General features: G+C 40.7%; 6 protein-coding genes, 2 long non-coding RNA genes and 2 other non-coding genes across 15 annotated transcripts; 5 read left to right on the top strand and 5 right to left on the bottom strand.

Moving 5' to 3' along the window:
• The first annotated feature begins 55,613 nt into the window (after positions 1–55,613).
• LOC120552505 lies at positions 55,614–56,566 on the top strand. Its single transcript, XR_005638019.1, has 3 exons — positions 55,614–55,682; positions 56,255–56,390; positions 56,468–56,566. It is a non-coding gene; the product is annotated as an uncharacterized LOC120552505 (long non-coding RNA).
• A 10,165-nt stretch (positions 56,567–66,731) lies between these two features.
• armc1 (armadillo repeat containing 1) lies at positions 66,732–77,168 on the bottom strand. Of its 3 annotated transcripts, none has more exons than XM_039790320.1 (7): positions 76,884–77,168; positions 75,693–75,900; positions 74,934–75,025; positions 72,207–72,399; positions 71,562–71,678; positions 69,591–69,680; positions 66,732–68,951 (listed from the first exon to the last, which is right to left on the bottom strand). In XM_039790320.1, the coding sequence occupies exons 2-7, from the start codon at positions 75,852–75,854 to the stop codon at positions 68,760–68,762; spliced, it is 846 nt and encodes a 281-aa protein (XP_039646254.1). In that variant the 5' UTR covers positions 75,855–75,900; positions 76,884–77,168; the 3' UTR covers positions 66,732–68,759. The 3 variants fall into 3 exon arrangements, with proteins under 3 accessions (XP_039646254.1, XP_039646253.1, XP_039646255.1); XM_039790319.1 differs by having other exon boundaries at positions 75,693–75,903; positions 76,884–77,167; XM_039790321.1 differs by having other exon boundaries at positions 69,591–69,665; positions 75,693–75,903; positions 76,884–77,157.
• Positions 77,169–77,596: 428 nt separating this feature from the next.
• mtfr1 (mitochondrial fission regulator 1) lies at positions 77,597–82,231 on the top strand. The gene is made up of 8 exons (XM_039790846.1): positions 77,597–77,721; positions 78,366–78,475; positions 78,769–78,867; positions 79,528–79,655; positions 79,781–80,016; positions 80,184–80,427; positions 80,788–80,968; positions 81,077–82,231. The coding sequence occupies exons 2-8, from the start codon at positions 78,440–78,442 to the stop codon at positions 81,122–81,124; spliced, it is 972 nt and encodes a 323-aa protein (XP_039646780.1). The 5' UTR covers positions 77,597–77,721; positions 78,366–78,439; the 3' UTR covers positions 81,125–82,231.
• A 1,027-nt stretch (positions 82,232–83,258) lies between these two features.
• Positions 83,259–108,370, bottom strand: pde7a (phosphodiesterase 7A). 4 transcript variants are annotated; one of them, XM_039790400.1, is made up of 12 exons: positions 107,915–108,370; positions 91,712–91,772; positions 88,611–88,700; positions 87,715–87,878; positions 87,535–87,598; positions 86,543–86,739; positions 86,276–86,407; positions 86,063–86,154; positions 85,700–85,844; positions 85,512–85,608; positions 85,243–85,323; positions 83,259–85,139 (listed from the first exon to the last, which is right to left on the bottom strand). In XM_039790400.1, the coding sequence occupies exons 2-12, from the start codon at positions 91,716–91,718 to the stop codon at positions 84,853–84,855; spliced, it is 1,356 nt and encodes a 451-aa protein (XP_039646334.1). In that variant the 5' UTR covers positions 91,719–91,772; positions 107,915–108,370; the 3' UTR covers positions 83,259–84,852. The 4 variants fall into 4 exon arrangements, with proteins under 4 accessions (XP_039646334.1, XP_039646335.1, XP_039646332.1 ...); XM_039790401.1 differs by having other exon boundaries at positions 88,611–88,697; positions 107,915–107,991; XM_039790398.1 differs by lacking the exon at positions 107,915–108,370 and adding an exon at positions 102,825–103,925.
• Positions 108,371–109,420: 1,050 nt separating this feature from the next.
• LOC120552378 lies at positions 109,421–113,706 on the bottom strand. The gene is made up of 4 exons (XR_005637991.1): positions 113,486–113,706; positions 112,013–112,176; positions 111,602–111,742; positions 109,421–109,970 (listed from the first exon to the last, which is right to left on the bottom strand). It is a non-coding gene; the product is annotated as an uncharacterized LOC120552378 (long non-coding RNA).
• On the bottom strand, positions 112,735–112,820 carry trnay-gua. The gene is given in 2 exon segments: positions 112,735–112,770; positions 112,784–112,820. It is a non-coding gene; the product is annotated as a tRNA-Tyr (tRNA).
• On the top strand, positions 113,055–113,127 carry trnaa-agc. The gene has a single exon. It is a non-coding gene; the product is annotated as a tRNA-Ala (tRNA).
• Positions 113,707–114,555: 849 nt separating the features above from the next.
• Positions 114,556–121,635, top strand: trim55b (tripartite motif containing 55b). The gene is made up of 8 exons (XM_039789533.1): positions 114,556–114,684; positions 115,298–115,467; positions 116,191–116,368; positions 116,590–116,685; positions 119,821–120,054; positions 120,158–120,180; positions 120,638–120,762; positions 120,849–121,635. The coding sequence occupies exons 1-8, from the start codon at positions 114,556–114,558 to the stop codon at positions 121,019–121,021; spliced, it is 1,128 nt and encodes a 375-aa protein (XP_039645467.1). The 3' UTR covers positions 121,022–121,635.
• A 1,107-nt stretch (positions 121,636–122,742) lies between these two features.
• Positions 122,743–124,273, bottom strand: crhb (corticotropin releasing hormone b). The gene is made up of 2 exons (XM_039790554.1): positions 124,065–124,273; positions 122,743–123,655 (listed from the first exon to the last, which is right to left on the bottom strand). The coding sequence occupies exon 2, from the start codon at positions 123,633–123,635 to the stop codon at positions 123,126–123,128; it is 510 nt and encodes a 169-aa protein (XP_039646488.1). The 5' UTR covers positions 123,636–123,655; positions 124,065–124,273; the 3' UTR covers positions 122,743–123,125.
• A 17,058-nt stretch (positions 124,274–141,331) lies between these two features.
• rrs1 (ribosome biogenesis regulator 1 homolog) lies at positions 141,332–143,555 on the top strand. Its single transcript, XM_039790553.1, has 2 exons — positions 141,332–141,981; positions 142,215–143,555. Exons 1-2 carry the CDS (start codon positions 141,388–141,390, stop codon positions 142,704–142,706), a joined length of 1,086 nt encoding a protein of 361 aa, XP_039646487.1. The 5' UTR covers positions 141,332–141,387; the 3' UTR covers positions 142,707–143,555.
• Positions 143,556–144,179: the final 624 nt, after the last annotated feature.

The following is a 144,179-nucleotide window of genomic DNA, read 5'->3' as shown; positions in this document are numbered from 1 at the left end:
ATCACACCCTGGCGTCTTTGTCTGTACTGCCAAAGCTGTGCCAAAATGTCTGCCCTGGATACCTGGCATAGAAACAGCACTTTACTGTACACAAAGGTGTATGAATACTAGGCTGGCTCATCCTTTACTTTATGACGGGCAGATAAAATAGATCTTGGCATCCGCGTTTTTAAGATATTACACTTATAATGGGAACACTATAATTGAATAATCTATACATAGAATTTTGATGCTGTAACCTCTGCAAGCTTGTTTAAAAAAAAAAAAAAAAAAAAAACCTGCTCACCCTGCTACTGTTGCAGTAAACATGCTCTAATAAGACCTGCAGCTTTGCTCGCCACCACCACTGACTCTGATAAGTAGTCAAAGTGACACCCAGAAAAACCATGCATCAGACCAGACCAAAATGGCCGTCCAGTGCCAAACCACGCCTTGGCTTTCACTTCATATCACACCAAAGAGCCTGGCTGGGGACTGAAAGATTTACAGGGCATTTAGAGAAAAACTCACAGCCCTCCATTTACATCGGTTACTAACAGGTATATAGCTATAAGCTTTTTATGTTCTTCCACAGCACTTCAACCTTATTACCGCACACATACTTTAAAAAAAACAGAATTATTCCATCTCAGACGTATAAATTTGTGTTTTAAGATATTTGTTTGATCAAAGTTCACCGAGTGGAGTCAAATCCACTCAGTGATCCAGTTTGCTTTTCAACTACAAGAACTTCAAGGTCTCCTCACCCCTCATGTAACATACCTGGCAGGCTCAGAAAAAGTCCTTGTTCTATTAGCCTTTGAGTCTTCCAGCCAAGAACATCCTAGAATAAAAAGAAGAAAATAAGTGCAAAAGGGGATAATATTCTGAGTTATTACATTGATTAGATTTCCAGAATGCTAATTAAAAGATGTTAGGACATGGGCCCAGCCAGGGATCAGTGGGCACTAATGAGGACCAATAGGCCCCTGTAATCTGTGCTGTAATGAGAGTGGTTTAAATGTTACGTTTGCAGGGAGAAGAATGGGGAGGTAGATGAACGGACAGAGCTTAGTTAGAGTAGCAATCCTGGAAAACCAATCCCATACTGTCATTATAACCAGTAATGGCGATGCTTCACAGCCTCAGCAAAAAGAGAGAAATAAAAATAAGATGAGTGAAATTCAATTATACTAAAGGGTTTTTGCACAATAAAAACATTTTATTATTAGACAATTAACAGGATGGTTTAATGGCTGAAGGTCACATACCCCCTTGTCTTGTATTACTATTAGGGCATGTAAAGTTACAGGGCAGGATCTGTTAATGGGAAACCCACCCTGCTACTACTCCTCCTGCTGTTCCCTCAGGATTTATGAGTTCCACACTTTCTATGTTCCGTATAAAAGGGTAAAATTGTGCTCAAATATGTGTCAGATGTACAGTATGTTTTCACTGTGCTCAAAATTGTTTGAATCTGGATACAGAATATTTAAATAGGGCTCTAATTTATGATTTTAATTATTAACCATTGTGAAAAAAATGACCTATCATAAGTTTCCAGAGCCCAAGGTGACATAATCAAATTGCGATATCTGACTAACTGTCCAAAACTTAAAAATATACAGTTTATTCACATATATTACAAAGCAAAACATAAATTCCTCACATTTGCTTTAAAAAAATTAGGCTCAATCAATTATCATAATAGTTGTGTATTCATTTTCTGTCAAATAATCAATTAGTCGACTACAGTAATAGTTTCAGCTGTATTCGCCTGACAACCATCTAAATTTAAAAGGGATGAATGACAATAAACAAGGATTGAAAGGAGGCATCAATCTGCAGCAAAAGGAAATTGCAGAATAATACAAACCAGACAGTTAAGAAGTCAACTGAAATCAGAAAGGTCGTTACTTATTCAGTGGATGGTCGTTATTTGTAAATGAGTCTTACTGACAGGTGCACCCCAGTCATTTACAAATTAGAGCATATCACTATAATCAGCCTGCTAATTTATCAGAAATAATGAGTTGTGTTGAAAACAGGCTGGTAAATACTCAAGGAGAATATCACCCTAATGGGTCTCCGTGTTTATGGCTTCTGGTGTGCATGTTGGAGTGGGTTCAAATAAACATGATTTTATTATATGCAACATCACACAGTTATGGACAAATCCCAAGAATGTATTACTTTTTTGGCTTCATTGCCTCATGCTAACAAAACTAAGTCTGCAGCCACGCTAGCAGCTCTTTGAGGCTGGACTTCGGCACAGTGGTTCTTTGAGCTCAATGCTAGCTCAGCATCTATAGATTAAAAGTTAAGCGATCAAAGTCAAGATTCCATTGCCATCACTAAAATTATGACAATAAACATATGGTACTAATAAAGGTTCTCATGGTTAGAGCTTCAGCATGTCAACATTATTTACAGGCGATGATGACACACGGCATCATGAGGTAGCGGGTATGAGAGAGCTGTGTGTTTAACCAAGCTTAGGGCCTAACATCCAACACGCGTTATGGTGCAGAAAAAAAAGGAGGCTGAAATTACAGCAGAGGTATGACAATGCTGATAGGCTATAAAACCATGTCATTTAATGTCCCCTCTCACCCCCCTTCAGCGTTGCTCTCTGGTCTACTCACCATTAAGCCAATTCATCAACTCTTCAGAGAAGGCCATGAGACAGATCCAGTCTATCAGTCACTCTCTTTCGGATGTGGCTACTATTCTGATGATCAAAGATTTCTGCCATATTAAACATGGATGTGAGCGCTAAGGCCATCTAAACAATGGCTTTAGAGAGCTGCTCAAAACAAAACAGCTCTTTATTGAAAATGTGAGTTTGAAAAGCCATGGTAATAATATCAGGAATTAAGATATGAAAGCACTGATGTAGCAATAATGTAAGATTTTGTCTTCCACTTGAAGCCAGTTGTTTGATATGTCACTTTTCTAACAACCTCCCGAGAGAGGACCCCGGATTTGCATTTCTAGTCCCTGCTCCTGTAATGGAAAAAGGTACAGCGGAGCATATTTCACTGGGCCTGTCAAACCCACTCACGCCCCTCTGCAAAGCACTCAAGAACTTCATTCCATCGCCGTCCGTTCTCACGGCCGCGCTATAAAATTGACAATGACAAAATTAGCAAACCTAGACTGTTTGGACACATTCCCAATATAGTGGGTTTCTCTTTTTTTTCAAAATGCAATCAAGCTCTGGAACATCAAACATGAAGTCTCCTTGAAAGTTGTTCAGTCTCTTTGGTGCAATATCTAGAGCGGCTGTAGATTTATGTAATCACGAGCTTGTTAGGGAGATTTCTCAAGCCTATTGACAGTGACGTGCACTTGGGTTTGGCAGAGGTGACATCTGGGAAGCACAATTCTGCTGCACCACCACACAAAAGCAATTAGAGATCTATAATCCTGGACAGGTCCGGACTTTGTTTTATGGTGGAGGGATACGTGTGGTTTGGTGTCTTTATTAACATGACATGCGTGTCCCTTACACCATCTTCAAATGACAGTCAAAGGGTCATCATGAAAAGGGGGACAGCAATCAGCTAAATCATGCTCTGCGGACAAGAATGTGTTGACGTTGAAGTCGGGACATCAGAATACATTTTCCAAGTGAACTGTTCTTGGGATAAAAAAGTGTCTCTGAAGATATAGCAAACATCACACAGGAGTCCTTTAACAAACAGAAAGTAACTGAAATAACACCAGTTGTCAGACAATGTTACAGCTACTGTAAGCTAGCAGAGCAGGATAGTTAATTAGAAAGAGTTCAGTTTCAGTTGGACACGCTCTGCACACACACACACACACACACACACACACACACACACACACACACACACACACACACACACACACACACACACACACACACACACACACACACACACACACACACACCACACACACACACACACACACACACACACACACACACACCTTCAGAATTAAATGAATCTCTACTGGCTAAAGTAATTAGTTCAGTCTATTAATTACTATAATCACCCATTATCATGTTGGCCTTCATTTTAACATGTTTCATGATGTAACAAGCCTGTAGCAAAGCTGTTTCTAGGGGATATTCTGTTTGAGTGCTAATTATTTTGTAATTAAAAGGATAAGCCTGGCATGGAGTCTATATTTCTTATTGTCAACAAATCCCATAAAAAAAGACCAAAGCCAACAATGTGCAAGTCCGTCTCGCAACACTTTTAAAACTTCCCTACCCTTCCTATAGCCCTCAAGCACAAATAGAATATCACCAGCCTTTTTGCTTTAAGACAGAAAACCTTTTCTTTACATTTATCCTTTACATAAATGTGTAACAAATTAAGACGGAGGGAGACACTATCAAATCAGGCAATTATTTTGCAAAAATCTGCTACAGCATCTAATTTACAATGTAAACCATGTCCACAGCATTGGGTTTTGCATGATCCTCATATGTTGGCCCTCTGTGAGCTGTGAGGAAATAAGGATGGGGTCTGAGGAGATGGAGGTGAAGTGTGGTAAACAAGACGGCCCTGCTCCCCAGCTGTGAAGGTGACACAGGGACGCTACGCGCAGAACAAGCCATTTTGATTAATCACAGGATATTTACTAGCTCAGATCTAATCAAGGACTGCAGCATCACAGGCTACATCATACACGGCCCAGGAATTTACACAGCAGAGTTAACCTGTCACCTGCCACTGTCCTCTTCCTTACATCTATAAACAGCGTGTGTATAGGTGGGCCAGCAGATACACACCACAGGCAGGCGCACAGAAACCGCTCCAGAAGTGATTGTTTTATTTCTGCTGAAACAATATAACCTGCGGTCAGATACTCAACACATGTCGTTTGATATAAAACCTTATGGCAGAGGGGAGAAAGAGCCATTTATCTCAAGGTGGTCGTGGTTATGGGATAAAAGAACGTGAGCCGTTTTCTCACAAAGTAAACTACAGCATTGTGTGCAGTAGCCCGTCCTGCCTGCATGTAGCGGTGGGGTAGTTATTTCATGAGGAGGACATACAAGCCAAGGACTAAACCAAGATTACAAGCAAGAAGGGACTAAGCAATTGTTATCTCTGATGACTTATAATATGACTTTTGTAATTGATTCAGCACTCAGAAGAATGTTAGTTTTCAGGGAGCTCAGCTGGCAATTTTATTTCCAAGAGTAAACCGGCATTTTTATGTCTCTGTGTGCAGATTGAAGGTATACTGAAAGAGTTTTTAATACTTAGTAATCCTTAGCGTTTTTTCTAAACAAATGTTTTCACAAGCACATACATTCTTTTTTTCATTTTGATAATTCACTGAGGAGTTAGTGAGATCAAAAATTAAACTCAAAAGAGAGTGAATATTGAACATACATTCACCAGGTGGCCATAAACAGGACTCTACTAAATCAAATGTTGTTCAAAGGTTAAAATGTTGTGTTAGGTTTACAGTTTGTTGCCACCCCCAAGGTGGCCAAAATGAATTATTGCAGGTTTCATAATAAAAGTTGCAACTCTATAAACATTACAATGCTTTGTTTAGTTTGCCCATGCATCTGTGCATCCTTGCAGACAATAAAAACCTACTGTATATTTACCTATGTTTGAGCAAAGCTACAATTGCCACCATCAGCATCCAGTAATTAAGCTTGGATGGATTGGAAGACGCAAAATCAACTGCATGCAGAGGCATGAAAATGCATAAATTAGTCAAACTTTAATTACGTAGGGAACAAAGCTAAATTCATTAAAACCCTACTGTGCCTTTAGTAATGGCTGACTGGTAGGATTCCTGTTATTCAATTAGTTAGCCAGCATTTACCATTTATTATACTGTACATATTCATTTGTAAAAAGCATTTATCTGAAACTGCATAAAATGGATGAAGACATAACCTTTAGTGTGACCTGTGTGCTGTCTTTTGTTGTTAGTACGTCTACAGAAAGAGACAGAGGCAGCGGTCGAAGTGTTTATGAAAGGGTCGGGATAAAGTGTGGCTATTGTGTCACCTGGAAAATGTCACCCCACAGGGGGGCTTGTCTCAGTTCAAACAGATTTAAAGAACACCCTGACAACCACTGACACATATCAGGAAATGTGTTAAAAGGACAAATAATGAGGCCCATACAAGAATCTATTGTATTTCTACTTTATGCTTCTCTGATTGTTTTAAATTGCTATTGTTCCTTGCTTTCATACAAATGTGATAAGGCCCTCAGCGACAATTTGAGATACAACACTTGTTTGTGTTGAATCACAAGTGATCTGTGGTGTTTAAGCAATTGATCACTTAGCACTATTGAGACAGAGCTCCACCACATGAGCCCTGAACAAATAGTTAGTCTATTAGATGAGAGCGGTTTTGTCAGAGTCCTCGTCTCCCAGATATTTCCTCAGAGTGACGAGTCACATTAGACGCCAGGATAGTAATTTCTGTGTCAGATCCCTTTAGCCCGATTGCTGACAATTGCCAAGAAGAACGCGTTCTCACTAAAAATTAATAACATTTGCCTTTTTAATGGCATCTCTCAACTCTCTGCCAAGAATTCACAATCATCTTTCTGCTATTGTGTTGCTCCAGCAGCTTGGCATCTCTGGTGGTGACAAAGTGATTTCAAGGAGTGTATCAATACTTACATCACCCCTCTGGCCCTCACTCTTCAGTGTTGACACTGCAGCACTCGGAGCCAGGCCTAACTGGCAGAAAGCCATCCACTTTAGAGAAAAACAGACAGATATGCAGAGGTGAATTTAAGTCTTTTTTAAGATAATAAATTGTTTAAAAGAAGTGCATTTACCAGTTGCCAGTGGGCAATAAGCTACCTCAGTCCCCAGCAAGATGATTTAGTCTGTTTTTGACACTTGCACTACGGTCTGTTAAAAATAAATGAAAAGAAACGTATCCTTATGCATTTGGTTTTTTTTCGCTGTACTTTACCGAACCATCACTTGTGTAGAGTTACACCTGAACAACCGATATATTATAATATTATGATACACATACCGTCACAGATTTTATTTATATCACACACTCCTAGTTCAAACTACAGCAAAGAGGACAAAATGGATTGATTTTTGCAAAACAAAATTTGAATACATAAAGTTTGAACATTACATGGGATCAGTAAAATACAGATCCACCACATTATTTCACTGGAATCATTTTAGAACAGTTGGACTCTGGGTAAAAATAGCTTTTTTCAATAAGAAAACCTTGAACTGTCTTAGTGAAGCCTCCTTCTCTTAGTAAAGACAAACGGTTTCTGCTTCCATCAAATATTCAGACAGATTCCTTGCGGGTGAGAAGCTGTGTAAAAATGACTGGGAAACAAAACACTCGTGGTAAAACAATGTTCTGAGGACATTCTGTCAGATTCCTCTCTTTTTTACAGATTTGATCACTGAGCTGCTGTGGCGTAAATGCTTTAAAACACTTTGACATAACATGCTGCGTCCAGAGACCCACTGCTCCTGAATAATGAATCTACAGTATGTTCCGAACAGATGTCTTCTTCCTAGAACTTTTTTACGGGTTTTGGTCACATCTCTCAAGTCCTTTTTGAGAAACCAGCATACCTTAAGATAATTCACCTGGTTCCTGTCACAGCAACCGATGACCAGTCAGTGGTGCTTTAACTTGCGACAAAGCACTGCGATTGGCCAAGAAGCAGAGACAAAGTCACCAGCATTCTCTATTCCTGCTGCCCCCGCTCTTCATATTTAATTCAGAAGTTGGGTATTTCTTTAAGATTGCAACATCTGTTTGCTCCCAGTGCCAGCTCCCTCAGTCAGCCACCCTCTGTTCAATAATTCCTGCCCTGACCCCTAAGAGCCCCTGACATCACAGCACCGGCTGCTGCTCAAACTTCACTGAGACCAGACACAAAGGCACAGGTGACTCCTACAAAATCACCTGGCTTACTTCTACTTGTAGTTGTTGGGGACTATTTTCAGCTGTGGATTAATACACATTTGGTGCAATAGTGAGTATTTCTGGCAGCAGGATGCTGTATGTGAGATTAAGTCAAAATAAACTACAGTGTGTTCTTCATAATGAAGTAACACTGCAACAGTGTGAATTATTTGTGTTTTTCATAATATCTGGACAAAAATGGAGCTATAATAATGAGAATATTAATTACATTGCCTTATCATTTTATAATGCTATTTACCTGATAGGGAAGTTTGATGATGTTTGTGATTATTGTTATTTGTACCATTAGAGAAAACAATGGCTCTAACTTCTAGACCATGTGTAGAGGTATAATACTGACTGTGGCAGGTTAACATCAGATTTACAGCTTGGTAACACTTATGACCGATCAAAGCATTTTGTCTGGTTTTCTCAGCGTGATCCTAGTCGTCCGAGACATTAAAAGTGGCGGGGTCTATAAACAGATGCTACCCACTGACCATAGAAAACATGGTGGAGGGGCCAGATGTTTGGATGACCTCACAACCTTGGGACCAGCTGATGTGGCAGTGATGGAGATGGGTACTGGCAGAAGAAACTGATCTAGTGGCATCAAAGGTTCACATTTTTCCCGCTTTTTCTGTGTTGGTCTTAACCCCCCAAACTGGGCAATCCTGGAAGGCAGGGAAAGATGGAGGATAGACAAAGAGAAATATGTAAATGCAGAAGAGAAAGAGAGACGGAGAGAGGGAGGACTGGTCAGTGGTGCTGACGGTTGTCACAGATGTTGAGTTCAGCACAAAACTCTGCCAGAAGCCATCATGTCAAAGCTAAGTTAGCTGAATGAACAAGAACAACTCCAGGCCCTGCCACTTTAAATCTCATTCAAAACTCAACAGCTGTTTCTTGAACGAATGCAGATGCAAAATAATGATAATAATGCCTACTTACAGCTCCTGCTTAGAAGTAAACTATCCTTCTTGACCACACCCTGTACACATGGCGTCTCATTAGCTCTGCATTGCTGTAGCTCTTTTTAAGATTTACTTTTAGAGGCAGCAAGGGGTTTTGGCAGGCATTGTCATAGGGAAAAAACAAACAATTTGAGAAACAGCTTGTGCTCTAACAGCATTGTTATGGAGATAAATAAGCAACAATTAGGCTTTTATTCTTAACATTATTTCCTTTTCAAAGCCATAACAAAACCAACTAGTGAGGTCACATCATTTTCAGAAACAAGCAAAGCATCATTGTAATATGCATCTACAGTTGCTTCAACATCATTTCTCCTCAAATCAACGCCTGCGCGTGTCTATTTTGGCATCTGAAATTCTTAACATTTTGACTGGGTGCATCTTGGCTCCAAGCATTTTCACTCGGCTCAGAGAACGTCTTTGTGCCAAGGCCACAGCCTGTGGCGGTTTTCCTAGTGACAGATGAGCATGTCAACATGTTTGTGTGTGTGTGTGTGTGCGCGTGTGTGTGGTGAAACAATAGGCCTTGTAAGCTGTGAACTGTGCTATTATGGACAGAACTGTCAGGTTATCCAGTAACCAATACACCGACAAATTGATCAGACATGGCAGCATGCATGTAGGCACACAGAAAACAGAATTAGTGTAGTGACTTCAGAAACATTGCTTTGACTTTGGTCCACACAGATGTACTGATAACGCTCACTTATTACTTGCTGAAAAACAGTTATTTAAACATTGTGACAATTCGTAGGTCCCAAGACACATTCATGAGCAAATATACAAGCGAGAATATCCTTATTTGTCCTTTAGAATAACTATAACCGCATCAACACACAAAACATTAAATGGTGAGCTGCACCATAAGAGAACTGCGACTGTGGATCTAAATCTGTCTGTCCTATCTCCAGGCCTGTTGGCAAAGGGCAGCTCAGCTGTAGCAGGCAGATTGTGTGAACAGCGGACTACGAACATCACTCCACAGGCCATACCAAGGTGTCTAATCCGGAAACACTGTGAACATACACCCTGTGGGCTCCCAGAGTGCACTGCATCGCCTATATTCCAGTACACACGGAAACAAATCTTCCATCTTAACAAGCCAGTCCATCTATTGTTGAGTCATAAAACCTTAAATTCTTAAAATGCCTAAACAATATGCTAACAGGATAAGATTATTTCATTCGTTTCTTATACAATCAGTTTGTGTCAAGACTTTGTGAAGTTTGAATCTCAGAACAAATTACTTGTTAATGTGGGTGATATTGGCCCAAATAAAAGATAAATAGCAAAAACCTAAAGATTGATTTCACTTTGTTCTTTGACAAAACTTAAAACAAAGACAAAATAGTTGGTGAGATTTGGCTCCGTTAATTTAAATGCAAATATTCACAAATAACCATTGTCAATGAATCTACAAAATCCAATACCAGCGATTACTTACATACGTTTACATCTTTTTACTTTGAAAGTATTTCTGTACATCTAGTACAGAGGTCTATGTTTGTTATATTTTTGTGGAGATTTATAAAAAACAAAACAAATCTACTGTGTTAAATTTATAGATTTTTATTTACACATTTTGGGCACTTTACCTGAAGAAATATAGCCAGCTCGCCTAGCAGTGCGTCTGCTGTCCAGCACCTGTCATATCGGCTGAGTGTCACCCACGTCACAGGGTGTTGCGAAATGACAGCTCCCAATGTCTGCAAAGATGAAGCCTCAGGAGAAAAAAAAAAAAAAAAAAAAAAAAAAAAACAGGACGGATCGAAATTTCATACTACAAAGTATATCAAAGTGACTCCTGTCAACATTGCATCAAAGCGGAGAAACAGGAACTGTTCATTTTTACAGCTGAGAGTTGGACTGCGGATGGGGTTTTTCTGGGGAAACAGGCCGGGAAGGTGAGCGGCGTAAATTATGTTGGATGACTTACAGGAAAAATGATGACAATGAAAAACACCTTGTCAGCCATCACCTATTTGGATTTATGACAGCGGAGTCAAAAAGGCTGTGAAGAAGGGTGAAGGTGAAGGGAGACTTTTGAGACAAAGAGTCAGTCATTTTCAGCGATCTAGTTTCCTTACATCAACGTCCATGTGAACCTCATGTGACAGCAGTCTTGCCTGCATGGCGCAACACAGTGGTAACCTGTGATTTCATCTTACATCTTTTGAGGAAATCTAATTCATCATTTGCCTTTTTTGCTGGACGCAGCCAACACTGGTAAAAAGTGTGAAATTCACTCATCAAACTTGAATGTCTTCATGACAAAAATCTAATGGGTATAGAGACACTGCTGCAAATGTGTGCACTGCAAATTAAACAAGAAAAAAAGAATGACACCCAATTTGTGGTAAAGAAAACAAGTACGGCAAGCAAAAACATGATCAAAGCATAACACAAAATAACACTGACAGTTTCCATGGGGCAAGCCGTTTTACCTAAAGTCTGGATAAAAAAGTGTGCGTCTTTGTTTGTACAGGCCTATAGTGCTACAAGATCCAGAGATACAACTTGTACAGCAGTGACAAATATTAGAGGCTTGAGGCTAAAAGAATCCAAGGCAACCAAAAATCTGTTTTTGTCCCAGGGCCAAACTCTGCACTGCGGCCCACTTCTGATTTCAGCACTAGCCGGTGTAACGCAACCAGCCATGCATTAGCATTGGCCCTCCAGTTAGAGCAGGCTCTTAGGATCCTGTCACCCGAACTTACCATACACTCACACACATTCACACGGCCAAACACACACCCATGCAAACATGAAAAAAGCAGCTTGTTTGCTGCAGCAAGTACGCACAGACCTTTATCGGACACATAGATATCTTTCCATCTCTGTTTCCTATTCTCTGAGAAAAACACAAATACACTAATGCTACTCACTCACACAAAACCATAATTCAACAGACCACTGAAACCTCTCCAGAATCTCCACTGGTCAAACACACAGTGGCTGTTAACACTGGCAGCAGGAACGTCCCTCTACACAACATAAAAGACTGGATCTCCCCGTTAAAGCAGCCGGCCCGTCCCCCTCACCACTTAGAGGGGGGCCCAAGCTAGCATACAAAGTTCAACAACTGTGAAGAAGGAACTATTAAAGAGGACACACAAAGCAGTGACCTTGACTGACAAGTGCTCTTCATTCTGGCCATAAACAGCAGTGGGGCCTGATAAGTGTTCATCGGTGCGGGGAGTAATGACCTATCCGTCAGCAGCGGTTGGGCTGTGTGAGGTAGTATAAATGGAACATACATAATGTACAGCAATAATACCAGCACGCTCACAGCCTAATGTATTATCATTATTCTTGGGGACCAGGGTTTTTCCCCCCTCCCCTAGCCCCGTGTAGTGTGCCTCAGCACGGCGGGTAAATGCCTGCCGGCCACGATAATTTCATTTTAATCTTTGTTCCATATTATAATTTTCATGGTCAGAAATACACCAGGAAGCAACGCCACATTTCTATCAAGGTCTAAATAGAACACAGGCCATAACTGGAGATTTTATGTGACTGTATAACCCCGGTTCTTAGTGCATCACTCAATTTATGATAAAAAAGGGAAAGCTGTAAATTTATGTGTGATGGCCCATCTCAAACAACATCATTACAGGTCGACCTAGCCTCTGATAGGACCGCTGTATCTACAGTATACTAGACACTCAGAACATGTTTAAAGAGGATATCAGAAAATTTGATATTCATAACATTAAAAAACTATTACATTTTACTACAAAATTAAACAGTTAGTTAAAAATGATACCTAGCATCTAATTAAAAAACACTTCAACCCAAAACAAAATTACATAGAACTTACATAGACCATGTTTGTTGTAATGTAGTAACTCTGGTCGATTTATGAGGACTATGGTTGAGCTTTTCTCAGACCTCTGCAGGGTAAATCCAGACAGCTAGCTAGACTATCTGTCCAATCTGAGTTTTCTGTTGCACAACTAAAACAACTTTTGAACGTACATGTTCCACCAAAACGAGGCTATTTTGAAGCGGCACATCTGCTTTTCCCGGTGCCTAGCACCGCCCAAGACGATTGTGATTGGTTTAAAGAAATGCCAATAAACTAGAGCATGTTTTCCTCCCATCCTGGAATGCTGTGTGGACTAGCCAGACCCTCCTCCGTATGCAAGTGTAATTTTACAGTAGTGTGTATGAAAGCATTTCAGTAGAAAGTGTGAGAGCATTTTACTTGTATGTGTGTGAGGTAATTGTGAATAATGTCCCAGATGGCCTCTCGTATTTATTAGAATCCTAACCCTTTCAAAAACAAACAATGATCTATAACAAACTAAATTACAAGAATTAACTTTGGATTGCCTTAGGCAATGTTCACACTTAGCGTCTTTTTAAGCTGCCAGTGTTTTACATTATAATCCTATGGAGTACACCGTGTTTCCAAAAAGTCCTGATAGACTTGTGCTAGTGTCGGAGCACAGCGAGTTATGATAAGAGCAGTTGCTGCCTGTTCAGGGAATGACTGTTGGGGGAAACTCGCTTTGTTTTATGTAACATTAGCAGTAGCACCGCTCCCTGTCTCTGTTCATTCTCTAGCTCGCTTGACCGCTTTGTTTTATCACGGATAGCTCCACATAGCACTCTTGGATACTGTAGCAGTTCTTTTAGCAACAAAACGCTACCTCTGTTTTTTTGTGACACTACAAAAAGCACCCTAGTCAACTTTTTCTTGTCAAAAAAGTCAAACTGTGTGATGATGTGTAATATGATTTAACAGGGGCTAAATATTTCCGTTTCTAGAAATCCTCCAAGAACAGCACTGCTCTGTAAGATGATTTTGGTTTAGTGGCCACAGTTGGCATTGCAGGATCACGTAACCCAAACTGTCCCAAAAAATATTTTTTCCCCATACACAATCATTACAAAAGGAAAGTTTCATTTTCTATATATATATATATATATATATATATATATATATATATAGTGTTTATGGATTAGTCTTGTCAATACCTGATCCGATTAGAGTCACTATTCGAGGTGAAAGCGATCCGGTGAACAGAGCATCCTAGAATTTTAGCTCATGTTAAAAAGCATAAACCCGCCAGTCAAATAAAGACACCCTTATTGGAAACTTACCCAGCATCCTACTGACGATACACAATACTAAAATATTGATCTAAAAAAAAAAAAGAAAGAAAAACATCACATCCTGAAATACTACCTAGTAAAAGCTAATTCAGTCTGGAACCTACACTGGTTGTGCTGAGAGTTATCATGTAACACCATTAATTAACAGGCATTTCTGAGGCCTCCCACACACATACTGCATCAAATTCACAGCCAGTGTCCTTATCCAAAACTCTTTCTGCTCTAGAGAAACAAAAGGATATGCAGTGCTACTACATAACCCAAGATTCCTGTAACACATACTGCATATTTAAAAGAAACGTATTCTTGGAATTTAAATAAACTCCATTAAGAATACATGAATAGTAGTGCTGCATTTCCTTGAAAACTGTGGATTTGCTAGTCAGACACTAAAAAACTAATCTCTGCTCGCTATTATAACAGTGTAGTAGCTAATGTTGACAATATTTTATGATAAATTAATATTTTAGGGAATTCAGACCTGATCTGAATGTTGTAAATATTGCGTGCATGCCGGTGTCGTTTCTCCCAGGTTTCCCTACAGAGCAGAGAAAAAAAATGAAGGATGCCTCCAAAGCTTGGAGACAGTAATCTCCCCTGTGGAGGTCAAATCTAACATGGCAGGTTAGTGTCTGTGGAGATTGACAGCCTGGAGAAATACTGCTGCCAGGCACCCACAACGCACAGTGACAGTAAACACCTCCCAGGAAAAAGGCTGGTTACCAAGCCTTATAGAGCGACTGTCAGAGGGCGCCAGTCATCAGAGCTGCTGCCGACTCCGCACTGACACACCCTGTCAACCTATCTCTATCACGGCGAAACCATCTCAATAATGTGAACATCAAACTCATCCAGGAAGTATACACATCCAACCTGTACACATCTTCATCAGAAACATTTGTAGCCAATCAAATATATATAATTGTGACAACTACATGTATATTATACACACTGTGTTCTCTAGCAAAGTGATGGATTTTTTATTATTTTTTTGCGATTTGCTGTCATTCTATAGAGCAAACCTTTCAATTAAGCTAGAAATCAGTACATTAAAACGAAAAAAAAAAAGTTGTTGCAGTTGCAGCCATAATAGGAAAGATTATTGTTGTGTCAACATGTTTATACAGTTTTGTTTAATGCTGGCGGGGGTAATTGATGCATAATAGAATGTCATTGAAAGTCAAGCAGAACAAAATTACTTAAACTCTTCGTTGTAGCATTACATTAAGAAATGGATGAATACATGAAGCTGAAAAATACGTACACTTAAAACTATGTTGTTTACTGTGACATTGTAATGCAGTACAGCAGACCACTAATTGCATGAAATATGTTATCTTACAGGCTTGTGCTGTCTGCCTTTCATAAACAAAGGCTGACAGATCATGCCCTTAACCAGTGACCCTGCTGTGAGCATATGCACTAATGCAAGGTCACACTGGAGACTGGCCACATGAGGAGAAAACAGCCATCCAATTTGCCTTGTGAGCCCAACACAGACACAAACTACTGATGTAGTCATCATGCCCTACAATAAAATGTCAGTGTGTTAAACGGGGCCCTTTTTTTCATTAGCAGCTCTAATAAAACGGCGCTTCTATAAAATAGAGGATTCCCTTTTATGTCTCTGAGAGGAGAAAATGATAAAGGGATATCACTGCCAACAGTCTGTTGTACACAATGTCAAGGAGGCTTCGTTGGCTTCCACAGTGCTCAGCTGTGGGCACAAGCATAGCAGCCCTCATTTTCATAATGGCAGGTGGTCATCTTTAAATCAGAGATCTAAATACAGTACTAGCCATAAACCTCAGACGCTGGCAAATTACCATACAGTCCAAATACTAACAAAAATCAAGTTAAATAGTTAAGAGTAACTAGCCGTGGCATGGTATTTGACGCAAGGAAGTCATAGGGCTCCGATTGGTCCGATTATGAGGGTGGGTGGAGGGTGAGTGTTGATGGGAGCGTGCTACGAGAGAATGACGGAGGTTATGGGGGGGTCGTGGGTGGAGGATGCAGAAAAGACAGACAGACAGACGCCGTTCCCCCTCATCCCCTGCTTGCCCTTTGTCATGCACCCTCCTCACCTCCAGAGCTGTCACTAGCTTGTCAGAACCAATCACAGGATGCCATGCTGTCTGCCAGCCATGTACCAGTTTGGACAGGATGACATCAAATTTCTGGTGCTATGTGTCAAGGACCATATGAAAACAGATGTCCTCATTACTGGGTCGCCCATGCTTTAGAAATACTACATGCTCACCTTTTCACAGATCAGTGGATTAAGAAACATCACAGGGTTTCATTTTTCAGTTTAATCTCATTTATGGTGTAAATAAATTAATTTACTGATTAAGAAAAATAAATCAGACCGTTTATTACAAAACATGAATTTCTTTAAACAAATAATGCCATGTAAATGCAGAAATGCACACTTTCCAAAAACCTAAGAAAACCAGCAAACTAAAACCCAGTCAAAGCCTTGGTCACAGTGTGATAAAACAGTGACATGCCCAAGCCTGGTGTTATGCATATATGAGGCCCTCTGAGATTCAGCATGACAAAAGTAACTTTATTGAATGGGACAGATCGCTGCTTGTCTGACTGACTTAATCTGTTTGATTGAGCAACGGGGACGCCTTCGGCTTCACAAGTCCTTCAAAGGCAGCAGATTCTGCAAGTGTGAAAAAAAAGGGAGGAAAAAAGGATAAGAGAAAAATCCCCCCACACCCCTTCTACTGCAACAGACACTCACAAACGCACACGTCCAATAGCAGCTTTTGGAGGGTTTATTTATTAGCTTTAAACATCTTATTCATTACCCTACCACCCAAGCCCTTTCAGGTCACCAGCCTCTAACAAAGACCGCAAGCCTGGAAAATCTGTCAACTGTCAGGGTCATTGATTAGGAGCAGAACTCTGGGCAGATGAGGCTTCATTGAAGCAAGCCATTGCAAGAGTAATAAAGGGCAGAGTTTGAAGAGTTTATCCCTAACAATAACACTGCTGCTGCAATTTTCCTCTACACTCAAAAGCATGCCCCATTACAGAGTCATACATTAATTTGCTCATGCTCCATGATCTTATTATGGGGATCTAACTTTCCACTCCACCCACTTTTTTTCACCATGTCGTCCAAACACAAAGCAGACCTCAGCTATCATTGTGCTTGATCTGAATTTTATTTAGAGCTCCATATGTTTTCTCCAGCCTACTCTCAAAACCTGGTGTTGATGCTTGGCCTCTCTTGGCCCGTTAACCATTAAAAGAGGGGCCATTCTGTCACCACACTGCCTATTGTGGGCCTTTGAGGTTAAGAGACAAAAGTGTGAGATCATGAATGAGTGCTTGGCAGTCTATTGGAGGTTTCCATCCACACAATTGAACTGAGAATTTGCACCTGATGCAATTCAAGCATCTATTTTCAAAGAGAATGGGGGGGGGTACTTTGTTTGCTGTAGTGGCCTTATTAAATTAAAAAGGGGTACGTTTCAATTTTCAAGTGATTGGCACACTGATTTTCAAAATCTCTGCAAAGGACAGAGACCCATCATGATGGTGGTTTCTCTCCTACGGTCTTACAGAAAATGCAGCTAAAGACCAAACCAGACACCCTGGCTGCTATGAGTACCCAGACATACAGTTAGCTACACATGAGACCACAGAGGAGCTGGTTGAAACCCCAGAGATATTCCACACCTCACAGCAATGAGCAGGCAACAGAATTACCCTTCTAAGGTCTCTGGGGGCCTCCTCTGAACATGCATTTCCCCTACACTTTTCCCCTCGAAGTAGCCAAAGCTGTGTCTCTCAGTCTCCAGGTCCCCCCTTAGTGACAATTTGTCCACATCAGAGAGCCGTCATCCCTAACGAGATCTGACTTGTGACACACAGATGGGGAGGGGCCGGGCCTGGCAGTGCTAGCGTTGGGTGCCTGCCTGCCCCGGGGCTACAGAAAAACGCCATGCTCAGACTGTCGTGTGAGAGAACACAACTGCTTTCTGCTAAGCTTTGCTTTACCAACACAAGCTCTACCAGCCCACAGCCCACATCACTGGGCCATTACAAGGGAATAGGGTGCAATGAGAGCAATAAAGGATTGTTGTTAATTATATTTATATACACACACATACACACAACCAACTGAAATGCAAAATACAGCTCAACAGTGCAGACATTCCAATGCATATGGAGTTTCTTAAACTGTTTAAAACCCATAAATTAAAAACGGATAAGTACTACATTGTTTGCCACACCCAAAAAACGTCCTTACCATCTTACTCACCATCTGCTGTTACTGATCTTACGGAGTTCTACAAATAATAATAAACTGCAAAGAATAATGCATGCCACTTCATTAAACCATTCACAGCAAGAAAAGACACTTTCTTAGCACACAGACACAATAAGTCTGTGACTAAACAGCAAACCATGTGAAATAAGCTTTGCATTGTGACACAAAGAACAGACCCTTTCAGCTCCTCTTCCATTCAGCTGTAAAACAGCACATAAGAGCTGGGAAACATTTTCTTTGGCGCCTTCAGGCCATTTCTGTCAGTAACTCTCATTGATAATGGCTGGAAGTTTCACAAGTCTGGGAGAATATTCTAAAGATTGCCAAACGCAACGCGACTTAATGATTGTGATTGCAACTTCTATTTATTTATTTATTTATTTTTTTTTACACAAAACCTTCATGATAATGGTATTATATTGTTGACATATGTTGGCCTAGTGTCAGGTGATATAAGACACACACACTGCACATCCTCTACCCCACCCACACACAGGTTGACCCTGTATCCTAAAAATCACAGCCTCTCTGTTCCGGTCAAGTGCATAAGCCAGGAAAATGTATGCAATTAGGTCATGCTGGCCAGTGTGACCCACACGGGGGAACAGTCAGTATGTTAGTAAAAGTAAAATCATATCAGGGCACAGGGGGGTACACAATTGTCTGAGGGAATCACCTTAATTAATAAGACAACAGAAAAATAAAGCAGAGGGAGCAGGAGTACCCTGTGCTTGATAAGAATTAAATTACCCTCCAATATGTGTGCTTACCCAGTGCTGGCCTTTAATTTGAAAATATAAAAGGGCATACTGTGGCCAGGAAATTATGCTTTAAAATGTGTAATAACCTGGAGGCCCCCTTTGAATACTGGCCACTGGCAACAACCACCCCCTTTTAAAACACAATTTTCCATTTTATTTTCTTATCATAGCAACTCTGTCTTAAAGTTTCAGAATTTCTCCAGACATTGCCATGAAACCAAAATAAATCGAGAAAAAAAAAGACAATTTTTTACTTTTGTTTCCCCATCTCTTTTCGCATTCTTTTTTTCATGCTTCCACTCTCCTCAGACCTGCTGGCTGCTCTCACCTTTCTCTCCTGGCCCTCTGGCCCTCATCCTTGGCTCTGGCTCCTGACAACCTCACCCACTAAGCTACAGATTGGCCAGCACACAATGCCCCAGATCCTCATTCACCAACACAATGCACTCACCAGCCATACACCTTCCCTTCTCTTTAACTCCTCACCACATCCCTTCTGTCCATTCCATTATTTTTCTTTCCCTCTCATTCATTCTTTTCGTTCATGGGTTTCCTCAAGCTCTCTCCAACTATCTCTCGCTTCTATGACTCTGTCTATCTGGCAACTTGGTGGGGACTGGTGGGCCGACAACAGAAACCATCTCCCGCCTTATTCCGGCACAGGGCAGCATGAGCGGGTTGAGCCAGAGCTCACAAAGCCACTGCCGAGCGAAACAAAGGTTGTGTGCTCCATCATTCAGACCGGGGCCACTCCGACAGCTGCCTCCGCCACGCTCACACTGACAAACGGCCAGAAAAACAGATGGTTTGTGCATTCATGACCAGTTTAGTGGAAGCCCAGGAGTCACCCCCATTCAAGGGGAGGGTTTTTGTCAGCTATTCCATAATAAAGCTTTTCAGTCTGGTAGAAAATTAGAAATGCATTTTAAAATTGTCGCTTAATTATTGAGGTCATCCCAGCTCCATGGAGAAGGAAAGAGCCGCGGCTCTGGATTTGTGACACATCACTGATCTGAAAAGATGGGCTGCCTCATTTCACTTTTTAAATCCTGCCAACACATTAACATACATTTGTCAGTTGCTTCTGAAAAGCAGATGCATTGAATTTTGAAAGCCAACTATCTTCCAAGGAGAGAAAGTTTATAATCTCAACATCTGATCAATATTGGCATTCCACTGTATCACCTCACTGGAAATTAATCAAATAAAGATATAGTGCATCAATATACTGTACTTCACTAATAAAATCAATAACTCAATTATGAGATGTATTACAAGTACACATCCTACAATTGGAATGCATTTGTTCATGCATTTGCACTCATGCACATGCATTTACAAGCTAAACCATGCTGTACTGTTGTTGGGACTCTCACATCATGTCAAGTGCCACACACATACAGGCACATCTGCACCATAATCGATAGCAGATGCGTGTGTCCAACCCTCTGAATCTTTTATCACCTCTTCTCTTTCAGACCCATATGGTTTAACCATGGCCCAGAGCAAGCTTGGCTCTTCTGCCCAGGGTCTCGCTCTCACGTAAAGCTCTGTTTCACAGTCCTGAAGCCCTTTGTTTAAAATTAGAAAATCTACGGACTGAAAACTGCTGTTGATATGCATTTTAGGCCACACAGGAGAAGGTCAATGAAATAAATCATGAGAATCGTTTAATATTTGGAGTTTTCACAACTTTATTTTTTGTTAATGTATAAATATTGTCAGTAAGAAGTACTTAAATAAGGTATATACACAAGTAGCTATATGAGACTAAGTCAAGCACACTAATGGTGTATGTCATATAATTAAAAAGAGCTTAGCGGTTGCTTTAAAGCAGTGAAGCATGAACCATACTGGACTTCTGAGCATCACCATCAAGCTCCTGGCAGCACACCCCAAAAAGTCATTTCCAATTGTAAGAGAAAGCATTCACCATGTTGCACTATATCATACACAATACTGTTCACACAAATTAGCTGCAGTGCCAGCCAAAGTGACACTGACTAAACTTAGTTTGTTTGTTTCCACATATTAAATTAGTTGCACATCTTCCAGTGCCCAGAGACAGGGCCTAACAATGCAGGGAGAACGGCTGAGCAGATATGAATTAAAGATAACGCCAAGCCACCGCACGTCTGTCTCTGCTTGGAAACCATCTGGACGTTCAATATTACATCCTTGTCTACACTTTTCACACTGATCAGGATCAAAGTTTTTTGACAGGTCTTCATGATGCATCACACCCAGATGTGGTAACTGGCTGAATGCATTTGTTGAGGTCTCACTCTCATTCTGAGCAGTCATGCAATGGCCTTAAAAGTCCTCCCCAAGAGAAGTCACAGCTGGAGCAGAGCTAAAAGCCACTTACTTCTTACCTTAAATGTGACAGAGACATCATGTCAAGCTCTAATTTTACCAGAGGTAAACTTTGCTTTAACATTGGAAAATATCTAAACCAAGATTTTAATTTTAAACACAAGGAATTGTCCATCTATTTCAATACATTTGTGAAAACAACTAAAATACTACTCTAGTTGATATTGAAATAGTAACAATAATACAATAGAATGAGTATTTCTAAAAAAGGCATTACGTTTTTTGTGTCGCAGACAATTCATATAAAGACCGCAAGCATATCTTAACAATCATGGGATCTAACATGTTGGGATCCTATTAATAATCATGTAGGCTCAGCATCATTGCACTGGACTGGTAAAGTCAAATTAACATAATCACTGTCATCATTAGCATAATTTCTGTGCTAGTTTGTCCGTGTTACTTACTGTAATGTATAGCACAATAGAGACACCCAAAAGCATGTTACACACTGGATAATAGCAAACCACACATTATGATTGACCTCTGAGAGACCCACACAGCCAACAGAATATAAACAAGGATACACACGACACCTTTGCTTACACACACACACACACACACACACACACACACACACACACACACACACACACACACACACACACACACACACACACACACACACACACACACACACACACACACACACACACACACACACACACACACACACACACACACACACACACACACACACACACACACACACACACACACACACACACTGAAGCTGACTGTACCCTGACAGCTTCGGCTTTGTTTCAACATAAGCACTGCCCTCCTCTGACTGTCCAAGGAAGTGCATACAATCAATATGGCCAAAAAAAAAAAAAGAACTCCACACCACTGACAAGTTATTACAATCTCCAAAAGAAAAGGTGACTTCAAAATTGGTTTTATTATTTGTCAAGAGTCGGTAGATGAGAGAGCCCTCCCCATCACACTCTAGCCCCCTATCCAGTGCCATTTGTTGTTGGACTGTACCCCCTTGGCAGCGGATAGGAATCACTTCCTCAGAACATGATGTGGGAGGTGTTCAAAGATAGACGCTGACAGAAATCTGCTGCCACTGCCAAAAGTGCTGGCATTTCTACGACACAAGCAGTGACTCTGAGACGGATGTAATTTGATCAAATAATGTGACAAATGTGCGAATATGGACAAAAAATACCAATCGCATTAAATAAATACAAGCTAGAGGTGGGTATAAACAACTTGGAAAATAAGTCACAGTATGTTGCTATGTTACAAACAAAATTATCTTTCAACAGCAAAAATATATTCTTGGTGCCAGCATAGCCGTTTGGTTCAGTTTTTATTGGTGTTGTTATAATTCTAAGCTCAACCAGCTGGTAACTACATGATACTCAAAGTTGTTTTCTATCCAAAAAAAGAAACATTTTCCATCTTTTTCAGAGACTGTACAAACCGCTCCTGTGAGATTTCAAAACCATAAACCACAACAGCATCTAAGCAGAAAGCAATTAAACCTTCAGCAGACACTAATCAGCATTCATGAATGGCATCAGCTCCTACTATGATATACAGTACAGGCCCCATCAAGGTGATTTCTCACTGCTCACCAGCTCCTCCAACAACTCCCACCATGGACGGGGACACACACGGATAGACAGACACACACAGACACACAACCATGACCTGCAGAAGGCAGCCCCGACCTGTCGTCCCAGAGCTTCTCAGTGGAGCCACCCCCCCAGCACGTGGCTCTCTCTCTGTCTGTCTTCTCCCCCCACCCTCCCCTGAACAAGGACAAGAGCTCGCTTGGGATGAATAATATAATCCCTGCCACAATATGTTAAAAATATGGTAAAGTGTGAGTTTGTGTGTGAAAACATCAGTGTTTTGTTTGTTTTAATAAAATACATTGTTACACATAACGGATATACATTATTGTATAATAGAAAAATAAACATCAGATGAAAATATGGATTGAATGTCAAGTCACTGTTAAAGCAACACCTTTAAAAAAAAAATAAAAAAAAAAAAAAAGTGTCACACTTGCATCACTTAGCCTACATTTTGTCTAGTTAAATCATGTTTTTCACTGCACACACTGAAAAGAAGCTGTTGTGGAAGCCGTGAAGGATCGGACAGCGGCTGGACCACAGAGCAAAGCCGGAAGTGAAAAGACTCAAAGCCAAAGAGACAATAATGGACCTTGTCTGCACAGTCACCAAATGGCTACTGCTTGGTTAGCTGTAAGCTCCATTTTGGGACCTTTGGTTCCCATATTTAATTAAAAACCCATTATCACCTCTCAGCATAGTGAGCAGCACTTTAGCCCATACTATCTAGACCGCCACTCTTAATTGGTCTTAAATGGCTAAATTTCTTTTCATGTAATCAGTCTTCCAGTTCTCTAAAGAGGAAAGGAAAGTAGTTTAGAGTCTTGTTAAAAAATGATCCCGCCAACGCCCCTCTGCATAGTAGTAACCAGTGTTACAACAAACTATTCTCAAACAGAGTGTACACACGCACAAACACACACCCTTCCCCAGACCTTGTGGCAGACCTTGCAGGGAAACTGTTGTTTAGGTGGTGCATTAATATTCAAAAGGTGATGCTGCCAAAGCACCTTGAGCAGATGCACACTGGCACACATTGATGGCCTGAGTGAGAAGCTGCAGAGAAAACAGTACAAGAGAAAGCAAAGGGTTTACACGAAAATAAATAAGAGGGAGAAGACAAAATAAAAAGATTGAGGTAAGAAAGAAAAATTAGAGCTACAGGTAAAGTAAAGAATGAATAAAAGAGGAAAAAGTTAGATAAGCTCTCCTTCATTGTTACCTCGACGAGTGCAGCCAGGCCCCAGCTCCCCTGGCAGAAACTAAGTGGCTTGCTGGCATATGGTGTAACCTCCATTTGAGTGCTAAAAGCTGGATATTGTTTTTGTGGAGCAGATGTTGGCGGGCATGGCAAAAGGCACAGCTGACAGGGCTGCACAGCTGGGAACGATGTGTGTGACCCACATACAGGGGGAGCAGTAGTCAACTGAGAGCCACAACCTTAATGGACAATGGGGAGACACGATATGAAGTTTGTCCCTCTATTGTCTTTACACGCATTAAGTCAAAATTAAGTCTGTTTAGCTTGTTTTGTATTCTGCCTTTTCCACTGATAGGACATTTTCCAAGTGGCTCTATGACCACCCCAACATTAATCTAGTGATCAAGGAATCAGATTTTAATCTAATGCCTCACTCATGATGTTGTGTGTCAGAGAGAAGGCTTGGTCAGGACACACAGCCCCGAAATATTAAGTACAATCAGACTCAGATTGTCGGGCTTTATTTCTATGACCGTTCTAATTTGGGGAGTTTTATTCGGGCTAATCACAGTAGGATGGAAAACAACCTCAGCTCTTTGTGTGCCTCTGAAAAACACAGAACCATCATGTTTTAAATTGGAATCAAATGAGCTTTCATGCCTAGATTTGAGCTAATGAAAAGAAAACGAGGACACTTAAGAGTCCTGACCGATTTCCCAAACCCAGAAGTGTCCCGATGCCAAAAGCGGACAAATGAAGATTATGCTGAGATTATAATAAGGATGCCAAAGCCATTATCCAGTCTACTTTGACAAATGTTGTGCCTTTCTGTGAGCAGATGGGACCGAGAGTTTGGGTGGGGTATCAGGCAGAGTATCCTTCACCCAGTTGGCTAGAAAAGACCAGGATAAACGGCAAGCAGGGACACTGTCAAGACTCCCAAATATTGCATGTAATTATTGTTTGAGTGCTTATCTCCGTCAAATACATTAATTTTGTTGTGCTTAACGAAAACTGACCCATTAACACAACAAATATTACTATAATATTATTCAGTTATTTAATCCACATTTTTCACCATTTTGAGTCTGTTCGTGGCGGTTTCAATATTTTTTATGTGTACATTATAAAAATATAATAATGTTTATAATGTTAGCAGGAACTCAACTGTCTCTCTGCTCATCTGTCAATCAGCAGCAGCCTATGGTCTCAGATTGGGCAGAACACTTTGGCTTCAGCTACTTAATTATGAGAGTGTTAAATGCCGTATGATGTGGGCTGGGGCAAAACCAACTGACCAGAGGCTGCAAAGGCGGTATCCCCTGGTGTAAAAGGATTAGAATAGCCTGTCACTCAGTGGGGTCATGCAGAGCAGAGGCACTACTTAAAAAGTCATTTAGAGAATTAAGATGCCCCCAGTTGGGCCTGCGATCAGGAGAAAACAACATGCTAAATAAAACTACAAATAAATACTTGAGCACAGCCTTGAGGCGACAACTGTTGACCACCATTTCCTTTTGAATTCCTGAATCTGCAAGGCTTTGGCACGATGAATGCCAATCTCTCATGGAGGTCTCATTAATTAACGAGTGGTTGTCTTGCCTGCAAACTGATTAAATTCCTCCCACAGAGGGAAAGGTAAAATGTGGGCAGCACCTTTATGAGCACTTCACCAGTGGGAATCAACCTTCCTGTGGCAAGGTTTAGCTAAATGTTCCAACAGGCTGCTGCTGACCTTAGAAAAGAGCTGAAAAATCACCTGCAGCAATCTGTGATGACAGGGACAAGATGAAAACAAGCTTCTCACAAAGTGATCCAGGGACTCTGCTGTAATTTCCACAATTGCGTACCTTTAATTAATGCTGTATTTAGTTTCTTCTGCATACAATATATTATTGTTTCACCAGGATCTGTCGAGACAAAATGCTTTAAAAAAAAAAAATCTCGAGAACCAGTAAAATTGCTTCTAGTCACTCGTTTTAACTCATAATATTGCCCACTGTTTCCTCTACCAACAGTACAAGCTCTACCTGTTAGAGTGAAACAATCCATAATTCATAAATTGAATGAATCAGATGAGGGAGGGTCCGAGGTTAGTTCTACAGCTTCAGGGGTTTAGCGTGAATCAGAACCTTTGAGGTTGCCTGACAGCGTTTTAGGTCAAGCAGTAACACTCAAATGGTATACCTCTGTATCTGTCCACGAAGCCGCATAATCTGAGCATGTTATAGAGATTATATGCAGGTTACTGAGCAGTGCTGCTGCTCTTCACAGAGGCTGGGACTGACAGGCGCTGCTTTGACAGAAGTTATGAATACAGATCGGACCTCATAACTGACAGGCCTTACTGATGGAAGCTCGGGGCATCTGGGACTGAGCAGATGATTTGACAGGCAGATATAGAGACCTGCTACTACAGAATAGGTGGACAGCGGACAGGTGAGCACCAGCTGAAGAGTGTGTCTGTGCAGTATGTATGTATGTATGTATGTATGTATGTTCCTATGATGGTTATCATTATCATCTCAAAATAAGCTCATCATGAGTTTAAGTTAAACTGAAATTTAAAAGAAATCCACAGCTTTAGCTCATACAACCATTAACTGTCTAAGTGACCAATTAAAATGTCAAAAAGGTCTACAATTTATATCAACATCTTACTTTTATGGAAAATCAGTGTAAACTCAAACATATATCACATTTAACAAGATATGATTTCTCTCCATAGAAGACCAAATGCTCTCTGGAATAGGTACAGTAGCGTTTATTTCAGGTTTTATGTGTTTGTATGTGTCATTTACTTTTTTAGGATTTTAGGGGTGTTTCAATGTCTTTGTAGTGTCATGTTTATGAATGAGTTTTATGATATTCTTTAATGTTTAGAGATGTTTAGTAGATCTTTCGAGTAAATGGACATGCATTATCATATTGTATCACACTAAATACTATATTTTGCACCTTAACTAATATCCTTTATGTGCAACACTAAACACTGTTTCTTTAAATGATAAAATCATCAAATTAGAGAAGATGCACTAAAAGGCTAGTTTATTGTGGTTTTAGTTACATCTACCCTTGCAGATCTGCATGTGGCAAATCTTTTATTGAAGACTAATATTGTTCCTGCTCATCACTTGATATTATTACATATTGTATTTGAATGTGATCCAGAAGTTTCTCCATAGAGTCAGTGTTGATGCAGTGTGGCAGTGTGCTGTGTTGAGAGTGACATGCTGATTCCTGAGCTTCTGTATGAGTCAGTCCCACCCTTCCATCTCGCGAGCAGGCCTCAGCTCTCACGCCTCACATCAGCCTGACTTTGATGGACACATGCTCCCTCTGTACTTGGCAGGACGGTCTTTTGAGGAAACTCAACTAAAATGGCAACAGTGATTGGGTCGACACACACAGAGGGCCCCAGACCCCAACTCTCCAAAATCACAGACATGCACTTATATGGTCAAACACGTACATACAAGCACAAACCTTTATTTTTTGCCAGTGGATGTTCTTCATGTTGTCTAGATGAGCTCTGGAAAAACATGTGCATTACGAAGCTTATTCACCTTAAAACTTGCGATGAAGCCAGATCGTTTGTGGATATCTGACAAAGAAAGCAGAATGGGAGTAAGTTTTCTGAGTTTCTTGGACAGTTGTATGGTTAAGTTATCTTAGGAGAGGCAACAACTGGTCAACTGTTGAGAGACAGTGAATGACCAGACTATAAACACTTGACATCATAGGACTGAACATTATTTGGATCAATCATGTGCTCAGGATAATAATGCCAGCCCATCACCCACAGTGCTACAACTCTTTAGACTCGTTTTACAGCATGGCGGCACACTTGACTAAAGCAAGGTCTACTCCTTCGCCCACAGACAAAGGGAGTCCTGCACTACGTCTGTGTCAGTCTGCTCATCCCATTATATCCACTCTGCTGCTTCCAGTCATCAGCTATGACGAGCCTTCACCTGAGTTGACAGGTGACTGTCCTGAGGCAGCGCAGCACCCAACAGGGGAGCCTTAACCTGCCAACTATCTGTCAGTCCCCCAAAACCAGCTCTGTCATGTCATCTCCTCCATGCCAATCATGGTGACACATCAAGTTTGTGTCAGGAAACAGTGTTGGAGATTACAACCTAATAAAATATTGCCCTGAGCAAATGGGAAGAACCAGGCAATTATTATGAGACATAGATGATAATGTAAATGTTGGCAGGCCACATGCAAATAATTACAAATACAATGTTTTTTTCTAAAGCTTTAACTTTTGGTATAATTGCTCATGCAATAAAAAGGAGGGGTAAGGACTCAAGAGGGCACATTTCTGAGAAGATGATAGTCTAGAACAAGATAAAAAAAATAATTCCTTAAGTATCATGTAAGGTTGTCCATTCATCCCCTTAGTGACAAAGGGAACTTTGCAATGGTCGTCAAATCTATTCTCTAATTTTAAGTTGTTAAACTAAGGCTTCTTACGACCAAAAACAAACTCTTAACAAATAACATTTAAAACAAACCAACTTTAAAGTCTCTGTAATCACTATCCTTATAAAAATGGATCAAATTAGTTTTTGTGTGTAAAATAGGTTGCGCATGGTGCCAAACCCACATAGAATTATCACCGGACTCTGCAATCCCACTATGGACCATTTTAGTGTCTTTCAGTTCATTGTTTTGGTTCACGCTCGTCATTTTCAGATTCAGCAGTTCAGCAAAAAAAAACTAAACACTACCTACTCCACACCAAAGAAAAAACAGACAAAGTGAGTGATAAACTGATGGACATAGTGGAGCATTTAGCAGCTAAAGAACCAAATATTTCTTGGTTGTTGCTCTGTATCTGCTCAATGCATAAATAGGCAACTGTCTTCAAACAAGTTGGCATATGAGCCTCAAAGATGCAGATGTTTCAATGTTTCCGCTGCCACCAAGTTGCCAAAAAAAAAAAATCTGTTATTGCACGTTTAAAGTACTTAAAAATGGAAATTTGAAAATCTTTAATTCCATGACAACTGAGTAAACTCCTATTGATGAAGTTCATGCGATTATGATTGAAAGCGCTTAAATTAATCTTGAGGTGAGATTATTTTGTTAACTGCCGTTTCCAAGATCAAGAATGATCTTCAATCCCAAAATTTAGGCCTTAAAGTTCTCAGAAAAATGGAAGTTTCAAGATGTACTTAAAACTTAAATTCCATCTGCTGATGAAGATAGTGTGATATGATCGAAAGCTCTAGAAATGCCACTAATTGTGACCAGAGGCCTATACTATGAAGCAAGATTTGGGGTTACCAAGGTAATTTCAGGTTCGACCCAGGGTTTTGTCTATCACAACAGTGGGTCACTTGTTACCGGGTTACATCGTCATGGTAATTTATGCTGAACACATAACCTGCTCAGGAGCATGTGTTATGTTCAAGTTTAGAGACCAACCGCCTACTGACCAATCAATACTCAATTGATAATGGCGTCACCATTCTTAGAAGATATGGTGGAGCTGAGTGCACGGATAGTGAGAGGTGCGCTCAGAAAAGTTAGAACATTTAGAGACCAACAAAACCCGTTGACATTCCCTGATGATTATCTTTATTAAAAGATACAGATTTTCAGCGGAGGGAATCTGTATCTTTGTCAGATTCTTGAGCCGTATATGTTGCCATCGGTTTAAATTATGTTTTTATATAATTTTTTTATTTGCTCCCACGATCGCTTACCACTGCCAGGGTTGCAACTGAAAGAATAGGCTACAGCAATGAAAGTTTATGAATGCACGTATAATTATGGTCAGATCTTGTTGTGCCTGACTGAGGGGCAGTGATATAAAAAAAAGCCTTGTAATTTACGCATTTACAGCATCTGCAGTTTTTTGCCTGCTTTCCTTCCTGGATTAAGCAGCAGCGACTGTAGCTTTTTGCCTGTATTACGGGTCTGTGTTTTTTCATATTTCTGTAGGATTATCGTTTGCTCTTCTTGTGTAAAATATGCGGCTGCGGTAGACTTGCCCATATTTGCGATTGGTCATATGATGCAAACACTGCCCCTTTCATGTGAACGCGCTCGTCCCTAGATTGGGAAACTCTGGGTTGATTGAACGAGTTGATGACCACCGTTGTGTCACACTGTGTGCGGGACTGCGGATGTTAGGTTTGTTGAAGCTGGGTAATGGAAAGAAATCCAGGGCATGTTGATCTTCCTTTGTAGTATAGGCCTCTTCATGATATTGTTTTGGGATGTCCTGTTAAACTGAGGCCTCTTACCGAGAACAATAAGCAATCTTAATTTTTTATAAAATATAAAAAGAAATATAATTCGGTCCTCTTAATCTTAACACACATCCGGACAGTGCACAGAGTCTAAGTTGTATTCATATTGTCCACTGTTTCATTGTGAATGCAGCTTTAAGTATATATATATATTATTTGTTGTTCTTCCCTTCTGAGTAGACCGAGATTCATTTGTGCAATGGTAAAGGTTGCGCTGACCTAGCCTGTAATCGCACATTTTTGAATGTTAGGAGGGGGGGGAAGCAGCCTGTGCCATATGGCTAACGATCACAATAATAAATCAATTTTAGGCACCCAGTCATAATTTATCCGAGGAATTATGAATTTTTCCATTCAGTTGTTTCCAGTTAGTTGTCGTGGCATTCCAGGACCTCATTGGAAAAGTGGCAATGAGTCAAGCAGGCAGAGTTTTAACCAACTGCTGGGATTTTACATGGGACTAATCATGAAGCACTGATTGATTGAAGCTCTGTTATCAGTGGACGCTGCCACCCCCCACCCCCTCACCCCCATATGTAAATGAGTAACCTTTAGGAGGGCTCCGAGTGGCAGCAGTGGCAGATGGGCAGTAACAGTAATGGGGTGGAGGTTGGCTTGAATAAATATCCCATGGTCTGGAACTTACCTAGTCCCTACAACGAGCTCACCACAAAACAAAGACTCCAGGAATCAAACTCACGGAGAGTACAGCTGAAATGAGTCATCAATTAATCGTTCAATCGATTGACAAAAAAAAAAAAAAAACTTTTACTCAACAAAACCTAAATTCAAAACATAACTGCATTAATAATCACAACCTTAAGCCATGCCCGGAAGCCAATAGTGATCATTCCAGAAAATTTCCCGTTCATGCTTAAAAAGTGGTTGGTGAATTTTTGCACGGAAATTGTTTGCGATTATGCATTCAAATTTAATAAGTTTTGTCAAAACCATTGAGAATTTTGGAAGTCTGTGTATTTGGGTGTACCATTCACTTCACTTGCAGACACTTGAAAGTAAAATGCTGCAGCAGTGAGGCCTTTAGTTTGTCTAGCCCAACTACAGGGAATATACACAGACAAAGGCATCAGTGTTGTCTAATTGAAATCCTTTAGAGAGAGTGAAGAGGGAGGAGAGAGATTGAATGAGAGAGGAAAATCAAACAGACAGTGGGGATGTTGGAACAGAAAACAGTTAGGTCACACTGTTTTTGATCTAGGAAAGTGGCAGCACAGAGCAAATGAAAACAAGGCAGCACAGACTCAGGCCCTACTGTGAGGCAGAGGTGGAAATGTCCATTTCCCCCCCAGCCTTAAATTAACATGACAGCCAGTAGCTTCTTGCTACCGCAAAAGTGCGTGATTAGTATTATCGTTTAAATTGTAATTTAGCAGTTAATTAAAGTGACCTTGGTTTCTATTGCTGCATCTGTAAACGGGCAACTAGAGTGCTGTTCCGTCTCTCAACCGTCTGTGAGGCCGCTGTCACAGGGGCCCGTTACAGGATTAAGTCACCCCGGTGACAAAACCAAATTAAGCAGCTGTCACCGCCTACCTGCAGCTCAGAGCTTAAGATGATCAACTTATGACCGGTCGGGGAGCAAAGCCTTTTTTCCCTCTCCCTCCTCCCATTATCATTTAGTAATTTATGATTAGTTTTAATGTTTTTTTTCAGACCGTCATTAAAAGCGAGATGTTGAGAGCGAACTGCATGAAATCATCAGTACCATGCGTTAATGTTTGATGAGAAGTCTGTGACAGCATCTTTAAAATCCAGTGGAGTGTGTTTAACAATTAGTTGTATAGTCCTGACTGTGAAACATTGTTCGCTGCATTCTCTGACTCAGATTAAAGCATGCAAAATTAATAATTTAACAGAAATGCTAATGTTCGAGATTCCCAGTGTATAACATTCTCTAAACATTGTAATCCTGAGGGAGAAATCAGATGTGAGGGAGGTAAACTGAGGTAACATCTATAAGCATTCTTGAGTAGCTGCAAAACATTGACAGGCTCTCTGAATGGTATTCCTGTAGCTTGTATCTGCTAAAGCTAAATAAAAAATGAAAAAAAAAAAAAAAAAAGAAAAGAAAAAACTGTGCTCGGTCAACACCAGGATATTATGATACATATTTCATACTGTTGTACAGCATATAAACAAAAAATACACATAAATTTGATATAAATTATACACGCATGCTCATCATCCTAAGAGAAAAACTGCAAACAACTCCTGCATCCCATACATACAATTTATTGGTGCTGAGCATACGGGACGAGGAACAACTGGATATACTTTCTCATCTCATTCATTTAAAATGCATATTTGATGCTTTCATATGTCAACACTTTCACTAACATTAGGCTGGAGACCAAATTTACCTGTTGGGCCACAGACAAAAGAAAAGACACAACCCAAACTAGCAGCCAGTCCGACCGGCAGTGAGATTTCGCTGTTCGTAACATTAGATTTAGTTTATCAAAGATGCTAGCAAAGCAACACAGTACAGAAAATAAGCACAGCAGAAATGTCACATACGTCAGACCTCTATGTTTAACTATATACAGTATCTTTGAATGTTACAGTTACGACTTAAAATGACAACAGAAATAAACAAGTTTGTCAATTTCACGTCTCCGCAATTCAAATCCACTGCCATTTGTCTACCCGGAAGTGATTTTTGTGTGCCACTTCACAGTGATTGGGTCTAATAATACAGTAACCTCACTTCTTCCTTTGCTCCCTGCATAATTACTATGGCAGCTACAGGGCTTTGTAGTTTGAACGTAAATATATGTAGTTTTAGGTAATTTGCTGAAATGACTGATGCAATCATTCTTCTTGGGAGGACAGTCTTGATTTCTTATATTCTCTATGAGAATATGTCTTCAGTTGCAGCATTCAGTAGGTCTACATGTTGGCCATGCCATTTAATTAAAGCCAAATATGTAATGTGGCCACATGGTGTTTTAAAATGCAGTCAGAATACTGTATAATACATCTTTGTTGGTTTTGTTGTTAAGCACTTGAATTTCACATGAAACGATCTCTATGGAGGTTTAATTGCTGACTCTCTGGTATTTGAGGGTGTTTACATCTACATCAGATGAACAGTGCCCAACTATATACTTATAATTATCCTAAATGTTTTTTATGCTTTTCCTACTATGACAAGTTAAAGTCTGCTGTGAAAAAAGTCACAATTCACAGCATAGCTCCACCCACATTCAACCTGAGCACAGGTCTAGTCAGCTGATTAACTGGAAACACCCAATTAAGTGTGCAGGGCCTTTAAAATACTCTTACAATTTACATAATTACCCTATAATCTCTGCATTGTTCTTCAAGTACTTGCTCACTCTTCCTCTGTCCTCACAGAGGCACAAATCAGAGCTGTTTTCTTTCAACACAAAAGTAAGACAGTGTCTAATAGAAGAAGAAATAAACTGACCTTAGACAAACTTCACCATGGACTCATAACCCAAAATAATGCAGCTCACAAACTCATATCACTTTTCAACATCTTAGCTGATGTTGAAACAGGTGGCACAAGATGTGAAGGGAGGGTGTGTGTCAGGCTTCAGTGGTGGGGGGGCATCACAACAAGCACTCATGGTAAAACAGGCCCATACAGACTGACAGCAGGTAAATTGTAGGTCAGCAAGGTCTGCATTTCAATCCTTGCATATTTTCAATAGGCACCATTGAAAAGCCTCCCTGCATCTTTGCCTGCAAACAGACTGATTTAGTGCTAACTGTTTTTGATTAAAACGTCAGTAAGGCTGTGGGCTCCTTTCATCTCTTGGGCCCCAAGCTGTCTGTCTCCTCGCCCCCATCTACCCCCCCACGAGTGGGGTCCGGCTTGTGACATGGAGGACCATTTATCTACTCTGAGGATCATGTCATGTAATAAGCCCTGTCTCCAGAGAGCATTTAGCCTGATAGGAAAAGCTGATTGGGACAAAAGGCTACTGAATCTCATTCTAGCTCTCGCAGTGGCAGGTGACTGCCGAGGTAAACACATTTCTCTGGGGAGAGAGAGGGAGGCGCGAGGAGAGACAGAGTAAAAGATAGACCATGGAGGTAAGTGTGTGTTTCATCACCATCATGACAGCTTATGCTAAAGTTCTGCTCCACTTTAGAATGCCCAGGAGTGCCGTTTGTTACCATCATTACCAGAGGATACACTGGTGGAAACTTCAATCTGCCACACTATTTTGTTCCACAAATAAAAACAAAAAAGGAGAGACTTTCCACAGAGGAACATCATAAAAGAATTAGATGGATGTGGCTCTCTACTGCTCGCAAAAACAAAAAGACATTAACTGGTGTCAAACAACTGGGCCTGTAGATTATAACACTTACCCAAAACAGGCACATGAGGCTGCTGTCTTGTTTGGTTTTGTTTGTTTGAGCCTGAGAAAAAGAGAGAAGGCAGGATGGTCAGAGCGAGCGGCAGCTGTATCCACAGATGCTCATGTAAAAACATCCTTATTCACATGTTCCCCACCATTTGTTTGTTTCCTGGTAATTTAGCCCTTCAGCACAAGAAAAAAAAACTGCTTTGTTTTCATACTAACAAGGCAATTAGCAATCATTACACATTTCTACTCTGGGTTGCCTACAGGTGGATAGTGGTAATGATTTTACTAACTACTAATAATGCTTGCTTGAGTCCGTGCGGGCGTGCGTGCGTGCGTCTGTGTTTAAAAGAGAGCATGACTCACATAAACAGTTACCAGTGTATCATTCTGCCAACATTCACTCTGACCCATCTTCCCCTATGTATAATAGATGTGCACGTCCTGAGTAGGGACAAGTGCGGGAGATACACTAGTGAGGTGGAAATTGGAGCAGACAGGAGGCATTGACACCAAAAGACTTGTAAACGGTGCTCCTGGCTCCCCAAGGACGGTCTGTCACGCTGTGATCACCAGTAATGCCGCCAGGAGAGTGAGAGCAGAGGAGGGGGAGAGAAGGGTAAATGAGCAAAAATAAATAAAAAGGAAGATAACATGACTATGCCTAAAACACCTCAGGGAGTAAGATCCAAGGTGTGGGCATGGTGTGGACACAGCATTAAGTTGCAGTCACACAAAAATAGCAGAAGAGGACAGGAAATGTGTGGGATGTAAACAGATTGCATGCACTTGTATGACTAGTAGCTAACAACAGCAGTCCACCAAAGTTGTTAATTATACAGCTTTAAACACTTCACTGTCATTAACCTCTGCCACTTTCCTTGCACTCAATGTATCTGAGCAGCATCCCTTTTTCTCCGCTACTTTAATTATTTTGCCATACAGCTAGAAAACAAGAACATAAACAAATAATATTTCCTGAAGAGGTCAATCCCTCCCCTATCAAACTGGCTGGACATTGGAAAGGCTGCACAAAGCGCAAAAGTCGGGTCAAGTCATGTTACTTCGTTCCACACAAAAATGAGTCATTAACTGACTAACCTTTATAAATTTGCAAAGTCAGTGGATCTGCAGGTTCCCACTGTAAATTTGCATTTGAAGGTTTTATGATAACCTCAATGTTCTGAGTCAGACTTTCGGTCACACCTACTTTTGCCTAAATCACTATTTTTGCAACAAGTACGCATTTTTAAGATTTAAATTACCTTGCCGACATCATTATAAACTACAATGCACTTGTGAACTATCATGGCTGCTAAATTTTATAAAAGTTATTTTCTTACCTCTTTAGGAAAAAATGTTCCTATTCACCGGAGTAGTTTATAAGAACAAAATAAGAATGTTTCAAAATATATAGAGGTTTACTCCTCGACGCAGCGGGCCCAGGTTCGACTCCGACCTGCTGCCCTTTGCTGCATGTCACTCCCCCTCTCTCTCTCCCCTTTCATGTCTTCAGCTGTCAAAAAATTATAATTAAAAATATACATTAATAGTTTTAAATCACATCCGTCTTGCAGTGGCACAATCATAGTTTTAAAAAGATAGGTCTGGCAATGGTAAGAATTAACTAAAATCCCCCTTTTCTAACTAGCATACAACAGATGTACATCCTCTACTGTCCTCCATGTTCATGGTCCCCAGCTCTCTGTGGCCTCATTTCATATGCAGGTTCATCTGGCTCGGGACAGCGTGGCCCTCACTGCAGAGTGGCCCAACAGAGTCCCCAGGGCCAGGCCCTCTGTTCAAGGTCCCGAGGGGCCAACCCCCTACCCTTCTTACCTGCTTCAGTTCATTTGGGCAGCTATGGCCGACATATGTGAAGCTGTAGGAAAGCAGATGCTGCTTTTCCATTTGTGAAATCAAGTTTTTGGAAAGCAGTCAGCATTTTGATGGCCAGAGTTGAGTTGAGTCAGTCAGTGAATGTAAAGGGCAGAGGGCAGTGAGGAGGCTCAGTTGTACAGGGTTGTATGCTAACACTGCAAAATCTGATAATCACTGTGAGAATATGCTGATCTCGCAAAAATGGTAGCATGGCATTATCTCATGTGTTAACACTTGCATAAGCCATTCACATACATACAGTACAAAGACACACACGCAGTCTTGATGTGGACATGTCCGTAGCTGAGCAGTTCCTTTGTCAGTCATCTGCTGATGCTGATCGACAATACGGGGGTGAGGGTGCGTGTCAGAAAGAGAAATGCCTGAATGAAATGACAGACTCTCTCGCCGTTCCTGTCCTCCACCGCCTCCATCTCACCCACAGCAGCCTGGGAAGAAATGACAAGCCTGACACCTGTCAGTCATACACTCACAGACAGGACAGAGAGGACAGCAGCATACACAGCTCCACATGCTACTGCAGCACAGCACTGAACTCACTTTGCCACTCATCCACACACACAGCAGGTATAGAAGTGTTACTGCATGCTGACACTGCTGATGTGACCCAAATTGTTTTTTTCATCAATGCTTGTTTAACATTTACAGCAACATAGGAGACAATATTAATGATAATTAAATAATAGTTTATCAACAGTCTGAGCAATAATCCATAAAGACACTGACTGCATTATGTTTGGATGGGGGGGAATAATAATAATATTACAATTAAAGTAGTGCTGACTTGAAGTTTGAAAGGTTAGATTTTACACAATTATGTGTCAAGGTGCTGAACGACTGCAGCCACCGACTCCCTCCTGGCGACAAATTTCATTAACAAACCTGATGTATACAGCACACGCAGACACAGTTCAAATGGAGGACATAAATTTCAGCCTGTGGGGTACTGCGGTCACATTACAACTAATCAACCGCTCTCCTTATACCCTTCTGGAAAACTCTTCTTCTGTTCAGATGGGTGGGGGGAGATAAAGGAAAGTATGATGCTTTATTTCTAATCAGCATAAATTACCAGCATCCATCAGGTGAGGCTCAAATTAAAATCCTCATCTGACAAAGCAATGGGAACTGTGTGAGCTCACTCATGAATCAGTGTGATTTAATCCAATCATATAAGACCCCAAAGCCAAAATTTCCACTCAGGATCTACGCAATTGCCCTTCTTCACATTTTCTTCATTAGGTCTTTAAGGGAACATTTGGTTCTGAGGGTCAACCGGGTCTAAACTTGCCATCACATTTGTTCTCTTCAGAACAGTGTGACCAACTAGAGCATTATAACAAGGCCAAACAAACCAAACATTGCATCATGTCATTGTCATCCTACCCAAACATCTTGTCTAGATCACTTTCACATGTGGAAATTGTAAAATGTACCTATCTAACCTGCAATAAAAAGAAAACCCCTATGCTATGCCATTAAGTAAATACTACTAGTTAGTGCATATAAGCTGCATTACTTCAAGATTCTGCACACACAGGGGTGACATGCAGCTTGTTCTTACTAGTGCAATGTTTCAAGGAAGAACTAACTGAAAAAGTTGTTTTCCCCAAAACCATTTACAGAACACACCGATGGCCTTACTATTTTATTCTCTGGAAAGTGTGTCTGTGATTACCATGGTCCCAAATGAACAATACCACCATCAGGCTATTCAGTTAGAATGAAACTCCACTCAAACGCTCCGATAAGATAGTTGAAACTAATAGGTGAGTGGGTTAGGTTATGTAAACCACCAAGTATCTCCATTGGTGCAGACATTGATCTTAAAATGCTTGGTAACAAAACAAGGGCTTTCTTTTTTATATGGTGGGAAAAGACAATTTAAAAACTAATATACATAAGATAAGATAAGATATACTAAATTATCCCCGAAGGGAAATTTGTTTTGGACTCGGTCCATTCTGCAGCGTCACAAGGACAACACACAATACAAAAAAATAAATAAATACAGAAAAGACAGCAAATACAAATATCTCTCAACACATATTCTCTTGCAATACAAACATGCTTCCATATACATATAATAAGCATATTAACTACTCCTTTCATTGTCACTTCCCATTAAACAAGTATCTGAAACTACAGTATTTTTGATTAATTCATTTGATTAAAAAACATCTGTGAGTGGATTGTGATGATTTGCGGTTTTTGCGGTTTCATATAATTGGAAATGGATGTTTATCTAAATATCTCACATTGGGTGAAAAGCGATGGCTATTTTTCAATGTTTTTAAACTAATTAAGAATGCATCAGATTAATACAACCAATAATGAATAGTTGCATGTATAGCTGATAGAACATATTGGAGAAGTAAGCCACTGGCCTATTTAATACATTTACATCCGTCTAGCATCAACAATGCTGATTCTCCCAGGTCCACTATATCTTCTGCGAGAGAGCTGAAAATGTGCTCTTGAAATCAGGAGCAAACAGGTTCACTACATAAGATGACTCTAAACTAACTGTCTCTGCAGCACTTTTGCAAACTGTTAAAACTCCACACTTTTTTCTTACATCGTTCAAGGTTGCAGTAACATGTCAGGTAATCTGCTTTTATCTGTTTTCAGTATTGTGAACATAGGGGTGTGTTTACAATGGAGGTTAGAAAGGCAGACAGGACAGTTGGTTGTTGTACGCTTACCTGAAGTTGGAGTTTGTACCAGTCGGTGTAATGTCTGAGACTGCTCCTTTATATTGAAATAGGTCGGTATCAAGCCGAACACTTCCAAGGACAGAAGGGCAGCGGCTCCAAAATTCAATCCAAACAGCAGTTCAAAATGTCCTGCAAACATCGCTATGCGTTAGCACACCTGAGAGTTAATTGACAAGCCCCGCCCACTACCAGCCATTAAGAATGAGAAGAAGAAGAAAATCCTGCAAAAATGAGCTGCTGTGCTCCTATTCCTTTTGTTGTTGTATCAATTATATATTGGAATAGTATCTAGGAATTTGTAGTTTAATTTAACACATTCGTTTAGGAATATGCACCATAAAAGCATAGTGTTAGCTGAAATACTGATGGCCTTAAAACTACATTTTGTTTTCAAGACAGGGTTTCATTATTGGGTGATAAAGAATGACCCACCACAGTATCAGTTTATATTTTGCTTCAGTATTACATATTCCCAAACAAAGCCAACCAATTAAAACAAACCAAATGCAACACAATAAATCTGGGGACTTGCATTAATGACAAGGACATATGTGGGTTCTTTTTTATATTTAAATGTCTTTACTATTTAGGTTAAAACTACGCCTTACTACTGAGATATGACAGCTACAATATGTGAAAGCAACATTGGAGTCACAATGTTTCTTTTTAGTAGGTCATTTTTCCTATGATTTGTACTTCAAATATGGAGATCAAAGGATGCAGATCAATTAGTTTCATTATTGATCCAAAATATTAGACACTTGCTATGAACACTTAAAGTGTCAAGTTAAGGCACTTTTTAGATACATGTATTTGGAAAATGATTGCCAAACCACAACTACATGATTCAATTTGTATATTTCACGAGACAAATACACACTAACAGTAACTCAATTACATTGAGTACAAATTACAAAAATGAAATTACTTTATTTTCTATATTTAGAAGTCCAAACGACGCCTAAACTGAAAAAAAGAAAACTGTTTTCTTTCTACAATTTTCGACGTATGAAGTATCGCTGAATAACACCAACAGTGCTTTAACAACAGTGTTGTTGAGCAAGCACTCTAATAAACAGTGTGTATGAATATATATATTAAAAAGCCTAACTAATGGTTTTTAAAAGCCCTCATGAGATTCAGTTCAAGTGCAGTTGTCTTACAGCTCATATATTTCTAGGCAAAATAAAACCAATTCAATTTGGGTGAATTTTTAAGTACTATTATTTTAACCTTAAGTGGGATGGCCAGAGCCCTGATGTCCTTGCAGTACATTTCGGCAGCCGCTGGTCACAGATTTAAGACTGGAGTGCAAAAGACAGCACACTATGGATATAAAACCTAAAAGCCACTTTACTGTTTTCAATTCAACTTATGATACTAATTAGTGTAATTGATCCAATTATTAGTTAAAGTGCACATATTTAACATTTGTAAAAATGTTTAAAAGTGGATGATTAAGAGTACTCCAGGACACCTCTATAAAACATGGGAGGTAAAGAGAGAGTACAATGGAACTTGTCCAATTAATCAAACAAGTGTGGCAATTAACTAAGTGAGTGTTTTAAGGGCTGCAGCAGAAGAGAGGACAATTGATTTTCTCTGAAAGTACTTACCACCTCATTTCATTAGAACTAAAGAGTGAAGATGGTCAAGAGTCTGAATTCAGATATACAGTGTACAATAAAAGTGCCTGCAGCTGAATTAATAACATAGAGAAACTGTGGGCATAGAAGAGTGTTACAAATAATCAAAAAAATAGGAAATATACAAAACTAATTATTTAGAACTTGTGGACAGACTTTGATTGGGCTTTTTTTTGCCTAACATCAATTTTTTTTGCAAATGACAATATACTGGTTTGATTCTGAACCTCACGGCAGGGAGTTCAAAGACAAGAAACATATCCAATCAGGACAGCCTTGGAAGCGGCTCTCCCTGCCTAGATTAGTTTTATTGATCAGATGGCGTTTCAATTTTGAACTTTTGCACTGGTGCAAAAAAAAGCTTGGAGAGTCAGGCTGTTTTTCTCACATCACTGACAGAAGCTGCGCATCAGATGAAGGGGATGTGTGAAATAGCATTCCCAAGCATTTCTATCTCCATGCTCAGGACACAAACACTCAGATACAGACACAGTGCGGAGGCTGGACCATGCTGCTCCATCAGATGTTAAAACAAAAAAATATTAAAGGATAGAAAACCATAATAAGCTCCCAGAATGTACAGCTATTCTATAGTGATATTGTCGATAGTATATAGTCGTATTATCTACTGTATAATGATGTTCGGTTTTGTGTGGCTGCATGTGTGTGTGTGTAAATGTGTGATTAATTAAACAAAAAGAGGCAAATCATGGGGGTCCTGTCATATCAAAAATAGAGTACCAGTCTGTTATTTAATGTCTCCCTGCTACCATCCGCTCCTATTGCCCCACATTAGCAGCATCATGTTCTCAATTTTCCCCCAGTAGCATTGCTAGTCCTGGCAGCCAGCTCGCCCACGCCGGCACGAGTCGAGAGGACAACTGGAGAAAGATCACAGTTCAGACTCAGTCAGACGGAAAATATGGAAATCAGGCGGTGGACGGACGGACCGCTGTGTGTTCCCCCTGTTTCAGCAAGCTGCCACAGTTTGACTGACAAACTGACTTTTTGAGGGGCCTGTGCCCATTCCAGTCAGAGTTTATTGAAGGTGATTTTGATCTCCTCCATGAGGCCACAGTAGTGGTGCTGCCATCTGTCACCTTGATTGCATGGCGGCCTCTCTAGGGGGAGCGCCATGGCTCCTGATCGTTTACAGATTGCGCTGCTTTCGCCTCCATAAGGGCCACATGCACAGGGCCAGATGGTGAGCATACACGCTTATTATGAGTCTTTATCTCTGTGCAGGAAGGAGTGGAACCATTAGGCCTCCCTCAGGATCTCCACTCCTCTCTGCAGCCATGCTGTTCTTCCACAAATACAGTCCTCTTCTTCAGCTGTCACTGGCCTAGGACAACACACACATAGCACACAGGACCACTTGTCAAAAAAACAAACACAGATCTACTCAGGGCATGTGATGGTTGTGTTAATACATCTGCATACACACACAGACACACATTAACACCTGTTTCTAATCCTGAATAATGGGGAAATATGGCATGTGGCAAAATGTTAGGTGGGGATGGGTGTTGTCTCGGTAACACACTGTCATGTACAAGACATTGTGATTTGATGTGTGACTTCTAGGATTATTGAAATACTCTGAATGTCACACCTTTACATTATATGTTGACAGTATCCTGCAGGATCATGGCAAAGGCTGTGTGACCACATGGGCCAATTGATCAACACTAATAACTGCTTCTAAAGAGGCATCAGTGTGTGTGTGTGTGTGTGTGTGTGTGTGTGTGTGTGTGTGTGTGTGTGTGTGTGTGTGTGTGTGTGTGTGTGTGTGTGTGTGTGTGTGTGTGTGTGTTTGTAATAATAATAATAAAGTCATAATAAAATAATCAGAGCAGTACGCTGTGCAACAGAGTCTGTGTGCACAAATGTCCATTCATGCATGAGTCTGATTCTAACAGATTCAGCCTGGTATGAGACATTGGCAGGAGGCTGTTGTCCCTATCCTTGACATATGTACTGTATGACCAGGAGGGTGAAGAGTATGTTCAGGATTAAAAACTGACATGTGTAACGTCACTACACATTTGTCATGCTTCTTTAGAATCCTAAAGTTCATTCCCTTTAATGCCGCTTACTGTTTGGTAAACTGTGAGATTTTATGGGGAGGCGAAATGGAATTCATAATTATTCAGGCATTTACGGTGTAATGCCTTAATGAGCATTTACTAAACTCTTCATGAGAGGTAATATCCCACTTGATCAGAGATTAACAAAGAGCATTTCAGTGCACGCTTTAATGCAAAAGGCTTAACTGCTTGAAGCATGGCTTCATTTCTCTCAATTACATCTAATCTAATGTTTGGATTCCCTCAGCAAAGATGCACTATTCAAGCGCATAGCTGACCTAATGAGTGAAGAAACACTCCTTTGCATAAATAATCTCTCAGAATCTCCATTGTAGCATATCCATTGAAAAAAAATTACATAATTCCTTTGTGTGAGTCCTCGAAACACACTTGCTTGTTTGTTGAAAGAGTGATTTTATATCAGTAGAACATGCAGCATGCACTCTATTGTCCTTTGCTGTCCCTGATTTTTTGTCCTGGGGCGATACGGCAATGTGCTGCACTTTTAGGACAACAGCCGGTTATCTGCGAGGGTGAGCCCCCTCGTCAGTCTCCAGCACAGTGCACAAACTGACATACTCTATACTAGCCTGTGGTCACATTTCAGCTCAGGGCAAAGCGGAAACGCTTCATGACCACAGCCTGCTGCATCACCTTTGTCAAACTAAGGCAAGGCACCATGAAAAACTACTGTAAAGCATCTTAATATCCATTAATGTAAAAACAATGTCGTGTTTAAACTAATAATGTCTATAGAACCATAAGTATTACTCCTCAATCTATCTCCATGTTATCTGTTGCAATTTAATATGAAGAGTCAGTAAACAAATACTGCTACCATTACCTGCCACAAGCCCATCACAGAGACAGAGTGTCTGACTAGCTAAATGACCATCAACACCGTAATGTCACCACACTAAACATGAAAATAATCGCTCATGAAAGAAGGTCAAGGGGGCCTTCGGGGGGTGTGAGCAGCACCTGAACTGGACCCAAGTACAGATCGGTGGGGTATCATGGAAAGTGCCACAAGCACCCAGCTCTCACAGGCCTGTCACAGACTGAAGGTGTCACCCAGAAAACAGCAGTTGAATTAACCTCGGTGGGCTCCAACCAAAAACAGCCTGCAGCATGCCAGCACAGTCCAACCAAGCCCTTTTCATTCTCTGCCCATTCCACTAAAGCCTTTGGTGAAGCAATGCTTGGATGATATTAGTAGACTGAAGTGAGTAGGATATATCAATCAGGAAATATCTTAATTGATCACATTGTTTGCAGCCAAATGCATTTAGAGAAGGCTGTATACTGATAAGTATTTGGTCATGCTTATGGTCTTCTGTTTTCATATTCAGCACAGTTAATGCATGTATATGAGACAAACATACCGCAGCAGCATTGCTGAAGTAGTATTAGTTACTGCGTTGCTGAAGAGAACTTACACAGGCTGCTGCAGAGGTCACCATCCAATAACCTCGAGGCCCCAATGAGCTGACATAAAACATCCGATAACAGCCTATGTCAGATGAATGAGATCCGATCAATGGGAAAATTATCAAATTTACATTCCTCACAATGCATCAACTATCTGTTTTAGATGGGATTTGGTGGCCAAACTTCCATATAATTGAAGAGGCTATGCCAGACCCCACTGGAGACATACCATAGGAGCACACCAGAGCTGAGTTACTTAGAGAAAGCTTCCTCTTGTTTGCCTTGGAATTAGCTCTGAGAGCACATACACACATACACGCCCATTTTAGCACACACATACACTCACTGTCAGCCTTTTCACCCTTCTGCATCAATCTGTTCCCAAGCTGTTCCCACATTTTGGTGAATTTCCCAGGCTTATTCCTTGGCACAAGTGGATACTGGGGCTGATTACTTTAGCGTGAACCCATCAAGTCTGTCCAGTGCCTGCAAAGCGTGCACGCTCAAAAAACGACTACCTTCCTCTTCTTGCAGTAAGTGAATCTAAATGTTATGAGTGCAAGGCTGCAGGTACAACATTAACATTAGTTCAGTGAACATTTACATAAACTGCACACACACACACATAATCAGTATGGTCTCTTCCCAGATGCATCAAGACACCACAGCATCCACATCGATCTTTGATAAGAAACAACCAGCAGCAACAAATCCAAACCTCATTAAAGAATATAAATTCAAAATCTATTCTGGCACTCAATCCAATGCAGATTGTCTTCCTCTTTCTGTCTCATAAATTACAGTTCTGGTGCACTGTGCAAATATTACCAAGCTGTAAGACAGCTGTGCCCCATTAAAATGTGTTATGGTTGCTGATTTCCTACAGCACATGGTCATCTTGCCAAATCTACAGCCAGTAATTAGCGGAGATGAAATGTTTAATTGTGCTTTAATTTTGATAAAATTTATCTGTCACCCATCCTATAATCAGGCATTATGCTCACAAATCAACGTCAGCAGATTTAGGCAGGGAGACATCCACTAACCTGACAGACATGTTGAGATGTCACTGCCCTGCTCTCCCTGCTTAGAGCCCAGGAAACAGGACGATATGTTAATACTGATGAGAGCACTGAGATGGGAAGACAGAGGGTTTGATAGTACTGTCACAGATATTACAGAGCTGCATAGACTACACATAATACAGCTTGGTTATGTATGTATATGTGTGTGCAAATATGTGAAAGAATTATGATTTTCAGTTTACTACACGTGTAGCAAGCAATGTCTGTGTGTGTAGTTTGTCTCCCTGTGAATGGACAACATGATGGACCATGTGGGTGATCTTGTCAGAATCACAGGACAACAGGAAGAAAGCGTTCTCTGACAGATGGATGACAGGAGCACAGGAGTGGGAGAAGGTCAAGATGGGAGAGACACAAAGCCTTCCACACTGACTGGAAGAGAGTGTGCGATTTCTCAGGGTGCTAAACCGTGTAGTCCTGCCAAAGCACGGCACAGGCCGGCTGAGAGGGGCTGCTTGTGGCTCTCCTGGTGGGATATCGAGACTCAAGATGAGGCAATGGAGAGGGCCACTTATTATACTGATGGATTATTGGGTAAATGTTAAACTGCTCAACCAAGTAAACATTCTTATTTGATAGCTCTGTTTAGTCTTGTACATCCTTGTGTAAGATTTTCTGATTTCGAGAAATACAAAATTTGGTGTCAAATTCATAAAGTTCTATAAATGATTATATCTTTTCAACTAACATATTTTTAAGTATACAGTCAGAGCCACCCTGAACTGAAACAAAGCGTGCATGTGAAATAGCATGCAGTAAGGACAGCAGCCGTTTTGCATATTTATGACTAATGTTGTCCCTGAGAGAGGCCACCCCCTCCCTAGGGGCATTATGGGTGATTATTGTCATCTCAGTGCAGCCAGTTATCCACCAACAAGCACCGCATAAAACACATCATTGCAAAGGGCCACGACAGGAAATGAGACGTGGGGCAGGGCTCCAGGAGCAGCCCTTTCTAATCACAATGGCCAACTGTCACGCTCTGCATCCGCTCGTCTGCCACAGCTTTAAGCAGTGTGGAAGGATTTCACTGCAAACTTTTGAGTGGATCTGCAGTGGTAGGACATCCTGCATAACATGTGGCACCCATGATAATTACGGCAGAATTAACACAGGCGGGTTTATGGCCCTTCTGCCGCCAGGAGATGGCTGCCAGATAGACACAGGCCTCATGTTTGAGCAGCATACTTGGGTCCAGACGCCCACCCGTCTCTAACACTTCTCACTACAACAACTGTTCTGGAGGAGAGGACCACTTTCAGCAGAGCTGCCTGTCACAAACCCTCTCATCCTCACAGCAGAGTCTGAATAAATTGAGGACAATTCTAGGAAACTGGCAAATTACAAACACAGAGTAGCCAAATTAATATTGTCAGTGCTAGACTTATAGTCTACATTTCAACTCGACATTGAACCATAAAGGCAATGAGGAGGCAATCATATTTAATGTTTTGTCCTATGATTTAAAAAAACAAAAAAAACTTACATATTCAATTTTAGACAAATGTTACATAAAATAATCCGGAAGTAATCCTTATTCTCTGCACAATGAACAGAGGGGTTTCTGCAACAGATGAGATAGCATCATCATGTATATATGGTGACTGAACTTGATAACTAGATCCATCAAAGCTTTTGTGTCCCCCCATACGGAAACTCCATCTATGAAGTGCCACTACAAGGGAGGGGACATCAATAAAGAAAAGCCAGCCACCCTCTCGTCCTTGATTTCTTGGGTTTTTGTTCTTGGATTAAAGAAGAACGTTTGTGATTTGCATTTTAAAACATCATGATCAAAAACAATTACCCTCCTCCTGCTGTATTTTTCTCACAACAAATGATTCACATTACAGGCCTTGGTGAGCACCGGCTTCTTATGGCCTTGTTGCTCTGACAATATTTGAAGTTTCCTGCAGTAACTTCATTAGGCGTATTTTGTCCAGAATTAGTGGAGCGTGCTGAAAATTGCTAATGACAGATGTTTCTCCACACTGTCACACTCCTTGTATCATTTGATTTGGAAAGCAACATACGGTGTTCTGCTCCATCAGTATGTCACAGACTGTCTGCAAACAGCTGGTCATAACTCAGTTCAGTGAAAACCATTACTTTCCAATGAAGTGCTGGACACGTTCCAAATTGGGTTTTGGCATGGCCTCAGCTGCACCCATGATGCAGTGCAGCCCAGTGTTGCAGGTACACATGGAGGAGAGGAGGAGGGGTGAAGGGAGCAGGTGAAGAGGTTTTCTATGAGCCCTCTGTCTCACTGCTCTCCAGCCGGGCAGAGCACTCGGATAGCATGATGAACACTGGGAGAGCAGATACAGTGCACTAACAAAGAGGAGACTAAAGCTTAATTATAAGCTTAATGCTGTGAGGTTATAACATCCTGTGCAAACAGCATGTGACTAGTTTGGTAGCAATAAGGCAAAAGTGATATTTTGATTAAAAAATTGATTGAACTTATAAAGTTGGTTAAATAAGCATAACATATGTTATTATTAGCAAACTAAATCAAATCCAAATAATATGTAGTCACGTCAAAATTGCTCAAATGGCACGACCACTTCATGTCTGAGCACACTCTGAAAGTTTGATAAGAAGACCAATACCACTCTGTAAGGTAAATATGAAGGTACCACCAGCAGCCGGTTAGCTTATATAGTGTGTTACCAGTGTGTTACCTCTTGACAGAGCCAGGCTAGCTATTTCCCTTTGTTTCAAGTCTTTATGCAAGGCTAAACTAACTGTCTCTAGCTTTATATTTAACAGACAAAGATGTGAGCGGTATCTAACTTTTCTTTCTGCAATAAAGCAAATACTTTCCAACATGTTGACCAATTCAGCCATGATGTACAGAGCTTTGTTACTAAACTCTCAATAATTTATGACTTGATATAAAACCCATTGTCCTGTCAGAACTGGAGCAAAATGTGTAGGCTCTATAAGTAATGAATATTCCTGTAATTAAAAGGTAAAGATTCAGCCACAAAGCTCTGGCCAGGAAGACTGTGCTGTGTGCCAGTACATATCACAGCTCAGCTGCTGCCTGCATGCAGCAGAAGTGTCATTGACACCTCGTTCCATCTCTAAAGATAAGGCAGTAATGACGTTCTGTATTCCTGGGCCTGTCGAGTTTGGGTGTTAGTCACTTTTTGGCCCGGGTGGTAAAGATCTCAACAGCAAAATAGCATGCTGACAACATATGCTGAATTAATCTAAAATCATTTATTTCAGACTCTTCTTTCTGTTTTTTAAAACCACAGTTTGAAGGTCAAGAGAGAAATAGATGGATGATTAAGCCTACTAGGACCATGTGTCAAAAAATATAAAACATTTTCACTATTTGGTGTTCTAAATCAATTCCTTCAGCGATCAATCAATGTGTAATTCATTACATTAAATGTCACTATCATCACAATCTTAGTGTTAACAGGGTCAAAAACACCAGCACCTGAGGGACCTTCTTAGCTAACAAGACGGACTGCAACATGAAGCACTCCTATTTACTGTATCAATTCTGTGACCTCTGGAAATATCTGGTCCCTTTATCTCTCCACTGACTGTATAACTGTGTAAGTGTTTGATAGCAAAACCTGACAAAACAGAACAGAATTGGATTAATGAAGACAAATGTGTGAACGCGGTTGTATGAATGTGGCCTTTCTCGTCCCTTTGGATGGTGTTTTTGCTGCCAAGGCCTGTTCTTCAATCATTGTAATAAGGCTGATTCGAGTCAGAGCTTTGACAGCCCAGAGACGAGGCTGCCCTCGTTCTACACAGCGCTCGGTTCAGCACAAGAGGAGATAACATGGACTGGACTAACAAACACAGATAGGCAGTTACCAATGAATGCACCACTGACTGTATGCAAGCGGTTTTGTGCATTTAATTTGATTTCAGGTACAGTGAAAATTATTAGGCAGCCATTAGTAGCATGAGTAATGTCATGAATCTGAATATACAGATAAAAATTGTGGGATTTAAAGTAAAAAATGTTTGACTTATATTTTTGAATAATTTGTTGAGATAAAAAAAAAAAGAATACAAATAATTTTCATTAGTGATGTTATGGAGGACAGTGTGTATTGTTTCCCTCATCAGAAACACACATCATTCATATAGTTTCAGGGATGAGAAGCCACCTTGATGCACATAGCAGTGTAATCTCATTATCACCATGACCATAAGCAGTACACTGGAAGTACACACAAAGCATCTTTAAGGAACGTTGTCCCATTAGGCTGCTCAGATGTCTTCCACAAGGATAAAACCTTTTATTTTGTGTATTAACGTTGGCTTCTGTGGAGTGCAGTAATGTGTTGATGTTGTTGTTTAGCCATGAAGAAGTGAAAAATAAAAGATCATTTGTGTTTTCACAGTGGCGTAAGCATTGAGCACACTATCTACAGACAATGTTACGTCCCTGCTTTTAATGGGATGTTGTTTATTGGAATTGTAAGGAGACATGTCTAATCGAGCTTTACTTCACATTACACTGTGTGTGGTGCAGAGATACGGTAGTTCTATTGTTTTATAGGCTCTGTGTTAATGCAAATGTGACAGCACTAACATAACTAATTACCTTTAATAAACGAGATATTTTACCTCTTTAGTAAGTCGATTCTTGTCTTTTACTCCCTGACCCAAAACTGACAATTGTGTTAACTGGATCTGATGAGGTTAGTTGACACAAATTTACATTTAACTACATTAAAGTGAAAGGAAGAAGACATCGCCCTCAGAGTCATCAACTCAATCAACGCTAATGACTCTAATGCTTCTTTGAATTTAATACTCATCACACACTTAATTGAGGCTCAGAAAAGCAAAGGTGAAGCAGCAGCTCTGTATGAACATGTTCTCTTCTGCTGTTTTCTCCATCCTTTTACATTTTTTGTGTTTGAGACAGCTTTAGAACAAAATAAAAAAAATCTAGAAAGCATTTCATGGTAAGTAGAAAAAGAAAAGAGAGTTTTTATGATTTTTAGAAGAAGAGGTTATTTTTTCTCCTTTCCTCTCTTTCCTCTGTCTGTGCATCTCTTGACTTTCACACTGTCTGCTGTTGTCTCTTATGTTCTTTTAGTGATCACATATCCATGTATCTCATCTCTCCAGTCACTCAGCACACTCTGAGGCTCTCCTCTGATTTCACCACAAGGATCTTCCACAAAACAAAAAGTCACATTTATCTCTGTAATTGGCATCAGCATTTAAGTGGATAATGTGGTTATTACTGCATTCTTTGTTTCATTTCTTCCCCTCCACCGCTCCTTCCTTTCTTTCAACTATTCTTTTTTTTTTTTTTACGAAACTGTTGAGCTGGTAAGTTCATTGCAGAGGCACGTATGCACTCTGGAAAGGTAATCTAGAAGCCAGTTGAGCCATGACAAATAGGGACAGCTGGCCTAATTGAATCATTTGAGCTAAGACAGCTCAACTTGGTTATCCCCTCTGCAGCCCACACTGATATTAGTGCGGGAATCATTAGCCATGAAATCATGTCTGCTCTCTCTGACTGCATCCTTTATGACATGACAGCCAGCCCAGTCTGTCTCTTTCACTCTCACACCAAAAAGAGCCCTTCATCATAAACAGGCAGAGGTGGAGGCAACCAGGACTGAGTGGGATGTCTTTTTATCTTTTCTGGATGCTTGTTCTTAATCAAATGCCATGTACAGAGTTTTGCAGTTACATGAAGGCATAACTGTTAAATCACAAACATGTACAGTAGTTTCATCCTATTCTGCTTCAGCAGATTTGTTATTCTGTTTCTAAAAATAGACTTTGTTTTATGTCTGTCTTTATAGCTGGCCATGGCTCCAGAATATACTGCATATGTTGCTTTTGAAGAAATTTTCCTTTTGCTGAAACTAAAACGTTTTCAATCGCGTCCTGTCACACTTCACAGCCCTTAATGAGACACAATTACATTCATTCCTGAGGACCATTTGCAAATAATGCAATCATATCAGGTGGTCATGATGGGCTCCATTGAAAGATTGGGGGGCCCTCTTGGTGGAGGAAGAGAGGGGTGCCACATGTTATGAGACCCCTTCTGCCTCGCAGCCTGTTTTCTGTGGTTCCTCTCTGCAGGACACCCCGCCATGCCAGACAGAGCCGAGAGACATCTTCACTGAATGAAATATTGGTTTAGTAAGGGAGGATAAAGCATTTAAGTCTTAGAGCATAATTTGTGCTAAATATCTTTAATTGCACAATGGTTTGTGTTTCATTTGTTTTAATATGCCAAAAAGTGAAAAAACACACTCCTTATGGGATCTATAGGCTCATTATCTTCTCTAGCCGTAGTGTAGTGATGTAGGACATGAAGCACAGTAACTATGAGCTCAATGGATGGTCTTTGTGCTCTGCGTAATAATGGACATCCATCCCAGAATGAGGATGCCTAGCTTAATGGAGCTCAGACTGAGGATACTGTGCAATGTTCAGGCCCATTTCCTTTTGACTCACATTCCACTGGGGTGGCATGACCCCAATGAGACGCCTGCTTTCCCCAGGTGGCAGTGAGCGATGCTCCTCCACAGTGTCGGGGCAGGGGAGCGAGAAGACCCCTCTTTGCCCAATGGGCTGAGCTGGAAAAACAGACCATACAGACTCTTACACATCTCTTACGCACACATACACTCAGTTGCACCCTTCACACCCTCAGGGTCCCCAGCCCACTTTCAAGGAAATTTTGACATGAGCAATTATTGAGGGTTAGGGAGTGACAGGTCTATTCCAGGTTTCAACATGCGCACAGTAGAGAAGCGGACTGACAATCGTCTGGAATTACAACTGGGGTTTAGGCAGTGTGCTGGACTAAGTGAGCTGCATGTCTGTCTGCCTTTCTCTTACCCCCTCGGGGCTTTTTAGACGAGCGCTCTCTGCCTCTCTCTGGATGTTTACACATCATTAAGGTTCCCCTGTCTCATCTCTGCACTGTCCTTTAAAGAACAGGGCTGCATTGGTCTGAGGTGGAAGAAAAGACACTGTCTGGTCAAGCGTGAGAGAAAGAAAGAAAGCAGTGCTGCAGAGGAGGCAGCAGAATACAGACAGTGAGAAAACACTTCAGTTCATGTCAAGAGGAGCTGTTTGTGAAGTTTTTTAGACAAACTTGACATTTGGACTTTCATACCTCTTTTTGAGAATATTTTTGTGCAATAAAATTATACAACCAAAACTTTTGCTTGGGCATCATTGCATCATATTTTTCTGGAACATAAAATGAATCATATCCTTTGCAGTTTTGTCAAATGTGCATATTAGACAGAATTAGACAATTATTATCAAAAGGAAAGTAATCAGTGATTGTTTGCATCATCAACAGAGCTTTAAAACGAACTTTAGAAATCTGACTTCTGAAAGAAAAAAAGCAGGAGTAGGATAGTCTGGTGTGTGGCAGACACGTTAGACAACACTGGTAATGAAGCATTGGCAGAAAGTGATAATTATTTTAATTAATGATAATGGTTTTAATGATTCAACATTTTGGCTAATTGATTATGATTGATTGCACATTACTAAACAAGGAAAGTGAATCAGGGAGGTAATCAGGGAGATGACAGCACAGGTCAACACTACAGCGTGACGGAACATACACTACACATGCTAATCAGACCCAGAGAGACGGAGAGAGGGAGAGGGAGAGGGAGAGAGATGGGCAGATGGAGGCAGGGATTGAGTTAAAGGAGGTGAATGTATTCTCTAGTTTATCTTCAAATTCAAGATGACTTTCAGCAAATAGCATGCATCTTCTTCAGAAAACAGTTTGATGAATACAGGATATCTTAACAAAGCAATCATACTGACTGAAAATGCAGTAAATGTTGCATCACTATATGAATTCACTATTAACAAAAACTTTAAATCACAAATATCTTTGTGCTCCTAACCCTAACCCTAACCACCTGACCCTACATGTAACGTCTTCACACCTGTATGTGCGTTATAGTAATGCACATCCTATGGACTAATATCTCTGTACATTGCACACATTCATAGTGTGAACCATTGCACATTTCCTGATCAATATTGTTGCACATCGTGTACAAAACTGCAAAGCTCTCTAATTTTAAAACAATATTGTGCAAACTGTTTATAGTATGTTTTCTATATTTACGCTTCTTGACTTTTGGGGTACTTTGCTTTTATTTTTTATGTCCTTTTAATATGTTTATTGTAAAGGCAAATTCCTTGTACTGTATGTGTAAACATACTTGGATTTAATTATTCTGATTTAATTTGACAAGTTTGGGACATAAGATCTTTATTTTTACCACTGAAACAGTATTTTTGGTGTCTTATAAATCTGTGTGGGCTACATGGGCACTTGTATGTGTATGACACAATAAATAACTACCTAACTTGTTTCTCTCGTGGCCTTTGTTCATCTGGATTTTATCGTGTGGGTAAAATCTACAACCTAACTGCAGAGGCTGAGAAATTGAACAAAGGTATTTCCTTGTCCAAGAGGTATCACTAGTGTCTCCTCAAAGCCACTTGAAGTGTGTTTGTGTATTGCACCTTCCATGTCCTCATCCCACCATACAGTATCACCCTGTGACCCAGCCAGTGATCAACAGTTAAGGAGGGAGTCTGTCCTTCCTCTCCATCTCCTCCTCTTGCTTTCCCCTCATCGTGCAGACACTTGTCAGAAGGATGTTTTCGCTTCCCATACTCCCCACTCCACCTCCATCATCAGATCCAATTGTCTAAGCCTCTAGCCGTACCCCCACCTCATGCCCATGACATGCAAATCCACTTTGGAGAGATGGTGAGTAGAGTGGTGAAATGTCCTGCCCTCTGCCACCTTCCTCCCCCCTCCTCTGTCCTAGCCCACCGCTCCTGCTCTCATGGGGCGCTCCTCAGAGTGGATGGACTGGGTTCGAGTTTAATTAATGAAATGTATGATAATGTGATTTCTTTAATAGAATGACATAGTCTAATGGTGTTGTGTGATTATGATTAATACAGTACTTTGGTGGGAGAGAACATCAGCCAAAGGCTAAATGAGGACCTTCTCTCTCCATTTCCAGTCCTGGACACATTTCAGCTCTGCCTTGGACCTTCGAACAGCACTTGTGTCTGTCTCGTAGCTTAGATAGTGAGTGTTCAAAACACTAAACACCATGTTGAACTTCATTTTTTTTTTTTTTAGATTATTTTTGGGACTTTTCCGCCTTTATTTGACAGGACAGCTAGTTGAGAAAGGGGGGAAGACATGCAGGAAATCGTCACAGGTCGGATTCAAACCTTGGACCTCTAAGTCGAGGCATAAACCTCCAAGTATATGTGCCCCTGCTCTACCCACTGAGCCAACCCGGCCACTGCCTTGAACATTTTTAAAGGAATAGTTTGACATTTAGGAAATATGCTTAATTGCTTTCTTGCCGAGAGTTAGATGAGAACGTCAATACCACTCTTACTGTCTGTGTGGTAAATATGAAGCTGCAGCCAGTAGCTGACCAGCTTACCTTAGCATAAAGAGAAGAAACACAAGGAATCAGCTCCCCTTACTACGTCCAAAGGCTATTAAATCTACCTAGCAGCAAATACAGTTTTGGGTCACTTGGGGTAATGATGTGGACAAAGGACACTTATTTTCCCTTTATAATGGGACTAACTGCTTTGATTTCTGTGAGGTGTTTTCTTAATTTTCCAAATATTCTGCCTAATTTTGGGGACAGCAACAATTTACACATTATCACCTTTTTCTCCTACTTTCACTTTTACTTGAGTACATATTTTCGATGAGTTTAATACTTTTACTCCGATAATTTTTTTATGTGCTGCATCGTTACTCGTTACTGTTGTGAATTCCTCACACCACGGAGACTGTGTAGGTTACAGTGTGTGTAGTTACGTTAGTTACGTACGCTAATTTACGTAAGAAATCTCCGAGATTGCATCATGTTTCTTTTCATTACATTACGGTTGCCTGTTCAGAAGTCAGAGACGATGTAAGTTTGTACTCTTTCTATTTAGCCATTGTTGCAGCAGATTAATCTATTCCTGAGTTGTTTCAGTCTGCAGTGAGTACTGAATGTTAACCGTTTGACCCTGTGATGTGAAGCTGCTAGTTTATCTGTATGTTGCTAGCTTGCTAACTTTCCTGTAGCTACATCACACATGTTACTAGCTAGTGTGTGATACGTTTTTTGGGGCTTTAATCGTTACTCTGCTGGAGAGGATGTTCATTTTACTTGCACAGTGTGATAATTGTACATTTTATTTCAGTATTTGTTAATTTTTGTTATTTTTAATATAATATATTTAATATTTGTTAATTCCTTTGGCTACAGCCTTGGCTAAACATTTGACATAATATAAATAATATGATATTCAAACTTTTGACTGCTTTCTTCAATAACTAAATAACACAATACTTGTACTTTTACTTTTAGTACTTGAGTAGTACATTTTAAAATAAACTACTTGCAATACTTAAGTACAAAAAATGTTGAATACTTTAATATATCTACTTAAGTGTGTTGCTTAAAGAGCACTTCTTGTCATGATGTCCTCATGGCAGCCTGTGCTGATTGCTGTGGGCGTGGCTCAGCTGGCAGGTGGCTCCAGGTGCAGCTCATTCCCTCATCAACCTCCTGCAGTATTTAAGGCTGGCTCTGTGATCCACTTGTTGCCAGATCGTACAGTCTACAAGTGTGGTATAGTGGCAATCCTAGTTCCCTGTATTTTCTGTGTTCTTGCTTGTGTGGCTAACTTAGTGTTCTGTTTGTCTCAGGTTGCAGCCTACCTTGCTCGTTTGTCTGCCTGCCTGCTTGCTCCTCACACCTGCCCTTCTCTCTCTACTGATTGGACTCAATTGTTTGGACTCTGAAGGCAAAAAAACCCCCCCCCCCAGACAGAGAAAAAAAAAAAAAAACACCAACAAAAAATCCCACAAAACAACTTCCCCTTTTTTTAAATAAATTTAAAACGAAAAACATTTACCTTTTACTTTTTGTGTTGGCCGTCTGCTTTTGGGTCCCTCCTCCTGTGTCGTTCCTTAACACTTCTACTTCTACTCAAGTCACTTTTTTGATTGAGCACTTGTACTTTTACTCAAGTATGGGTCTCTAGTACTTTATACACGTCTGGTTTCTGGCCATCTGGCGAAAGTCCAATATTCACTCCCCTTTTCTTGGGGGAATCTCACTTTTAAGCTACTCAATGCAACTATGTTCACCTACTAACTTCGTCTGTCGTTTGGTGCTAAGCAGGTAGTATACAGTTGGTTTTTAGTCAGTTGGCTAGCTGTTCCCCCCCGTTTCCAGTCTGTATGCTAAGCTAACCTAATGGGCTGCTAGCTGTAGCTTCACATTTACTGTACAGACTTGAGAGTTCTCTTCAACTTCTTCTCTAACTCTCTGCAAGAAAGCAAACTAGCATATTTTTCTGAATATTCATATTCCTTTTAATTGTGAGCATACAGCTCCTTACCTTAAAAGGGCTGTCCTCAATATACTGAAAACAAATTTAGTCTTAGCTGGGATTGCCTCCACATGGCTCTCACCAGAGTTTGATTGACATTCAGAGTCTGGGCCAGGAATGGTGGCACACACTCTCACCTCTGACGTGACAAGCAAACATGGAGCTGGCCTGAATGGCGATAATGCTCCCACTACCTAGATAACTGCTGTCTTTCTGCACTGCACACTACCTGGGCCGGGCTTCCGTGGGAGATCAGTGCTCATATACGGAGCTCATATGGCTGATCAGCGGATCACAAAGGGAGAGAAAAGGCGGAGGAAATAGGGAGCGCCAACAGTGCTAGCAGCTACAGTGTGAGTACAGTTATTTGGTTAAGGTCTCTACAATTTTTACTTTCACACAGAACGCCAATATTACGTGCCGATAAAGCGAAAGCGACGTACGAATAAAGACATCACCCAATCACGTTGTTTTGTTTACTAATGAGGAACACAAGGCTGCTGTCCGCCTTTAGATGGCAATCTTTCAAACTTTTGAACTCTTTTCAATCTTGACAAAGACAGTGTTTACCAGAACTCTTTCCGTTCTATAAAAGCCCATATGCTACACTGTTTACCAGAGGGAATTAAATTCACTCAGTATTTCACTAAAAGGAAAATCAATGAAAAAGCTTACAGTAGCTTAGTCTAGTTTAGCTTTTCCTGCTTCGGCTTCTCGACCATGGTCAGATAGCACAGGGGGAAACGGAGCTGGAGTTTCCGGAGCTAACCTCGTCACTTCACTCAGCAGCCGGGGAAACAAGACAGGACACCTCTGGTGGTCTGGAGGTTCTGCAGCATTAATTTGTGCTCAAACTGCAGAATCTAGCTGCTGTACATTCACTTGATATCTTCACCGCTAAACTGGAACTCTTCTCTGCTCTGATCGCTCTCTCGCGTCTGCTCACACCGCATTTCCCGTCACTTTCTCTCTCGCTTAAGCAGCATCACCAGAAGGAGCTCAAACTGAACTGTAGCTAATTCGCATAGTTGCCGGTATAATTAGTTTTGATGTGAAATATTTGCATGCGATTATTTCGCCTTTTCGTGTTGTTTATTCATCACACCCCTGGTGTTTAAAGGCCTTTAGCTCCATGGTTAGCTAACACTCATCGCGGGGGACTTGGCTTCTGTGGGAGAGCGGCCGGGACGCTAAGTTACGATGCCTACTTTGGTGAAAGGGCCAACGGTTTCAAAACCCGTTCTCATTTCCAGATAGCCAAATAGCGACACCAATGGGAGGGACTCACATGCATGTCCCACCGAATTGGCTACTAAAACAAAACAGAGAAGCGTGGATTACAACACACAGTGACTTCATTCTCCACTATATCCTTACATAGCAAATATTTGTTTACTGCTATAATAATGTTCTGAATCTCGAGTACAGTCCCTTTAATAAAATGTAACAATATTGATTATCTTCATGAAATTACAATGACTAAATCTACCTCCAAATGCTGCTCCTATTTCGGATTGCTTTGTGAACTATAATGTCGACCTCACATAAACATGCAGAAGATTAATGTTTTAAACCGATCACTCGTGGTTCTATATATTTTATATTTGCAATAATCCCATGGGTCAAAGGTTGCTATTTTCTCTATCAGATGTAGACTGGTAAAGTGGCAGTCAAGCGTGCATCATATTATCCTTGAAGAGAGTAATGTAGCTGACTGAATGAAAAGGGTAATGATGTGGACAAAGGCCACTTATTTTTCCTCTTTTTAAAGGGAGTAATTGCTTTGATTTCTGTGAGGTGTTTTCTTCATTTTCCAAATATTCTGCCTAATTTTACCATATGGCGAGAAAACTTTTCATTAGGCCTTGTTCTGTGTGGAAGCATGAAATGTCAAAACCCATAAAATTATAGTTTTGAGCTTCAGAAGTGAACATCTTTGGCAGTCAGTGGAAGGTGATGAATCAAGGTGGATGCTTCTCCTTCAGAAACAAAGCCGTCCATCATATCCACCTGTCTGAAGGTTGCTTGAAGGACAGAAGTGAAACCATCGTCTGGAGAAACAGGAGGTTTGAGGGAAGTGCTTCTCCGCAACCGTTTGTCACTCTGATATCTAGTAAATGTGATAATTAATACTGTAATTTAACTAAACCCACTCTGCGAGGTCTGTAATTAAAACTGATGTACCTACTTAGCACACCAAGCATCACAGGTGGGCCCAAATTAATCTGCAAATAGAGCTAAATTGCCTGTGCTTAGCGTTTTCGTCAACGTCACTCACTTTAGGGGGAAATATCTGTAATTAATTCTGATATAACAAAGTCATAAATTTGAGGTTAAATGCAGCCATGACAACAGACGCAATGACAACAAGAGACCTCATCTAGTCGTCCCAGATGGGATCCAAGACTCTGCTTTCTCCCAAGAACTTGGCTGATACTTCCTTTGACAACCGTTTGCTGCCATAAAGACAAGAGGAGGTATTCAAAGATAGACTCATCTTTTCTTGCATACACTCTGAGTCTTTTTCAATTTTGGGTAAATCGAAATTAACTGGAGTGAAAGCCGACTTCCAGGCTACAGAATGGAAAATGAAATGATTAGTTCTGGATGGAAGCCAAATGAATGAATGCATTTTTGATTTTGACTTGCAATGAAATGAAGCTGCAGCCGCACAACAATTTACAAGCTTGTATAGTCTGGGTCTTTGCTCTTCCCTATCATTTGTGTGCTACTCTAGGCCCCAAAAAATGTGACAGTTTGGTAAATATCAACTTTTTCTTTCAAGAAATATCTGTCAGCAGGGATCTTATTCCCAGATGAGGAGTATAGAAATCATTAAAAAAAAAATTTAAAAAAAGTGTATTGTTCATTTCACAATATGACCTGAGACATCAGCAGCCAAAGAACCTAGAGAGGGTTTCAAATCATCAAGAACCACATAAACATAAATTAGCATATGGATAATGTAAAATGGAGGTGTATTATATTAAAGAGTCAGAATAAAATAAAGGCTCCTACTATGAATGAGCAGTATTGTTCATTGTTCTCTCCTGGGTTTTTGATTTGGTTGGTACACACAGCACAAGCTGGCACGCTGCTATTGTTGAGCAAAAATAGTGGATTAAACTGAACGACAGTCAAATCAAAGAAATAATCACATGTTTATGAATATTTAATATGGTCATGGCAAATAAGGCAAGTAATTAGGAGTTTCCATAAATTAGCAAATTGTTATTTTATGTTAATGAGAGATCTTCAGCTTTCTCTCATGAATAATTTATGAATCAACAAAAAGTTTAGCAGGGAAGGAATGAGTGAAGTCTGACTGTTGATCAGACACATGCACATCTGCCGAGACACACAAGCACACAGCTTTCCTAGTGTTTTGTTCAATTTGTCACTTGATATTTATTAGGCTGGAGATGGCAGGTTTTTATCAGATGAATGTACAATGCAGCTGGGTGTGGAGTTGTTTTGGAAGGCGAGGTGATACTGGCATCGCAAGCAGACACCACAAACGCCTGTCCCCTCTATTCACAAAGCAGACTATAGTAGATTCGGTCCAAAAGGTACAGAACAAAGAGCTATTGTAAGGTAGACACTGTGAGGAAAGTGGGGAGAAATAAGGGGGCCAATTGCTGTCAAATGGTAGCAAAATGTAAGAATTTTAAAATTACAGAACAGACGAGTTGAAGGAAATATGCGAATGAGCGTGCAGTGAAGACCCAGCACACTGGTGAGCTGGGAGGGGTCTCACTAAAAGGGTTAATGTGAAGGCGGAGGAAAGGAGTGGGTGGGGCAGGAAGGGCAGCGAGTCAGAAAACAAGAGCAAAACAAATCTGTGATCTGGAACTCGGAGAGCAGCCACTCAGGAGGGATTAATGAGAAGTAGGAGGCTGTGAAATTATGTGGCCTTTGAGTGGGGAGAATGGCCCTAGCAGAGCATGGCCCTGAAATGAGGTGAGACAAACTTCACCTGATCCACAATTAACGGCATCATGCGGATGGGTGACACGGGGTCACAGCATGGAAGGGTGGGAAGGGGGAGGGAAAAAAAATCACAATTCACTTTGTGGCAAATTATCACCCCTCCAAAAAGGGCAGCCATCAGAAAACCAGAACTCAATGATGGGAGGACAGCATTTCACACACCTGTCTTTTTAAAAGACAGCGACAGGGATGAGAGGAAAGCTTGTTAGAAAGATTTATGCTTAATAGCGACAGACAGTAGCAGGGGACGGAGACAATTAACTGTACGGAAAAAAACAATAAATACAGAGTGGAAGAGTGAGAGACAGAGGAGGAAAATGGGGTAGAGTTGATTGCACAGGGGGTGAGGAGCAATAACAGGAGCACAAATGATTAAGTGGTGTTAGGGACTAAGAACACTTGTTTGCAAGGACAATCTTTGTGTGCTTTTGTTGTCTGCCGGCCGCTTTTATCTTTGTGTAATTCTCCGTCTGATGAAATGTGTTTAAAGAGATGAATTGGGATCGGAGGAGCCGTCCTGACATGATTATGAGGGATTCATCTGCAGCCATCTGCCACCGTTATGAAAAGGGGGTGGAGGGGGGCTAGCGAAGAGATAGAGAGGGAAAGGGAGAGAGATGGAGGGAGGAAGGGAGGGAGAGAAGTGCAGACCTTCTGTTCAGTAACCCTGCCACACAAACCCACCATTACACAGGCCTCTGGCCTACAGTTTAACATAAAGGCTTGCTTTGCCCCCAGTATTTGAAGGTGAGCTTTGGGTCTAATTAAAGAAGCTAAAGTGGGTCGTAAAACTTGTGCACTTGTTATTGTTTTACATGTGTACAAAAGCCCATTAAAAGATGATCTTAATGACAGAAAAGATTGCTTTGATGCCATATCCATTATAGCTGTTCACCTCTAGAGCATTCAGGTACCATAACATGAAACTTAATCATGTTTTTTAGAATATATTCCAGGTGCCACTGGTATTATACTCCGACTTGGAAATGGCACCTACAGACTACATCATATTCACACACCATTTGGAGGAGAGGGCACAGCAGATGGGTCCATTGCTCATCACAACGTCCACTTGTTCTAAAGGGGAAAGCGGGGGCCTCAGACAGCATGTCTTAAGTTGTGTAATAGGCTTTTAGTGTCACAAATGAAAGTCACACGTTCGTTGTTTTTTTTCTCAGGTTGTTTTTCCTGAAAGATTTGTTCACACAGCTCAACATCCCTGTGGATAAAATGGAGCATTAAGTAAATTGTATACCATAAACCACCATGATCTTATAGAGAAACAGAATGAGGCAAAAACATAAAAATGCATTACTTTTGTTGATATTGAACAGTATTGATGAGTATTATCTCGCTCTCTAATCTGTCAGCTGTTGCTATGGCAGCTGGCATGCAGGCTTTTTCCCCCAGTTATAAAATCATAGTGTGTGTTATTTGCCTCCATAGCTGAATTTTACATTGACATCTGTTTCCTTTTTATGATCACTTTTTTTCCATGTGTGGAAAAATCCCCCAGTTCTGCTGTGTTTTAACAAAGCACCTATTTCATTCTCACCCACTATACACTGAGGCATCACTTCATATTACAGGTCAACGTTACGGTGCTTAATTATGTGCCGCCTGCTTGGGGCTCCTAATAACCTGTCATTGAGGGGAATTTGAATGTCACACCATATTGTTGGGCCCTAATGGCAGCAGGCAGATCCACTGATGAGCCGTTTTGGGACAATTACAGCGGATATTCAAATCACAGGTCTAGGTGTGTGGTGAACTGCACTGCACACAGCCTGAAAGGGGGGGCTGACGTGCACGGAGGCACGCGCACGCATGCACACACTTGTTGTATCATGACCCCGCAGCCCAACTCTCTTGACACATAAAGAAGACGCCTCCCCCGCCGCTGCTGGAACAGTTTAACTGCAGCCTGATCGCTTTTATTATCTGCCTAATCCAGATATCAGCGATTTCATCAAGCCGGGAAGATATGCATATCATGAATTATTTTGACACTGGGACCTTTTAATTTTCGCCGGCAATATTTCATCCCACCAATCAGTGCCTGGAGTGGATGTCGGACGTGGCGGTGTCAGAGGACGAGGCTCCCCCCGGCGGATCCAAATCATCCGGGGGACAATAATGAGCTATGGCCACAATTATGAGCTGTCTGTGTGTGCATGCATCTCATCAAGGCCCCCATGCAAGCTGCTGCGGGAGGAGGATCACGCACAGAGATAGCCTACACAATGCAAGACATACATCAACGGTTTCATTTTCATATTTTAAAAATAAATAAATAAGATGGCCTCAGAATGCAGATGAAGTGTAATCAGGTGTTTCACCTTTAAGCTTTTGGTTGAGAGAGAAGTAGCCTACTCAATTTGCATATTTGCATGTAGCCTACAGCTACTATACTTTTTGTAAGCAAATATTAGCCTACATTTACTACTGCAGTAAGTTTACAGAATAACATTAGCCTATAACTATAGGCTACATTTAGGCTAGTTTAGTGCTGTAGTCCAATTTGAGTTAATTTGCACTTTACCTAGTCATTTTATTTTGCTTTATACTACAACATTTGATATGGAAATATTGTACTCTATTTACAGCTATAATTAGTTAGGCTACTCTGTGGATTAAGATGTTACATTCAAATCAAAATGTTTTAAAAATATATTAAATTGTTATACAATCAACTCCCCTAGTAGTTCAAATTCACCTTGACCAACATGTTATGGTGCTTACATGCATCAGTAATAATTATCCAGTAAAAGTGACAGGAGCCATTCTGCATTATAAGTACAATTTTAATGCAGAACTTTTCATTTATAAAAATATTTGCATTGTAGTACTGAATACTTTGGTATCGGCATCCTTCAAAGAGGAATTATAGCTTGTATGGCTTTATTAAAGTAAACAGTTAATATATATTTTAAAATGCTTTAAATAACAGTTATAACAACGTTTGGGTGTCAGGTTGTGAAAAATTCCTTTGGACCATGTGGAAAAAGTCTAAACAACTGAAATCCATTTATCAACAAGATAGTCACACCTGATACCTGAGACTCAGAAAGATAGAAACCAATGAGCATTTATTACTGGCTTATAACTGATGATCTATAAAAAAAAAAAAAAAGTAGTGAAATTTTATACAGCATTGATATAGACATTAGATAAATCCTTAAGGGGTGCCTTATTAGAAAGTGGTACCGCTATCACCATGGAGACAAATAAAAATGTTAACATAAGATTTTCACTCAACAGCTTCATTAGTTTACATTTCTTCTCCCTTTGCACACTCACAGACTACATCTAAAATCACAAGGATGCATTATATTCCACAGCACAGGGCGTCATGTCTGCCTGTGATATGTGGACTGTCACTTAATACTTTGTGTTCTTACTCCCTGTAGAGCGGGTATTACGTGAGCAAATTGGATGCTCAAACAGTCAGTCCGTGACCTTATCCTCATCCTGGATGTTGACCCCCGTATAAAGAGAGACATTACATCTCGTTACACAACAACACGGCTCGGGCGCTTCGCTCCGGATAAAGAAAAATGTCTCAATTAAATCTTCACCGGCGGCCCCCGCCGAAGAGTTATCGCTGCCCCGGTACCACTGATCGCTACACTCACACATCCTCAAAAGTTATTTGACATAAATTGCCGGAGTCACATCATTTCCTGCCACACTCTGAGCTGGATTTACGGCTGATCCCATTGACTGGGAGCTGAACCTCCAATAAAATTCCTCAAGAGCCCATGGGGCCGTGAGACGCACCTATCTACCCTCCATCAGGCCCTCTCCCCCCTGCGCGCAGATTAACCAAGCAAATACGCACAGGTGGGAGGATGATACCGGCAACACATTTATGCACATATATGCAACTGGGCTGATATGGCCATGAGGGTGATGACGACTGTGCACAAGGCAGGCTGATTGTGATTTATCTGATGGAGAGGGGGAGGGGGATGGCAAGGTGCTATAGCGAAAGAACTCAAGGAGTGAAGGTGAAATTATCTGTGGCTTTAATTTGAAAATGAGAGGTGAGTGCCACTTTTATGTTCTCTGGAGCATATCCCCTTCTGTGCAAAAAACTTCTGAGAGGAGAGTCATATACGTTAAAAAAAAGGCAGCATATGAACCCTTGAGGAAAATCATTTAAAACTGAAAATTGCTTTTTACATTAGTGCTCAGGCATTGTGGAGAAAGGTGCACACTATATTAACTCCTAAAAACAACCTTATGGCTGCATTAGTCCACAGATATTACAGTCTGAGGTGAGCGAGGCAGGTTAATGGTTGCAGTGTGTTAATGGTTATGATTTTTCTTGCTCAAGTTCAAGCCGACCAGATGGAAATGCAGTTTCAGCCCAGCTCTTGATAGCATTTGGAATCTTAGGTCATCTAATTACAAGTGTTTTAATCAGATGTTTTCAGATTATACAATGGAGCCAACGCTTTATCATTTGTTTTCCTTGTCAGGCTTGCTGTCTCTCTCTAGTGGTGATAAGTAAGAAGTCTGAGCTCGGAGGCCTCAGAGGCCTCTTCTACTGCAAGTCACTGTGAATGGTTGGTATTTGTGCACAGGTAACTGGTACTTGGCACTGCAAGGGGCACATGAAAGTAATTCTGAAATGCAGACAGTAGACAATGTAGCATTATCCATAGCTCTGTCTTTAACGAGATGAGACTAAATGTGAGATTTGAAACTTGAGATTTTAAGCGAACAGTTTGGAAATGCTCCAAACTGCTGCTAAATTGACTTGAGGTGTGATTATATTGTGAAAAACTAGAAGATGGTTAACCCTCTGAAAAATGTTTTTTCACTTGTGGTTGCAGCTCTACTGTCTACCTGAGTTAAAAAGCCAGCTTTCAAGTAACTCAATGATTTACAAGATGCGCCAATGCTGGCCTTCTTCATCCATTTGAATAAGACCTCACTCACACTCACTTGTGCTGCAACTTATTTAAATGTCTGATGTGTCCAGGATACATTTGTTATTATAAAGTAGTTCTGTTTTGGGTTTGTGTTTTACCTTGCAGAATTGTGTATCATGACTTTGAGGATTTCCTAGTATATATAATGGTTTAATTTAAAATGGCATGAGTTATTTATTCAAAATTTTGAAATTGTCATTAAACAAGCTGTCTAGTCAGCTTCTATTCAGTTAATATAGCTTGGCACAGCATTTCATTGGAGGCTCAGCAGCAGCAGCAGCAGCAGCAGCAGCAGCAGCAGTGGCTCCAGGGCCTCCAGCTGGGGCTGGCTGCTACCTCTGCCTGCCTACCAGCACCAAGACTGGGGAAGGTGGTGGGCAGGCCACACCATTGCCCTGGGGCACCTCACTTATGCACCAGTAAAGAAAAAACGAATTCCCCCTCTCTCTCGGCTGAGAATGGTTGCTGCCTTCAGCAATTTCATTTGACAAAGTAAGGTCTGGAGCACTAGTATGACCACTGCACATGCCATGAAGAGTATCATGAGAGTATAACACTGGGAAATGATAAGTCAAGACCATCTTATCATATTCTGTAGAACCAGTCACAAAAAAAAAAATATGCTAAAAAATAAAAAGCACCAGACACATTTTGATTTTAAGTTTATCATCGTTTGCATTAACAGTGTAATGGAATCTACAGTTTTAGGATCTGCATTACATAATATTACATTTGGGGACAGACACATGAAGTCTGTACACATGAAGTTACATTTTTGAGGACTTAGTTTGTGGTGTTTTGTCATCCTTACAGATGTGGTATGCTAACAGTTGTGGGAAATTTACACTTTGATCAACACATAAGAACAGTTCTAAGAAACAATGTTCAAGTATTTCTTTGCTGTAGCGGACATCAAATATTAAAAATGAAATTAGAAAATGCTATTTAGAGATTTTTTTCTGTGCAAAATGGACAATGAAATGTAATACTGATGATAATCCTAACTTTTAACTAATAAGTTTTATTCAAAAACATTATTTTTGAAGGCTGATGCTGAACTATATTAACTACATCTAATGCAAAAAAATAGTATTGCTTTTCCAGAGAACAGCCACCATCAATTCAGATTATGCAGGTCATTCTGTGCCATTCCTCTATCCGTTTGACCTCAACCAACAGTGACGTCCCTGCACCATCAGAATGATAAAAGTTGCCTGGTCAGCATTGTATATAATAATTATTAATGACACTCGCACAAGTCAGAGGAGATAATTAAACCTGGTGTGAGTCATGGGGTTGTAAAGGCGAAAGGAATAAACTCACTAAGAGCGTTAGCATTAGCTGCTATAATGCTATTTTGTGACATAAAATGAAAATCAGTATTACAAAAACAGAACAAAAGTTTTCCTTCACATGTGAGATTTTAGGGAGTCAGGCACCATTTACAAAATTTACATAACCACACCCTTGTTCCAGTATACTGTATGCATGTGAGAGCGTGCACCAACATGATCTTTGCTTTAAGGACACTGATGGCTAAACTGAAAATTGAACTGAACGGGTGGGGCAACAATACTATAAAAATGTCAGTGGGAGTCCAGGTAACACAGGGAAGCGTTTGAGGAGCAGGCGGCCGACAGGTTTGTCTTCTACATGCTGAGCAAGTATTTAACTAAAACTGCAGAGGTAGCCTTAAGTCTGTGCAATTAACACAAATTGCTATCAGTCAACTCACCGCCACTGCAGAACTCACATTGGATTTGTCCTGCATTATAGCATCATCAGAGGAGTCCTGAACGCAGTTTTGGGTTGGTATATTAACCAGCTATGGAGTTCTTCTTTCAGGATGCGACAGCCAGTGGCTGAATAGGCTGTGGCCTCTTTCTGGTGTCCAGTTTACTATTTCTACTGAAGAGATGTCCCTCAGTGAGCTAAAAGCTGGGGGAGCCAGACTGCCGGGAAGCACAAATGTTGCATGCTCGAAGCTCTCAAATTATTTGAATGAATGTAGACAAAATTATATTAAAAGTAAAATGTCAAAAAGGCACACACAATAATCACAGATCTAGGCATCAGGCAAGATTGGCACAAAAGACTCATAGCATGCTACTAAAAAGTGGGAAGAAAAAAAAAAAAAAAAATCTGCTTAAATAGGAAATTAAAGTTTGAAAAATATGTATGGTAAAGAGGACAATGATTGAGAATAGACACCAGGAGGAAAGCAACCAAAAATCATGCACAAAAAAAAAAAGGAACTCCCATTTTCCAAGGTATTCAAAATCAGCCTCAGGAGATCTAAATGTGCCTGCCACATGTCAACTGTCAACGCAGCAATAAACATTTCCAGAACGCCATTTGGTTTGGGCTGATTTGAAGCCCTCTGGCTGTCTTTGTAAGATATATATGCAGCTAGTATATAGTTGTGCACATACAGCCAGTAGTGGGATTTGTAGCTCAATATTTACACAAGTTAAAGTTATTGCAGGTTCCACTTGGCAGTCCAGCACTTGTTGCACACACGTGGCCGGGTTCTGTGTGCTTAGCAGAGGGGAGTCTAGACTAGTAGTGCTGTGAGGAAGGGCTTAGTCCGGGACAAGGCTTAGAGACGCTAAGGCTGCAGCTGGATGGTACTTAAGAGAAAACAGGGAGCAGTGAGAGAAACACAGGAAGTGGTCACCAGTAAAAGGAACGTGTCAGGAAGTTGGCGGCTGTGCTGAGCCAGCCCACGCCGTCTGTGATGGAACCTACGCGCGTAACAGCTTTGTCCGTCTCCTGGGACGGACTCTCCTCCTCGGGCAAGTAGTCTGGGATGTCTGTGTTCTCCTCTACCAGCACCGCCGAGTCCTCCTGGAATGGCAAGATTAGCTGCACAAAGACAGAAGAGAGTTATATATGTATTTATATTATCACGAAGCATGCAATTTTTCAACCAAAAAAAAAAAAAAAAAAAACATTTTAAAATTCTAGAATTAATGTAAAGCACAGCTGTTTGACTACAGAGCCAAATAATCATCACCTGGAGTCAGATTACATGACTGAGCCAGGTCTGACCCCTGCTGGTCACATTATATATGACTATTAATGCACCCATTGCCAATTATTTCTTATTATTTGAGAAACAATTATCAGAATTCTTTACAGATTATTGGAAAACAAACACTTTGCAATCTCATATGTTGTTAGCAGTTTCAAATACAGCGTCACTATATTTGAGCTCCAAATTGGTAACACTGCTGTAAAAGATGCGACTGGGACTGGTCATGTGTTTGGCAAAAATAAACTAGCCTACAGGCTGAGGCAGAGATGTGACTAGCTAATCATGTCAGTATGAATAAGTCTCAGCCACAGGCAAGGGCGGCTACGCTCCCTGTACAGAGATACACACAACATAAAGTGGCCGTGCTGATCCATCAACTGAAAATTTGTCTTATGTAAAGCAATTTAAGGTAAACAAGACAGATCTTACAGTTGTGTCTCTTTTCTCACATAGGTCTCTCAGCTTACCTCGCCTCCATCCTCTGTCTTCACCACCTGCTGAGCAGTCATTACTTTGGTGGAGTTGATTGCTGTGCCCAACGCCTGTAAAGACAAAAACTGCGATCAAACATGAATAGAACATTTTTGGTAAATTAAATGTTAATGCTAAATACTGCCGTTAACCATCAATTACAAGCGCATGAGCAGCAACAATGACAATGCTGCTCCCATCACAGCTTGACGATATACTTATCAACCATCCTGTATCGGGCAATTTTTGCTTTCCTTACTATTGGTACCAAGACCAATATCAAAGTTATGCTAGACATCCAACCAATTGGATACAGTATATATAAATGTAAACATGTATAAAAGGTATAATATGAAACTTTTCTGCATTAAAAAATGTCTAGAAACCACTAGACCTATATTATATTTTCTTTGTTTATAATATATATTTTGTTGAGTTTTGCACTTACATTTTCCAAAAAATGTTCAAAGTAATTTGACTCAAGGACACGGTCCGTGTCATCTGGTTGCCGTCGCCTCTCAATAGGGTCATATCCACCCTGGTTGTCTGCCATAAACTGATTGACTAATACAGTTTTAAGCCACATTCTTATCACTTTTCAGATCTTATTTGTTTTTAACTGTATATTTTAACCAGTTGAAGGATTTCAGTCATCGGATGTCTGGATCTTAAGTTATGAGAGAAACGAGCTGACCAAACATTGTGGCAGCTCGGCTCCTCCCCTCCGTCAACGAGCCGAACATTTTAAGCTGAACTGCTTCTTTATTCGGCGTCTTTAATGGTTCTAATCACCTGGCCTGGCCTGTTTTGGAGAGGAGCAGACCTCTGCGGATAATTCGGCTCCCCGTAAAAACCAAGTGAACAATGAACACTGAAGGAATCCGAACTGGGAGAAGCTGACTGCAATGACAGCATTATGTCTTTTGTTATTGTTTTGATTGAGAGACCTCATAGTGGCAGAACATTACATATTGTGCATTTAAGAGTATTATTTTATTGATTTTAATCCATTTAATCCAATTTATTTCTGCATTTACTTGCAAGTTGTAAATACCAGTAATAAAGTTAATATCTAACTTTTTGTTGCACCAGTCACTTTTGCAGTGCCTGAAGGGGGCAGATTTCCCTACTTTAAATATCATCACAAACCGGCAACAGTACAGCAATCAACAGGTTACAGTGAAAAGTGTTTAAAAGGTTTAAATGCTAAAAAATACATTAAGTGTATCAAGTTTCAAAGACAAGTGGAAACAGTGTTTGCTTTAGTAATCAATCAGGAAAGTTACTGATAAAGCAGACTTTGTTCCATTAAGTGACAAACAAATTGTGAAATAAGCAAGTAAGTAAGTAAGTAAGTAAAATGTATTTGTATAGCACCTTTCACAGATAAAAATCACAAAGTGCTTCACAATGAAATGCAATTCAACACAAGAAGTCACAATACGAGCACATTGAAATACAAATAGAAAATATAACAAACAACCATAAAAAACCCATCGACTAAGTAAAAGCCTGCTTGAACAGCAGAGTCTTCAGCTGCTTTTTAAAAGATTCGACAGAATCCACACAACGTAGCGAGAGAGGCAAGTCATTCCACAGCCTAGGAGCCACTGCTTGGAATGACCGATCCCCTCTAGTTTTAAAATTAGTGCAGGGAACCACTAATAGCATCTGACCTAATGATCTCAGACTACGGGTGGGGGTATGTAGCTGTATCAAATCAGAGATGTAGAAAGGAACTTGACCGTGCAAAGGCTCTGAAAGTAATGACAAGAATTTTAAATTGAATTCTATACTGGACTGGTAACCAGTGAAGTGCTGCTAAAACAGGCGTGATGTGTGCTCTTTTGTTAATGTGCATAGCAACTGCTATTGACAAATTTACAACTGATAATTGTTATCAGACATTGGCAAGAATATGGTGTGTAAGTTAGTGGATGATTTCCTGCGTCCGGACAGACACTTACCTCAGCTTTAAGGTCAGAGCGGATCCTGACAACACATCTCTTCACAGCCATCTGGAAGGTGAAGCTGATGACCCCTCGAATCTTCAGCAACGCCTCCTCACACAGGCTCCTTCGATTCTGACAACAAACAGGAAACAGATGAGATGTGCGAGGCCAACATGTCATGGGTTAAGGGCATGGGTACATTATAAAGTATACGATCGGAAATGTGGATGATGCAGAATCAGCTACAGTTTAATTAGGTCAAATGTGGCCATACAAATACATTATGAAATGTATTATAGTGCTACATACAACATGCTGTTGAGAAATACATTCACCATGACCATGATTTCCAGCTACCACAGTGTTGTGTGTTTCTGCTGTAGTGATAGCGATGCAGCCCACCAGAGGCCGTCTTTCTGCTGTAATGTAATCTGGCTAGGTGCAAGCTTCCTGCAGAGCAGCATTCAGGTTCAATCTCAACGCCCTGCTGTTCAATGGCTGACATTTACAACCTGACCTGTCCACCCCCCTCTCCTGTGCCAGATAGACACCGATAATGACAGCAGCAAACACGATAGCCCAAAAAGAGATTTTTGCGCATCAATGTTTGGTGTGTCTGAGCATGGCAAATGAGTGCTAGTACGCCGTGGGAACACTCACAGAGTCATCCAGTCCATCAATGTGCAGCACCACAGTTTTGGCCCTCTTGTTGTTGGAGCCCAGGAAGAAGTGGGCTTTCCGCTGGCAGGAGGCAGCAGCGGCCTCGGCCTGTTCAGCCTCTTCTTTACCAGCTAACTGCAGAATCTCATAGATCTCAGAGGCCAGCAGTTTGGTCTCCCCAGGTGATGTACTCCTTTGGTGAGAAAGAGTGTTTTAAAAAAAGGGAAGAGGGGAAAACAATCAAAAAGAAAGATTACTTATTTGTCAAATGTGGTTTATGTACACACAAGTGGTCAGTAGTGTATTTGTAAGTCCAATTGTAACAATACTAAAAAGGTGCAATGCAGTTGAATGTAGCTATTATTGATGTCAAGAACAAGTAAATTGTATCTTGTACACTTTTAAATGGCCATATTACTGTGCCAAGATATTTCTGTTAAAAGACAAAATAGAAATACCCATGCAAAGGCAGAGAATTCATGATGCCTGTATGCTTCTGTGGGAGAGAAGTGTGAAGCGTGCCTGAACTTAAAATTAAATCATTAAAGGACAAATCTGGCACAAAATGAACCTAGGGGTTAATAACACATCGACCGTTCTCTGGGATATGTTTTCATGCTAATCGAATGTGACCAGTTCTGGTCCAAACCGCTAATTAGCTTATAATGCTAGTCGTCGGGGCACGGCTAAAGTAAAAAGAAATCACTATTTCTATACCAGTAACAAGGCTCAAAATAGCACCACACTTCCGTTCACATATACATGCGGGCGCCATCTTGGGAAAACAGCCACGACCGTTTTCCCAAGATGGTGCCCGCATGTCTACGTGAACGGTATTGTCTTTATAAAGTCTGTACACTTACAAAGTTCTCAATGCTTTGATTTACATGTAGGGACCCTCATTATGCTACCATTGAAGTGTGGTTCTATTTTGAGCCTTGTTAGTGGTGTAGAAATGGCGATTTCTTTTACTTTACTGGTGTCCCGATGACTAGCGCTATAAGCTAATTAGCGGTTTGGGCCAAAACTGGTCACATTCGATTAGCATGAAAACATATTCCAGAGAATGGTCGTACGCATGTGTTATTAAGCCCTAGGTTCAATTTGTGCCGTATTTGTCCTTTAAGCACCCATTTTGTAAGCTTCAATGGATGCAGACTGAATCTGACCGTGTCCTTCCTGGTCTCACACTGGAGATGTAGAACTCAGCTACAGAGTGCCACAGCGACAGCCATCTCACCACCTATCCTTTCACTACATTTAGAAATGCTGTCAATCTTTGAGTTATCCTAATAATATTTGTACAACAATTTACTGTACCAAAAGACAATGCTGAAACCCTTCACACAGCATTCAAACTCTAATTAAGCCTATAATGCATGTCAGTCATGTTTTTACTGCCCGTTTTGCAAAAACTCCTTAGCACAGCATAATATTCTAGGGGGCAGCAGCTTTCTTTGAAGAAGCCACATAAGGTCAGTTGCAGTTGCTGATATTATGTGAGGGATCCTGAGTTAAACCTGCAGGCTATACTGCTTTATATGTCATCAAGTCATCACTCCTTCTATAGTAACCACATACGACATCAGCTGTCTGGCATGGCTGCCCCCCTGGGAGCCTGGTGCTCCCCAGAGCTGTGCAACACATCCCTACTCCGGCTCTATGGAAGCCAAAACACTCTCTTCCATTGATTTACTCTTCTATTCTTCACTACTAGGCATTGAATTAGAGGCAACATCTTCTTGATCTTCAGAACTTAATGTGTTGAAGGAATAAAAATGGTTTTCACACCTGTTTGGTGCGACTATGCTGGACGATCCCCCTCAGCCATGTGTTCCCACTCTGTCCAGCTATGATCGACCTCTACCCAAAGTCAGATTGACTAGACTGCGAGCAGGGAAAGCTGCTGCTGTTACTGCAGGGCTCCTCTTGATGCCACGCCTGACTAGCTGAAGTGACTGGCTTACTCCAGGGCAAGCAAGAGCTTTTCCGCAGGAAGAGAAGAGAGAAGGGGAAGGGGGGGTGCATAATCATACAAGCTACAGCCAGCCACTTGAACATAGGTCTATTCCTATCAGGGTGCTGATGATGACGTGCAGTCACTTAGCAAAACTGCCACAGCCTCTCAGGTGAGACCAGCTATCTGAAGCACAACACCTCCTCAAACAAGATCTGCCTATGACACTACACAGTGTTTTCCTCATGCTCTTTTAGAAAGTGATAGAATAGATTGTGTATGATGCCTCCAGAAAAGCCTACAAATGATACCAGACTAAAAACAAGCAACAAAGAAATATGCTTTACATATGCCATGTGTGCAAAATGAGCCACCTCTGCAAAATAACATGCTAACTTCACGACAAATATAAGCTCACATCCGTAAAAGCACGCAAGTGGACAAGAAATTGAGGGATGGCAAGACGCATTAAAATCTATAAAGATGCAGAAACAGCAGCTTAACTGTTTAGCACCCTATTCTAATTCAGCTTTAATCACACTCATCCTGACATGGCAAATGAAAGGACATCATCCTGCCTGGAAAATTTGCAGACTGGCACACATTGTCCGTGCAAAACAAAAGAAATCCTAGGTTAAGGCTTTACGTAAAGAAAGTGCACAGTGAGCATGTGTGCGTGTGTGTGTGTGTGTGTGTGTGTGTGTGTGTGTGTGTGTGTGTGTGTGTGTGTGTGTGTGTGTGTGTGAGATATGGTGGTGACAGGGACTTGCTTCTGCATGACATTCTGCAAACTCAGCATCATGCCCAGCTCGCCCTTCATCTTCTCCCGGTTGGCTCGACATTCTGCCAGGTAGCGCACGGCCTGCAAGGACAAGGGCGACCGTTATCTATCCGCCGCTAAAAACTGACAGACCCTTTGTGATATCATAAGAGAGAGAGGAGGCTTTTAAAAATGGTAGAGCATGTGCAATGGTAAAATATTACATAACCAAAATAAACACACATGCACTGACCTCTTGTTTACATTTCACGGATTACAGTCAAGGAGCAACTGTTACATAAAGCCACTTAAATGTGTACTCACAATACAACTCATGTCCTGTACTAAAGGGTGGTGGAAGTGGGGAGAGGTTGCTATATTAAGACTTTGTATTGTGTTTACACCACAGAACAGACAGCAGATATCACCAGTGTACAGTGTTTTTAAATATGTAGCGGTTTTAAAGTCACCACCATCAGTTTGTGACTGGGACACAGTGTTGGGAGAAATGGCCTTCAGACGGTTACTGAAACCTGCTCTGACACTGCTGGACAGCACAGGGGGGAGCATAACTGATTTCTCAACAAAGACTAATTTAATAAAACGGAGCCTTGCTGTTGATATTTTAACTAGAATTTCTTAATGTCATTGTATAGTGGTACTAAATCATCAACCCTGTGTAGTCAAACCTTATAGTTTTCCTTTATGCAACAGTAACGTTCTGTGATGTAAAGGAAAAAAAAGTAAATATATGGATGCTGCTGCTTACCAATAGTGCAGAATAGACGACCTGTGGGTTGGGGTGGTCCAAAAAAAGGATGAGACCCGGCAGACAGCCTTGGTCTTCTACTATGGCTCTTCGGTTCAGGGGGTCTGCAGCAAGATCTCGCAGCTGGTTCACCACGGTCAGTGCATCCAGCTCCGCACTCATGGTGCCTCCTGTCTTGATGCCACGCACATTAAACCAACCTCTTACTCTACTGAAGAAAAAATAATGGTTAAATCAGGGAGCTTACATTATACAAAATAAGGCAGCAGCTAATACTTATTACGTAACAAATTTAACCTGTAGAATTTGTCAATCATTTGTTAGGACTACAAAATGACAGAAAATAGTTAGAAATTACTATAACACTTTCCCAGAGTCCAAAAGTGATGTTTTTAAATTTCTTATTTTTTCTGACAACTGATATAAAAAGCCCAAAGATATTTAATTTGCAGTTGTATTAAATAGAGACAAGCAGCAAATCTTCACATTTGAGAAGCTGGAACCAGTGAATGCTTGGCATATTATCTTCATAGAGGCCAAAAAATAATTGATTGTCAAAACTGTTGACATGATTTTGAAATGAACCAACTAATCAATCAATTGATACAACACTTACACAAATGAAAAGACTTTTTTTGTCATTATGTTACAAAAGAATCCCGAAAGCTATTTTTGTATTTTACTAAATAGTAATTTGGTGCAGAATAATGACATATATACAACATACACACAATAATGATACACCTTGCAAAATAAAGTATTGGTGACATGCACAAACTTTTACAACTAACCAATGGCCCTATGCCAAGTTTTACGGATTTGTTGGGGTTTCTGGGAGTTTACATCAGTAACCTCTGACATGTAGTGCTACACAATCTGACTGATAAGTGACTCTTGTAAAGTTACTGATTTCACTAATATGCATAGATAAGACAGTGGCTATCACATTAGTACACATACATAGCGCATGCTTTGGTAGGCAAAAAATAAAATCCATCGTTTAATCCCATGTTTTGCTGCTAACACACTTAAGCCATTTTCGTAAGCCAACATACAAAAACTCGCTTCTGCCAAAGACACTCTCTACGACCCCCAACCTCACCTCAAAATACGCCCTGACAGAGGCGATTCCGCAGCTAAGCTAGCGTAAGGCTAGCTAGCTAGCTAACTTACTTGACAATTATAGCATACCTTTTAGTCAGTTTTCAGTAAAATCATGAGACAACCCAAGCTGACTACAGTTACAACAGATGTAAAAACGACGTGACAAAAAAGTTCCGATACCACCATAAAACAGCTGGAACAAAATAATTTCACTAACACTAGAGGCCTGCGCCTCTTTCTTTACTATGCTCCTTTAGCTAGCAGCTGTGTGAACAGTGTTTAGGTTTGTAGCACACCAATGGGTACAGCTGTTTTGTGAATGAGGATATCCCAGTTTTCCATAATGATCCCGGACAAATCTCTGCCAGGGTAGCAAGATTACTTTTCCTAGGATGGCAAAGGCATGTGGCAAGCATGACCCGCAGTCCTCTCCCTCTGATTAGCTAGCACTTGCTGCCTTCTCTGTTTGGGTTTAGGTAAGAGGAGTAGGATTGGTTAGGGTTAAGGTAAGAATGTCAGGGTAAGCCAATAAGAGAAAAAGTAAGGCAGAGTAGGGCGGGGCATGCCTTCGTAATCCTAGGAAAAAAATTCTCGCCGCCGGGAAATGTAGGGAAGTATAACGAACATACACAAAGTTTCTGTCATATGATTGGGCAGTATAATTTGATTGAATGATGTGAAACCCAATCATCAGATAGTTTTCTTTTATAGGTCAAACGCAGTTGGTGGCTTTGTTTGTCAATCAAAGTTAATAACCAATGGTGGCATTTTATGGCCACAGCCTAGCCAGTGTGAGCCATATAATCCAATTGGTTTATAACGTATTCCCTTAGAGTCTTCCCCATATTAGTCACCTCCTGCTGTAGATGTCCGTCGGTTAACAAGGTGGAAAAACTCAGAACGTTGTCTCCTAGCGTCAGTATTGGTAAGTTGGATTCAAAGTTACGCACACAAGATATCTTTGATTGTGAATGTAACGTCAGTTACACGTACAGCTAACGTTAGCGGTAACTAGCTAGCTAGAGTTTTGCGTGTCTTCGACATATCCTAAAAAATGTGTCAGCGGTTGGAAAGTTGCCTGGAGTTAGCTAGCCCGCTATCGTTGTTAGCATCTTTTAGGCACTCTGTCCGCTAAAGAAATAATTTACCCTTTTCATTTTCTATCTATCTTGAAAACGTACGTTACATGTGTATGTTTTTCTACATTTTCGTTAGTGCCTTTGCTAAAATAAAAGCATTAACTGTTAGTTAGTTTACGTTAACGTTGAAGATCATACAATTTATTTTCTTTTTACTTTGACAGTTGTATTACATGCCCCTCTTGTTGGGAAAATGGATTAGAGAAATTAGATTCCATAATCAGTTATTGGCAGCAATGATAATATTGAAAAATGAATTATATTGCCAGTAACGCTAAAGGCTGATACAGAGAATGTATGTCAGTGTATTTTACTGGAGCGTATTAACACAAGTATACATTGCAGAGACCTAAAGGTCCCTTAAGAAGTCATTGTTGGAATTTAAGTTTTGGGTTTAAGGTGATTCTAACTGAATTTCTGTTTCCACTAGAATTCCCGTATGGTGATGATACATTTGGTTTTGAGGCATGTGTCCATCTGCCCTTGTGAAACACATCAACAGAAATGAATAAAAACTATGCTCGAATCGAAATGGACCTGGTATGTGCCAATCTGTGTTGATGTCTGACTCAATAAAATTTCAAAATTTTATTTCGTAGTCTAACACAGACCCTGAAACGCCACCGTATTGTACCTTTTGACTCTTATCTGAAAGCCCATTGTTAAGGTCTCTCACATGTATAAGATCTGAGAAGTACCAGCCATGGATTATTGGATGTTTCCACTCCAATGCAACTTGTGTTGACTGCATTTAGTTAATTACAAAGTTAACTGTAATCGACAGAATGTGGCATTTTTCTCTCTTTCATTTGTGACGTACTTTTGTTTTGCAGGCTTTTGGATCAGCCAAGCCCTACGGGTCCTCGAGAAGTATTGTGAGGAGAATAGCTTCTAGTCTTCCTTTTAACCCCTGCCCCAGGGTTCATTTTCAGGTAAAGGAAGGTTAACGTGATCATAATGTTCATAGTGTTGTCATTTAACAGACCGACTGTCCGTCTTTAAATGTATATCTTGTACTTTAAGATAGTGGCATGTTCTGTGTCACATTTGCTAGAGCCCTGTCTCCTCTTCTGCCTTTCTGTCTGTCTCTCCTGACTGTTGGAGTCACAGCCACATGACAGCAAATCGCACACCCTCTTCCAGTTTTGTTTACTTCAGGATGTCTGGCTGTTTTCATTTATGAACCATAAACAGACTCTACTTTGAAATATTTCAGTTCAGTGGCACATCATTTTAAAAACTGCTTTTCTTTACTTTTCTGTCTCTTTCAACACTGCTTTCTCTTTTCTTCTGTCTCCAGCTACCCTCCCTAGCTTTGAGGAATGCAGTATGTCTGCTTTAGGTCAGTTTGTTCAGCAACCTTCAACAACACTGAGCTGACTAAAGACCTACTGAGCTACCTTCTAACCTACCTGAACCTTTCATTACCATTGTATAGATTCCCTCCACACCTCCCTCTGAACTGCCTTCATTTCCTATTTTATTATGCAAATACTTACATTTTTAGTTGTTGAGATCAGTGTTGTAATGTGTCCTGGTGGGTGTTTAATAAAAAAAAAAAGTTAAACATGGCTGTTCTCTCTCTCTGACAGCTTTATCCATACAATGAGGACGCTGGTGTCCTGATTGGCAGCAGGAGGCAGAATGGTTTGGTGGCCTCTCTGGCTGATGTCGCCTGGATCGACAGGGATGAGGAGGATGACGAAGACTCCTTTGGCAGGTGAGCGTGCAATAGTGATCTGTCTGTTACATCTTCTAGGAGGAGAATTGCAGTTTCATGCGTAAGAATCTACTTGTTCCTGTGAGTAGCATCTAGAAAAAGGTGATTCTGCCTTATTGAAACAGGTCAGCGATCCCACCTGGATTCGTGTTTCGAGCCCGCCAGCCTCATCCTCAGAGAAAACCCTTAACCCGCCAGAGGTCACTACCAAGCCTGCGTGAGCGGACGCCAGACCCGCAAGGGCCAACAATCACCAACAACGAGACCACTCAGAAGATCAGTGCACTGGAGACAGAACTTGCCAAACTCAGAGCTCAGATAGCCCAACTCGTATTGGCTCAAGAAAAGCCCACACAGCCAGGTATCTCTTACACACCCTTCAAAAACATAGACTTACCTCTTTCCACGTCAAGGGATTTGTTTTCCTCAATTTGCTCCAATGCAGTAATATAAAGTTTCCTCTAGATGGTAGCAGAGTTTCACATGTCATCCAGCTTTGAGATGTTTCTTTCCTTTGTTTCACCTCAGCTGCTACCACGGGGACACCTCCCCCTCCACCCTGTGGCACCCTGCCTCCCCCTCCTCCACCACCACCACTGCCACCGCCACCCTCAAGTCTCCAGCGGACATTTTCTGCCATTGACTTGATAAAGGAGCGCAGAGGGAAGAAGACCGACAGCCAGACAGTTTTGGATTCAAGGCCAGCAGAAATCCCCAGCATGCTTGATGTCCTGAAAGACTTGAGCAAAGTCAAGTTGCGATCAGTCAAAAGGTAGACCTCTACTTAAATAGTGAATCAATGAGAATACATTTAGATACATTTGGAAATGATCAAATGTGAAGACTAAAGTATTTTTTTAAAGATCATAGATGTGTATCCCAGTTAACAGTAGGTGTTTATGGTCTTGCCTCTGTGTATTACTGTAATGGTTGTTTTATGGTTGGACATAACCACAGATTCAACTCGAGCTGACACGTCTTTTCCTCATTTAGTAGTTTGTCATGCATCTTCAGAACAACACATGTAGACTTGTCTTCTTGTGCAGCTGCTATAAATGGAAAGATATATTTGTATGCCACACAAATAGTCCAATTCTAATCTTTTGTAATTGCTCAACTGTATGTTTCATAGTCGTCCAGGGGAAAGTGAAGCCAAAGTGAAGTCCAGCGAGCCTGCAGATGCTGCAGCTCTCATCGCCGAGGCCCTGAAACGCAAGTTTGCCCATCGCTATCGACACGACAGTGAACAAGCAGACAAAGAGGAGTTTAAACTTCCCGTTTCAGAAGTAAAACCTCGAACCAAAACCCCTTTGGTGAGAGAGGTTACTGTATTCATCACTGTTATCTAAAACAAGCCGCGTACACAAATCAGCCATTAATGAGTCTTTAGTCCTTATTCTGTCTCCTGTCTGTTTTCACAGTTTGGGCAGCACATGTTGAAATCAACTGGGAAAAGGAAGTTGCTCTGAACAGGTGATTCTGAACTTGTGGTCCAGATGTGCTGTGGACACTTTGAAGTGCCTTATCGACCTTTTTATTATCAGCTGTTTCTGTGGAAGAACAAGGGATTCTGCCTGAAGTATCCATCATCTCATAGTTCTTTATCTGGTTCAGAGTCATCTTGACCATCTGTTTTTGCACTTTTTATAACTTATATTTAGCTTTCTCTTTTACAAACACGATTTATTGTATTTGTTTAACTGAATGTCTTTGTTTTTCTGTTGAATAGTTTCAATTTCTGCTCATACCAGTCCTGAGTGAAAGTGTCAGAGGCAACACTACAGAATCATTTGTTATTCATTTTATTGCTCAATCATTACTTAGGGTTTTGTTAAAAAATGTTGCACATTGCATAGTTGGTCATGTTTGCGTTCCCATTTTTCAGGGGGCTCGAAAGCTAAAGAGTTCTTTTATCACAGAACAAAGGGAGCACTTTCCTATTTGTGCTGTATTGTTTATACATGTATGATAGACTAATTTATGATTGGGATCCTTCTATTTATGTTGTGGATTAAGTAGAAAATGAAGATTTTAACAGGTAATTATGTTGTAGATTTGTCCGTAATTTTTTCCAAGTGGCATTTAAACGATTTTGTTCTTATCTGTTGAGTCTGTGTACGTTGTGTCCCAGTTGCCAGTCTTGCCGGGGCTTGTGTGTCTTTTGCTGGTTCAAATATATGCATCCCAGTTTTAGTTAGTTTATTTATCTCCTTAGTACGATCCGTTTTTATGAGCCAAAAACATTCCATTGACCTGCGAGATTCTGCCTTTCACCACCAAATATCTTTTCATGTCCCTTTTTTAGGATGACGCATAAATAGTGAGGAAAAGATGCTGTATCTGTTAAGCAAATTCATATTTCTAGATTATTGAAATAACAGGTACATTGTCTCCAGTTCTGTTTATTATGCCAGCGTAGTTGCTGCTTCAAGTCAATTCTACTAGTATTACCTTTTTATAAGGGAAGGTGGACTGGACGTGGCAATAGTAGGATTCTGTAGAAGAGTTGTCTTCCATAAAAATAATTAAAATTTGAATTGTCAAATCTCTAAATAAAAGTTGTTGTTCTGTCCTGACTTGCTCTGGTCTGTGTCTGTCATAGCTGAGTTTTAACCTAATGAAAGTCACATTCATTCCCTCATTAAATTGCTCCTTAAAGTGATGGTTCGGAGTAATTTCACCCTAGGGTCCTTTGCACCATGACCTCGAGCCAAACACCCCCCCAGAAGCTTTTTTCACCTGGGTCGAACATTTGGAGAGTTAGCGTAGAGTAGCGTTATCCGCTGAATAGCTTAGCGCAGAGGCTAATGGACCCACGTTTGTATTTCGTAAATGACCCCACTAATAATGCCCGAAATGATACCAAAGGTCTACACTAGTACGTATAGGTTATGCACTCAAAACGATGGATTGAAAAGTTTGTAAGTACACCAGAAGTTTATGTAAATAACACTTGCCTGCTGGCTTCTGCTCTCTGTTGTTGTTGCTGCTGTAAGAAGAGTGCTTAGGGACATCTACAAATTACAACACCGAAAAGAGATGCAACAAAAATATTTAATTTAACTTTAAGTGCTGTAGTATAACTAGCAGGAGACAATTAAAAAATGAAGTTTGGAGACATTACTTTAATCATTAAATTAATAAATATTGTTGTTGTATCTCTTTTCGGTGTAATTTGTAGACAGCCCTAAGCACTCGTCTAACTGCAGGTAGCAGCAGCAACAACAGAGAGCAGGCAAGTGTTCATAAACTTCTGGTGTACTTACAAACTTTCCAATCCATCGTTTCATGAGTACATAATATTTGTACTTGTGTAGAAGTTTGGTATCATTTCGGGCATTATTAGTGGGGTCATTTACGAGATACAAACATGGGTCCATTAGCCTCTGCTAAGCTATTCAGCTGATAATGCTACTCTACGCTAACTCTCCCAATGTTCGACCCAGGTGAAAAAAGCTTCTGGGGGGGTGTTTGGCTCCAGGTCATGGTGCAAAGGACCCTAGGGTGAAATTACTCTGAACCATCACTTTAACAGGATCAGTCAAAGGTCAAGTGTAACTTAACTTGGATCATGGTCATTTCTGCTCATGTAAAAGTCAAAGATTTATCAACAACAGGTTTTATTATTCAAATCGTAACTGCAACAGGCATGTATCAAAAAGGTCAATACAGCAAAGCCTTTACAAAATCTGGCTCGACACTGAAGTCTTCCCAAAAATGGCTGTCGCAACAAATTGTAAACAGTTTTATCAACAGTCTTACAGCACTTACAGCAAAATACAAATCAGCTAAAGTAAGAAAAGCACCTGTTATCTCTCAAAATGTTTAAACAAACAAGTTGTGCCACTATACAGAATCAAGGTAGACAAACCAAACACAAAGAAATGGAATGTTCAAAGTCAGTCCATTTTGTTTCTGTACAACAACAACAACAACAAAAAGTACAGCTGGAGTTGTTCCTCACGACAAAAAGGCAAAGGGATTGGACAGTGCATTCAAAGACAAGCACACCATGCACTTGATGGGAACAGGAGCTGGTTTGGTCACTTAGCATAGTTTGTGCATAGTTATAAGGCATCAATCGAGCAGTCCTTTAGGTTGCATGTGGCTGTGAGACATTCTACGGAGAGGGAGAGTCTCCTTCAGTAGATCCTAGCCAGGAACAAAACAACCCTGCATCGTCCGCAGTCACCTCCTCCCCCTCTCCCTTTTTATAAGAGACTGGCAAAACCCTGAGCGAGTCAAGTTGCTTGGAGTGGAGTTCCAGGTGAGATGCGTGTGCAGTGAGTAACTGATCTCCAGTCTGGGAGGGAAGCTACCCCGAGTTCAACCAGCACTGGAAGATATCGGAAAAATCATCTGAAAAGGACTAATGTCTACAATACCTTTACAAGGTCTCTTGGAGACACCATCGTTGAGTGCAAGAACACATTGTAGCGCAGGTGGAGTTACTTATGGCATCTGGTGCGTTTGACTAAGGTTCTGCTCATGGCTTCAACAGTGGGATGACAGTTCAAAACGAGTGGTTCTTCACATCTGGGCTTCCAATGCAAACCGTGGAGCCGACATGATTCACTTCAGTTCAACAGAAAGAAACGACAAACGAGATGCGTAAACAGTCTTCGTAGAGGCAGCAAAAGGACTGGGCTTGTCACATTTTTTGTTGTCGTTTTTACATGAGGAAGAATCTTCAATACAAATGCAACACGGCATTTCTTTAAAGTCTTAGGAGGGTCTCATGTCTGAATACTCCAGTTGTCTCAGTCAGTTTAGATTATTCTTCAAATCTTTGTTTTCAAATGGCACTTCAAAATACCAGAAAAAAAAAAAAAAAAAAAGTCTTCTGCTTTCTCCTTAAGGTTCACCAACAAAGAAAAGTGGTGTGTTCATTCAGTAATGCCAAAACTACAGTGGACAAATAAATAAAACAAAGCAAATAAAAGAAAATACAGCAGTAGCCACATGAGGTATCTATGTATTGCTCTATGCCAAAAAAGAGGAATTAAAAATTAAATAAATTAAATAAAATCAGTGGTTTATCAAGATGGGAGGCAAAAAGCAACAAAACATAAACAAGGTGTTAGGATCAGGGTGCGGCAGGGCTGCAGGCCATTGCATGCCCCACTCGGCCCCCAGTGTGTGGTGAGGCCCCGAGGCCCGGGTCAGGAGGTTGAGGTGAAAGGGCACACGAGGAGTGTCAGGATTCTCTGCTTCCCTGAGGTATTTCTTTGGAGCTGGTTCCTCCTGCGGCTGTAGCGGTGTTGCGGTTTCTTCTAGTGGCGGCGGCGGCAGCGGTGGAGTCTTCTGTGTCGGTGCCAGCTGAGCTGGGCTCCGCCTCCTCGGAGACGGAGGTTTGTTCCTGCTGTAGGCTGCCCCAGCTGGCCTTGTTCAGCCCCATGTGGCCCAACATGGTCTGGGACAGACGTGTGTCGGAAAAACGGGCCCACTCCGCAAACAGCGGCTCCGCCACATATGTCATGAAGCCTGAGGGGAGAGAAGAGGCCGGCAGGCACACATTAGAGCTAAAGATTAGACACAAGTTATAAGTGAAAACGGAACACAACAAATATACAACACAGCTACTCACCAATTTGAATGTTGCCAACAGTGTTGATCCCTTGGTCACAAAGTGGGCTGACTTCAAGTTTGTGCTTCTTCTCAATGTCTCCTAATAGAGCATGACAAAACAGACTCAATGTATGAGCTATTATATGTTCTACTACTACAAAATGACTTACAGAGAATAAACACAGAAATAACAAATCAAGGACCTGTAATGGGACTAAAGAAAGGAGCAAAATAAATAACTGAAGGACAATGACAAACATAACAGCAGGCAGCAGAAAAGATGATAACCTTGTTGGAAGAACTCCTCAGTCACTTTCTCACTCCACTGTTTGCTCAGCTCCCAGGGTCTGCAGGGGTTACAGATGTCCGCACACTTCAGAGCCATCTGTACAGGGTGGGGATAAAAACAAAGTTAGAGCTCACAGTTTGCGGAGATGCAGAAGTTCTGTGTGTTTTTATGTGTGTTTTTATACGACCTGCAGGATGAAGTGACGGTGGCTGCCGTTGCTCAGGCACAGGTTCTCTTGGTCCAGGTGCCTGCGAAACCTGGACAGGTACTCATTCTGTCGGCTGATGTCGGTGGCTAGGATTAAGGAGCCCAACTCCCTCTCCATGTTCAGGCTAAGGGGTCGGAAAGACAAGATGATCAGGTTGTTAGCACTGGTAGCAATGTTTAGGATGTGGCATCCGATGGAATTTTCTCTATAAACTAAGCAGAGAAGTATTTAAAAAAACAACTTTAATTTCTGAAGTAATCCTTCAACGTGTGCTACTGTATCTACTGTTAAGTGTAGCAGTTTTCTTGGTGCATCTTAGCATCATTTCAGGTTCAGACTGACCTGTCCTCAGCAGGCAGATGGGAGAACAGCCCAGTCTCTCTGAGCAGGCCCACTGCTGACTTCCAGTGGTGGTTTTCCAGAACTGAGGTATTCTGCACATTAAAAAGGAGAAATAAATGTGCAGAGATACATTTATTTAATAAACTGTATGATGTCTGATACATCCACACACTAGTTCTGGCAGGCTAATGAGCGACTGTTAAGTATTTTCACCCTATAGAGTGTAGCTAGATAGTGGTCAGTCTTGATGAGGAAAGGCTGGTTGACTCCAGGATGGTCCAGGTCATGTGTGGCGGCTGCGAGAAGTCCCAGTAAGATGTCACAGGATGTCAGAGACTTGGCAAGCTGCATTCACAACAACAAACACAATGGCACGAAGATTATGATGTTTGGTCATTAAAATACAAAACACTCCTTCACTGAAACACTTTCAGATCTAGAAATTACATAATGACACTCATGCAACTGTTCGTGTCTCACCATGGGTTCCCGCATGTAGCAGTACATGGCCTGTGTGACATCTGCAGCATGGATAGCATTGTGGTAGGGGTTGTCGCTGTGGTAGTCCTCCTGGACCATGACCAGGAACCTCCAGAGTTTGACCATGTCCAGCTGGAAGAGCTCCACCAAGCCATACTGGTTCAACAGGTGAAAGGTCAGGGTGATCAGGCTGTTTCCTGAACAAGAGGAATATCAGAGTAAGCATTCTGCTTTCATCGGGTTTGCGGATCTCTTTTTGGCTTGTATTAAAAACAGGGGGAATTGTACTGCCAGACGTTGTTGCAATGCAAAATATCATCAATCTGTTATGCTCCATGCATTGCAGGAGTTATTTTCTGCTTTGTAATTAATTTTATTGGTGCATCCACTTTTCCTAAACCTGCCTCAACTACCTGTTCTTCACTTCCCATAATTACTTAATTTACTTTCTCTTCCCAAAGCAGTATGCACGGCGACTGTTATCACTTGCCATCTCTTTTCTCGCTTTCATCTCTTGCTTGAGTTACACAGTATAAATCAAGATAGATGTATGGCGAGAACATGGTTTGAGTCACCCCGTATCATAATACAACATATCTTGTTCTTATCTACTGATGCTCCTGTCGATGCAAAATTATGTTAGTTCATTATGCTCCCTATGAGACTGTTGTGTGCTAGTTTAAAAAGAGTCTATAGAGCTAGCCTAACTCGATTACAGCTGCATTGGAAAATGAATAATAAATTGTTGCATCCTCTTCAACAAGCAACTGACGATAAGATACAAAATTAAATTCTGTGATTCAATTATTAAATTAATCTTCATTCAAGTAGTTTCTCTCTCTGTCGGCCGGCATCCAATAGATGGCACCATTGGTAGCACATTGAATCTAAGACTGGTTTAATGCTGGATGAACCTGTCAGTTCTGCATTACTTCTGTGTTATGACTTTGAAAACAACTTCTGATCAGTGTTTCAGATCACATTTTACATACCGTTTGTCAACCTATCGAAGAGGAAAATGTCAAAATTCCAGTTCCCCACTTTTTCCAGCATGCACTACAAGAGAGGGAAAAGAGAAGCACAGAATTAGGGATGTGAAGTCTGAACAAAATACATAATTCTCTAAGTCTTATTATGGTATCATTATATAAAATAAAAGGTGTGTGTCATACTCTGGCCTGTCCAGTGTAGTCTTCATCCAGGATGTGGAGGGGGATCTGCTGGGGGACTCCCCGCAGCAGACGGGATGAGTGCAGGTACCTCTGGAAGCTGAGCAGTCTGTGGACCCTCCGTTCAGGAGCAGAGCTCGATGACGTGGACCCATAGTCCAGCCGTGCTGCACACACACGCATATAAATTGACTAAAGATGTAATATGTAACAATGTTTTTGGTAAACGTTTATTTTACTAGCTCATTAGGCTCTGAGGATCATTTGGGTTGCACAAACTCGGTGGGGATCTTACACCGACACAGAGATATACACACAGTCTCTGCTGACACAGCCGCCCACTCATAAGCCTTTCGTCTGGGATCACACAGCAGACATGCTTTGTCAGTGGACGCACACACACACACACACACACACACACACACACACACACACACACACACACACACACACACACACACACACACACACACACACACACACACACACACACACACACACACACACACACACACACACACACACACACACACACACACACACACACACACACACACACACACACACACCTTTTGGGTCAAAATGTCAACACATATACTACTTCTCTGTAACTGGTTTATGTTCTAAAAGGTTTCATTAAGTATGAAAGTGGTTATTTTATCACATGCCCATTCACAAAGCTTTGATAAAAAAGCCTCTCACATGGTTTACACTAAGACACACCTTGGTCTTTATCATCATGTGAAATACTGTACCAAAGCAGTGCACACACACACACACACATCTGTCAATCTTGCTGGAGAGGAACAAACTGTGTGTGGTACAGTTTGATAAGATCTCTACTTATCAAAAGGAGGCTGGCGAGTCAAGGTAAGTAACTGGCTGTGATTCATACTTACTGTGAAGAGTACGGAAGTCGATGTACAGATATGGGTGGGAGCTTCTTCGTTCTGGTTCAAATCCAACCTGACTTCTCACTCTCACATCTCCTAGAAGAAATCAGCACTTTCCTCAAGATTCATGCTGCTTGAAAATAAATGTGTGCTGGGCTAAGTAGTATTTACAAATATTTTTGATTAAATACTGGAAATGATCTTGCTTAAGTGCCACAAGGATGGGCTTTACCACCGGACAATGGACAGAGCACTACAATAAGACAATCCCAAATGTATGTGAAACTACCAACACATCCGAAATCCTGTCTCCGTTCCGCTCGCCACAGCCAGACAGCATATGTTTCACCCCACAGGGTTTAAAAACCTCAAACTGATTCTGGTTTTCTGGCAATATCCTAGATGACTGACTAACAAACTAATATTCCCCTCACTTTACTTAATTGCTATTTTTGTTTATGTTATTTCTGTTTTACAAATTGTTTTGGTAAATTTGGTTTCTTTTGTGTTTCCTGCATGTTTGATATTTTGTGCTAAATGCTTTTAATCTCAAATGTTTTGCAACTTTTAAAGCACTACAGTGTTTCCTCTATGTGGTAATTACCATGGCGGCCCGCCACGGTAAAATTTCTGCTGCCACAGTATCAGAAATAGGGTAGACGCACAACAGGGTTTCCGCTATGTACCCCCGCTATGCACCCCCGCTCCTTTCCGCTATGTACCTCCGCTATGCACCCCCGCTCCTTCAGCTGTTTATGAAAAGTCATAAAGTCGTAATTACACGACTCTGCAGAGCTGTGTGCTCTACTGAACTCAAGCGAACTGTCATCCGCTCTGTCCCCTTTAGGGTGAGCAACTGGAACAGTGACAGGACGTCATCACTCGAAGTCATGGCAACCAAACAGGGCGAGTACACTTGTCACTCAATCTTAGGCAACAGCCGCAACATGAAATCCGCACTCACGCGGGTCCAGTGAGATATGACAGATACAGTTTATTGGAAAATAGCATTGTGGACACGGAATTTGATGAATTTGCTGTTTATCAGACCCCAGATGAGACAAGAAGCTAACGTTAGCGAACGCTGCGGTGACGGTCCCTCTGCCTTTGACTCCCCACTGCAGGAGACGTTGTATTAACGTTACCGTTTTAAAACTGTTTTCCAGGTTAGTGTGGGTGCATACCGCTCAAAACCAACATGAAAAACGTAGCTAGTAATAGTCACTCAGTGTTTTGTTTTGTTGTTAAACTGTGTGCAAAATGAGCGGTGATGTTAAATCACCGGTTTCAAGTAACATGCACCCTACGGTACCGTCTATTTGCTGGATGGTTTCAAGGTCGGTAGCTAACATTAGCAGATAAGCCTGTTGATAGCGACGTTATAGTGACTGAAAGTGTGATGGGAGATGCTAAAAACAAACTGCACGCTGTTCTCAGGTAACGTTACTATGTGATGTTCAACACCCCCCCCCAAGATTCCAGAGGAAACACTGCACTATATGAATAAATATTTTCTAACTGTGTAATTTGTCATTTCAAAGACATACTTCGTTAGAATTCCACATTTGAGTTTTAGCCAGAAAATCGCTGTCAAAGCCTCATGGGAACTGTACAGTAGTTGTTGAATGCTAACAAAATAATCAATCTTTGATTATTTTTTTTAATTATAGGTTAACTTTTTCTAGTCAATATGGTAGTGGATATGTAGGTATACTGCAGTCTAGAGCAGTGACAGCGCAGTGAGGAGACAGGATGGTACTATGACACTGATGCAGTAAAATGCGATTGTGTAATTCCAGGCAACGCTTTTTCACGTGCAAAAAACATAAATTAGGACCAAAATAACACTACAATTCATGCACTCCTAGGCAGTGTGTGTGTGTGTGTGTGTGTGTGTGTGTGTGTGTGTGTGTGTGTGTGTGTGTGTGTGTTCACATATGTACATCTGTCACATCAATCTCATGTGTTAGGGCTCGGCACACGTGTGTGATCTTGTGTGATTAGTGCGTTTTCAGAGTCAAAGGGTCCATGCTTCCCCTGCGGTGCATTAGTGCTGGCACTCTGGGGTGGATGTAGGTCATGTCACTATAACTGATGCGGCAAAAGCTCTGAGTCCTGCTATTTGAAAGCACATCAGCATTAACTTGGCATACTGAACCCTGGCCCAGGCAAACACCAGGCTGCATTAGTGTGCCTCTCCTCACACTCAATTTAATATAAACTCTACAGACACAGATGCTTTATGCTGGTGACGTATGAGACTGCCACCATACTTAGCCAAGTAAAATGAGAAACAAAGTGTGGCAATATTATGTGAAAGCTAAAGTTATCAGGATTTCAACAAAGACGTACAGTAAGCCCTAAACTGCCCCTGCTGTTTAATGCCCCCTGCCTACTCACTATGCTTCACAGCAATAATCTGATATCTATGAATGACACTGACAGGATAACACTGTGAGCAATTCTACTTTCTTTCTTGCTGCTTACTACCAGCCAAACACCATCTGATTTAATAATTAAGGTGGCAAAAGTTGCATGCGAGGGCACATTTGTGTGGGGTAGACTGATGTTAGAGGTCCACCCAGGCTCTAATTGCAACATTATCTTCAATAGCCTTATTGATTAGGAAGCCAAGACTGCTCTGGCTGCTTCCTAGAAGCATTTGACTCCATCTGCCTGGCAGAGCTAGGAGTCCTCCGTCCTCTCATATATTTTTTTAACTGCTTATCCTGTTTAGGGATGCTGAGGGCAGCAATGAGCAAATGGACACACACGCAGTATGTACATACAGACACTTAAACGCACTCTACCAACAAACCCTGAGTCTGTTTAGCGTTCAAATGAAATTCTGTACTGATCCAAGTTCAAAAGACACTCAACACTACAGATACACATAATCTAAGGGTGTTCTGATTGAGAAATTACCAAAAGGCCAGGGATTGAGGGGACACTCCAGTGCAGCCACATCTCTTTATAATCTTTACATCCCTCTCTCCATTTCTGGTCCATCCATTTTCCATTTAAACCTACCGATGTCTGGAAAGTGTGTGTGTGTCTATTGAAAATGCATGTGTGGGTGTACGCACTGAGAGTGGGAAAACACTTACCTAGCATACGAATGTACAGTGCTGTCTGGTCTGAGCTGTCGTAGGAAATGGCTCCTCGTCTCTGAACAAACAAACAGAAACATCATCAACAAGTGTAAAATGTTTATACCAATATAATGTAATTATATTATTGCAACAATGTAATATAGGTCCCAAAATTGATGTGGGTGATATCACAACCACATCTCCCCCAAACACACACAAAATACAGGCAATGTTTTTAACATAGACACCGAGTTTGATAAGTAAAAGGGTGGTGTAATGTTGCACAAACTGCTACACTGATAAATATGTTCCAGCTCCATATCATCAGCCTGATAAAACACTGATATCAGTCATGTGAGAAACCACACCCCCCCCCCCTCCAAAACGAGATGCTTCATCTCAAGGGGTTATCCTCTTAACAATTCACACACACACACACACACACACACACACACACACACACACACACACACACACACACACACACACACACACACACTTACTTTAACCAGGACAGATGCAGCCCATCAGCCCTTGACAAGTCAATACCATTCCTCAATAGTATTTGAGAATTTTTTTTTTTTTAACAATCTAAAACATTATGTATAGCATCAAGTTTGCACTTTCTTCCTCGCAAATGCACAATAAACAAAACACAAACATTTTCTTTTCTAGGTTTCTGGAACTGCAGTAACCACTGAAATAACACAATGTAACTTTTGGTTTGAATAAGGGGGCTTCTGTTTGTTAAAAGACGAACAAGTTGCCAAAATATAGATATCCTAGCAAATAATACGATTTGTTGTTGGTTTTATTTTTTCTTGTGTCTACAACTCCCTGCAGTGCCAACAGAATCCATCACCAGGAGGCAGCCACAGCAGCAGAGCACTACAGTGGTAGTTGTAGCGAGTATGACTGTGGTAACGGCATATTTGCTCTGTCGACAGACAGCTGCTCCAGGCTAAACTGAGGTGTTGGCTCACCTCTCTATGCACTCCACACATCCTAGCCCCCCCTTCTGGAGCTACTCTTGTCTAGGGTTACCCATTCCACAGGGAGCCTGATGAGTGGGCCATTTCCTGACAACCAGCAAATTGGTCACACCATCAACACATGCAAACACAAATGTACATGCTTGTATATTCATTACTTCATATCCTTAGGATAACCACACACACACACACACACACACACACACACACAAACACACACACACACACACACACACACACACACACACACACACACACACACACACACACACACACACACACACACACACACACACACACACACAGTCAGTCTGTCCTCTCAGCTCATGACAGCTGCCAATCCACAGCTAATATTTTACCGGCTAACAAACAGCTCGACTCGAGGTGGGTAATCTGCAAAGCTGTATTTTAGTGTCAACAGGCATCTGTGTTTACACACAGCACCAGTAGTTAGTGTGAATATTATAGATTGTGTGTACAGTATGCATGGGATGTGTGTGTGTGTGTGTGTGTGTGTGTGTGTGTGTGTGTGTGTGTGTGTGTGTGTGTGTGTGTGTGTGTGTGTGTGTGTGTGTGTGTGTGTGTGTTGTGTGTAACATGCGTGGGAATTGTATAATACTAGCTCTAGGGCTGGGAATCGAAGAGTGACCAACACTGCCAAGACTTGCCCAAACAAACCTTTTGACCAGAGCTACACACACACGTACGCATGCACTTAAGTGGACATTGGCATGTGCTCTTTTGTGAGCTGGTAAAAAGCTCAATGTCACATTCTCACTGTGAGCGGGTTGGGAGTCACGTTTTACCCTTGAAGTGGCCAGCCCATAACACACCCCCCTGCCACGCCTTGTAGTGCCAATACACACAAAAACATAGGTCCTGTCATGGTCTGAAATTAAGCTGCGTTTTTGGCATTTATACTTCACAGCTGAGGGTGATGGGAAATAAGGGAGAGAGAAGCATAGGATGTCAAAGGCAGGACTTTGACTTAATGTCAGACAGGAAATCCACTTATTAAACTTATACATTTGATTGGTTTGATTTGCTGTCCGTCTTTACATACTGAAATCATATGAAACATTAGGGATATAGTCCAGAAATAGAAACCGAGCTCATTTAAAGGGGTGATAGAATGCAAAACCGATTTTACCTTGTCATAGTTGAATAACGACAGTTTGGTGGGTAAATAGGACATACATAGAAGCTCAAAATCCCATTGACACCCCTTTACTATGAAAATCTCATTTTGAAACTGCCGCTGAAAACGGGCGAATCTCAACAAAGCTGGAAGCTGACATAAGGTAGTCTTCTGAATCTATAGTCACGCAGATCTCTGCTATTCCATTACAAAATTCACTTCTGAAACTTTTTTATGCGAGAAATCAACCGCGTAAAGCTCAAATATGGGCCGTTTTACGAAAATTGATGGCTAATTGCAAATTTTGTCCGACTGTGTTCAGCGGCCGGTGCGCCTGGGTTGCTACATCGCCGCCCTGCCGGTCCTCCGTCACAGACCCCGGCCTGCTGTGAGCTCGATCGATACCTGCGCAAACTCACCCTTTTCTGGGTGACTGGACTAACAAACGCCACTGCCCTGACAGAGGTCCAGGGCCTGCATCTCGCTGTTCTCCCTCCCCTCTTCCTGCTAAATGGCCGGTGAGTGACAGAGCGCGGTCAGCGAGCTTGTTACGCCCGCAATCTCTTACCGCAGGTTCCAGTTAATCTTATAATGGATATGTGTGTTGAGTTATTTAAACAAATCGGGGAGTCTCATTGATAGAGCCACGGTGAGCTGGGGTCCATCAATGAGAGCTAGCTAGCCTCCTCCTAACGAGACCTCTGACATTCACAAAAATGCATTCAATTGAAATCCGAAATCGGACAAGTGTTAGCTAAGCTTTGTAAGACCTTGGGGAACCTGTAATATACATGCCGTGACGAAATTCAAACTGTAAATATACTATAGTTACGCCAAAAGTGTAGCTAGCTAACCGCAATCATTTCCCATTGTATTCAAGGGGACACATAGCTAGCTAGCTAGCTGCTCCTCCTAACAAGACCCCTCAGTTCATAAAAATAACGAAACATTGCAGTGTCTGGAATATGAGATTCTGTCGCGTCTCTAATGTGTGTGTATTGGGGATTCGCTCAACCAATCACTGCGCAGCTCATCTAAATATTCATGAGCATACCATATTTGGAAGAAAAGCTCTTGTTACAAATAGGTCCAAAACACAGGGATGCATAAGGGCCAATAAAATATCAACCAGGCCATTTTCAGCCCAACCAGTGTTACATACCCCATTAGGAGACCATAAGGAACAGTGTGAAATACCCTATATAATCATTCTATCACCCCTTTAAAAAGGTAGGGTTGGTAACCATTTCCAATATACACTTTTTTATACATTGTTCGAAATGGTCTTTACACCCGACCACAATAAATAACTTATGGGCACTGAAAAAGAAGCAAAAAAGATCCGTAATGTAGCTGCTGTAATCCTGTAAAAATGCTGTTTTGTTGCCAGCGGTTGCACACACTTCTCCGGCTGTTCTGCGCACCGTAGCAGTTTTACCAGCAGGCTAAGCCAGGCTCCCTGTTTCACTGGCCTGGGCCAGCGAAGTAGATGCCACAGCATACCTACCAGCTCAATTTGTATCCTTCATGCAAGAAACTAGAACTTTGTACAGCCGCTTAACATTAACAGCCTTCCGCAAGCCAAATAGCTACTGGAAAGTTTTAGCCTAATATGATGCGGCTGCAGGAGGTACTGACTTGGTTACTGAGAATAGTGACGGACTACTAGCTTCTTTGTTTGATAAAACGGTGTGTGTATTTACAGGAGATTTAAGCAGTTTCTTAAGCTTTTTAATGGGTCAAGCCTATATTTGTGTGTGAGCTGGTTAAACAAAGAGGTGCTGGAAATAGGCACAGTCAGAGGTGAATCTCAACCCTTCAACTTTAAACATGACTGGTACAGTGCCCATATCATGGGTTTTGATCATGGTTGCTCACAGGTGTGGCACAGCAAAAGGTATCCAGCTTAATGGAAATCTGCCAGTCGTTCATAAGCTGAATTAAAAAAAAAAAACATCTGAGACATCATCAACAAGTTGATGCTTGGATTTAGGTTTACACCTCATCACCAACTTTGTCAGTAACAAGAGCTGACAAAAGAGGAAAAATGCATTAACTTTGCATTTCAAGATAGGAACGGGTGGGTTTTTCCAATTACTTTAATACAGAGTTCTTTGTGTCTAGTGGCCATTGGAGACATTACAGCTTTAGAGACTTATGCTTTGGCTTCACAGCCGTGCTGATTGCCAGTTTGCATTTGACCCACAGCCCCTGGCATCAGACAAGACAGGGCCTGGACAGGGCATGCCTATGGGGACCATAGGCATGCTAAGGAAACTCATATTAATGTTAAAAAAAAACTCATAAAGTTTTCATGCCATGGGACCTTTAAGAAATTAAGTCATCATCCTTCAATCTGACAAATCCTGGACAGTGCTAACTATTTGAAACACCCAGAAATACAACAAGCCTTTTGTAAAAACCTTTTCTGATCAGCCCAAGCATTGTTATTACAAATAAGACATATAGTCAAATCAAGTCACAGTTGTAGATCACTAGTACACAGATAAGTGCTTACTCAAACCCTGGGTTATTCTGCCACCTGGATTTTGTTAATTTACTTGTATGGGTGAGCATTTAACTGTTTAACAATGTCCCAGATTGGTTACAGGCCACATTTTTTTCTTTTTACTCCCATTTAACTAACTATATTCTTGTTTTGGGGGAATGGGCTTTGAGTGCCTTTAACTGAACACCTGGAGCTGCAGCCAGTTGCGTTTGCTCGGAGCTTTCTGAGAACAAGCCAAATTCCGTTTTGTTTGGAGTTTACTGCTAGCATAACAGTCTGCTCATTGTGCTCCCTGCCATTCCACATGAGCTCGTTTACATACAGCTCTGTTTCTTATCTCGGCTTAGTCTCGTTGCCTGGGGTCACAGCATTCAGGTTTCTGAGGTCAGGAGGTCACGTGATGTGAAAATGTCTGTGTGAGTAACACCAGGTCTGTTATGGTGATGTTTGCACCAAGCAGACAGACTCATGTATTAGTAGTATTAATACTAATGCTGATTTAAATTTTAAAAAAATGGCACTGGCTGAGCTGCAAGAACTCAAATTCAAACAGCTCAAGGGGCTAAAAAAACAAAACGCTCCTTCAACAGTCCATTGCACAGTGCAGCATTCTCACTCTTCCTTGTTTCAAACAGACATAAAACCTATCTTTATGATGTCATTTAGCTGAGGTCAAGACAGTCAGTAAGTCAGTTTGGACTAAGCAAATGAGGAAGCCAGCAGTATTCCTATAAACTGACATATCAGGAACAAAGCAGTGCACGCACACCCCACACAGGCACATGTAAATACCCAAGATAAAAGCAGCTGGACTCAGCACGGTTTCATAAACTGAAAGCTTCCTTCTGAGTTATGACCTCTTGCAGCACTCTGCTGTGTGGGACGACACATTTCAGTAACTGAGTGCTAGGCCATGAACGTGGACAGGTTTGCACTGAGTGTGTGTGTGTGTGTGTGTGTGTGTGTGTGTGTGTGTGTGTGTGTGTGTGTGTGTGTGTGTGTGTGTGTGTGTGTGTGTGTGTGTGTGTGTGTGTGTGTGTGTGTGTGTTCATGCACCAGCCATTGCATACATAAAAACCCTAGATGGAGTCTACCTGTGTTTTACGAGAAAACTGTCCACTGACACACTCCAGCTGCAGTGAGTTTTTGAGAGAGGGCTGATGGTTTGAGGGGAGGCCTGGGGTGAATTGGCCTGATGCCTTAGCCGGGGAACAACGAAGCAGTGTTATCGCCAAAGAACAAAGCACCATGTCGAGCTTTAATATATCTGCAACCAGTGTTTTTCTTTTACTGGCGGGTAAAAGTGTCTTAAAATGATTTAAGCAAATTATTTACACAGAGAGCTTTAAGGAGCCTTGTATAAATGTGCTTTTAGCTGTGCTCTATGACACAAGTAGAGTTAAAGGGTGAGGGAAGAGGGAGACTTGCTTCATATTCTCACAGGCTGTCTACCCTGCACAGGAATTTCATTCATCTCAAACATCATCCCCAGGCTCCAATTGCTTCTCTGGGCCAGCTTAATACTCCCCCTTGCAAGTCTTAACCTTCTGAGGAGCGCAAACAAAAAAAAACAGTCGACAAGCAGTGTGCCTGTGGACAACTATTTGGTGTTTAAAGCTAGTCACAGTGGTAAATAAATTCTCCCTTCCTGTATGGGCTCATCTCATATGTCTATAGGACTACAGTAAATATGATTAATATTCAGCAAGAGCAGTTGGCCCCCGACATTGTGTCCGTTAGTGTGTTGATGTATGAAGCCACAATCTCATGGCCGATTGCACTCGACACTGCAGCCCAAAAACAGAATGGTCACGTGATAAGAGGGGCCCCTTACAGAGAAACACAGTCAGGCAGATAAACAGGGAGAGTGTGCATGTGTAAATGAAGACCGGATGTAAGGTTTGCCTCCTCTTTATTTACTAAATAATACAAATCCTCTCTTAGTAAACAGTACCATGTACTCCAGCTCATTCACGCAAATTTCACAGTAAAACCAAACTTTGGCAGGGAAAGAGTTAAAGTTTTTGCGAAAGGTTGTGAAACACCAGGCTTACTGTCTGAACAGCTCCTTCAGCATTCTTACCACATCCTGAAACTACGTCAATCCGATGGCAATGCGCAGAAAAGAAAACGCTTATCGGTTCAGTTAAAATCAACAAAGTAACTCCCTCAGAGAAGCACTGTGGTGTATTCTCTTATCATGCTCTGCACAGAAACATCCAGTGTGATGAAACAAGTTGTGCTATCACCCACCCTTACGCACAGCCTTAACATCATCTCATGCCCCTAAACATCTAAAATGACAGAAGTCTATCTAGGGTCAGTGGCCCACATACTCTTGATAATATCTCTGACTAAGATATGATGGACTGAGCTGATAGCAGATCAGTGTTTCAAGTCTAAGCTGCTTTCCAAGCCACGTGACTGCTCAGGCCTCATCAACACCGTGCATCCATTTATTGATTCTTGTATCTCTGCTGGATTTCTTTTCTTAAAAAAAATCAATTAAACAGCCATGTCAAAACAATGTGACTGTGTGTGAATGTGTTACTAGTACCAAATCATGACAGCCATCCACACTGGACATGGCATGGATGTGTAACATCTCTGAAATGTATTTTAGATGGGTACCTTTGATGTGTCTTACTCCTTGTCCTATACTTCTGGTTCTTTCATTTTGAACCAATCTCAGTCCTGCGTTTACCCTTCACTCCAGAGTAGCCAGAGGGGACCAGCATGAATCACTATATACAAGCAAAATTCTAATTTTCCACCTCATTTTGAGTAATTAATCAACAAGCAGCCAACAAGCATTGTAATAAAAACAATACAGGCATTGTACTAGATAAATGAGCCCATTTATTTAATGTTGTTGCTGTATTCAACGCCTCTTCAGCAGCATATTTACACCCAATAATAAGCATTCCATGACCACAGAGTGAAATATTCTTCTGAGAATCTGTCATGTCTTCAACCCTACTCTTTCGTCCTCTGTTTACAAGAGGAAATGTCTTAATCTGCGAGGGAAAGGGGGGGTGGGGGTAGGGTGGAGGAGAAAGAAAGAGAGGGAGCTTGTGAGTGAGTGGAACAAGACAGCCAGAGAAAGAAAAGAAAAGAGACTGAGACTCCGGCCATCTGTAAGCCTGGCAGCAAGCCAAACCACTGCCCACAGAGCCCAGGCACATGCCTAACTGCCTCTTTCTGCAATGGTAGTCCAGAACTGCTTCCACAAACAACAGGCCTGTGGAACCACGCATAAAAACACAGCAGCCACCAAGGACAAATGCACCCTTATGGTCATAAATAGGGCTCGAAACACAATATTTGTGGAAGTGTAATTGCTCTGTGACAAAGGCAGAGTGACAGGGCTGTATGCGTGAATGCATGTTCACCCAATTCTGCCACTGTTAAGGAAGAAAAAAAAAAGACAAATGACTATGTCAGCAGGTCTTTATGCGCGTTTTCAGCGGTCTGTTCAATATGTCTCCAACTGCGCCCTCAGTGACCACTTATGATCGGATCTTACTTCCCTGCTCTATATGCAAATAAACTGCATAAATCATTTCCATTTGTATATAGGCTGGTTGTGTGTTTATGATGTCAATTACTTGAACATAAATCAAGCGAAAAATGAAAAGCGCTGCCCACAGACTGACTGTGTGCTGACCATAGGTTGTAGCCTATATAAAAGGGTGCCGACAAAAGGAGATCTGACGGGTGGCAGGACCTGTTCAGGAGAGAAAGATGTTTTTTCAGTGTGTCTCAGTGTGTTCAGCTCTCAGTAAATTTGTAGCTTATAACTGAAGCTCTGTGGTTTGAAGTTTAGGTTATAGGAGAACTGCTTTATTTTACGTTTCATGATGCTTATAGGAGTCGCGTTACTGCTGATGAATCCCCAACATTTCTGGATTTTGCTGCTTCATAATAAAAACATCCAAACACCAAAATAACGGAGGACTTTTATTGTGAAGAACTTCTAGGAAATGAAACAGTTCACAGCCGGGGCTTTGACCATGCACATTAACGTCAACTCCAGACAGCGCTGTAGCTCTGGTAATGTGAGACTAATAAATAACCGAAGGAGATGACATGAGGAGGAAGTTTTGTAGTAGCCTAATGTCCTACATTGGTGAATATGGGGACGTTTTATGAAACTAAAAAAAAAAAAAAAAAACAGTATTTTCAAGGCAACTACGCTGCAGAGCTCAAGATAGCCGGGGACAGACAGAATGATAATACCATCCTATAATAATAACAACAACATCCAAAACACACAATTCAGTCAGTGGTTTCTGTGACATGAGAAATACTTTGAATGAGTAGGCTAGCCTACGTATTTCAGCTCAAGGTTGAGTAGGCGGTCTTTAATGTGGACACCGGACACATTGCCGTTCTCACTGCTATTAGAATGTGGACACATGCGGCTAAAACCACCTCCAAATGCGTTTTTTGCGATCCGATCTCAATGTGTCCTGAGAATGTTTTCACCTGTACTTAGAGCTGTCCACTTGCGATCTGATCACTCAGGATGGATGTTAAAAGGTGAAAACGGGGTCTGTGTTGAATTACTTCACTATTGCTTTTATTTAACAATGTTTCCACAAAAATGACATGCAGTCTGATCATTATTGTTTCACTGAAAACTCACTCAACACTACGAAGTGCACGGCTTGTTGCAAATTACCCCTTTTTTCACAATAAAACAAATAAAAAATAAAGAGCACGATAACAGCACACCTGTCAATTGAAAATGAACTATGGCCCACTTGTTGAACCCAAACAAAAAACACACTAGCTTTTCACTTGTGTTTGTATGCAGAGGATGAGCAATCTAGTATTATGCTGAGATGGGTTTTCTCCTGAGGTTTTGGATCCTTTCAGCTGCAGTCTGAGAAGCAAGGTCCAAGAACCACCAGGGTGCATGATAGCTTCAGGCCTTCGGATCAGTTTTACAAGTCTTCCTAACTAAGACAGATCATGAAGATGGAGTGGTAGGACAATAACTGGAGTGAATGGATGGATAGAAAGATGAATGGCAGAAAAGTCTTGTCCTGCCAGGTTATCCAACATTTCATGACATTTGTCAAAAACACTAACAACCCAGCGGATGAGAAAAAAAAAAAAAAAAAAAAGACCACTGAGAACGAGCAACATTGAGGGCCGTTCAAAGCCATGGCTATGCATTAGTCTTTGAGGGAGCTGCCTGTGGTGGTGCGATAGGTTCAAAGCGGACACACATGAGTGGTTATGTGGAGCAACGTCTTGCACAAAGAACTAATGGACAGCCTATTGAAGAGGACGCTCACACAGTCAAAGATGGTGACTTGATGCTTAGTTAATGTGTTGGGAGATTTCATGCAACACTGGGAGTGTCTATTCATGACCAACTAGCGGGATGCGACCCAAAGAGATGACAATACACCCAGCTGCTTTTGGGCAAATCTACTGAAGCAATAGTTAGAATGTTTTACCATTTTAACTGACTCGATGTGTAACTTTTCTGAGCTGAGGTTGCGGGCGCACATGCGTTACAGTTAGTTAAGCAAGTGTACTGGACAAAGGCCTAATGGACTGGAGATGCATGTGCCAGTTTTTCTATGTACATGAGAGTAGGTGAAGGTACTTTATTGTCACATACATGTAGCGAAATTCATTCTCTGCATTTAACCCATCCCTCAAGGGAGCAGGGGGCAGCCATTTACAGCGCCCAGGGACCAACTCCAGATCTGAGCCAGTGCCTTGATCAAGGGCACTGACTGAAGAACCTAGTACATGTTTTTTGATGGAAACCGGAGCACCCGGAGGAAACCCACGCAAACATGGGGAGAACATACAAACTCCACACAGAAAGGCCCAGAACGACCTAGATTTGAACCCAGAACCTTCTTGCTGTGAGGCCACAGTGCTAACCATTGAGCCACCATGCTGAAAAACATGAGCCCACAACATGAAGACTCTTGTTGTGGCCTACCTTTTTTTTTCCCCCCCCCTTTCACTGCAGAGCAGAAACATAGAAGCAGGCTTACCAAGCGCACATTTTAAAGAGTGCAATACTCTGGGAAAGCAGGAAGTTCAAGTATGACTCAATGATTTAGGTTTCTTTTGTCAATGTGACAAGGGATGTTAACATAAATAACTGTGTGGCACGTTCCTTCTGACAAATATAGCAAGTTCCAGGTCCCAGGAGTAAACTGGTAGTGTAAACCAAGAGGGCCTTTATCTGTGGGCAACATGCACAAATGCAAAGTGGTTTTAGGTTGGTGTGTATTTTAGGTCTAAGAGATAAGAAAATGTGTGCGTCTGTGCAAGTGAGTGCTCACTGTGTGTTAGGGCCTAGATATCCAACAACCACCTGCAAGATTCCTGTGGATTATTCATATATTTGTTTTAAGATAAATTGCTGGTTTTAAGACCTGTGGGATTCACAAAGCCAAACTCACTGTGGCTAAATGATTAACAGTACAGATTAAGGAATTCTAATTTATTTACCTGTGACAGCTGTCTCGGATCAGGAGCCCCGAAGAGAGAAGAGCTGGAGCTGAAACTAATGGCTCCCCTCCGGCTGAGGACATGCTTGGGAACCGGCCTGTCTAGAGGCAAAACCGGCAGCTGATAACATACTTCCATTGAATAGTCAGGGCTGGATCCGGATCAAAAGTATTAAAAAAAAAAAAAATAATAATAATAATAATATATATATATATATATATATATATAATGAAAAAGATAACAAATGCAATGCGAAAACAGATGACTGGTGAATTAGAAAATCTCCCAAAGCCGAAAAAATCTTTTAATATTTTTGAAACGATCTGCTATCGAGCTGCAAAGTATTTCTGTTCATTATCGACTCGAAACTTGTCCAGATCGCCTTCATTGATGCTGCGTCTTATCTACCTCCACCGTTTCACCTCCTTTGGTGTCATTCTGTAGGAAAAAAATTCATGCTGCTGTTGCATTTGCTCCTTTCCTTCTTATTTTAGTAAAATCCGGGCCCACGAACGACGAGACCTTCTTGCCATTTTCTGGGTGTTTATGAAAACGCTTCCTCATTTTCAAAGCAGAAAAAAACGTCCGTTAATTTGCGTTTCGTGGCGTTTACGGATCTGCAGATCACATATCCCGAAATGAAAACAAAAGGCACGGCCACTTCCAAAAAATGTCATCAACATAACATATTGTATGCAACACCGGCGGATGAGGTGAGGCAGCTCCAGGATGTGAGTCCCTTGTCAGTCGTGGCCGGGAGGTTTTTCTCTCTTTCGGATTTACACCGGCGACGAAATACAATCAACATGTAGGGCTTTTCCGTCTTTTTTCAGAAGCTGCATGATGAAGGAGCAGTTGTCTAATTTACCGCTGACCGTAAAGCACAAAGTGTCTAGCTCAGAGAGGGAAACCCCGACGTTCATCTCATTCACTTCGATTCCGGTGGGTTTAAAAGACACGTAACGGCATGTAACACGAAACTATCAACCAAAAGACGACAAATTAAAAACCTAAAGTGTGTTTATTTCCCTATAACTACCTTCCTATCGTCCTAAACGTTAGCCTACTGTATGGTTTTAAAGCACACACCACCTGCCAGAGATGGTGCTGTTGGAGCGAGCAAAAAACGCCCTTGTCATAGATAAACCAATGGCGTCAATACTGCTATTATAACCCCAACGCTGATTGGACAAAAGCGCGTAAAACGTATAAACCAAATTACATGATTGGTTATACGGCCGGGGCGATCCCAAGACCTATATGAGCAGTCGTTTATAGACGGCGTGGACTTTCTCAAGGGTATTCCTCCACAACGGGGCTTGCCCTGCAGCGGTCCACATCATTGCCTGTGATTACCTTCCTCTCTCATGACTCATACTACTTGGGAGCTGAGACTCACCGGGAGTTTGAAAAACAGCCTAGGAAATACAGCAAAATTGTTGCAGCTGTCAGGATGAGGCAATTTGCTCCATATGACTGATTGTGGTAACTCAAGACACATGCTGATTGCATTGTAAAATAGACTTTGAGTTACTCATTTTATTGTCTGCATGCAATATTTAGGTTTATCTGCCTGCAACAAATGTTCGTAAGATACTGGACCATTGGATTTTTTTTTTTTGCATGATAAGGTGTAGCTGCACCTCATGAATCAAGACAATTAATCAAGAAAAAAACACACAGCACTAACAGACCAGAGCATTAACATTTTCACTGGAGGTTTCTGTGCCATGTCCATGTGCTGGTGGACAATAGATGTGCCATGGCAACAGTCAGGCCCAGCGCCAATGGAGGCATAATCCCCTCCCCATTTCCATGGGTCTGAATGCAGTTCCCCACAATCATACCCCCCAGTAAGAGGTCCTGCATCTTTTACAGGCAACTAAGGCAACACTGCAAAACACAACAACAACTGTGTCGTAGACAGTAGCAGAGGTGGAAAGAGTCCTAGAATAGCCAACTCAAGTAGAGGTGATTGGACTTCAGTTATCAGTAACAGTTACAGGTTACTCACAAGGCAAATGTAGTATTCTGACTAAAACCATTTCATAATTGATGTCCTACCACACAAAGCCTGCCAAAGTAATGCAGCTCATTACAAAAAATGTTTAGAGAGAAAGATGATCAGTTAAACCTATATTTCATATCTTCCAAAATTGTCCATAACTGTAGCTTTCTCAGAAACGTTTGTCTGTGCAAACATGAGTAGAACACTTAATAAAAAAATCAATAAAAAAAACAATGTGAAAGTTGAATTACTGAAGTACAAGTAGGTGATGAAGCTTCTCAATGACTACTTCTAATTAATTACTTTCCACCCTGGATGGTGAAATACCTTGCAGCTGAGAATACACACTAAAATAATTCAATTGTGTGTTAACTGCTATACTTTTAAGTGTTAGTGTAAATGACTAACTTTTTACATCTTGATTTTTCAAGGTGTTAGCTGCAAACAGAGCAGAGAAAGTCAATCACACATAGGCAGTTCTGTTTTTGCATTCACAGCTTACAAACCTGTTATTGCCAGACAATTCTAAAACTGCTTGATCTGGCATATTGACTACGTCAATGGACCATCACGTGTGTGTGTGCACACAGTACAGCGCATCATTTTCTGTTCATTATCTCTTCCAGGCCATTTTTGTTGCCACATTCACACATACATGCAAACTAACAAACACCACGCACAGACACACACCTTTGTAGAATATAGTAGGTGTGTTTAACTACACTAGTATCCGCCTCTAGCTTTAGCTTGCAGGTGAGCTGCATACCTCATTCCCCTTGAGTTTACAGCTACAGTATCTGCCTGCAAGGTCCCCCTGTGCTCCACTCCTCCTGACTCTATTTTTGCCAAGAGGGTTCTGGAGACAGATTCCAAACCGCTGTGGTGCCTCTAATAGATTTACCTGTTCCCCTCTGACCACACTCTGGGTATTACAGGAGTCATTATCTATTGCTTAATTGCCCACGCAGCTTTTTACACCTATAGTGCTCTTTGACGTAAAGATTCTATGTGCATCTGTAAACAAACACAACTCCTAATATTAACAAACAGACGTGTAAATCTGCAAACGGACATTCCATGACATTCCAAATGTTATATTTGATGTAACTGCACATCCCCTTGCACATGTCTAATATTTCCCTTAACTAATTAATTACATTTGCACCACAATTCATTCACCATACATTTGCACCTGTTATCTCACTCATATTAAAATTGATTGCTATTATCTTCGGGTTGAATTAGAAGAAATAAACATAACTTTTATACTGTAGTATACTTTTGTATTAAATGCCATTACAAACATCTAGAACTGTATTGTGTGTATTTAGAGCCACCTTGTGGTGAAAAAGAGTGCTTACACAGACATTGTGCTTGAAGGATAAAAAAAATGAAAGAAATATTGAGGTTAATTACAGTATATCTTAAGCATGCTTAAAATAGAAGACTTTTGGTTTGTAATCAGAAGGTATTAATTGTGCAGTGAAACTGATATTAGGTATATCTTCTCCAATATAGTGACAACTATATAATGCCTGCCAAATAAAAACAAAATGTTGCAAATCACCTTGGGCTGACTGCTACAGTTTGCATTTCCGGACTTGGATATGTGCAATGGAAATAAAGTATGTAGCGCTAGTGTAAAATAATAAATCCAGAAGTGATACACCTAATGACTCAGATGCAGAGTCCCAGATAGCATCAATGTGTGACTGCTTAATGTGTTATTCATGTGTTATTAAAGTGACAAATCACTTTTTTCCATCCACAAACAAACTGAAAGGAATATGAATCATAAGCTCCAAATGCAACAGCATAAACACAAGTACAATGTTCCTACCACTAGATGGCACTCTTTTACTGTGTTGAAGGCCTTGATTGAAACTACAGTATGATGCTCCTTTGATCAGCCTTGACATTTAGGTTGTCTGATTGATTGGCATTGTTTATTTAAAAAATAATTTGATGGCTGGAAAAAATAAAACAAAATAGCGGTAGCAGCTGTAACAGAATCTAAACTCTAAAAGATTGATGTATTGTAATATTGAAGCTCATAAGTTGGCACTAATAGGGTGTCCAGCGGGTTACATTTCTCTTTTCCTGATCCCCAATAGATTATTTTATTTCGTAACCAAATGATGAATGCCTACAACTTTATGTTGAGACACTTAGATCCAGATTTAAATGGTGAGTCATTGGCCAATCCCCGGGGGGTGCATGTTTTGTCACAGATTATTTCCCGTATACCTAATTTACAGAATGAACCACAAAAATGGTGGGAATTGCTTGCTTGATTCACACTGTCTCTGCATCAAAGAAAACTTGAGGATGACTTTGCGCTACACCTTTCCAAAGTCTCTCTATTTTCTCCTCTTAGGGTCTCAGCCAAAAGCGAAAAAACAACACAATTTAGCGATTAAACTGCATAACGATGACAACAATGTCTTAAAAATAACTTCAAACATCCATGAGATTAAATGTTTAAGAATGCATGTTTACTGTGTAACCTGCTTAGTGCAGGCAGGCTCTTGGTGTGGAAACACCCAGCTGCTTTACTACACTTTGAATTAAAGAGATGAGACAATGTGCATTGCACTCGTGGTGCAGAGGCTGAGAGAGGCGCTTGAATGCTGAGCGCATCTTAGTTTCCCATGACCATGAGCTGCAATGGTGCCAGTTAAAACAGACTGACGTCTCTTTTACGTCATTGTATGGGAGAGGATGTTACATAAAACTCCATGTGGAAATCGGGCTGTTTGATTTCATCTTTCTTATTAAGTGACTACATGTCAAAAATGATGTGAGGCATTTACAAAACTGAAGGTTCACATTTCATTTATCATGAAAATCCACTTTCTGTAACCCTTCTTATACTTACACAGGGTTATCCATATTGACACAATTACAAAATCATATAATTATGATTACACAAGTAAAACATATCTGTATTTTCATTAAAATGTGTAGTATTATTATGTAATGCCTGGTTAGATGTTCAGTACATGTGGTCATTTACCTGGCTTCTATTTAGCAGGTAATGATACAGAAGGATGTCAGAACTAAGGAAAGAGTCGTTGTCTACCTCAGGAGAAGAGCTCTACTCTGTTCTGGATCTGCACACAAGAAGCCATTGGGGAAGTCTTACAGGTGGACATGGAAGAAGCTCACAGTCTAAAAATTCAAAAGGGAAAATAGATCAGAAAGCACCTGTTTCCCACATTATCATACATTTTGCACACTTGTCTGCTTGTCAAAACTTGCCAAAGTATTATATGAGTTAAAAGTAAATTAAATAAATAAATAATAAATGTCTAGTTTGTCCTTTGAAAATGAGTGCAATGGAATTTTGCTAAACTGTCCATAATCGTTACAAACTATTTCACCCATGAATTAGGCAACATCGCTTTATTATTTTCACTATTCAACTCTGTCCTCGACATTCTCAAATAACGTGGGAAATACCAATTATGATAATAACAGTGGTGTCTGCTTATATTTAAATGAGATACTTTTACCATTACTTTTCATAATTAAATATTTGTGTTCATCCAAAGGAGTCCACATTGAATTACTGATAACTTTAACAATTACTAGTAGACTTTTTCTACAGGATTAAATTTGCAGCAAGGTGATAGTATTTATAGTTGTTTAGGATATGTCAGTACTGATCCCCAATCACATACTAAGTGATGTTTTGAGGTGAAGAATTTCACTTCAGTGGGTCTTTTTAGGACAAATGTGAAAAAGCAGAAAATAGACCACATTATCTGAGAATGCTTACAAAGACCTTTTAAATCACAAGCAATGACTGCTTACCATCTGTATGAATACAATATGACTTCCACCTAACTGAAATATTCATACAAGAGAACAGATGGCACCCTTTGCTCTGCTCCCTGTTCTGGTTCCATATACACTTTTATCATGCTTATGAGCTTGTAGACCTTTATGTGTGGTTGTGTGTGAGTGCATGTGTGTATTTTGTTGCCTTTGACAGTTACCTGCAAACACTTTTACTACAAAAACACCATGTACCACCGCTGAGGAAAATATCTGAACAGGAGGGTCACACTCTTTAAACTGGCAGCTTCTAGCTGGCATTCACATTGGCTTTTCATTGTCAAGTAATCTTCATACTGCTCTTAATTTGTCAATCTTCAATCTTTATTGCCCTTTACCAACAGACTGCAATTTAATGAGTCAGGCAGTAATGGCTTAAAAATTATGAATTAATTTCAATCACAAAGACATAACCCAGAATTTCTTCTTAATTGAGCCATCTAAATGGTGAGCATTTGAGCAGTCCTTGGTTGTTGTTAATGAATATGTAATCACACTAGTTCAGCCTTTTTAAAGACTACTAATTAAAACTGAATGAAGTGGTGAGCCCACAGCATCACAAAGTAATGAGAAAACATTATTTTTTGTAGACCGCAAGAAAAAGATATAAACAGAAAGGAGGAATCAGGTGAACACATATATATATACATACATACATACATACATACATACATACATACATACATACATACATACATACATACATACATACATATATATATATATATATATATATATATGGCAAAAGGCAAAAAAGCCTGCTACATTTTCACAGATTTACAAATCACAAGTCACAGAAACTTTACTATTAAGTGTTGGATATGAATGTCATTTTTGGTTCCCAATGTGGTCTCTTGTCCCTGGGTGGAAACTATATAAAACAAAGAGATACATTTTCAGTGATAACATTTCTAAAATGTTTAAATATGACTCACTGACTCTGATGTACCTGTGTGAAAAGCAGTGTGCATAGCCACGTGGCCTTTTTATAAAGGGAATAGAGGTGCAAGGAAGCCAGATGTCATTTTGTATGAGTCAGAGAAAAAGTGTGATCAAAAACCACATTAGGTATGCTTAGATGGGTCATAAGCTACCAGAACTGAGGATCTGAAACAGACTTCCCTAGTATCTTAAGGCCGGGACACATCAGGCCGATTATCGGCCGTGGGACAGTCTGGCGAGGTCAGTGACTCAAATCTGTTCGGTGTGTCCCGTGCCGTCGTCCGTCTGGGGGGCTGTCGGCGTTCATTTTGGCCGACTTGACATGTTCGGTTGGCGGCATGGAAGTCGGGACTCACCTGCAAATGATGAGCGCAATGAGGTGACTACAGTCTCTCAAAATCTGATGAAAATCTTTTAAACTGACCTTTGTTGAGCTGAAACGAAGACAGATTCAGCAACTGCATGGCCTATTTCTCGCTTAAAATGTTTTCAGAAACATGTTTCAGTGAACTATTTTAGTACAATATGAGATCGTATTCTGAACGGCCGCCATGACAGTCTGGTTCTGAATTTCCGGAGAAAACAAACCCATGTGACGCGTTCGTCCAATCAGCTGCCGGTTTTAATTTCTTGAGCAACATTACAGATTAGTGATGCACCGAAATGAAAATTCTTGGCCGAAACCGAAAACCGAAAAAAGAGGAAACCAAGACCGAAAACCGAAACCGAAACACCGAAAGAAATTAAGCCAATTATTAGTACCATTGTATTTATGGCTATGACTGTGTACTACCTTTACTAAAATCAAGACATTGCAATTGTATAAATTAATATTAAAGTTTAATTAAAAAAATATCTAGCAGAAATATGGCTACAATCTGATAGTCACATACAGTATACAGTAGCCTAAGAACAGAATAGCTTACCTATTATTATTATTATTATTATTATTAATTGAGGCACTTTCTTGCAGGATTTCACTGAACATATCAGACAACGAGGGTGCATGCCCCTCATCTGGTGCAGAGAGACGAGTCTTTGTTTCTGCGCTCTGATCTCCTGCGCTGGGCGCTGCTCCGTGCGCGCTCCGTCTCTACGCGGGTTCTCCGCATCCATCGCGGCCTGGATCATTTCTCGTGCGCCCTGCTTTATTTCCGCATCCAAGTAATGGTCTTTATAACGCGGATCAAGTACAGTCGCGATGAAGTGCAGCGGATCCGAACAGATCTCACTGAAACGTGTGCTGACAGACTCTAAGAGCGTACTTTTCATTGTTTTCACTCCGTGGTCCGTCTCAACCTCTTTGCTTAGGAGACGCTTTGCAGGTGGAACGGATCGGGTACTGACACACGTGCAGGTCGCGTTTTCTGTTTGCGTCATCACAACATTTTCGGCCGTATTGTTTCGGTGATAAAGGTATTTCGGCCGAAAACCGGAAATGCCCTTTTGGGCCATTTTCGGCCGAAAATTTTCGGTGGCCGAATATTCGGTGCATCCCTATTACAGATTAGTACCGCCTGCTGTTATAGAGATGTATTACGTCTCGTCTCCTCTCGTCTTTTTGGTGTGTTCTGTGGCAGTTTTTTGGACCTCGGGGACGCGACTGATCATATCGACGGGGTTTTCTGTCAACGGTCGCCCGTCGGCTATATGTGTCTACACCATTAAAATGTAACAAGAATAATTTGTTGAAAAGATCAATGGATTCTAAAAAACTCAAAAATGGAAACCCACCTGAGTAATGTCACTACTACATGGGGGCAGTACCTCTGCTAGTTTAGAGGGTCGTTCATTAATTGATTAAAAATAGTTTGATCCCGGGCTCCTCCTGTCTATATACATGGAAGTGTCATTGAGCAAGACGCTGAAATCCAAAGTGCTTCAGATATCTCAGTCGCTTTGGACCAAATTTTCAACCAAAACAATGTTATTTTAATCAATACTAACCATGTGCAATAAAACACCTTAAATCTTTGTAGGATCTTACCTTCTCATTGCTGTCATATGGCACTAGGAGGAGAAATGTACGACTAGTACAGCTCCCTGGGTCTCTATGTAGTTAAACAGTATTGTAGTAGTACACCAGTATGGGCAAAAACAAACAATATATTTTCAGGTGAGATTCCTCCTGAAAAAAGCCAACACATACAGTTTGGGTCAAAAACAAATAACTACAATAACAGCAGCAATCGTTTATATGTTGAACCTTTAATTGATACATTTTTGAAAGACATCATGAAACTTAAAAACGATGGGGTTTTGAACTCAAGAATGTTTTCACTTAACCTGTAAAGACCTGAAAATTATCCTCACTTTGAAGGATTTCCTTCATCTGAGAAGACATTGAGAAGATATTGAGACATCATAAATGTATGTAAATAAATTAAAACACTCATACACATGCATGAATTTAACTCCAGTGCTTCATTACTGCCGCCCGGGTTTGGTCCATCAAGGCCCCTGACCTTCACTGCCGCCCATGTGGCAGCGCACCTGACCCAGCGGTTGCCATGACGCATTTTCGGACAGGGGCCTCGGGCTTCAGTGAAAGTTGTCTGACAACTGTTGCCAGGTTTACAGAGAACAGTAGTGGCAATTAGTAAATAGCATATTTCCAACTTCTTTCTCAATATAATCTGTAATATCAGAGGAACAGAAAAGATAGATATTTGCTTTAAGTGTGTAAATGCAGAAATTTGGAGAACAAAAAAACATCAATGAGCTACAGCTAGCTAGAAACACACACAGAAATTGCTTTTGAATGTGCTATATATCTTTTACTTTCTTGGCTAATTCATTAGTCTCTTTTCAGACTGTGAACTCTTTATACTGCGAGTTAAGGAATATGGCTGTATTAATGGCCAAAAACAAAGTATTTAAAAAAAGAAAAAAACGAACTGCTATGTATGTAGGGATCGCAAACACACCATATAGTTTACTTCTCAAATGGTAAATAACAGCACTGACTTGTATAAATAGTTTGGGTCTGTTTGTGTAACACCAAAGAGTATAAAAGCTGATAACACTATAGATTTTGGATAACACTGCCATTAGAAAGAAACGTTTGCATAATTACAGAATAGTTTTTAACTGAATTGCTTTTTGGGAAAAATATATCCCTCCTTCGAGCCGGATTCGAACCAGCGACCTAAGGATTACCACGTATCCACTACAGTCCTCCGCTCTACCAACTGAGCTATCGAAGGGAGCATGCTCACATTTCGTAACATTTCCTTAAAACAATGCCTTGGTGATTTACAAGTCTCGAACGAATGGGCGCAAAATCGCATCCGCTCCAGTTAGATTGTTTAGACTGGGGCGAACCATGGATGTAGAGGGGCGAACGCCCAAACTGCCATAGCTTGTCACACATTACAAGACATCCCTTCAATGCAGTTATAATTAACAAACGATTGCCTCTATTTTGTTTTTTTTTGGAAGGGGAATTAGCTCAAATGGTAGAGCGCTCGCTTAGCATGCGAGAGGTAGCGGGATCGATGCCCGCATTCTCCAGAACTTTTTAGGTGCGTTTTACATTGCTTCCACGGACTACAGTGATGATTGACATTTAAATAGTCCCAGGCGTTTTTTTTGTTTTGATTTACTGGTAACTTTAATGATAGAGTTACGAATACAACAAAAGTCGGTCACAAAACTCATAGATGGTAAGCTAGCTTTAGCTTAGCTAGCTGGCTGCCCAAGTGCAAAGAACTAGCCATACGGTCTATGGAACTAGCTAACGTATAGAGTTAGCAAGCTAGCTATGAAACAAAAACTTGCTAACTAACCGCTAGCGTTACAAATTTTACAGATGACATCATTTTGTTCAATGCTGTTGAACACGTATGTAACACGTTATAAGTTAATTTACCTTTTGACGAATGGGCATCATCTCTTTGGTGTGCAGTTGCTGCTTCGAAGTTCGTACGGATGTCGCTTTCGATGTCTAGCTAGCTATCTAGCAAGCTACTTGGGATGCGAGTATTATTTTCCCAGGATGGCAAAGAAGGCATGCCCCGCCCTACTCTACAGTATTCTGCCTCTGATTGGCTAACCCTGACATTCTTATTTTAACTATTTTCCAGGCTGATCTAAAAACGACACCTTCTGTTTAGCCCTTATTACAACAATCCCAACGAAGGTAACGACTACTAGCCAATCAGAGGGCGAGCAGGCGGGTCGTGCTCATGCCTAATAAACAAATGTGGCACCCGGGCGTCTCTAACGCTCTTGCCTAGAAGTTACATCCATAATAACGCGTCTCTAACGGTTATCTAAAAAAGTTATCATAAACGTAATGCTAAAAAGCCGTGAACCATTAAAAGACGTTCATGTCATAGTTAAGCATTCTATATAACTAAAACGTTTTCCATATAGATACTGTAACGTTAGCTGTTCATATAACGTTATTGTGTAAATGTAAGATTATGTTATGAGAACTAAAGCATGGATGTACCAATCATGTGCTCAGGGACCGCAGGAGAAATATATATAATTATTGTGACCATATGTTGCTGATGCTACATTTTACTTAGCTAAACCCATAGTAATCTGGTAGCCTCGACATCCTTTTGTCACGGCTTTGCAATAACGTTAACTGCTTTCTATATGTGATGTTAGGTCTTCACTTACGTAGACTGCACACCTCTGAAAGCAGTGTAGAGGAAGATGTAGAGTTTGGTAGGCAGCTGTTCAGTACTGCCCCTGCCCAGTTTCAAATATGGGCAAGGTAAAAATGGCAACCTTTGACGTGACAGCAATAGCTTCTAAAAACAGAACTGACACCAGCGAGATAGGAACCCACACCCGCTAGGACAAGAGCAGCAGGCCTACTCTCCTACTGGAGATTGCTTTCAGAAAAGGACTCTTTAACTTTACCAGCTTTACTGCTCTTAGTATTTAGTGTAGTGTTGTATGTCTTGGTAAATGCGTTAGTCAAAAATGAATACCATGGATAACTTGGAGAAACAGCTGATTTGTCCCATATGTCTGGAAATGTTTACAAAGCCTGTCGTCATCCTACCCTGCCAGCACAACCTCTGTAGAAAATGTGCCAATGATGTTTTCCAGGTAAGAAACTGAAACAAATGCCACTGATTAGTTTTTAGCATTAAGGGGAATGTGTATAAACTTAAAGAACACAGTTTTTGTTTTATATATATATATCTACAGTATATATATATTTATATATATATATATATATCTCCAACTAACAGCCTATGTTTTTATGAACTTCCCTATACTTTTAATGTATGAAAGGCCAAACCAGTAACTGTTAGGACAACAAAGAGTTCATGTATATGATATTCTCATATAATTGGAGAGTTTTAGACAGCAATTGAGCATTCTTTGTGTCACAACTGATCACTAAGGGAAGGCTGTGTTTACAAACAATAATACTATAATTCATCATTACCAGCATCAGAAAACATTGAAAGCTTAGGAAATTTAATTGATTTAGTTGTTAAGTTTTAGTCCCTTCAATAAAACCCCTGTCAACCGATTTGGGAGAGTTAGCAGGGCAGTTTCATATTTTTGTGATGGGGTTTCACTTTTGTATTATGAGTGAAACAATTGTTGAGTGAAACAATTTAATTGATTTTTGCAAATAAGATTGATTTATCAATTAAAACTGTCATCATACTAAATTTGAGGTTTGAGCTGTTTACTGAATTATTTACAGGCTTCAAACCCATACCTTCCTACGAGAGGTGGCTCATTGACGTCTGGTGGCCGCTTCCGATGCCCGTCCTGCAGACATGAGGTGGTTCTGGACAGGCACGGTGTTTACGGGCTGCAAAGGAACCTGTTGGTTGAGAACATCATTGACATGTTCAAACAGGAGTCCAGCAGGTGAAACAGATCAGATACATAGATGTGCTCTCTTCAGTTTCTCTTGATAGAAGACAAAATCTAAGTAAACAGTGATCACCTTACAGTTCAGAGAATAGCTTTGTTTATCAATCAAAGCTGTCTTTAAATAGAAGATAGTAAAGGAGAATAAGGATAAACTGGTGGTGTGATGGCAGGAATTGTAACAGTTGCTGGTGTGGCCTTAGTGCCAGCGGCTTCTGAGTCAGAGAAATGGAGACAGGAGGTTTCTAGTTTTAGTCATCAATCTACACCGATGATTTCCCTGATCTGAGTAGTTGGCTGTATATCCAAAAGGCTTGTCTGACATAAGAGCCACTGCACTCAGGATGCTCAACCTCCTACTGGCTCAAGATGTTGTGGCATTATTAAGTAAACTATTTTATGGACAATTAACTGATATCTTGATTCATTTTTATGGGATAAAATTGCTTGACAATATAAGTATGAGTTATTCATAAAAGATAACGCTAAACACCTGCAAGCACACCTGTATACTACACAGTGTAATAGTGATGTATTGATTACAGTGCTGACATTCCATGCCCATGGCAAGGCAAGACTGATGGATCGTCAATAAACTACTGATATGTGTACTTGTGACATTATCAAACTGACATTATAGGCCATAGGTCACATCAATATGCACTGGAATGTATGTACGACCTGACAGGAAGATACCACTGTTTTCTTTAAACCCAACAGCAGCAAGCCAGCGCCAGAGAGAAAGGAAGGAATGCCAATGTGTGATGTTCACGAGGAAGAAAAGATCAACATTTACTGTGTGACCCATGGTGTGCCCACGTGCTCTATGTGTAAGGTCTTTGGAGCTCACAAAGACTGTGAGGTGGCACCTATCACCAGCATCTACCAGACAAAGAAGGTGAGGCCTGAGATACTCATGGAGATAATGAATACTGTCAATCATGAGAGTATTAGAAATATAATATTAGATAAACATGGGTTTGTGTTAAAAAGTACATCAAAAGTACGTAATCTGACCACGTTTCATCATAAAGTACATTTACATGCATTTTAACTTTGTCCCAGATTTGACTCACACTTGGTCTCAGGTATTTACTCTGCCATGTCCTTGTCCCCCAGACAGAGCTGAGTGACGGGATTGCCATGATGGTTGGTAACAATGACAGGATGCAAGGCATCATTAGTCAGCTTGAGGAAGCCTGTCGTGCCATAGAGGTCAGTGTCCAACTGCTGCAGTGCCTGGCCGCTCACTCACGCAGCAAGCCTTGCTCTCTGCACACACTAATGCACCTGCACAGACGTTTAAACAGACACAATGTGTCACCGCAACTCTGTCTGCTTTCATCTGTCGGTAAGATTAAGACAGAGAGGTGGAGAGGGGGAAATTAAAGTTTTGGTGCCTCAGTCTCACTTTCTCTCTGTTTTCCACATTTTCTTCTACACTGTTATCACAAATTAGTTGACTTTACTAGAAATTTGGGTGGAAACCCGTTGCCTTAAACCATCTAAGTTTTTACACAAGGTGAAACTTAACAGGTCAAGTATTATAGTATTAATACAGAGCGGTAAGTTGATGCAGTAGACAAATCAAGTTTACATTAGCAGTCATTACTAAAAATCATTAGTAAACATAAATTAATTTTATGGAGTCATGTTGTCTAAAATAAGCATGTTAAGTTAAAGCTTTAGTGCGGAATTTTTTATATTAATGAACATCCGTTACATTCAAGCCAACAAATAGACAAATAGACTACAGCACCCACCAATAAGAAAACACACGCAAATAAACCACAGCACGCAACAATAAGAAAACACACACAAATGAACCACAGCACGCAACAATAAGAAAACTCATGCAAATAGCCCACAACACAACGGAAGTGTTTCCAGGGGACACTTTTAAGTGATGCACACGCAGCTGCAGAGATGTGGCGTTTCTCAATCTCAAGAATGCAAAGAAAGGACTTGTGTTCTTGGGGAGAACGTTCTTGCTGGTTGTTCTTGGAAGAATAATATTCAAAAGAGTGGAACAGGATCCCGACTATTGGTGTATTAGTTTAAGTCAGTTTAAGTTATAAAAAGAAGTAGGGCTATGCGCTGGCGTGTCCTAGGTGTCCCTATTAGTGTTATGTGGAATTATCATTTATATATCATTGTAGTGCACTGGAAATGCCCATGGACAACAGATGGAAATTAGCAATTCAAATTATAAAGGTTGGTGTCTCTACTTTAGTCTACATAACATGCCATAGCATGTTACCACTTTATGTACAACTGTAATGTATATAGCCTATGTCATAATTTAAACAAGTCTCCCGATGAGAAACGGGTATCTCTCTCTCCCCCGCCTCTGCCTGCTGCGCTGTGGCCGCGCGCGCGCATGTGTGTGTATGTGACGGCCGGCCAGCTTATGGAGTTTAACTCCGAAAAGGCAGCTAACCACAAGTTCCCGTTAGTCTTATGATGGACATGTGTTGTGATATTTAAACAAACGATCCGTCAAAGGCGAAATAAAAGCCTCTTATTTTTAAAAAAATTATTTAAATTGTTAAATTGTCCTTTTGTTGGTCTGTCTATGTACCGGAAACGCCAATGGTTGAGGCACGTGTGCATCACCTAAAAGTGTCCCCTGGAAACACTTCCGTTGTGTTGTGGGCTATTTGCATGTGTTTTCTTATTGTCGCGTGCTGTGGTTTATTTGCGTGTGTTTTCTTATTATTGCGTGCTTTGGTCTATTTGTGTGCGTTTTCTTCATGTTGCGTGTTGTGGGCTCTCAGGGCCACCGTACTATCAGCTCCACACAACTCTCAACTGGTGTTGTCCGGCGACTTTCGCGCACAGAAACTCGAGTGAAGATAATTACCTCTTCTGAAGAGTCCATCGTGTTTTTTAATCTTCTGTGTTCTCCTTGGCTACAAGCAACAGAAAGGAAAACAATATACATAAAACATTGTAATTTCCCAATGTATTGTACTGCATGGAAAGTTTTACTCAGGAGACAGAGTTACTGATTTCCAATCTGTTGCAACAATAAATGTAGATACACATAAACACTAAGTCAACCTTACAAAACTAAAACCCTGAACCCAGAACATAAATGCACACCCAAAACATTAACAGAACATTATTAAAACACTCTTTAACTAGGACAGAAACCATTCAGAACATATATTTTTTTCCCCATGAGCCTTTGCATCGCTTCAGCGCAGAACAGTTCAAATGACCCCGCCCCTCCCATACAGAAACTTAACACCCTTAGTTATCTCTGCTTAACATGATCTGTGCACTGCATACTTAAGCTGATTAATAATACATTGAATTTATATTATTACAAACAACTAATATGATTTAGTAATGAATATGTTTTTTAACAAAAAATGAAATAACAAGTGGTGACCACTAAAAAGTTAAATTACAACTAAATCTGGTTTGACAGTGTACGTGCACTTAGCAGTGTGCTGCAATCTGCCCCATCAACATAATTAATGGAGGGAGAAAAGACAGCTTTCCTATGGTTCACATCCCACAGTTGGACATAGTAGGGAGTAGGGTTGGGCATCGAGAACCGATTCCTAATCGGAATTGTTTCAAAAATTACGATTCCATCGGAATCGTTTCTTTATTGGAATCGTTTTGGAATCTTTTGGAGGATTTGGTTTCAAATCCAATCATCCCTTCCCAATTTAACATGCGCAAGTTTTGGTTTCCGTAGCGACCACGCGCTTGTTGTGTTGCAGCCTTGGAGCACAGTAAGCGGCGCTCTAGTGTGGCTTTATTTTACGTTGAAAAAGCTGTAAAACTGCAAACCACCTTTGAATCAAAATAAAACGTTCCTATTATTTGTGAAATAAGCACATGACACGTTTCAACTCCACCCCTCAAAGAATCGGAATCGAGAATCGATAAGAACCGGAATCGAAAGGAAGAATCAGAATTGGAATCAGAATCATTAAAATCCAAACGATGCCCAACCCTAGTAGGGAGGAAGGTGGAGTGGCTCCAGTCCCCCATGTAGTGTCACCGTCAGTGGCGTTACTCAGGGCAGACATGCAGAATGTTCTCCCTTCACATATGGCACTATCTAAAGGGCAGAAGACAGGCTAACCACAACATTTTTAGTTTACAGTATTTATATGAACATACACAGAAAGCAACAGCTATTACTATCTTTGGTTTTGAATGTTCTAAACTCTGTTGTACCCTAGAGTTGCATTTACAAACATGTCTTACTCAAAAGACTGAGATGAATGATGGTGATGATTTATATGAATGGACTTTCAGAATTTATAATCTTTCCCTGTGTGTGTGTGTACATGTGTCTCCTTCCATCTCTCACTCGTGCATGTATAGGAGAATGGTCGGAGGCAGAAGACCCTGGTGTGTGAGAAGTTTGACCTGCTGTACTCTGTTCTGGAGGCAAAGAAGAGGGAGATGAGTCAGAAGGTGACGGCCGAACAGGAAGAGAAGGTGAACTATATCCGGGGACTGACCAGGAAGTACGGAGACCATCTGGAGGAGAGTTGTAAGATGGTGGAGTTGGGTATCCAGACTATGGAGGAGCCGGAAATGGCTTTATTTCTACAGGTCAGAGTCAATACCAAATGGGCTCCATATAAAATGTTTACAATTACCAATATTTTATGTATAAGTTGAATAGAGTAGTCTTTCTTTCTCTTGTCTCTTTCAGAACACAAAGCCTCTCCTCAAAAAGTGAGTAGCCTACATGTCTTTATATCAATAATTACACTGGCAATGGGTAAGGGGAAATACAGTATGTTTGCTATGTAAAAAAGATAACACATTGTCGTTTTAAGGTAAAAATCCTTTCTGGCATAACACTATTAAAAGCTACAACTGGATGTTTCTTTCCCTTTTGTTTGCAGTTGCTTTTTTCATATTCATGTGAACAATTTACCAAATTAACATCAGCACCTAAAAACCCCTCAGCCTAATGCAGCGACGTCACACCTGCTCTCTGTCAGCTGTCAAAAGTAATTCTGTGAAATGTAGCAAATAATTATCTTTAGATGCAGCATCCTGAAATAACTTGCAGAATGTGCTAAACATCACAGGCTGATGATGTATAACAAGTGTTACATTGTCTGTCTGTCTGTGGGTAAATTTTGTTCCCTCCATAAATCATGCAAATTGGACCTTTTGCACTCAGGCTTGCAGAAGCATCCAGTACAGCACACTTGGACAAAGTTGAGCGTGGCTATGAAAATATGGATCATTACACCGTTGACTTCAACAAAGAGGGCAAGGCCCTCCGCAGCCTTGACTTCCCCCACGGTGAGTTGGTGATGGCAGCAAGTTACGGCTTACAGCTGCGACTTGTAGTAGTCAGACTTTTATTTTCCTTCCTATCCTTTCTACAGAGGATGAAGACGAGGATGAAGAGGATGAGGATGGAGAAGCAGGCACAGAGGAAGGAGAGGGGGCCCAGACTGTTTCGGGAGGCAGTGCTGTTACAGCTGCCTCCGTCGAACCTCCTGCCACCCAGCAGAGTAGCTCCTCCCCAAGCGCAGCCAAGAGCGCTGCCTCCACCTAGCTGTCAGCCGCCGGCCCAGACAACACCTTAACCAGGAGCAGGATAAGTTTTGCTTTGCTGAAATGTTGATTTCAGGTCAGTTGTGATACTTTTCTCCCAGATCTGGGAACAGTGAGACAGATTTAGATCTGCGCCGAAGGGAAAGTCTGAGTAGCTGAGGTAGATCTAAAGGAAGAGACAGAAGTTTCAATTCCCTTTCCTCTCTTTAATTGTGATTGTGTTAGCGTGCATCACTGCATACTGACTGATCATATACTTTTTTTTTTTTTTTTAAATACACATTTTGGTTCCTTCTTCAGTAGCTTTTTTTGACATACCAATTGACAGACCGTCTACGGGTGTCTATTGGTTCCAGAAATTATAAATTTTTTTATGTAGCTGACCTTTTGCGACTCACTGCTTGAACTGCATCATTAGCGAGCATGACAAGAGGGCCTCAGGTTTTTCTCCTGGTCGTATACTTTTTTATGACTGATATAACTTTATGAGTAGTAAGAAACTATCACTGTGACATTTCAGTATTTCATACATGTAACAGGCTGTATTATGTGTCGTATTCTTTGTCATGTTACAGTGTATTATTATGTGTCATTAAAACTGAATTGTACAAACACCTACTGCATAGTATCTCTCAAATCTTGGCTCTGTCACAAATAACTACATTTTTCTCTTTCTCCCTCCCTTTATTTCTTCTTCACACTCATTTTAATTTATTTCTGTCATAGGAAATCTATCTAGAAAAAGCATTAGTGCCATTTTTATAGCTTGTTCAGACAGTTCATGGTCATGATACCATTCCTGCCTACGACTTACTGTATATATTAGACTGCAGCGTGCCTCAAACCTTTAGTTATATATTTGCTGCCCTGCAGAGGTCTCACCTTGTGACTCCACTATTGAGATAGTCGGCCGAGTCCAATCTAATTATTGTACACCGTCTCTCGGTGAGTTGGATTCTTTACAAATGGGCTCAATGCAGCACTAAGCCCCAAGTTGCTAAATGGGCCAAACTGAATAGGATGACTCACACCCACAGCTCTTGTTTAGTTACACTGTGGGTCAAGGATCAGTACAGCATGCTCTCACACACACACTCACACACACACACACACAAACACACACACAGATAGGCACACACACAATGTCTTTCACACTCCTTAGCTAACAGTTGTGCATCCTTCAGATGTCTGTGGTTGCCTCTTGCCGGTATAATGCTTCTTGAGGATTAACGGTTTAGGAGAAAGGATGCTGTATGAATGTTCTTCACCTCCATGACTACAGGTGCTTTTACAGCATCCTTAGAAACATCTTTGGTACATTTTTGTTGTTGCGCTTCTTTTTGTGCGTGTCAGAGAGGAGTCACGGTGCTAACCCACGACTTGGCTCCAGAGCAATGCCATGGTTACACCATATAAGGTTTTTATATCCAGTTAGAAAAAAACTTTTTCTATTAATCAATATTTGTGTAGGCAAGACTCCAGATGCTGTGGCCATTTGTGGTCTCTCCAACTGTAAACATATATATTTTCAATTTCTCCAATGTAAGATTACAAATCTATATGTCACGGAAAACATTAGGAAAGTGTATGCTAATCAAATGACTAAATACAGTGACTGGGGATAGTTAGTTTCATGGGAGTTATTATTAACTGATATGTAAGGATATCCACAGAGAAGTGTAAGCATTGCTTTTATTTTTTTATTAAAAAATATAGATATAATACGTTCTCTTGCACAACAGAAAATGACTGGTTGCACATAAGTTTATTAACAAACAAATATCATAAATACAGGGATTCATAATCTAAAACAAAACGCCAACTTTGTTAATGCATTAATTCATGTCTCAACCAAAAGCATTTCATCTCAAATATGAAGAACGTGTGATTTCTACAGATTTGACACCAACATTAAAATGGCCAGGTACAATCGGATCATTGTAAGTCAAGCCCGTTTACGCTCCATAGTTTGAGGTTAAAGCTTTAAATTATAAAGTGATAAAGCAGCACTATATTATACACAGCATGTTTTGTGCTGATGATAAAAATGCAACAAAAAAAGAAAGAAAGAGAAGGGAGATCTTTGGCCGTCTGGAAAGAGGTCTTCATTTCCCGAAGAGCTCCATCATTCTTCTGTTATTTTGCGCTTGCTGAGCCAGCTGTTCCGCCCTGGACATCTCCATCATTTCCCGCAGCAGGTGGAAAGTCAGATCCAGGGATATCGGCGGGTCTTCGGACCTCCTTCCCCTCTCCATCGACTCGTCTCCGCGGTCTCCGAAGCCGCTTATGAGCGCCCTGATGTTTCCAACTTTCCCTTGTAAAAGACGCCGCGTCAGCTGGAGTTGCAACGCTCTGTTGTAGATGGCAGGTGTTCCGCCGGGATACATGGGCGATGATGGGAAAGAGTTAGAGTCCCCGTTGCCCAGTCGGATGAAATACTCCTCTCCAAGCCGCTCCAGGATGGGGCCAGACTGCTGCTGCTGTTGCTGGGAGTTTTGGGTTTGGGGAGCTGGGACGCGCAGGGCACCGCCAGGGCTCTCAATAGCCCGACATTCGTAGCGCGGTAAGAAGGCAACTAGCAGAATCACGGTGGTACCAAGTAAATTGAGCTTCATGTCAGGATATCAACAGGAATCTGAGAAGAAAAACAAATGCTTTGATCATTTTTCATCCCAACTTTTCCCCCCCCAAAACAACCCTTCCTTTAAAAAAAGTGTTTTTTTTTTTTTTTATAAATTTTTTTTTTTTTTTTTTTTTTTTTTTTTTTTTTTTTTTTCCCCCCCACCAAAAAAAAAAAAACAAAAAAAATTTTTTTAAAAAGTGTTTTTTTATTTTTTATTTTTTCGTTTAATAGTGTTTTTTTTTTTTTTATTAATAAAAAATATAAATATTTTTTCTCCCCTTCCCTCCCCCCCAAAAAAAAAAAAAAACAAAACACAAAAAAAAAAAAAAAAAAAAAAAAAAAAAAAAAAAAAAAAAAAAAAAAAAAAAAAAAAAAAAAAACACAAAAAAAAAAAAAACCACTAAGCTGAAGCTTTTCATACCTTCAACCTTTAGAGGAGGTCCAGTACAGGCTTGTAGGTTGCCAGGTAGTTGGCAAGATGCCGCCCTCCTTCACTTCTTTGGAGAAACAAGTATATAGTTACTTAAAGAGTAGATGCAGAATGGACTTATATAGCCGAACTCACTACAAGTGTCGCGTTCCAAGATGAGATTGAGTCTGCGCGTTCTTGCATGGGTGTGTAACGTGAATGGACGCCTCTGACAAAGTGCTTTAGTTTAGATGAGATGAGTCATATGTGAGCGTGCGCGCGCGTGCACCAGCGTCTACCACTGTGCTTTCAGAATAGGCCTGTAGGTGCCACACCTGCTGGCATTTTCACTTGAATGAGTTAGTTGCAAATAATTGCGCAGGTTTGAAAGGAGAATATTCAAAAGTGACCGAGTATTAAGGCAAGATAAGTTTGAAAATATGCTTTTTTCTGCTTCTCAGTCACAGCTCATTTTCTGAATTATGTGTCAACAATCAGATTTAAATGTGCTTTGCTTGACAAAGAAATAATTATATAACAAACTACAGTGACTGTTCTTTTTGATCAAATTGCCAACATTTACAGTGCCATAATGCAATAATGATAAATAATTAAGAAACTAAAGATGTTGGAAATGCATCAAATAGTTGCAGGTACTTTTGGTGCAATCTACAGGACTGACTTTGTTGGTGCATATTGCACCACACTAATGATTCCACAGAAGGTTCCCAGCTGAGCTGACCTGTCTTGTATTCAGTGAATGTGCATCTGCGGTGCATCTCTGAGTGGCATTGTCTCCCAGTGATTCATTGCTGCTGCACGTACGTCACCACCTCTGCCTCCGGGTGCCTCAGCCACCTCGAGGGGCCCACTGCCAAGCCACGTTTTCAGGATGGAGAGCTTAATCCAACATCAACTATTCGAATCTTGAATAGTTTGATGATAAAAAGTAGAACTCTGACTTGTCTGTTTCACACTTAGTTCAGCTATTGTGCAATACAATGAAATTCCTAATAATGTTTAAAAAGTTGGCACTTTTCCACTTTAAGCATACACTCTATATATTTGTTAAGTCACCTTTCACAATGTGGTAAAATCATTTCCATTAATCCCTAATGGTAAATCCATTTTACCCAGACATTCAGCCCGGGAAAATATCCAATAAGTTCCAGACATACAGTATATGCAGATTTAAAGTAAGAGCACAAAATGTGCAGTGTACGCTAACATAAAAAAAACAGCAATTTAAGAGAGAGGAGGAGAGGAGAACATTTGTAAATGTACAAGGGGTATTTTTCTTCAGAATATCTGCCATCTTCGAAAAGTCACATCTTATCTTGAGACATTTTAGGTGATCACTCAGAGTGTAATTTGCAGTCCACGTGAAATTGTTTCTCCTATTAGCCTCTCCACTTTGTCGCTGTTCATGCGTGCTGCTCCGGGCGAGGTGTCAGGTCCCATCATGAGAAACACATGTTGGGTGACACAAATAGAAAACACCGCCAGATGAGAGAGTGACTGCTCGTGGTCAACTCATGTCACCTCATTTTCAAATCACTGTCCCTGCACAGATCACTTGGAGAGAAATCCTCTCTTGTGACGTCACACCGGAATAGACTCAGGCTTAAATCGTTATCCCTTTGTTTCCTCAATTAAGGTGAGTCTCTCAGACGATTAGATTAGATAAAACTTTAATGATTCCCCTGGGGAAATTGGGATGTTGCCACTTAATATGACCTTTGTGTCTGGCCTCTTAATGCAGGTAGAGAATACCATAAAATGATTAGATAAAAATCTGGACTTGAGTTAAAGTGAATTCCATACCAGACACTTTGAAGTGCTTCTGAGAAAGGATTTCACAGAACCAATGTCAGACAGACAGACTCTCCATGGCAACAGATTTTTTTAATTAATCATTTGACTTTGTAATTGCGATCTGTGGAGGGACAAGTGCTTCTCTGCAAACTTTCCCTTCCTAAATAATTGGACAGCTCTCCCCGGCGTATTGAGCTGTCTTTTTTTTAATACTTCCGGTGTTCTACTCGACTTTGACAGACTCATTTTAATAAACAAGGTCACTCTGGTTTTTTCAATCAGTATGAACAGGTATTCTGGTGCTGATCGCTGAGACTGCAGAGCCCAGGGCTCCACACTTAGACCTGTAGCTCAGGTGTCCTTTTGGTTTATAGTCCAGTGATATAGCCTGTTATAAAAACACCTCTCTAATAGAAGTGAGTGCTTGGCCTTTCATTTTAAGAAAAAAAAGAGATGGAAGATTTTACAGAAATGGCATTTCTGGTTTTACAATTGACCACAAAATTACACAAAACGTTCATTAGAACCAGCACCCTAGATATATAAGTAATTAACTGTATGATAATGTTCAGTCAGGGCAGTTTAAGGCTAAACAGACTCATTAATTATGCAAAATGAACGCTGCTGACCAGTTTCCCCTTCGGGTTACTTGATGTTCAAGTATTCTTCAGTGCAGCTGCTTTTAAAAAGGAGCTTTTTGTGGGTCATGATGGATGTTTTTTAAGCAAGCCATTTGAGATAAGACTGAACAATCTTCTGAGGCTCTTGAAATGATTACCTTTTGAAAAATGAAATGTGAGATGGCTTCCCTGGGCTTTCCCTATGGTTTGCATGCAATAAGTCTGAGAACGTGTGATGCAAAGCTGTCCATAATGCAGCGACACACCCAAGGGCCATTCTGTCTATATGAATCTAGCTTGTGTAAATCTAGAGGTGTCAACTCACAGGCTTCCCTTATTCTTGTTCACATAGTGGAGGCCAATCTCCTGTTGTCGAAGGAAAATAACGTCTGCAAGGACCATATTTAATCTTTGTCTAAATTACCTTTTATATTTGTTCACAACCATGGCTGGATTTTCCCAGTTCAAATTTTACAATTAGGAGAGTAAACATCCTAATAACTTTAATTTAAAAAGCTTATCTTTAAATTGGATAGTGGACACTTAAATCTAAGCAGCTGTCTAATGCATAATGTACCAAATACATTGAATTATAGGATATATCTGGTGTTTCTTTAACTTTTTCTTATCAACAAATCCTGTTAAAACACCAACACTAACAATGTGTTAGCCCATCTTTTATTGCTTTCTGACGTCTCTCCCCTGTCTATGGCACTCAGCCCCAAGCCTATTTGTTCCTATGAAGGCATAAATCTTTTAAACAACATATAGTTCCACCTTTATAAAAAACGTTATAAACGTTTTTAGCAAAGGTTACTCAGACAAGAGGCGTAAATGTTGCATTTGTTAAGGATATAACACACATTTGGTGTGCTAGTTACTGTTTACTGCACCAAGATGGTTTATGCTGGAAATAAATGTGTTTCATATATTGGTGTGGAAAAGGACAACAGGAACAGGACTATAAATGTTTTCAGTGATAGGCCATGTCACTGGTTCACATCTGGATTTAAACGACTTCACAGGACAAAAAGGTGTAGCCTGAGATGTTCAAAATATAACATTTATTGCTACACTTCTACTATAAAATGAATAATCTGCTTTCTAATTCAGGAATGACACAGGAAATTACTATTTATTCAAAATGAAATGTTCTCATTTGTCGTGTAAGTTACAAAAAAAAGCACCTTGCTATTATATTGTGCAGGCCTAGTGAAGATCTTTGGTATGCTTGCAACGCTGGGAAGAAGTCCATTTCATGATTTTATCCTTAAGTTTTATGTTCGGGAAATAAATGTTCTGCTTCTGTGCACGATTTCATGTTTTTAAGTGATGTTTTTATTTCAGTAATAAGTGTTGAATAATGATTTATTTAAATGCAGCAGATGTCCACTCTTAGACTGTGTAGATTTGACTGCTTCATACTGTGACAGAAATTGCCATCTCATGAGAAATCTAGGGCAAAAACATTCTACCAAAATTGTAACCCAGTTTTCTTGGCTTTTTGATAAAACACTTTGACCATAATTGGCTCTAAGGGGCCTCCTAATCTAAACATATAATGTGGATACTGTCTCCCCTGTGTAGTCTCATGGCTAAGGTTTCAATCATTTATAACCCAGTATTTCTGTCGTAATACTGGGTTTGTCATTTCTTTATGCGGTATGATCAGCTGCGGGAGAACAAAGTAACTCTAGGCCTGTGTGCAGAATGATTGCCAATCATCATATGCACCAACATTGACAGTTACCATACAGGTCGACGTCGACAGAGTGCTGCCACAGAAACAAAACATTTCAAATGGCTTTCTTTATTTTAGACTTGGCTTGTCTTTGAGCGTCAAAGACCTTAAAAATCTCTCTTTTTCTTTCAACGCCTCTACCCCTCATTCCATATACTGTAACAATCAGAGGCGTAAAGACTGAAATGGTTGAATGGATTTCTTGCTGTCTCTGTGGATGTCTTGTCACTTTGGTCTCAACTCAATGTTCATGCAGGGACTTTTTATCTGGGTTAAGATCCAAAACAAGATCATCAGACCAATCAAAGTTGCCATTATGCAGATCAAAATGGTTATGGCTTCTATTATATAAGTATATTTTCCTTATGTAATATTCTAACATGTATGACAAACTCTTCCCAGTCGTATGCTTTGTTTGGAGGAGTTTTGGTAGATGTGGGATGTATTTTTAAGTGGAGCGCTAATGAGAGAAAACAGTCAGTGTAGTGGAGGCAGTGTGGTCTTTTCTTCCTTTCTTCAACCAAGCATGTTTGCAGCGACTTAACAATAAGTTACGGTTCAGCATGAGGATAGCAAAGCCTGGGTCATAATAGAAATGCACATCTATCACCACACAGCAGTGACCAGTTTAGTCAATAATGTCATGCCCTAAGAAACTGGAGATGCTTGATTTTCTCATTCTGAGTGGTGACAGCTTCATCGAATTGACTGACAGTTGCTTGTTGCTAAGAAAGCCTTGCCCTGCATCTATATGTGTGTGCAAACTTTTAAAGCAATGTTGCAAAACCCTCAGAGTCCTCTCAGATGATCGCGCTGGGCAGTGGCCTCATAGCACGCATAATGAATGTCCTCCAGCACATTAGAGACAGGATGCAAGCCAGTGAAGATGCAGTGAAATCAGCTGTGTTTGAGCAGCAAGAGATGCATTTTTGTTTTTCAGAAAATGCATTTAAAGTAGTCTAATGAGGAAAACAATGGGCTGGGCTGTTATATATTGTGATGGAGCTGCAAATGGGGTCAAAGAATATCTTGATATCCCTTGTGCAGAAAGGACAACACAAACATAGTCTTAATTTTGTCTTTATCACATCAGAGGATAATTAGAAGAGTGTCTGTCCAATAAAAAACATGCAGTATATAACTGACCTCCTTTGTCTGTGCGTGTTTTTACCCCCAAGTAAATCGAATGACTCACCCATTGTTTTCTTTTCTTTGTTTTACTGCTTGAGATCAGAAGATGACCGTGGGTTTTCTGCAGTGAGTTGCAAAGCATTCCTCTTCTCTAACTGTTTGTGTAGGTGTCTATGTTCCCTCCTCGGTTTCTTTCTGATCCTCAGCGAGGAGCTAACAGGCACTGATCACACAGTGGCTCCAGGGCAAAATCAAAAATGAGAAAATTACTCCAGACAGCAGCAGCAGCACTTTGGGAAAATCTGACAACAGCACAAGAAAAGATAGAAGAAAGAAGGAGTAAATACAGTAGAAATGTACAAACTATGTTGGTTTGGCTTTTGGTACTGTACAATAATTAATGTGATTTTAATACATAAACTTTTGGTGTTGAATGTATCAGAGGATCATTGCTGGACTGAACTTTGTTCTCTGTGATTAATTTGACTGAGTGGCTGTAATTTAAAAGCCTCCAGAGCTTGGCATCAATCAATTCAACAAGTCAAATAAAACTAATGTAATGAATCAATCAGCAGAGATACACACATTAATCTGGAGCACTCCTCAGTCAGAAGCCTTTCAACATCAAGCTTAACCCTCCAGAGAGAGAGAGTGTGAATGTACAGTACGGACGCTCATGATAAGAGAGATACACAAAAACAGTGGGAGACAGAGAGGAGGAAGATGCAGGTACAGTAAGTGCGAATGGCAGGTAGTTAGACGCGCAAAGCTGATTTTGTCTAGTAAATTCATCAGCCTGAGTGATTGGATGACTCGAGAGTGACATCATTTCTTGGGATGAGCAACGAAGAGAGGCAGCTGTCAGACAGACAAGAGGTGCCAGGAAGTGCTCATATATCATATCATCCAGTGATAATGGGAGGTCATCTAAACATTTAGCAATACAGAGGACCTGATGTAACCGTCCCTTGAGCTGTTGTTGTGTTATGTAGAAACCTAACTTTGATGCAGAAATTTGCCTTTCCACAATCAGTGTCTTCTAAAAGCACTCATCTGCACATCTGCATTTTTTTTGTGATTAACAATTTTTTATAATTTTTTTTAACAACATACAAAACATACAATTCGCAACATATTGCGCCCCCACTCGACATCCCACCCACCCAGACAAAAAACAAGAAAAGATGACCCAATAACAACAATATACAAGACCACACAACCAAATAATAACAAAACAGACAATCTGTAAACCAAATAAACCTATGTATAATGACCACACCACAAACCCATCATACACGTCCCTCCCCAGCATAAAGCCTCTCCGGAGCCAGTACCGGGTTTTTAAGGCAGATACCGAAATTAATTGTGACCAAGATATGTACTGAGCAGGACTTTCTACAGTTGAAGAGTAAACTTTTAAGATGTCTCTGTGACGATGGATCCCTTCTTATATGATGTATTATAGTTTTTATCTCAGTCATTTAGGATTTCCTAATACCTAACCTCTCTTAGCTACCTTAACTTTAGCCCAGTAGTCAAAACTCTTTCTATAAAGTAAGTTTTATTTTCTGGTTTCAGTAGTGCTAAAGGGTACAAAAAATGAGTTTATGTTTATATGCTCTCAATTGCAGCTGCCAGGCTCTTGTTATGCTGCCAAGCATATTGACCTTGTGAAAGACTTTGCATCCTGATATGTTTAAGCACCGCTGTGTCTGAGCCTGGAGGATACGCATGGTCACACAGCCACATCGCAGGTTGCCCAAAATGTAATTTCAAGCAACTCCATCTTCTCCTTTTTCATGCTTCTTCAGTTTATCCACTGTCTCTGCTTCAACTGCTTTGCAGACCTGAGGCTATCTTGCTGGCGATGTACCAGTTGCCTGTTTTGTTTTATACGGTGTTGTCTTTGTCCAGAGAACGAGACCTCTGCAGCCCTGTTTGTTGTTTTTTTTTTGTTAACTTTTTTTTTTTTTTTGCTTTGGTAAAATCTTTTTTTTTTTTTTTTTTTTAGATTTGACAGTTTCGGTTTGCTTGCTAACCTCTGTATGTAGTCTAAGCCGCTTACCACATCCTGCCTCAGCTCCTAAATCTCTTTTTTGTTGTAAGGTTCACATAATATCTTTCTAATCTTTAGAAAAGCCTATCCAGTATCCAAAATTGTATCTTTGCCATGCAGGGTATTTTTTTCACCTTACAGTTCACTTTAACAATCATCCTCCTCAGTAAACCTCTGTAGTTACGAAAGCTCCCAGTCATGAGCAGCCAAGAGCTAAGACAAACATCATCATGATGTAACCTTCAGCATGTGTCTTCTGCTGTATATCCACAACTGCAATTAAATTTTTGATCTGTACCTATGTGTCCAACACTGTAAGGATTGGAACTGAGGGTTATTGTGTTAGATATATAATTAGATGTGTTGCTCTCATCACACAATTATTCTTGCCATTGTGACAACCCACAACAAACAATTGCTGGATTGCTATGTTTGAACTCGCTTTGTGTATAATATACTCACTTTGCTGATAGAGATAAGTGTTTTCTTTTTTATTTTCCTAGAAAATTAAAAATAATACATGTCACAAGAGGGGCTCGTCTGCCCTGTCGACACAGCAATTTAGATTAGCTTTCACGATTGCTTTCAATTAAGTTACAGCGCCTTTTAAAAACTCACTGAGTGCTCTGTGTGATTGCTTTAGAGTTAGTTCTGCTGCAGGATACTGTAAATAGAATAAATTAATTTAATCTCAGGTCATTATATTTGAGTACCTGCATTTACATAGCTATTGTTGTTTCCACTTTTACATACTAATCAGTGTGCAGAGAGCAGATATTCATTAATCATAGCCAAAAGGTTGCGCTCTACAAGTTTTCCAAGAACTTTCAATTTGATCACTGAACTGCTCTGTGATTGCTGTTTGCAAGTTGTGTTTTGTAATTAGAGTGTGTTTTTTCTCTTCTCAATCCGTCCTGATGTGTCCAGTTCACTGGGCTGTGCATACAACTCCCACACAGCGGATTGTCAACTAAGGTGGGCTTCCCCAAGCTCCTTGACCCCTCTCACCATGGGTGAGCATGAATTACATTAGCCACAGTTATGTAAACTTTAATTAGATAAGGGATTTGGATATTGGCACTACACCAAGCTCATACTGCAGTGAGCTGGAAGCCATCGCTCTCCACTATGTGCACTTTTTTTTGTATCCCAGTACACGTCCATATATGCATGGGTACAGTATGTGTTGATGCTCATGATGATTATGATGTATGATGCTCACAACAATGCATACTTTACACTAATAAACCTCCAGCAGAAAAGCAAGCTGAGAGTTGTGTGATATAATACTGAGCCCCGGGGTGGACGTAGTTTAGTTAAACTTGGGTTGGCAATGACTTTCAAACATGGCAGAAGGAACAGGAGCCTAACTAACCACAAGTAGGTTGTACATAGCCTGAGGCAATTCACACAATTACAGTCAAGACGCTACTTTGTTGCACCCCTCCTCACCGCCTGTAGCTGCATGGAAAGAATCACAAAATGGATCCGGCATACGTTGTCTGTTCTAAATCAGCTGTGACACTGAATCATCAGGTTTTTATTTGGGAGCACACGGATGGAGTTGAGGCCTTGTGGCTGTCGCTCTGCATTACTTTCCACTGACACCATGTACGCAAGCAATGAGCACATGAAACTTGAGTGTAAATTATAGGAAGTCTTTAAAAAAAACTCAAATCCCGAGAAGTAGCACATATGGTGGTGTTTGCTTCCACTTTGAGGTGCTTGTTTGAGTGAAAAGCTGAATGTGTGAGCATGTGTGTGTGTGTGTGTGTGTGTGTGTGTGTGTGTGTGTGTGTGTGTGTGTGTGTGTGTGTGTGTGTGTGTGTGTGTGTGTGTGTGTGTGTGTGTGTGTGTGTGTGTGTGGTATTGTTTGTAAGGACTGTATATGGAAATAAAAGACCTGTTTTTGTTCTTGATCATAGCTCTTTTTAACAGCTTTCCAAACGCCACCATTACATTTAACCTCAGAGGCCGAGCAAGTGTGGACAAATTAACAGAAGCACCAAATAATACCAAGCACCTAAGAGGGGAGCAATGTCACACTTTGCCTTTGCACAGAATCAAGCCTTCTTTAGATGCCGTCACAGTCTGAAACTGCGTTTATTGAATAGGAAAAATTCCTTCTTTGAAGGATGAAGGAGGGTGAAATCTGCTTTGCACGCTGAGATCTAAAACTCCCCAATAAAGGTTCATTGATGTTCAGATCTTTTCATTTCTCGGGGGTGCAGGTTTTATGCTTCTTACACCAGGTTTTGCTTCTTTGTGCACAGGCATTAGATTAGAAAAGAGGTTTCTGAAAGGAGGCTCTCATATACAGTATATTCAAGCTTTGTATACCTAAGGCCACTATCTAGAGTTTTCTCAGAACTTGACCTCGGTGACACTGAGTTTGAGTGACAGATGTGAATTTAGAGGTCAATTTTACTGTACATTGGAGGTACTTAACCACTATACTAAGAGCGCACTTGATGATGATTTCTGTTACCTTGATACATTCTGCTAAAAGGTAATCAACATAATATTATTTCTTCTTTTATTTGTAATTGTAATGCTGTATGAATTCAATTTTTCATGTGGTACTTTCTGTACACCATTTGCGAATACAAAGGATTGGTTTTTAAATGCATACAATATATTTAACATCATTACTCGTTAATCTGAACGTACAGATTGGCAACTTTAATTGTAATTTATAATTGTTGAACATTCATTGTTTCTGGTCGATTTAACAGTTAAATTATGCTTTAACTTTAAGATCAAAGGTTATTTTAGGAACTACGGGTGTTTGAGTATTCTAAACCTGAGATGCCTTGTGAAATTCTTCTAAATTGTTTCACTTACTCAAACTCTAGGGCATGGAGGGGGGGGGGGAAGCAGTATAAAATTTACATATCAAAGCGAGCATACCGATGCTTGAGGGTCCCTGCATAGATGTATGGGATCCATATTATTTATAGCTCAGGAACATCCCCTGGGATCCTGTCGGGATCTGTCATGCTATACAAGAGAGGATAGATGGGTGAATGTAGCTTGCAATTAATGACTGTTGCATCATGTCAGGCCAAAGGGTTTCACGATGCGTGACCGACATATAATCACGGCATTGATCAGACAACTTTTTGGAGAACAAAGAAAACTGGGCTGACAGGAGTCACTTTGAGGGACACAGTGATGAGAGCAGAAGAAGAATTGTAGCCTATATTGTAGGCTATCACTGATTCTCTGCTCTGACATGAATGGGATCATACAGGGACGTTTAGCATGCCAGTGACACACAGACACTTTGTTAGCGATAAGTGACAGTGGCCCTGAGTATGAGTGGAGCAAGGTGACTTCTGCCCTTTTGCTAATGAGCACCGCTCCTCTGACTCATTCGACAACATTGACTGATACAGGAGGAGTCGCTCCTGTTGAATGGCGCGGGAACAAAGTCACTAATTCCCGGTGGGTGTCTTGGAATATCAGCCTATTCCGGTTCTCTGCACTAAATATATACGAAAGAGAGCATGCAAACAGTGCAACGTGTCACCTGTTGCAGAGGCAAATGGGAATCAAGTGTAAGTAAGGTCAGAAATGGACTAATGGATTGTCTAATAAGAGAGATAGAAATGGAAAAAAAATTTAAAAGCTTTAAAGCCACTAGCAGAATAAATTAGGCATCTTAAATTATGATGTGAGCTACAAAAAGGGCCAAAAAATAAGTTTATTTCTAAACTTCACCTCTGTGTCACATCATCCTTTACATCCTGACTTGCATCTCCCACGCAACACAAAGACAGATAAAATGTCTGAATGACTCTACAAAATCCCTCTTGAAGCATCAGTGGCGCATGACTCTCAGCCCACAAGGGAGACAACAGCACTTCCACAATGTCCTTAGTACATCTCAGAAAAGGCCAATTTGTCACTTGTCAGAATGCATATTTTGTTTGAAACAATTTCTTTCATTTTTTTTCTCACATTCCCCATGGTCCATTGCCATCAAATCAGTCGCCGTCAAGTTGAGTAGCACTTAGTGGCTAAAAGCCCTCTTGTCTTGTGAAAGAACGAAACCCTACGTTATCAGGGTGGCTTTCTTTTGTTTAATATACAATTTTTACACCGACTGATCACTGCTCATTAAATTGCATTTAAAAACAGTGCTATATGTGACAACATATACATCCTGTTCAGCTGTTATCAGTGTACACTAGATCTAAAGTAAGCATGCTTTTTCCCCAAACAATTTTCTGATTGACCGAATTCTACATCCTTCCTGCAGTGAACAATTCCCCAGAGGAATTAGTGGTTGTCTGCATTCATTAAGCTCAGTATTAGTCTAATTATGCGCCAATGTGCACCTACGGACTAATTAACAGGGGATCAATAAGGGCCCTGGATGCCCCTCACGTAGGGGCCCGGTGCTCAGCGCCCTCATTATTGGAGTTGCACCGAAGCTTCAAAGAGGATTTCTCAGGCACTACCCGAGGGGCTGGATGACACATTAGGCTGCATAGGTTTGGCAAAAGTTGGTGTTTCTGCTCTTTTTCTGTATGTCTCTCATATCTATCTGCTGAATATGAAGCTACCGTGGTTACTGTAAGCTTACCACAAAGACTGAAAACAAGGAAAAAACAACTAACGTGGCTCTGTCCAAAGGTGAAAAAAAATTACTAATTAACATGTTATATCTCTTTGCTTTAATTAGTATGAAACCCAAAGTATAATTTTTTTTACCGGTAGCTACTTCAGGAAGTTACTGCACCAAGCCAAGGTATAGTCAGAGATGTGTTAATTTGTTAGCTAGCTAAAGAGTCAGGTTAGCTGTTTCCCCCTGTTACCAGTCTTTGTGGTAAGCTAAACTAACTGGCTGCTGGCGGTAGCTACGTTTTTAGACATGACAATGATATTGGTCTTCTCATCTAACTCTAGGCAAAAAAAGCAATTTAGGGTATTTCCCAACATGTCAAACTATTCCTTTGAAATAGCTAGTACTCCACCGATTAGCATTGCACTCCTTTAACATTATCGGACTTACAATGGACAATGGTTTTTAAAATGGTAAAAATTCATGCAGCAGAACTAGACATATCGCCACATATCTACCTTGTCAAAACCCATTGACATATATAAAATGGACCAACAGATCCCGTTGCTCTGGACGGAGACCAGTGAAGGCTATTAGAAGCACTTTTCTGGTGATAGCTGAGCGGTACTGCGCAGCCTCCAACTGAGCTCGAAGATGTATATGTGATGTAAGAAACCTGTCTGAAAGTTGTAAGTCTTCTGGTAGCTGTGCCAAGAGAAATCGCAATCATTCCGAATCTTGCAGAGACTGAGAGCGTAGGTATATGTAAGGAGATAACATGGGCACAGGCTAATTATTGCTAACGAAAATGCTAGTTAACATTAGTAATTAAAATTAAACAGCTAATGTGAGTCAAAACTCCCTGTTAGCTTCTCCTGTACTGTACGGTAATTTCTCTACTATGCGACAGTAAGTCGCTTGGTCATGACACAATCGTTAGCCTATTTTTTACAAAAACGCCTGCTACGGAGCCATAACGTGAGGTACAAGGTAATGGAGCCTTTTATACATTGTTGTGTTTCTTTAGAATTCAAAAATGTACAAATAGAGTATTTAAACGCTTCAGATGTAAAGTTATTTGCTGTCAAAGTGGTGCCAAAATGAATGGCAGTCAATGGAATGCTAAGGGGAGGTAATGGCTTGTTAGCATCAAAATGGCGCCATAGGAGCTACGCGTTCCGAGGAGAAGCTTACCCCCTTGTCAAAACCTGGTGCCAATGTTACCCACAATGCAACTTGACCGCTGACATTTCAGTTGGAGATTCAGGTGTGTTATGCTAGAGGCGGCTAATGTAGCCGCTAGCCTCAAGCAGAGGTGATGAGCAGGCTACACACGTCTGGTAAGTTCACTTCTTCCTTACTTTGTAGACGGGCATACAGTCATATTACATTGTCTGTATTTGCGCTTAAAAAAATATAATATTAATTAAATGTAAATGATGGGAAGTCTGTGACTTGCAAATCCTGACTGACTATTGATGAGAAAAAATAGAAACAATATAGAAACAAGTGCCAGCTGTTGATGGAGACAAAAGATTCTTCCAATCATTTCATCATTATTCACACAAAGTTGTGGGGCAACTCGGTGTCAGACCCTGGCTTAACAGAGTACAGGGCGTACCTGATGAGGTCACTGTGATAAGCCCCCACAGTGCTGCTGAATACCAAACTGAGGGACGACCTCTGTAAGTTGCCATGACACCAGGAACTAACCAGCTCTGTCTGCTTCCAACATCCAGCATGAAGCCACTGCAGCATACACACTCGCACAAACACATACGTCATACACTCGCTTGCATGATCGTGTACACACACACACACACACACACACACACACACACACACACACACACACACACACACACACACACACACACACACACACACACACTGGTAATGTGGTTGGAATGATATCTCAAGGACTTTCCCCTCCATGCTGTGCTGATTCTAGGAACCCAGCCAGGTTTTGAGGAGCAGCTGAAGTGTTTCGCCCGCGTCACCTGGACAGAGAGGGTGTTCCGGGAGACCACAGCTGTGTTTCCTGCTCACCTGCAAACAACACACCAATGTGACCTGCCTCCAGAGAGATGAGATGAAACACAGGAATACCCCTTGCCCACTTTTGTCATGTTTAAACGGTTTGAAATGAATACAAGGGCGCAGCAAAGTGAAGGGTGATGCTGCAAGCCCTTGTTGATGCCCCTTTACTCTGCAAAAATAAATAAACAGATGATGCAGTTTATCTTCTGGCTTGTCCTTCTCAGAGTGTGAGATACCACGCGGAGAAGACGATAGTCTGAGAGCAGCATGCGGCTGTGAGGCATTGCACAAGGCCAAATGGTGTTTCTGTCCCAACCACAGCAGATCAATAAAGGCTCTGACCTCAACTGTCAGCCAACTAAACTCTGTTCGCCAGGGGACGCTCATTTCCCTTTCGCCATGGGAACAGAGAGTAGTGAATGTAATCTACAAAAGTGCCTAAACCTATCAGCTAACAGCTCAGTCATGTGGATTTTTTGTTTTGCATGAGCAGGCTTACAGGGTTAATTTTGGCATATAGTACCTTTTTATTAAGACTTCTCTGAAAAATCATGTTGTGTGAATCTACTACCCATGATCTTTACCACAGTGACGAATCTATAGTTCACTTTGTGTTCAGGGAATATTTAGAAGCCTTAGTGACACGTGTAAAGCTTGAAAATTGTCCTTTACATGCTCAAGCACTTCTTTTCCTGTAGAAAAGCAGACTTCACCTTATGGTCTGTTGTAAATCATGCAAAAATAAAGGTTCTTTTTTTGAGGACAACAAACAGAATGGTATTCCACAAAATCATGGAAGAAATGTGTAAAAAAAACTTTTCTGTCCTCCAGCTAAGTAGGTGTAAGAATTTGATGTACCTATACCTATAAATACACAAGCAAACTGTCAGCCGCTAATCACGTCTCATTTATGCCAGGATGCTGCTGTTAAGATTATTTTGCCCTTCTTTTATATCTGGCCCTGCAGCTCTATCACCACATCTTTGATGCTAACAGGTCAACTTTAAAAAAATAAATAAAAAAAGCAAGTTTGAAGCCTCTGGCTAGTTTTTGCATGATTGAATGTCCTTTCTTTCCTGCTGTGATTCATAGATTGTGGTGGCCACCAGCCAGTAGGTATTTAAAGATGAAGATGACAAAAAGTGCACAGATTGTCATTTCTCTGTGAAGAAATGCAGAATAGAGATACACATTTAATATACTACCTAGGCTTGGGAAAAAGTGTGAAAAGCTTCAAATAAAGTGGACAAATGCAATATTGTAACTGCACATGCATGTATTCTATATATAGGACACAATATGTGGCATGAACGGTCTTTGTAGCCCTTTGAATAATGCAAACCACTGATCCTGTTAAAGCTTTGGGTTTGTCCCTGCTTAGTGAACCATTCACAAGTTGTATTCATTCATAATTTTTTTTTGCAAAGGTGCTTAAAGTCTTCATTATATTTCAGTTATTTCAGGATCTCTTTTAGACTGAAGATTAGATGACTTTGGCTTCACATATGTGGTAGTGTAAAGAGTCAAAGAAATCTGCTTTATGCTCCTTTGGTTAAAATAAATAAACAATTCTAACCTGTGAGGAGGGTTTTCACATGAAAGTGGCAATATGTTGAGAGAATTATTTCTAAATCTGATCCTTTAAGCACATTTAGGAGCTGTGGAGATACAGACACTGAGAGTGCTCCATGGCCAAAGCTCATATAGAACTTCATCCTGCCTGTGCTGTGTATTCGTCCATAAAAGGAACACCATGGAAAAGTAATCTTGTTTGGCTGAATTCACGCTGGATCAAAAGTCAGTAAAAACCCTTCAACACTTGTGGAGACAGTGGGTGACACAGGCAGCGAGGTCAGCAGCTAACTATTGGACTATGTTTAAATTGGGGGATTTTAGACAATATACATTCACGTCACTGAGGACCTTATAGTCCTCTCTAAATCACAACAGGGACTTTGGGCCACTAATTACGCATTTCCTCCTCACATCTCCAAACACAGCATCACTTGTGACCTTATCTCTGTGCCTGTCAGAGTGTTAGCATTCACATGGCAAGTCTGGTCGATGAATGTAATTACTGGAGCCCAAAATAATAACACCATCGTCTTTGAGCAACCAGCAGCCAGTCAATTGTAATGGAAACCCCCCCCCTCCTCCTCCTCCTCCTCCTCCTCCTCCTCTTCCATCTCCTTCTCCAAATTAGTAGGGACAAGGACAAAAATAGAGTTATTAAAGCCCTGGATCTATGAGATAAACTCATACAGAATATACTATGACTGACAAGGAAGGATATTAATACTTACATGAATTTAATCTCTCATGAAAACATTTATAGTAATCCTATTATAAAGTGTATCACAACTCCATAACTTTAAAATGATGTGCAGCCATTATAGGAGTTACAGTGCAGAAACTTAAAGAGATGTGTCTTGTTATGTAGGTTTTTGAAGTGTCCCTGCATTGTAGTGTTTTGTCACTGATTGTATTTTAAACTTTTCAATACAAGAGCCTGCACACCGAAATCAGTCTGGACGTCCTTTGAATTATTTTCTTTCAACTTATTTCATGTTCAGCACAGAGGAGTAAAATGGAATGACATTTTAGGCAATACCTTCTTAAGTATGCAAACTGTTACAATAATAATAATAATACAATGGGGAAAAAAGAAAACAACATACAAACCAACTACTAAGCACTGATATGTATGTCTACAGTATATGATGGGGATTTGACTTTTTTGTAAGTGTGGAAATTAAAAGGGAATGCAGCTAAATGTATTAAAAAAAAAACAGAATTTTAGATTTAAAGGTTACAATTCTTGACTTTGAAAACATCAGTTTAAAAAGTCCCCCTCAAAAATATATTTCGCTATTGTTACATACATTAGATGTTTGAGCTTCACTAGGCAGAATGATTTGTGCAGAATTTGATATTATACATAGAAAGGATTTTGTGACCTCACACCTAGTTTAAAAAGCCAGTCATTGGTCCAGAATGCATCTTATACAAGTCTGACTGGTGACTTAAAATAAAAGATGTTCGCATATTCTGGGTTTTTCATTGAGGGAGACGGGAAATGTAAATTTAAGAATTTAAGAAAAGGCACTCACATGCACGCGCGGACGGACCGACTTTTTATATTTCTTGTAGCCTACTTTCCCCATTTTGTATTGCAACTGCTACACAGCTATTCTTCTCGGGATAAATGAAGTCTAATCTTATCACAAAAAAAAGAAATGGAACAACGTCGACCTCTTGTGGCTAAAGGTGGTATCTCTCCACACTAACTATGACCCGGAAGTCATTTAGAGTGTGTTTCTCTTTCACACGTGGGGATTTAACAATTCTCAGCTCTCACCAACATGGCCGCGTGCAGTGTGGAAGAGCTGTTAGTCAAAGCTGAGCAAGAAGAGGCAGAAAAACTGAAAAGCATCACCGTGAAGAAAGAGCTTGACCTGGAGTTTGACATCGGTAACCTGCTAGCTTGTGACAAAAACACCATCGAGTCGCGGGACTTTAGAGAGCAGAAGAAAGACGACTTCCTGCGGCTGTTAGCTCGTGACAACACGCAGCTGCTCATCAACGAGATCTGGAAACGACCCACGGAAAGGGTCGAGGAGGCGATAGTGTCCAAATTACCAGAGCCGACGACCCCGCTGCCCAGAGAGAAGCCGCCTCCGAAGCCCAAAGCTCCAACAAAATGGGAAGAGTTCGCCAAGCTGAAGGGCATACAGAAGAAGAAGAAGACCAACCTGGTTTGGGATGAGACCGCGAAGGAGTGGAAGAGGCGCTGGGGCTACAAGAGGGCCAAGGATGACACCAAGGAGTGGCTGATTGAGGTGCCGGAGACCGCAGACCCAAATGAGGACCAGTTCGCCAAACGCACCAAAGCCAAGACTGAGAGAGTGGCCAAAAACGAGTTCAACAGGCTGAAGAACATCGCCAGGGCGCAGAAGGTCTGGTTTACTCTGGCACGAACACTGCATGTGTAGGCTACTGTACATTTCAACTTGGCCTAATCATACTCATAGATCCCATTTTTCAGCATTATTTGTTAATTATATATTGTAGTATACATTTTGTTTTTACACATTTCTTAATTCTATTTATTAGAAATTGTAGTATAATGTACTACATATTTTTACATTTCTTATTTCTGACTATATATTTCTATTCTGACTTCTAAAAGGTCAAACTGCCAGGTGTGGGGCTGACGCCTACAGCCCAGCAGTCCAAAGACGACCTGTCAAAAGCTGTAAGTGTGGCCAAAACCTCCACAGCATCCGTGGGGAGGTTCCAGGATCGCCTGCCTAAAGAGAAACCGCCAAAGAACACAGGCAAGAAGAGGAAGTTTGAGCCCCTCATCGGCAACTTTTCTAGCGAGAAGCAGAAGCAGCTGGAGCTTCTGAAACTCATGGACAGCAAGAAGCCCAAGTTGGACATCACCAAGGCTGTCAATAAGCAGATGAGAGAGGACGACAGAGAGGAGGCCTCAGCTAAGTACAAGAAGGGAGCAGGGAAGAAAGGACGCAAAGGCAACATGTCAGGAAAGGGCAAAGGAAATGGGGGCAAAGGAAATGGTGGCAAAGGAAAAGGAGGCAAAGGAAAAGGAGGTAAAGCTGGAGGAGGAGGAGGAGGAGGAGGAGGAGGGAAGAGGAGAGGCAAACCTGGGAAGCATTGAGGACTCTAACTTACTGTATCCTGCTATATCTGTTTGTGCCTTGGCATCAAAACATTGGACTGAACGTGAATGATGCAATATAAAATGACTGTTAACCTGTGAATGATGGATGCAATGTTGTGACTGTCTATTTCACTTTATGTTTATACTGTCATCACATTTGTAAATATCAGTCTCAGCATTCATGGAGGGTAACTGGTGTGTGTGTGTGTGATGTGTAATATTCATGGAAACATACTTTTAACTGCAGCCCAAATTAAAATCACTAGATTGTGTTTTTGTTTCCTGTTTAATTCAATGCAGCTATGAAACATCTTTACAGACCTTCATAGCTGTTTGTTTTGTTTTTTACATTTGACTTGTAATAGCAGGAGGATAGGTGTAACTAACAGCATTACAACAACAAAATCCTACATGTATTCACTGAATCCTTGCAAACCGTATGCAATTTATTTCCTCAAAGATGACATATGGCAAAGATAAAAGTTAAGATTTCCTTCAAAAAAAATAGTTTTTGACAACATGACATTTTGATCCCAGTTAGTGTTTTACAATGAGCAAACACACATTGCAGCAGCTGCACTGGAATACCTAAATGGATTGCAATCGTTATGTTAATCACACCTGTGTTTTTCCTGCTATGAGTGTCAAAATGTCAGATGAGGAAAAGACATTTCTAATGAGTCCGGCTGCTTAAATAAAGCTGTGCTGCAAGTAGATGTGGGTCATATGGGGGGGGGACAAGTCCATACACGTCATATATGATGTATGTAATATTTTCTGAAAAATCAGTTTAAAAAATGTTTATCGATAAAATAAACTTGTAGCAGAAAGAGTTTTTTGGGTAATCAAATCATTAAATGAGGGGCCTGACAAATCCAAGTATCTCATCAGTGATTTCAAAAGCTTCAATATGAACCCTATATTGCCATAAATGGTCCTGCTTAACTGTTTGCAACATTATCCACAATGATTTAATATACACATATTTAAGTGATAGACATCCTTGTATAAATGCTATGGTAAAATACACAATTCTAATGTTTCATGTATTTTGATATTACCCAACCCTACTCTGAAAGATCTTAGTTTGGTTGCTTAAATAAAGCTGCAGCAGCAAACAGTTGGAACAATCTCAGATCAGTGAAAGCATCTCCGCAACAAATTAAATATATTTTTAATGAAGTGACGATGGTTGATATAGCTAATTCAATCTAATGTTTCCAGAATATCACCTGTATCTCTGCTTGCAAAGTAAAACAGCTTTTTTAGGTGAATTTCATGTGCTGCCCTGGTTTATCTAAAGAGTATAAATGCTTGAACGTCGAGTGTTTTCTCCTTCCCTGAAGTAATTGGTTTTCGAAGTGGCTTAGCTGTGGTTTTTGGTTATGTAAAGGCTTTGGCCTCGGTGTCGAGACTAGAGGCATCACACTGAATTAGGAGCAGTGAGAAGTGTCAAGATAGCCAAAACAT

Source organism: Perca fluviatilis, chromosome 22 (assembly GCF_010015445.1).
Source record: "Perca fluviatilis chromosome 22, GENO_Pfluv_1.0, whole genome shotgun sequence".
Taxonomy (NCBI): domain Eukaryota; kingdom Metazoa; phylum Chordata; class Actinopteri; order Perciformes; family Percidae; genus Perca; species Perca fluviatilis.
The sequence above is the reverse complement of the archived record's forward strand: the minus strand, read 5'-3'. Positions and strand labels throughout refer to the sequence as shown.

Coding starts and splice junctions, on each gene's coding strand:
- armc1 (XM_039790320.1), bottom strand. CDS start 75,854: ATGAGTGCGGAGCTGGATGCACTGACCGTGGTGAACCAGCTGCGAGAT. Junction 75,026..75,692: donor TCGTCTATTCTGCACTATTG/GTAAGCAGCAGC, acceptor TTGTCCTTGCAG/GCCGTGCGCTACCTGGCAGA. Junction 68,952..69,590: donor AGACAGAGGATGGAGGCGAG/GTAAGCTGAGAG, acceptor GTCTTTGTGCAG/CTAATCTTGCCATTCCAGGA.
- crhb (XM_039790554.1), bottom strand. CDS start 123,635: ATGAAGCTCAATTTACTTGGTACCACCGTGATTCTGCTAGTTGCCTTC.
- pde7a (XM_039790398.1), bottom strand. CDS start 102,962: ATGGAAGTATGTTATCAGCTGCCGGTTTTGCCTCTAGACAGGCCGGTT. Junction 85,845..86,062: donor CATCTGCCTGCTGAGGACAG/GTCAGTCTGAAC, acceptor CCGACCCCTTAG/CCTGAACATGGAGAGGGAGT. Junction 85,609..85,699: donor ACCGTCACTTCATCCTGCAG/GTCGTATAAAAA, acceptor CACCCTGTACAG/ATGGCTCTGAAGTGTGCGGA.
- rrs1 (XM_039790553.1), top strand. CDS start 141,388: ATGGCCGCGTGCAGTGTGGAAGAGCTGTTAGTCAAAGCTGAGCAAGAA. Junction 141,982..142,214: donor ACATCGCCAGGGCGCAGAAG/GTCTGGTTTACT, acceptor GACTTCTAAAAG/GTCAAACTGCCAGGTGTGGG.
- trim55b (XM_039789533.1), top strand. CDS start 114,556: ATGAATACCATGGATAACTTGGAGAAACAGCTGATTTGTCCCATATGT. Junction 114,685..115,297: donor GTGCCAATGATGTTTTCCAG/GTAAGAAACTGA, acceptor AATTATTTACAG/GCTTCAAACCCATACCTTCC. Junction 115,468..116,190: donor TTCAAACAGGAGTCCAGCAG/GTGAAACAGATC, acceptor TAAACCCAACAG/CAGCAAGCCAGCGCCAGAGA.
- mtfr1 (XM_039790846.1), top strand. CDS start 78,440: ATGAATAAAAACTATGCTCGAATCGAAATGGACCTG. Junction 79,656..79,780: donor GACGAAGACTCCTTTGGCAG/GTGAGCGTGCAA, acceptor TTATTGAAACAG/GTCAGCGATCCCACCTGGAT. Junction 80,428..80,787: donor AAGTTGCGATCAGTCAAAAG/GTAGACCTCTAC, acceptor TATGTTTCATAG/TCGTCCAGGGGAAAGTGAAG.